At 39.8% G+C, this 122,906-nt stretch overlaps 9 protein-coding genes across 10 annotated transcripts; 4 read left to right on the top strand and 5 right to left on the bottom strand.

Moving 5' to 3' along the window:
• Positions 1-1,623: 1,623 nt before the first annotated feature.
• ogdhl (oxoglutarate dehydrogenase L) lies at positions 1,624-17,081 on the top strand. Of its 2 annotated transcripts, none has more exons than XM_069144625.1 (23): positions 1,624-1,717; positions 2,385-2,611; positions 2,943-3,113; positions 3,911-4,013; positions 5,962-6,077; positions 6,182-6,336; positions 6,814-6,960; positions 7,064-7,154; positions 7,245-7,424; positions 7,505-7,633; positions 7,873-8,052; positions 8,138-8,290; positions 8,954-9,056; positions 9,219-9,347; positions 9,753-9,903; positions 12,974-13,101; positions 13,190-13,368; positions 13,490-13,561; positions 14,072-14,197; positions 15,072-15,144; positions 15,242-15,405; positions 15,500-15,654; positions 15,750-17,081. In XM_069144625.1, the coding sequence occupies exons 2-23, from the start codon at positions 2,387-2,389 to the stop codon at positions 15,871-15,873; spliced, it is 3,054 nt and encodes a 1,017-aa protein (XP_069000726.1). In that variant the 5' UTR covers positions 1,624-1,717; positions 2,385-2,386; the 3' UTR covers positions 15,874-17,081. The 2 variants fall into 2 exon arrangements, with proteins under 2 accessions (XP_069000726.1, XP_069000727.1); XM_069144626.1 differs by lacking the exon at positions 1,624-1,717 and adding an exon at positions 1,740-1,955.
• Positions 17,082-17,612: 531 nt separating this feature from the next.
• cunh10orf53 (chromosome unknown C10orf53 homolog) lies at positions 17,613-18,116 on the bottom strand. The gene is made up of 3 exons (XM_069144047.1): positions 18,023-18,116; positions 17,796-17,915; positions 17,613-17,684 (listed from the first exon to the last, which is right to left on the bottom strand). Exons 1-3 carry the CDS (start codon positions 18,114-18,116, stop codon positions 17,620-17,622), a joined length of 279 nt encoding a protein of 92 aa, XP_069000148.1. The 3' UTR covers positions 17,613-17,619.
• A 1,243-nt stretch (positions 18,117-19,359) lies between these two features.
• On the bottom strand, positions 19,360-27,707 carry chata (choline O-acetyltransferase a). Its single transcript, XM_069144044.1, has 15 exons — positions 27,556-27,707; positions 27,224-27,320; positions 26,724-26,915; positions 26,229-26,347; positions 25,638-25,691; positions 25,348-25,528; positions 24,096-24,273; positions 23,815-23,984; positions 22,449-22,549; positions 22,210-22,338; positions 22,003-22,125; positions 21,774-21,915; positions 21,467-21,529; positions 21,249-21,386; positions 19,360-20,752 (listed from the first exon to the last, which is right to left on the bottom strand). The coding sequence occupies exons 2-15, from the start codon at positions 27,269-27,271 to the stop codon at positions 20,327-20,329; spliced, it is 2,064 nt and encodes a 687-aa protein (XP_069000145.1). The 5' UTR covers positions 27,272-27,320; positions 27,556-27,707; the 3' UTR covers positions 19,360-20,326.
• A 798-nt stretch (positions 27,708-28,505) lies between these two features.
• On the bottom strand, positions 28,506-31,107 carry slc18a3a (solute carrier family 18 member 3a). The gene has a single exon (XM_069144043.1). The coding sequence runs from the start codon at positions 30,638-30,640 to the stop codon at positions 29,081-29,083; it is 1,560 nt and encodes a 519-aa protein (XP_069000144.1). The 5' UTR covers positions 30,641-31,107; the 3' UTR covers positions 28,506-29,080.
• Positions 31,108-39,771: 8,664 nt separating this feature from the next.
• rgra (retinal G protein coupled receptor a) lies at positions 39,772-47,921 on the bottom strand. Its single transcript, XM_069144624.1, has 7 exons — positions 47,516-47,921; positions 47,016-47,172; positions 46,433-46,554; positions 45,753-45,906; positions 45,504-45,621; positions 43,699-43,812; positions 39,772-42,610 (listed from the first exon to the last, which is right to left on the bottom strand). The coding sequence occupies exons 1-7, from the start codon at positions 47,592-47,594 to the stop codon at positions 42,467-42,469; spliced, it is 888 nt and encodes a 295-aa protein (XP_069000725.1). The 5' UTR covers positions 47,595-47,921; the 3' UTR covers positions 39,772-42,466.
• A 2,726-nt stretch (positions 47,922-50,647) lies between these two features.
• On the top strand, positions 50,648-55,809 carry lrit1a (leucine-rich repeat, immunoglobulin-like and transmembrane domains 1a). Its single transcript, XM_069144042.1, has 4 exons — positions 50,648-51,025; positions 51,515-51,975; positions 52,915-53,220; positions 53,565-55,809. The coding sequence occupies exons 1-4, from the start codon at positions 50,904-50,906 to the stop codon at positions 54,629-54,631; spliced, it is 1,956 nt and encodes a 651-aa protein (XP_069000143.1). The 5' UTR covers positions 50,648-50,903; the 3' UTR covers positions 54,632-55,809.
• Positions 55,810-56,490: 681 nt separating this feature from the next.
• On the top strand, positions 56,491-60,137 carry lrit2 (leucine-rich repeat, immunoglobulin-like and transmembrane domains 2). The gene is made up of 3 exons (XM_069144041.1): positions 56,491-56,600; positions 56,868-57,658; positions 59,320-60,137. The coding sequence occupies exons 1-3, from the start codon at positions 56,491-56,493 to the stop codon at positions 60,135-60,137; spliced, it is 1,719 nt and encodes a 572-aa protein (XP_069000142.1).
• Positions 60,138-64,515: 4,378 nt separating this feature from the next.
• cdhr1a (cadherin-related family member 1a) lies at positions 64,516-83,561 on the bottom strand. Its single transcript, XM_069144105.1, has 17 exons — positions 83,513-83,561; positions 76,360-76,455; positions 75,781-75,926; positions 75,622-75,672; positions 75,439-75,528; positions 75,219-75,305; positions 74,467-74,583; positions 73,864-74,007; positions 73,012-73,090; positions 72,821-72,921; positions 72,504-72,707; positions 71,633-71,785; positions 71,327-71,491; positions 70,324-70,391; positions 67,285-67,513; positions 66,950-67,207; positions 64,516-65,378 (listed from the first exon to the last, which is right to left on the bottom strand). Exons 1-17 carry the CDS (start codon positions 83,559-83,561, stop codon positions 64,818-64,820), a joined length of 2,598 nt encoding a protein of 865 aa, XP_069000206.1. The 3' UTR covers positions 64,516-64,817.
• Positions 82,658-89,996, top strand: chst3a (carbohydrate (chondroitin 6) sulfotransferase 3a). Its single transcript, XM_069144620.1, has 4 exons — positions 82,658-82,861; positions 84,952-85,118; positions 86,575-87,117; positions 87,410-89,996. Exons 2-4 carry the CDS (start codon positions 85,039-85,041, stop codon positions 88,104-88,106), a joined length of 1,320 nt encoding a protein of 439 aa, XP_069000721.1. The 5' UTR covers positions 82,658-82,861; positions 84,952-85,038; the 3' UTR covers positions 88,107-89,996.
• The last annotated feature ends 32,910 nt before the right edge of the window (positions 89,997-122,906 follow it).

Here is a 122,906-nt window from a genome sequence, read left to right as displayed (position 1 = left end):
ATGGTGTGTAGGCTTGGCTGCGGTAAGTGGATTACACATTATCTGCTCCTCCCGCTCTTTGTACTGAGCCCTGCATTGACCAAAGGAGCTGTGGGCTGGTGTGCAAAGTCAATTTGGTTTGGCAGACCTAACTGCTGATGTCTGCTGTGAGCCTGGGTTACCTGGACCTGAACTTTATTTAGGTTACTGGTGCCTGCTGCATTAAATCAAAGGTTTATTTAGATGCTGAACATTGACTGAATGTGCCAAGCAAATCCTACAAATGAATAACAATAGTCACCCAACACTGACTAACCTGTCTTGAGCTTTTTCATGACTATTTATAACAATTCATGTCGCCAGAAACAGGAGGTTAGAAAATATTCACTTCTATTATTTCCTGATGCACAAGAAATGTTTCAAATACTCGACAGCTGGTTCAGTTTTGTTCCCTTATAGTGATGTAATTATTCTAAACAGGATGTTATTTAACATCAAGCCTGTAATGTTACCCAGCGGCACAAGTCTTTTCACGATTATTAATAAAATGCCAGAAAGCAACTGGTCTTCACTCCATCTTTGTCAGGCGGCAAAGTCACTACAACAAAATGGCATTTCAGTTCATAATTGCCTGACCCTGCATTCTCCGGGTCAGCTGGAGAGCAGCAGCAAACACAAATGCTGTGCAAATGCAAATAATGAAAAAGGAAGCACTCTCTCAGGTAACAGAGCATTACAGAATAATGAATATATTATTAGTGTGGATGAAAACACTTGGTTATGTTAAGTATATATATATATAGACATTTAAATGTGTCGTCAAAAGGAGACACTTCTGTATAGTGCTTTGGTTAAAAAACAAACAACAAAAAAAAAACACATGATGCTGTGATTTGTAATCGTCTCATATTTAGACCCATGCTGCTCTGTCTTGTAGATCTTCTCATGACTTGTGCCCACTCCACCACCCCCACTCCCCACCCCACCCCCACCCTTCAGTGGTGTATTTGTCATGATTGATAATACGTTCCTTCTGTGCCAGCCAAGTATGAATGATGAAAATCTTGATGAGGAGGAGAGCGGGGCTGGAGAGGGGGAAGGAAAGAGCCTGGATACATAGAGAGGGGGTTGGGAGGGAGGGAAAGAGGGAGGGCCAATTATCTTATTGTTTAACCCACTCAAGGTAGAAACTCATCAATCTGAAAACCACTTGTACAAATGACTCATGTTCAGCCTTTATAAAAGTTTAATTGGCTTATATAATTAACGCTGAAAGCAATACTGTATGTGTGATGTATCTCGGAAGGAAAAATGACCTGTCTGGTTGAGGAGTGTGTGCCCGCGCTCACAGAATTGATCCGACGGGATTAAAGTTAGTGTTCTGATTATAAAACTAAGTGCTGGTATAAACAAAACACCACAAACACAATAACTAATCGATTCCTGAGAATGTTATTTGTATATTTTAGGAAGAAAAATGACCCTGAAATTATACTTAAGTGTGATTTTGATTTCTCTTTAGCCTTCTCTCCGTGTCTCGGGTGTGTTACCTTTAGGCACCACCGGCACCTTTGGGTGCAGCTGGCTGAACGCTGTGCAGGATACCGAAGCGCCACATGATACGCGGGGGGCGTGTCGAGCCGTGGCTCCACTCGGATCTGTGTCACCTTCACTGATACCTGTCCTACTTGCACTTCTCGGCGATGACAGTTAAAGCCTGAGAGCGGTGCGGTCTAAGGTAAATGTAGTTTGCGGAAATAAAGCGCAGGGGATATTTAAAACCGTTGCTCTCGTTACGTGATACCGCGTTTTTGCAGTGTCAGAGACGAGGGGAGATTATGAGGATTTGTGTTTGACGTTGAGGGATTAGAGGTTCCAGAGACAGGGAGCAGATGTAGAGGGGAAATAGGCAATGGTTTGGCATTGATGTCGGCGCTGTAGTCTGAAGGAGCCAGTGAAGCATCCTGCAGGAAAAGGTGAGGAAGTTGTAGCAGCTTCAGACACTGCAGTAGTACACCATCACAGTTGAGCCGTTCGCGGTTACACGCTGTTTGCAGCTGCATCGATTTTGCGCAGAAATAGACGCACCGGCCGTTGCGTGGCCGTGTTTGCTGCGGCAGAGCTAACGTTAGATATATGCCGCTGATCGGTGTAGTTCTCCTCGGAAATACACGATTGCAGAGGTCATCCTGAACGTGTGAGCATTTGCAGTCCCATAAAGTGCGCGACGCGCTCTTTCCAAACCCACAGTTAGTTTACGCAGCTGAAATGTGATCCTATTCGACATTCAGAAATGTCTATTCTATTTGTAATAAAAGTGCAACTCAGACCCAACAATGCACACCTTTCTGCATGATGTCTTCTTGGTAACTCCTAATGGCCTCTTTCACTTTGTCTCTCTCCAGCCATGAGTCAGTTTCGGGCGATAGCGGGTGTGCTGAAGGGTGGGTGTGTTGGAGGGAGCCAGTTGCTTCGCGGGTGTGGAGGCGGCCTGCCCCGGCGCTGGGTTGATCCCAAGAGAGGTTGCTCCTCCTCCAGGACTGAGCCCCTTCTCCCAGCTGTGGTCAGTAGCTCCAGTTATGTAGAGGAAATGTACTTCGCCTGGCTGGAGGACCACAAAAACGTCCACGAGGTAACAGCGTGTAATACATGCCATGTTTTCCCACATTAGAGAATAATTCATGTCATAAATTGAAAATGGTTATCGCCAGCATTGGTCTTGAAATTGAATTTAAAATATCTCGGACTAGAGGGAACTTAATACATCAAATATATTATGATTTTCTTTTTATTTGTTTGTTAATAGTATAGTTGTATGGAATATGCTGTAGCTGCAATCTCCTGGATTCCTGTCCAGCCTTTCACTATCTTGTCATCCCCCAAACTGGCAATCAGTAAAAACAACATGTTTGTGATAGACTGCAGATGTGGCACAGCTGGATCTGTCTGTCTCTGTGTTCTAGTCTTGGGACGGATTCTTCCGGAACATCCACGCCTCCGGTCCATCTGGTGAGGCGGGTGCGAGCCGGCCCTCCACTCTGCTCCAGGGCCGGGTACTGTCCCATTCGCAGGACATGGCACAGAAAGTGGTGGAGGACCACCTGGCTGTGCACACTCTCATTAGAGCCTACCAGGTACGCCGGGCTCACCCAGCCCAAGCTGTGAGGAACACACGTACACATACATACAGCTTTTGGTGTAATGTGGATTTATATTTACTAATTAGGATATCTCTCCTGGTCATCTTTTTGAAGCTTAAAGCAGACTCTGTGATCAGCATTAAGATGTCATCTTCCTCGAGCCACAGCTGACTGACTATTTGTATCTTTAAAGCTTGCGGGAAAAATGCATCAAACAAAATCCACTTGGACTTACCAAACCAGATGCAACTGGCAAAGAAAGCTGTTTATCCTGCGTGTCCTTGCATCGAAAGGAATATCAAATTTGTTTGTCACTGCACGAGGTTATGCAAATTGCAAGATGAACTCTAACCTACTTACTCTGGCTGCTTTTTGAAAATAGAAATATCAAAGAGACTACTTAAACAAAACAGGTGGTAACATTTCTCCTCGCCCTCAAATGACGACGAGGAGCTATCCGAGGGATTTATTAAATTCTGTCTTTTGGCATAGGTTTCATTTTTATTCCTAGCTTGTTGCAATCCTGGTGGAAATCTGTGTGTGTGTGTGTGTGTGTGTGTGTTTGTGCATCGACTTGAAAGCACTCCCAAGGGCCTCTTTTATTTCAGAAGGATTGACCTACACCTGAGTGTTAGCTTATTCTCCAGCTGTTCATACTCAGCATCATAATGGAAACACAATTGCTTTTTAATTTCTTCTCCTTGTCACATTTTCTTTTTTTTTCTTACTTGAGTCTCTTTATCTCATCTTTTCTCGCTCTCCTCCACCTTGCTGTCTGTCTCTTTGTGTAGATTCGTGGTCACCATGTTGCCCAGTTAGACCCTCTGGGGATCCTCGAGGCTGACCTGGACTCCTTTGTTCCGTCTGATCTGATCACCACCATTGATAAATTAGGTGAGACTCTTCCTTTCTGTCATCTCAGGTGCACCATACATCATCAACAGATACCAAAAATGTATAATGTGAAAAGAGGACAATTTTTGTCTTATTTTTGAGTCCTGTTTAAGAAAAAAGAAGTATGCACTATTATGTCCTCATTTACACTTTGTACAGAAGAGGTATGAATCTCCTTATTTATACCCATTTTCTACCGAACAGCATATGGAGTTAACCCACAGGCAGGACACTGTACAGTAAATGCTGATGAGAGGAAGTCCTTCCTTCTAATTAAATCTCACTGGCAGGCCGACTTCAAAAGCTTTATCTTACTTATAATGAAAATATCAAATTTATATTTTTCTTGCACGTTATTTCAATAATATTTTTGTACTCCCTTGAGGGTTTTTTTTGTTGTTGTTGCGTGGTCCATGTGCAGCTATGCACGCATTATACACACATCTCAGATCCAGGATTCTATAACCCATCAGACCCAAGAGTGAAAGTGATATTTCAGTATAAAGGGCCCCATCACGTTCTCCACCGAGTGCATATATGGGTTGGTCAGCCTAATGCTGTCATTAATCTCAGGCCAAGCTCTTGTCATTCTCCATTTCATTTAGCGGACTGAGGGTTGGGGGATGCGGGATGGCCACAGAAAGCGGTCGAAGTCTACAGTAATAGCCAGTAAAGAAGAGAGAGAGAGGGAGAGAGACATTGTTTCTGTAGGCTGCTGTTATCGGTGATCAGTGTGTGTCAGGACATAGCATCGCATTATGAATTGTCACCAGGGCTATAGCTCCCTAATGAAAGCTAATGACAGCCTCCGCTGCCTCTTATTTGGTCAGCTGATAGTACACAAGTCTATTCTTGGCCCCCTTTGTCTTTGCTGTGTTCCTAATATGATTTGCACCTGTCTCCTCTTATGTTGCCTGCTATCTTGAGCTTGACCAGTTCTCTCAGGTGGGCTTTCTCAGCACAGAAACCTACCTGTATGTGCTGTTACTTACTCTGTATCTTCACAGGTCCCGCTGCCAAACTGTCTATATATTTACTCTGGATTATAGTTTTTAATTTCTACCCAAGTTTTATTTTCCCAGTCTTTGCCGTCAGACAAATGAATTCAGATGTAACTTTTGTCAGTTAATTCATTGCAGCCAATGCTCGGAGCACTACAGCCTAATTTAGAGCAACTAATGATTATTTTCACTATCATTTAATCTTTTTGTGATTATATTTTGATAGATCAATTAATCATTTCGTCTATAGACTGTGAAAAATGGCCATTGCAATTCCCCAGCGTCCAACGGGATATCAAATTGCTTGTTTTGCCGGCTCAACAGTCCAAAACCCAAATATATTGTGTGCGCATAAAATGACATAAAAAGATAAGATTTGTAAATATACACTTTTGAAATGCTGTTCACAAACAAATGTATGACATTTATGCTTGATAAATGGCATAAACAATTAATAAATTCTCCAATATTGGAATACTTGACTGGTAAACTAATCAGCACTGCTCTAATTACAGTAACATATTTTGAAATGTATATGATCAAAGAATTTAACATTTTATTAGTCACTCCAAACTATGATTTTTTTTTTCTGCATTTACATGATATCAGAAGTAGGAGAACCTAAAATATTCCAACTGTTAACCTGAAAATGTATTTGTTTTCAGTTTTAAGTTAAATAACTTGGCTGACCTACAGATGTTATTGTGCTGAAAATGATTTTTGTTCTTGGTGTTCTTTGGTTTGAATCTCTTGATTTGCTGAAGCCCTGATGTGCATTAAAACACTGCTTCTTGTAAGGTAATGGATGGACTCTTTCCTCTACAGTCAAGTGCTCCACCAAAAATGGGACTGCAATGGATAAATCTAGATAAATTAAAAATTGATATTATATAATTTTGTTGAGAAATGGAATATTTCTTGTCTTGTTTTTCATGGTGTTTTTGTAGGTTTCTATGGTCTTGATGAGTCAGACTTGGATAGAAGCTTCCAGCTGCCCCCCACCACCTTCATCGGTGGACAAGAGACCACTCTTCCACTCAGAGAAATCATACGCAGACTCGAGGTATTTTCTTTGTATGATTGTCTCCATATATAATAATGGGGGGCATAAATTACGCTGTACCATGTTATTTCTAAAATATTTTTTTAATCTCTTTTGTTTTTCAGACGTCCTACTGTGGTCACATTGGGGTTGAATTCATGTTTATTAACAATGTGGATCAGTGTCAGTGGATTCGTCAGAAGTTTGAGACTCCAGGAATCATGCAGTTCACTAATGCTGAGAAGAGGACTTCGCTTGCCCGCCTGATCAGATCCACACGGTCAGCAATGAATAAACATCCACTCACTTAGAGTTTGGTGACTGCGCAATACCTCACTATTAGTTATAGCTCACGTCAGGGCCTCACATAAGATAAACAAAAGTCTTACTCACATGTATTTGGAAATTAACACACCCTATTCTTCATGCGAGCTTATTTTCATGAATGATCTCAGAAATTACTTGTTGTTAGCGTGCTTATCCTTCTTACTGTATTCTTGCTAGTTCCATGCTCTTATTTCTTTCCTATTAACACACAAATATCTGTAATGACATCAGTTTGCTAGATTCTCAATTACAAGTTCTTTAAAGTATCACAGTTTTGTTCCAAAAATAATCAATTCTCTGTAATGGAGCATTTGTTATCATGGTTAATAGTCAGTAGCACTATATTGTGTATCATCAGCTCTGTAAAGCTACGTGTTGGTGCTAAAAACACTCGTTAATCCTGTATGAATGTATCTGTTATTATGGCTAGGTTTGAGGACTTCCTGGCCAGGAAGTGGTCATCGGAGAAACGTTTTGGTCTGGAAGGCTGTGAAGTTCTCATCCCTGCTCTTAAAACCATCATTGACAAGTCGAGCTCTGCAGGCATCGACAATGTGATCATGGGGATGCCTCATCGGTAATGGGCTTTAACCCTTCTCTCACCTCTCACTTCAGTCTTTTCATACAGCTAATTCCTTCCCTTCCCCATTTGATATAGACGTTGTAAACTCTACTTGCAGGGGCCGACTTAATGTCTTGGCCAACGTGATCCGTAAAGACCTGGACCAGATCTTCTGTCAGTTTGACCCCAAATTAGAGGCTGCTGATGAGGTGAGGGAACTGTTGCTATATCATCATACGGAGTACTAAGAGAAAAGATACACCTGATGCTTAATTTAATCTCATCTTTCATACATGTAGGGTTCAGGTGATGTCAAATACCACCTTGGGATGTACCACGAGAGGATTAACCGTGAGACAGACAAGAACATCACGCTGTCACTCATGGCAAACCCCTCCCACCTGGAGGCGGTGGACCCAGTGGTTCAGGGGAAGGCCAAAGCTGAGCAGTTCTACAGAGGAGACTCTCAGGGAAAGAAGGTAACCCTCAGTGTACCACGTATACGTTTGAAAACAAGATAGCAAGATGTCCTGTTGAGTCTATAAATGTGATTTTCAAGGTGATGTCCATCTTGATACACGGCGATGCTGCTTTTGCTGGACAAGGAGTTGTGTATGAGACCTTCCACCTGAGTGAACTCCCCTCCTATACCACACATGGTACCATCCACGTGGTGGTCAACAACCAGGTATCAGAGAGCTGAGTGAATACTGTCGCCTGTCAGTGGAGTTGTATTAAAGATATGATCCGTTTTACAGAGATTTTCAGGTCTGTTGTTTATACTGCAAAAATAAAGATGGAACATATTTTGTTTTACACATGCCAAAATATTTTCAGATTTTATTCACAACAGTAGAGCACATTTTGTTGTACTGAAAATCATGTCAATAACTTTGCGTCTAATTTGATGCGATTATTGCTCCTCAGATTGGCTTTACCACAGACCCTCGAGTGGCCCGCTCCTCTCCTTACCCCACCGATGTAGCCCGGGTTGTCAACGCACCCATCTTCCATGTGAACGCCGATGATCCCGAGGCCGTTAAGTACGTGTGCCGCGTGGCTGCAGAGTGGAGGAACACTTTCAACAAGGATGTCGTCATTGACCTGGTCAGTCAGGGGCCAAGTCTTAATTGATTAATGAGTGCGTGCTTAAACGTAGTATCTTCTGTTTTTAAGGTGTGTGTTTTTACAGGTTTGTTACAGACGTTTCGGCCACAATGAAATGGATGAGCCCATGTTCACTCAGCCGCTGATGTACAAACAGATCCGTCGGCAGGAGCATGTCCTGAAAAAGTACTCCGACAAGCTCATTGCTGAGGGAGTGGTGACACTGCAGGAATTTGAGGTCTGTGATCTAATACTGTTTTCTTTTGTTGAATGTACTGTAAATTGCTTGCTGTTACTGTATGCTGTTTTGTTTGGTATATCACCATCTGCTGGGCTTTGCGCAATAAATCACATTTAGATATTACCCTAGCCTTCAAGTAAATGTTGCGCCAGCACTGCTGTGTTTGAGTTTCAATTTACTGCCTCACTTCAATCACCTTGCCGCAACAATCTCTCACGTAGAGTATATATTGCTCAATGAAGGTGAAGTATACTCCAGATTCTGGTGCTATTCAGTGGAATTGCTGAGGTCCTTCATCCAAAACAGAAACTTTGACCGTAACATCCATTCTGAACATTTTTTTCATCCCACATGCCAGAGAAATACTGCATTGCCTCTCTGAGTGTACTACTCTCCGGCTTTTGATGGACATTGTTTTCTGTTGTGTGGCCTGCTATTTGGACTCTTGCAAAAGCCTCATTTGTACAGCAAAGGCAGAACCATTAGTGCGAGTGGAAGCGTTCTCCTCCTTTAATGTCTCTCTCTCTCGGTCTGTTTCTCTCTGTCTCACCTACACACAGTTTGGGTTGGTCAGCTGATGTCATTTTAATTAAAGTAAACAAACTACATTTGTTAAAGTGTGACATTTTTCACTGTCTCTATTACAAAATGTGTTTGCAGGAAGAAGTTGCCAAATACGACAAGATATGTGAAGAGGCGTACACCAGGTCCAAGGATGAAAAGATCGTACATATTCGAAACTGGCTCGACTCCCCTTGGCCAGGTAAAATGTCCAGTTCCTTTTAAAAGGTACTTCATTACACCGCGGGTAAATACAGTGACATGATGTAATGGAGTCCAGGCATTTCCGTTCTGTTTTTTTCTCTTCATTGTCTGTTTTATCTGAGTGATTTCTGTTCTCGCTGCAGTGATGCTGTCTCTGTAGATTTCTTCACAGCAGAGGGAGAACCCAGGAGCATGAGCTGCCTCCCTACGGGGCTGGACGAGGAGGTTCTGCAGCACATCGGCCAGACCGCCAGCTCAGTGCCTCTGGAAGATTTTAAGATCCACCCTGGTGAGTCGAGTTGCTCTGTGCCAGAGAACAGAGCAGTGACACAGGCTAACAGTCATCAGTCATGATGATAGTGATGGCAGCAGTAATATTGATATAATGTACTTGGAAATCTACACAGTGACAGAAGAGCACACATTAGTGCATTATGTGATACATGTCCATGAGTTTTATGCTAATGGTTGTAAACGACACAAACCTCGTTTTTTTTTCTACTGGGATGATATAGAGTCAATAAAAATAGTTCACCTGTAAACACATCTTTCCTAAAGCAGATGTTTGGCACGGCTGATTAGGCTCAAAATACAGCAACTAAGACTGCCACAAAGGTTTTTAATGTTATTACGTTTTCTCTTTAAGACTTCACCTGGTTTCATTTTTGTTCCTCTACCCGTGTGTGCTCTCCAGGTGTGTCCCGTATCCTGCGTGGTCGAGCTGACCTGGTAAAGAATCGTCAGATGGACTGGGCTCTGGGAGAGTACATGGCCTTCGGCTCCCTCCTCAAAGACGGCATACATGTGCGACTCAGCGGACAAGACGTTGAGCGCGGAACCTTTAGGTGAGTCTGTGAGAACTCAACGTCGCCTGTTTGTACAAATGCATTAGGAGGGAGGAGCTCACACTGCTACCACTACAGTCTCCTACACAGCTCTGCTTTGCTAAAGAATGATCTATTAAGTGGTTTAAGTTTATTGACTTTTACGAGCGAGACTTTTATAGCTTGGGAGTCCTCAAGAGGGGATCTCTCCTCTCACTGAATTAGCTCACACACTTTATTAAATTATTTTTTATCTTTCTGTACAATGATGCAGTAGGACTTGGCAATTTATCATAGTTTATCAACTTTCAGCTGACTCATAGTGTGATGAAATGACATTCAGATCTATTGCTCAAGTTAATGATGAAAATACGTCAATTAAAATGAACAAAACATTTTCTTTATGCATGTATGCATTTATTTTCTGTGAATGAAAAACACTGTGGAGGACAGTTAATTGTTTAAAAAAAAAAAAATTCCATTCATGTTTAATTTGAGATATATTGATAATGAGAAATAACTTTGCAACTACTACGAAACGATTTCCACCACCCCTAAAATATCCTTAAATTCATATTGGCCCGAATATATATTTTTGAAAACAAATTGTTGACTGTTTCAGTGTCAGCAACTTCGACCAGAGTTAAGAGGTAAAAGGCACCGTCTTAAAGATAGTAAATGAAGTAACCGGGGGTGTGGGAAGAGCAACACATGGAGTCTGACAAACAGAAGACGTCACCACAGTCTCCTGGGATCTGTGAAGCCCACATGGTGTTGTCGTAGTATGGAGGGAACGAGTGACACATGAACAAAACCAGTCCCCATCTCACTGTGCCTGTCTTATCTGTCCCCTATCATTTCTCCACCAGCCCATCTTCTCTGACAACACAGCTTCCCCCTCCAGCTCGCAGCGACATACATCACGCTAACTAACCAGAGGCTACGGGCCTTTTTCTTTTGTCTCGCGTTTACCAATGACATCTACTTTTCCCCTTCCGCTGTCCCCTTCAGCACGGTAATTTGCCTTGCTGACAAAATGACAGCAGTCATACACTGCACCCGCTCTTCGTCTCTGTATCACCTGTTGTATATTTAAATCCCCTTTGGTATCAGTTGAGAGTCCTCAATTCATTCTCTGTGTTTACTTTTTTTTCCACCTTATAGTTCAGCTACAGTGTAGTTTACTCCCCCATTGCTTTTTTTTCTTCCTCCCACCTACACTTTTTTTTTCATCCCCCCACTACTCTGGTTCCCTTCATAGTTCTTAGGAGCTGAGCATATTGGCATGTTACAGTTGAGTGGGTCTGCTTGCGTTTCTGTGATGTACGTAACAGCGTGGAGTAATGCATTCAGTCGTTGTGTTTGGATGGGTTGCATACGCTGCGCCATGCACCCCCTTTCCCTGACTAATGGGGCCCCCGGGCAGGAGAAGTGTGTGTGTGTGTGTGTGTGTGTGTGTGTGTGTGTGTGTGTGTGTGTGCGCGTGCGTGCGCGTGTGTGCGTGCGTGTGTGCGTGCGTGCGTGCGTGTGTGTGTGTGTGTGTATTTTGTATGTGTTTGTGAAAAAAGGTGGGCCTGCAGTTTATGAGGCAACCTGAGAGAAAGACCTCATTGTAGTATTTGGTCATTTTTGGATTGTGTGCACGTAAACTGTGAAAATGATACATGGAATTATGTGTGTTACCTCATTTAATGTTGGATGCTCTCGATTTTGTTTTTTCATGAAAGGATTTTTTTTTGAAGTGTGTATCCTGAAAATGCAGATCAAGGATCCAACAAAACAATTATGCACTACATTGTGTGCCCTCATTAGTCCATAATTATAGATAATACTATTCAAAGAACTTGTATCACAATAATCTAGTCTTTTTGGAGGTATTATGTCACATTCAAGATTATCATTTGGATTATTTTCTGCAGTTCTTTTGCCTTACCGTTACATAACCTCAAGCACTGTGTGTGTGTGTGCGTGTGCGTGTATGTATGTGTTTGAATATATGCATGTGTGTAGATGTCATTGAAGTGATGTTAAAGGGGTTTAAGTGATTGTCTGATCGTCCTGGTTTTGAAGTCTGATGCCTTCCTGGGAGCGAGCGGACTGGCAGAGCTTGTTAACACTTGGCTCTTTGCTCCCATCAACTCTTGTTGAACGTCCCACGAACTGAAGATCACGAGAGAGGAGAGCTCTCCTCATGGGCTGCCTATATGGGGCGGGTACATTGGCTACAGTGTGTGTGTGTGTGTGTGTGTGTGTGTGTGTGTGTGTGTGTGTGTGTGTGTGTGTGTGTGTGTGTGCGCGTGTGCGTGTGCGTGTGTTTGTTTTGACACTGCATCTTTACTTGGTTGACAATCCTTAAAGGCAAGGCAAGTTTATTTGTATATCACATTTCAGCAACAAGGCTACTGAATGTGCTTCACTTAAAACATAAAAGGTGTCAAGACAAATTGTACTTATGTCACTTTGGAGGTACTATTAGCATGCTAAACTAATATAGTGAACATGTTAAACAATATAACTTCTGAGAGCTTGTTAGCAGGCTGATTTTAGCATTTAGCTCAAAGCACAGCTGCATGTATGTACAGCCTCACAGAGCTGGTTGCATGGCTGTAATCGCGTTTCTGTATGCCTGTTTCAGTGAGCGAAAGAACGAGATTGCAGCTACAAGCGGCCTGAACTGAGTTTCCTCCGTAGGGGGGGGGGAAGCTCAGCCTTAGAGATAGGGTAAGGAGCTCGGACATCAGGAGGGACCTCGGAGTAGAGCCGGTACTCCTTTGCGCCAAAAGGAGTAAGCTGAGGTGGTTCGGGCACCTGATCAGGACGCCTCCTGGGCGCCTCCCACTGCAGGTTTTCCGGGCACGCCCAACTGGCAGGAGACCCCGGGGAAGGCCCAGAACACGCTGGAGGGATTATATCTCCCAGCTGGCCTGGGAACGCCTTGGGATACCCCAGGATGAGCTGGAAAATGTTGCAGGGGGAGAGGGGAAGTCTGGGCCAACATGCTTAGCCTGCTGCCACTGCGACCCGATCCCGAATAAGGGGAAAAAAATGGATGGATGGATGTTTCAGTGTCTGTCTCTCTCATGTTTTGCAGTCACCGCCATCATGTTCTGCATGACCAAGAGGTGGACAAACGTATCTGCGTTCCCATGAACTACCTGTGGGTCAACCAGGCTCCTTACACCGTCTGCAACAGCTCATTATCCGAGTACGGAGTTCTCGGTAAGACTGAAGCTTCTCTGGCTGCACCCTGGCTGCGTGTCATAGTAAGTTATTTTGTTCCTCGTTATAATGATGACTGTGACTTCAGGTTTTGAGCTTGGCTTTGCCATGGCCAGTCCAAACGCTCTGATCCTCTGGGAGGCCCAGTTCGGAGACTTTAACAACACAGCCCAGTGTATCATTGACCAGTTCATCAGCCCAGGCCAGGCCAAGTGGGTCCGCAACAACGGCATCGTCCTACTGCTGCCACATGGAATGGAGGGAATGGTGAGAAGTTTAAAACCCACAAGGCCAAGCTACTTCAGAAAATTGGAGTTATTTCCAGATACGTATGTGTTATTGGGCTGCTTCTTCCATTTTGTCATTACGTGTCTTCCTCTGTCCTCAGGGTCCAGAACACTCGTCAGCTCGACCTGAGCGCTTCCTACAAATGAGCAACGATGATCCAGATCAAATCCCTGTATGTACCCATGTACAATTTTAATTACTGCTCAAATGGTTACCAACACTTTCATCTGATGATTTATGTCAAAGAAATCCTGTGCCACACAGCACTCCATAGTGTTCTGCAATTAACATCCAGTAGCTTTCTGTTTTATTGGCCCTGCTGACGTCCTATTTGAGTAGAGCTGAAAAGTTACTTCATTATGACCCTGAAGTGTTGGTATTCAGCAGTAACTCATGTCCCCGACAGTCAGCTGGTATGAGGGAACCAGAGTGGGCTGTATTAGCAGAAGCTTACCAGATTCATCTTCAAATGGGGTATTAATCAAACTATTAGTGGGAGCATACTAAGGGATTAACATTCTCTGTCATGTGTGCGTGCAAGATAAAGATACAGTGCACTGATGCTTTTCTGCTCAATAATGAGAAAAAAAATATTGCTGAGACCAACACAAGGATAACTTAGATTTCTGTTTTCAGAATCATTAACATCTACGTAATTTATATAACTGTGCTTTTTGTGAAGGAGTTCAGTGGAGATTTTGAAGTCCAGCAGCTGTATGACTGTAACTGGATTGTGGTCAACTGCTCCACGCCCGCTAACTACTGTCATGTGATCAGACGACAGATTCTGCTGCCATTCAGAAAGCCGGTAAAGTGTAACATCATCATCATCACTGTGTTTTATCCCTGTCTTGCTCAGCTGGAGTTTGTTCTTGTCATGTAATGGTTGTTTCAAATTTAGAAAAGATTGCCTTTAAATCGTAAATACATCATTAGGCGCTGCTAATACTTACTCATGTTTAGAAGAGACGGTCATTTCTGTTATTTGATTGAAATCAAAGTCCCAAATGTGAAAATGCAAGACGAAAATAAACTGGGGTTATGACTTTATTCGTCATTGCTTCATCCTGTAAATATACTGTTGTAATTATGATACAATACTATGTCATAACCATGATAATCCCAGTTTGCAGACATATGGATAACCTGTCACTGCATTAACTCATTTATGGTACAAATGTGGTCTGTGTTATTAACTTTAACCTTAAACCTCTAAAGTTGAACTTGTTTGGGTATAAAGTTTTGGAGTGTGAAGCATGTTGTTGTTGGTTTTTTTTTGTATATACACAGCTCTTTTTTTTCAGTCGCTCACAGTTTTCAGCCACAGTGAATGTCTTAACTGATCCCCTGTCGCATATAAATGCAATGCTTTGCGAAGCATGAGAAAATAGCTTCCTGAGCAAATTAGTGAGGGGGCCAACTGGGGATATTATTGTTGTTTTTTGTATGAAAAACCCTGAAATCCTGGACTTGGTTGACTGAACGCTAACAGTTTTATTTATTTGATTGTTAAAGAAATGTTTTGTTTTCCCAATGCTGATGTTGCGTGCTATATGTTGGCAACAAATTAGCGTGAAAGGAGATAAAAAAAGTTTTATCTCTGGTGTTTTTTTCAGAGTGCAAGATACGGATGACAGGATCAATCTGTTGTTTGTCACTGAGAGAAACTTTTTCCTTTCCAGCTGATCGTTTTTACTCCGAAGTCTCTGCTGAGGCACCCGGATGCAAGGTCAAGTTTTGACGACCTCGCCAAAGGTGGAGTGTTACTTTATCTCTGAGAAATGTGACATAGTAATGTGTCGTCACTGTTGGTGTTCAGCTATTGCAATCATACCATACTCATTGTCTGAAGGCACTCAATTCAAAAGACTGATTTCTGATGAGGGCCCTGCGAGTTCAAGCCCAGGCCAAGTGAAGAGGGTCATCTTCTGCACTGGCAAAGTCTACTATGAACTGGCTAGAGGGAGGAAACAGCAGAACTTGGAGAGAGATCTAGCCATCATCAGACTTGAGCAGGTTTTTAATCCTTCTGTCCTGTCTGAACACATCTAGCACTTTGGATTTTGAAATGAGAGTGATGTTAACACTCATTCTGTGCCTTTCCCCTCAGATCTCTCCTTTCCCGTTTGACCTGGTCAGAGAAGAGGCAGAGAAATATGCCAATGCTGAGCTGGTGTGGTGTCAGGAGGAGCACAAGAACATGGGTTACTACGATTACGTCCGGCCGCGTTTCCTCACAGTGGTTGCCAACAAGAGAACCATTTGGTAAGGATTTCTGTTAACTTGTCACCTCCATGTAGAGAACAAGATGAAGGAGGATTTGAACTCCTCTCACTGTTGATGGACCTTGTTTGTTTTAGGTATGTTGGGCGGGACCCTGCAGCCGCACCTGCAACAGGGAACAAGTCCACCCACCTCAATGAGCTGAAGAGGTTCATGGACACTGCTTTGAACCTGAGCGCCTTCCAGGGAAGGGTCTTTTAGTGGATATGAGAGACAAGGATCAGGCTGCAGGTGCAGCTTCATCTCCAACCTCCATGGTTTTTATACTCTCTTAGATTTGTGAAATCTGGAGCCTAACGTAGTGTTTTTAGTGAACTGCATTTTAACACCTGATAAGTAAATAACTGCAACGTAGATTTTCCAGGCTCTCAGGGGTGCTACACTTCTCACACCTTCCTTTCAAAATATTATACAAACATAAAACTAAATCATTGAGCCACAGAATACAGAATGGGCACTGAAGCACCCACAGTTGAGTGGTAGAGTTGAATACACTGATAACATTCACACTGCTAAATTCAGATTTTTGACAATCATTATTATTGGAGTATAGCTTTAGTACTTTAGATACCTCCATTGCTCTTATGCTGAAAACTAGTAGTATTGACTTGTATTTGTATTGATTTTTGTAGAAGAATAGTAGAAGCTACGAGACGCACACAAAACACCCCACTGGTGTACTTAAACACTGAACGTGAATCACGTATCACAGGTATGAAAACTGTGCTGAAGTTTACACATCAGTCGGTTTAGTGCCTGTATTTGCTTTGGCTACTTTGGCTGTTACTGAAGGAGTGTGTATTTATTGTCACACCTCACTTCACCAGGAGACATGAGCCAGCTGGCACAGAGACTTACAGCCATGTTTTCTGCTTAGGACATAAGGCTCAGCTTCCTTTTTTGAAGCTGAGGGATGCGCGCACACACACACACACACACACACACACACACACACACACACACACACACACACACACACACACACACACACACACACACACACACACAAACAAACAAACAAACAAACATAGCACAGCCTTGGAGGCTTTGAGAGCAATATTGACGCTTGGTTGTCACATTTAAATCCCCGGGTATTTAACAGAATTGATATTACTTACCACTGTGTTTAAAAAAAAAAAAAACAAAGAAAAGCTCCAAGAAAAATTATGCTTCCTGTGTAGTTATACTGTAGCTTGTATTTTCCTCTTACAGCTGGGAGATTTAACCACAAGTGCACAAACATAATTTTACATATTTAGTGACTTCAAAAATGTTTTGTGTAGTAGTTTGTTAATGGAATAAATATAGCCACATATCCATATGAATACTGAAACATGTACACAAACTGATAGATTTGCACTTACACATGAAATGGTTAAAATATGCAATAAAACTTGTTTAATAATGTTCTTTGTTTGTGATGTTTAACTGCAAAAGTTTATGGTTTAACAAAACAAATACGTAGGTCTGTTACTCATGGATGGACCTGTCTATTATTGGGCACCTACTGATTCCCTACCCTGCATTGTGCATTGTGCTTATATACCTGCTGCGTCCAATTTTCCAGTTTGTGCGGATTACATAAACGTAATTCAAAAACACGTACCATGTGAGCTGATATAGACTAAGATCATAAAAGTGTTAAAGCCTAATTTTGATACAGGTCCCCTCGGAAACACTTGCCAACGAGTTCCCTCAAATTTGCAACACCGACTGACATACAATAGACTAAATGTGCGGGAGATCCTGTGGGGGTTATCCAGTTGGTAATTGGCAATCTTTCCATAGTTAAACACATGAAAAGAAGAATACCTATGAATTCATGCAACAGTACAAATTAAAAGCAGTAAAGTAACTGCAGTAAATAGAGGAGAAAAAAAACATGTTTTATGATTTTTATTATTATTGAGATTATTTGTCTTATTTCAAAGTCAGGTGCTATTATCTTCAGTAAGCGTTCTCCACAGCAGTAACAGCTTCTTTGCAAACAGGATCCAGTTTTCCATCTCCACCTTCGAGGGGGGAAAAAAAAAAAAAAAAAAACATAACTGGTTGTCGGCCTGAAGACGTCATCGTGACGTACACGTCGTCTCCGCTTTCCGCCAAAGTTAACCAAAACTCACCGAACTCCAGCTCCTTTATGTTACAAATGAAGATAATCTCCTCGCTGACCACGAGCTCCACCATGTTCCACTCGCGCGTTTCTTCCAAGACGCACTGGTGTCCGCTCGCTCTCAGTGCGGCTGCAGACATATTGGATGGACAATGTTTGATCTCACCTAAGGCAGACGACATACTGATATCCTAACAGCACTCTGATGGGGGGGGGGGGGACAGGGGGACAGCCTACCTTGGAGACCCTGCAGGCGGATGGTTCTGTGTTTCACTACTCCACTGGATTCATAAGGTCCGTAGCAAAGTGTCACCCGCGCGTTTGCCGGCATCGTTTGTTGTGGTTACCTTGGCGACTCACGCACGACTGATCCGTTGCTGACAGTTATCAGAGGCGTAGCTGAGTCACGTTCAAAACAGATCACGTGTTCACCGACACAAGAAAGATCAACAGTGTAAATAGCAAGTTGAAAATGAACCTTTGGGATATTTGAAGGTTAAGAATTTGGGCCGTGTCTGGGCCACAAAAACTCATTACAAACCAAAACCAATTATTTTTTTGAAAACTTGAAAAAAAAAAAAAAAATCCCAGAACAAGAAAATACACATCACCGATAAACACAAACAAATTGTCCAGCAAAAATTGCTTTTTTATTAAAGAAATGAAAAAGCAGCAGGTTATCTGCAAAAAAGGTTATTAACTCCTAATGCTCATACAATCAAAAAAAACTCAACTCCCCACGGGACACCCAGGAGTTCCTGCAACGCCACGGTTCCCACAGCAACCCCGAAACACTTTTAAAGGCAACGATGGAAAAACTCAGAAAATCTGTGTTGAAATAGATTCAAAACACCAAACACCTCTCAGCCTGCAGTTTGAACTCTCTTCAAGTTGGCTCGGCCTGTTCAAGGTTTGAGGCTAAATAAGCAGAACTGTGCCTGGAGTTGTTAGCTGGCTTGTTTTCAGACAAAAAAAAAAAAATTAAGATACTTCACATCTGCTAAGAAAGACAAATAACCATCTTAAGTCAGCCTGGCAGCACCAGCACCTCCACAACACCTGAACTGAATACCTAATCATAAATAAATACACTTGTAGGGGTTAACCACATGCCAGTCAATGGGTGGTGACTGATAGCCTGTGTGTGTGTGGGGGGGGGGGCTCCTGAAGCCATAGTTTACCTGACACATGTAATATAGGTAATACTGCATTACATAATACGATGTTAACGTCACTTTATGAAATAGTTACCTCTTTCTCAGAAATAAACACTATAATTAGAATTATTTGAATTAGTACCTTTATAAAACAAAAATGAATTTACTTTCTCATAACTCCAAGGGAGGAAATGGTCCTTTTGACGAACAATTGATCATTGTGTCTAATAAATAAACAGTTATTGATAATCATAATGCAGGTGTTAAACTGATTCAGTATCTGTAATGTTCACTAAATGGATGTCTTTGTAACATTTTTCATAAAACACAAAGTAGATTTTTTTTTTAAAACCCAACGTGCAATATGCATATAAACATCGACAGGAACTTAAGCCTCGGTTTGATTTTTGTTCAGTATCTTTTAATCATCAACAAAATCTTGTAAATACAATACTTTGACCGCCATAAACACAGTGATCACCTCTAGTCAGTAAGTTTCATCGACTTACTTTTCAACCTTACAATCACACATTGTAACATCAGGTTATATCATACAAAAATAAATAACTTAATTGATATATTCTGCTCATTAATATACAAATACACATATTAAAGTATCCCTTTAAAATCTTGTTACATTTAATTTATTCTGTACATAAGCACAGTGTGAGTCCCAGTATGTGGAATATAGCCTGAACAGAGTGGATTTTATAAAAGGATACTTTTAGTTTCAGTAATACCACATGTATTGTTGGTACAACAGTTAATGAAGACAACAGAAACAGAAATTGCACAGAAGATTGCTGTTTTTCAATCTTTAGAAAATCATTATAGCAGCATGCGATTTGCAGGGTGACACATCAGCCATTCGTCATAACTCACAGGCCGCGTTGGCTCTGACAGACTGACTGACAGGCTTCATGAACAACATGATGCAGACGTGTAGAAGTGAGACTCAATCAGGAGAGTTTGCATCTCTTTTCTTTCAGTTTAATGTTTTCCACTAATCTTAACTTTACCGCTGGTTGCCCAGCAATAAATGTGCTCTTTTCTTTGGCTGATTCATCTCAGTTTTGTGCAAAACAATAATTTTGCCATTTTGCCCGACATTTAGAGTCCTTCTGTATGTTGGATATTTCTTGTGAGACCAGCTTTTAAAATAACAAAACAACATTAATAATCTCTAAGAATGACTTGATTAGATCATCATTAGCACTTGATACGTTTTACAGTACGGTACACAACAATACACCTTTACATAACGTTTTGTATCACAGTTACAGTGTATATTTTGTGAATGACTCGAAAGGAATACATTATTGCAGCACAAAACCACACATTTAATATCACACCACCACTATTATGACAGGGCACTGACAGTTTCCTATGATTTGCTCCCATTCTTTAAAGCATCTTCCTGTGATGACGTCTGTGTTTGGGCCTCCACGTTAGTCTGGTCTGGTGTCTTCACCAGAACCTGCGGGACTGTTTGCTCATTCTTGGTCGGGTCAGACGGTCTCTGCTGCGTTTTGTTCTGCCAGTTTGCCTCCGTTTGCGTGTGCGTCTCCAGTGTCTGGCCCTTTCTTTGCTCGGTCGGGCCGGAGCCCGAGTTGCATTTATTGCACAGATCCCTCATGTCCAGGAGTCCCTGCACCAAGCATTTTACAAAGTGTGCTGAGCACGTCTGGGAGCTCTCGCGGAAACTGGACACAGAGAAGATGATGTGGTCTGACTGAGGGTTGTAGCACGCACCGTATCCGTTAGGAACCACGGGGCCGTAGCAGCAGAACATCTCAACAGTAGTTGGGACCTGAGGGAAGAGTAATGACTTCAGGATTGAACTACTGACAATTTTACCAGCGTGGTGAAATACTGCTGTAGGTGAGAAAGGTTTAGATAAGACTATAGAGCTAGTTGAGCACAGTAAATTCAGTTCTCTGTCACTTAAGATCCCAAATTGCAGCTTTAAATAAAAAACGCGATACAGAAATGACAAAACTTGTACTGAACGTTAAGATGTACTAATGCAGTCAAACTGCATTTCAAGGAGCTGATTCCAATATTCCATAGTTTTAAAACAATCAAATTATAATACACCTGAAAAAAATAATAATAATACATTTTGGAAAAATTATTATGAATTGTTGCCAAGATATCACAATTTCAAAACATATTGAAATTTCGATTGACAATTTCTTCTTACTTACTAACCAACATATCTACAGTTTATATTTCTACAATTTTCTCACATTTAGAATCTTGATAGCTTCAGTTTCTAAACATATTTTATAATCACGTGTGCATACCTGACTTGTAGAGAGGATGAACTGGTTACTGATGAGATAGGCTTCGTCTTTAAATATTTCTGGCTTCTCTGTCTTCATCTCCTGTGCAATTTCCCGCAGTCCCAGTAGGTGATTATCTATTGCCATCCCTGTAATAGTCTGAAAAACACAAAGTATGTTATTGTATTTATTTGGTAAGAAAACACTGCAACATATATCTGCAAGTAGAGAAGAGTTACCTGGATAGTATACTTTGTCTGCACAGTTATAGCACCTCGTAACATCTCCATCTTTTCCGTGTCCTGCAGAAGGTAACGACTGTTAGTCAATACTAAGTCGATTAAATCCCCTTTATTTATGGTTATCATAGTTTTTCATAGTTGTTTACATCAAAAAGGACTGCAGTAAAAGATTGAATAGCTACTAAAAACAAAGGAAAGTAACTGTCTCATTACATGATTTAAATACAAAAAAATGTTTAACTCTGCAGCAGCATTCATTTAACAATGACAGTTTGACTGCAGCATCTAAATTAAAACATCTTACGCGTGTGCTGAGTTTCCTATCAGTCATTGCTTTGACAAAGGCCAGGGCTTCGGGTGTGGCTGAGCGAATGTTATCTACTCTGCCTTCCTTGAAACGACGTATAGAAGCACTCTCGTAGGTCGACACTGGTCTGTCGTGACACCTACAGTAAAGCACAGAGAGAAAGTCTAGTAACTCGGGTGAATTTGATTTATGAGAATCAGTCCTGTAATATTAATCTTTTTCTTACCGGTAGTAGGCTAACTGAAGAGCCACCTGGATGTAGGCATCTGGGCTCATTTTCTGCTTCTTGATAAACTCTTTCCCGTACTCATAGAACTTGTGGACATTCATGTCCAGATTTCTCACCAGTCTGAGTAAACAAGAAGAGATTTTTACCGTGAGCTGACAGCATTTATTCATTTCTTTAATTAGAGAAATCAGAGTAAACCCAAACCTCTGGAGTTTGTCAGCAGAAGAAGACAGGAGTTTGTGAATCTCTGGAGTACATTTCCAGCGGAGTCTGCGGGGTGCAGGCAGCTCACTCACGCTCGCAGCCCTGACCAGCTTTGATGGGCTGCCAATCCTGATGTCACATGGGAACATAATACAAATTTGAATTCATCGTGTTAGCCGTATTTAGATTCTTAAATATATCTATACGTATGCGTTTCCAAAATGTGATTCAATTCTCACATGTATTTGAGGAGATACTCTGTGCACTGCACAAGGACAATTCCTTCGAATGGCGAGTGTTCACACACAACTCCACAGCAGCCGTCAGCTCCTACGACAAACTGACAGAGATGCGATTCTCGGTGGGATTTTCTGGAGTTCAATTGCAATGTTGCACAATTTAAGATTCAAGTCATTTTCACTTACAGTTTCATCCCTGCACTTGTTCAGTCCATATGTACTGCAACTACATGTTCCTTCATACACATTTCATTCACGTTTTGCACCCTGCAGTGAGAATGTTATTGAGGGAAGTAGCCCCCAACTCTCTGGGTAGTGAATATGAATCATGTAACCTGAATTCTTTATCAAAACATTTGTATCAAAGTACATGCTTATGACTTTTTGCAAACTAAGTCCATTGGGAATGTACGCTTTCCATATGAATGTCTTTAAATATAAATTCTTAATTTGACATGGAATTGGCTAATTACCTTCTCTAGTGCTCTGAGAAAACACAAGTTTGTTCAGTCAAGTCATTTTCCTTGTTAAATTGATCTTGTAAATAATCAATCATTCATCTGCATTCTTTTCATCCATATGTAATTCTTCCTTCTCTTCATCAGCAATGAATACAAAACATAAATCAGTGCAAAAATTTAAGAAGACGAACATTAAAGCAGCCCTATTAGCTATCAATGTAAAAAAAAAAAAACAACAAAAAAAAAACAAGAGCCTTGTTTTGGTAACTCAACAAACATGTTATATCAACTTGGGTTATAAAGTTTAAATAAAGTGAAAGAAAAACCATCAACAGTATTATATATTTTTTATATATTTATTTATATATATTTTTTTGAGAGAGAACTTTACTTTTATCTGTTTGGTAAATGTTTGGTTACTTTAACTTCTCTGGCCAGTAGTTTACTCAAAAAGATCTTTTACGATGTTAACTTCATCAATTACAAGTTTACACACACTTAGGATTTAGGTATAAAAACCCTAAATAAAATCTATATTCCAGGGTAATTTCACTACCTTCACTTTTAGGCTCATATCTTGGTCATTATAGTCCCCAACCATATATGCTGTATCTTGTTTGTTTTTGTTTTTTCAAAACACTAGGCTATCCAAATCTTTCCTCATTTGATTTTAATAAAACACTTTTTAATAAAAACTTTATGTTGGCCTTTATATCAAAGAAAAGAAAATTGCCTTATAAAATGTTTATGTTTTTACAACATTGTAACCATTTTATTCAGTTAGAGATAAAAAAAAAATAAAAAAAATTCCCCAATACAATTTTTTTTTTTATAAGAACAATTAAGAGACATTTGTTGAAAACCAACATTCCTTCCTCTTGTCTTTTTAAACTGTGTCCACTAACCTGCATGGGCTTGTCGTACCAGCGGTTGCCCCCGTTCTTGGCCACTCCACCTCCGTGCAGCATCAACATGGCACGTGTGGTGTCACTCAGCTCAGGGCTGCTCGCGCCATCCAAACAGACCAGACACAGACAACGCTCAATCATGTCCAGGGAGTCCCTGTTAGTAGACTCTACAGGAAAAGAAGAAAAGTCAGTCCGGTGGGACACACAGAATTAGAAACACCACCTGACTTAAAGGAAAGTTTGTATAGGAAGTCCCAGCCTCTTCATTCGCAATGTACCTCTCATTAGTACACGACGAGACTCGGCCCACTCTGTCCGTCCATCTGAAGTGAGAAGACCTATTGGTGGGAGTCGCTCTTCTTCGCTGTCAGCCATCTTGACAATCTTCTCCAGCTGAGTCAGCAGGTCTCTTTCATTCAGTCGGCGGAAGTTGATCACCACGTCCAGCACAAAGAACTGGACAGAGGTTAAGATCAGACACAAGCTGTTTTTAGTGCACTCGGTTCTGTGGTTTCCCTTTAATATTAACTTTGAATCTATGGTGTTGACTAACTCTCCTTTATGGACACATACAGTGCAGTGTAAAAGTTACAGACACACATTATCCATCGTGCACTACCATCATTGAGGGGACTGATTCATTCGTCCCAGATTCATTCAGCAGCATGACAACCAGCCCAAACATACAGCCAGAGTCATAATGAACTATCTAAAGTGACATGAAGACCAGGGAGTCTTGTTGCAGATGGTTTGGCTCCCAAAGAGTCCTGATCTCAACGTCATGTCCGTTCTAGGTTGAAATGAAGAGACGGAATCAGCTGAGACATCTTAGATCCACAGAAGAACTGCGACAAACTCTCCAAAATGTTTGGACCAACCAGCCTGCCATGTACCGTGAAAAACTGTGTCTCGGTTAAATGAGGAGAAGTCGTGTAGTTTCAAAGTGTGGTGACGACAAATATTGATTTGATTTAGATTTTTTGTTCACCACACTTTATGTGAAGTTCTTGCTAAATACATCCACACTTTACCAGTGCCTAGCCTAGTACCAGTACTGTATATCTGGTTAGATGTGCATGGTCACTGAAAATGGACACTTAAAAGATCATTCTGGGTAATAACAACTGAGTTCTTTATTTTCAAAGTACTGGTAAACATTTCTCTGGGTTTTAATAACACTCTACTAGCTCTCACTCTAATTGCAACATTGCTGCATCAGGAAAGTCTGATTTCACGAGAAACATGGGTGATCAAATGAAAGACTGACAGAGAGGCTATTAACAAGCAGACAGTTTAACTAGATGATCTAAACCCCTTTATTTGGGGGTAGATAAAGTTGACTGCACCTGAAATGTCAGTAATAATCCCTCATTGCACAGGGAGACTGTGAGTGGGGCTCAGTTTGGGATTGTCATGACAACATAGTCTATTCGCTATGTAAACGAGTTGAAAGCCCCAGAAAATGCTTTGATGTTGGGCTTGATTTGTTTTGTCAGACAAGTTTTGGATTTATTTTTCCATCAGTCCGACCTGGTTTTTACAAGCCACGATGATGTGTTCGGGTTCTGGCATCACACTGCTCTCATGGGCCACCAGTGTGTCCCTCTCGGGCCCTGGTAGGCGATACGAAGTGAAGAGGCGGTAGTACTGCTCCATACACAAAGGGGTTCCAGCCAGCTGGCCCCGGGCATAGTCCACAGGCAGGGCACGGCTACACACAGACACACAAAACTTTGTCAGGCCTGTTATTTACACACGAATCATAAAACTAAAGATAGTTCTGTTGTTACTATTTTTGCTCCCACTGTATGTTAACTTACGAATCAAGAAGAGTCTTGTACTCCAATACTCCAGAAATTAAGTGTGCAGCAAACCTAGGAGAGAAACCCTTACTCAGTTTAATACTTCACCAAACACACAGTGTACTTGGTCACTCTTTCATTTGCATACGCTTTCCCCTTGTTCTGGATTTACTGTGCAGCTGCGGCACACTTAACAACATAAATGCTTTATGTAAATATTGTGGTTAAGGAGTCAGCGCCCGATCAATACCATGTTAACCAAACCACAGCTTTCATTGTCTATTAACCTCGCCACCAGTCGCCTGGCCTGGACCCCAAGCCCTGGAGGTGTTCTAGGTAATGACCCTATCTGTCAGTGTGTAGCAAGGAAGTGTTCAATTTCCTATGATCAATGAAAGCTGGTCTCTAACTAATTTGTACAGTTCACTACCATTTCTCAAATCTTCATGCTGTAATGATCAAAAATTGCCTGCCGAATAGAAACATTTTGATGCAGAAAAGCGATCCCTTCTGCTACCGAGTGACAGTATATTTATCTGTCTGTCTGTCTGTCTCATTGTGTCACACTGAGGTTTCTTTCATGACCAATCTGTCTTGGTTATCTCATACCTTAAAGAGTCAATGGGAGCCCTGAAGTGCTGCTGTGGGAAGACCATCGCAGGACTGGAGTTGACGGGCAGAGCCAGTCTGTTGTTCAGGTACATGTCATTCAGCCAATACTCGTACACCTACAGCAGGAAACAGAGGGATTTACTTAAAAAGCACAATCTACCAGCACAACTAGTCTACAAGTGAATAAAGATAGAGCACCATTACAAGCTGGAGAAACAAAAAGTTTGATGTGACTATCTGTTTGAAACCGATGTTAAAGGTTTGTTTAAACCAGTAATGTTTCCAAAATTTGCTTTAAAATATACACACATGCAGCCGATTTTTCATTCATGATTCAAACTTTACAGATGAATATACATCTAATTCTTGCTTTCAAACTACCATGTTCAATGCTTACCACAGTGTCATCTATCTAGGACTTTGTCCGAACTTTAAAATAAAATTATCATTGATTATTTTTGCATATTTTTCCTCATAATTCTTTTAATTTACCCAGTTTGCTTTGTTCTCTCTCCTCTCCATTAGTTTGCTGTGTAGTAGCTCCCCCACTCCTCCAGGGGCTCTAAACTGTTTCACTATGTTTTGGGTCTTGTTGAATTGATCTTCTGTGAGCAGGTGCTTCATGCACCTCAGGTACATGTCCAGTGTGTCCTTCAGGGTGGGCAGTGGCAGCTTTGGCAGTTCCTGGATGATATAAGGGATAAAAAAAAATAATAAAAAAAAAACGTTCAACTCTCAACACCAGTTTTGTCTACATTTGTGACTCAACATGTAAAACTTCCAAGTCTCCTTATTACATAGTTTTATCAAGAAAATAAAAATCTCACACTACTTAATTCTTAAAAATTCTTACGTCTTAATCTTGTTAATATTCTTTGGTTCTATTTGATTTGGCGATTGTAATCCCAAATTGTAAAACCTTATTTCTCTCATGCAGAGCAATTTAATATATTCTACATCCTTATAAATCAGATATACAGTAAGATATTTACATCTCCGCCCCCTAAATCTTTGGAGGGCTCTCGGTCCAAAACTGGCATGTCGGCGGCGCAGAGGGGCAGTCAAGCAGGTTGGTTCATGAAACAGACTCTGTGTTCACAAATAAAATTAGGAAATTAGTGCAGTGAAAGCACATTTAAATTAATGTAAATCATAGTTATAGTCTAACTAAGAGCACACTCTAAAGAAACTTTAAGGCAAATGTGAAAAGAAAATTTCAAGAGTGCGCACCTTGCCTATCAAACCTGCGCATTTGTCCAATTTATTCTAATAAATGTACCAAACAAAAGCAATCCATCACATCAAAATGAAATATTTTACTCACCAGCTAGAAATAAAAAAAAGAAAAAGCAACCCCTCTCGTCCTGAGGTTCAAGCAAGAAGGTTAAGTTGGTCCATCTTTACATGAATCCATTTCTGGCAGAATTTCGTAAAAATCTCACCACTTCGATCCTTTATCATTTCAAGCATTTTTCAATCCCCTGCATGGCACGAGCACAACTCCCTCGCTGGCTCAAGAGAGATGTTGAGAGGCTACCTCAGCCTCCCGGCAGCCTGGCTCCTCCCAGAAGTCCTGCTATTCGTCGAGAAGTTTATTTGGCACTTCACATCTTCAGCGCACCTTATTTAGACGCCAGCTGAACGCCTCGGATGCTCACACACTGGGCAGCAGAACAATTAAGATGCATTTTACGTGGATTCCTTCATGTGGCTTTCTGAATTTTCATAACTTTACCATAGAAATAAAGGCGCATATCTATTGCGTCCACGCCACCGCACCTGACTGATTTAATTGGGGTTGTGTATTCAATATTATTATTTGCAAATGTTTACATTTTGAGCACGTGGAGATGCTTTGACAGACTCTTTATTTTACATAAAATATCCACCTGAACATATGAACCGATATCAAATTATCACTGTATTTTTCTGCAAATCTATTTTTTTAATATGGAGATCTCCCTTTCATTATCAGGACAATCACCTTATTTGACTGTTACGAATACGGATCACAAAACTACACACATGTATACCTTTATAAGTATAATATTATATTGTTGAATTAATGTCTGTCCAGGCGCAAACTATGTTGGTATCTTATAAACCTTTGCATTATAAATAGGCCTATAACCCTCATTTCACGTGCCATTTGGAAATCCTGATCATTTTGTAAGCATAGTTTTTTTTTTCACCTGTAGGAAAATAAAATGGTCATAAACCACAGTAAGTAATTTGATTTATTTCCTAAATAAATGATCTCAATGAACAGTGTCATTCACATAATATTGATTTAATTATGTACATGAATATACATGTATGTACAGTCGCAGATCATACAATGAGGCTATGCATTCCAGAAGTACATCGTTCAAAATAGACTAAATAAACAACAACACGCAGGTTTCAGTTAATTTCCACCTCTCTAAAACTGTCTGTAATGACATACAATATTGCATATTGAGTTTAGCAGCAAAATAAATTCAGATCACATTGAAAGACGCATACATCACATTTGTTCTTTTGTTAAAATACATTTACACACAATCCCTGAATACGATATGAGTCCGTTTCTGATACGGTGAGAAATACTATTAATGAATAGACATTTATCTCTGCAAGTCTGTCACAATACTCTCACTTTTTAAAATGATAAACGCCAGCGAGCGCCTTTCTACTGCAAAAGCTTGAAGCTACTTGATTTGACAAAACCGAGAAGATTTGTCCCCAGAAGCAGTAAATAATGTATGTTGTTACACGATCCTAATCGTGGTATGTAATTGATTGATTCGCACAGGACACACACAACTCTACTGGGCACTCAGATAGTTTTACACTCAGTTAAAGGTCTTTTACGCATACTCTCCTCCTGAGGACTCCTCCTCTGAATACGACCGGTGAGCAAAGGTCTCAATGCCATTCTCGTCGATTGTCGTACACAAACCCTTTCTCTTTTTCTCTCTCTGCTCCATCTTGATTGTATCATACAGCCCCGTTGGGCCATCTTCCAGGAGCATATTTCGCTCGGAGAAAGAAGGCTTCATTTTTGTGACGTTCTTCAGCAGGAGGAGCGCCGGTGCGTAAAGTACATTGACGAGCCCCATGCCTAAATTGAGCTGAACGAAGCCCAGGTCGTGCACTATCTGTCCAGCCACCACGGGCCCCAGGGCATAGGCCACGCAATAGGAGATGTCTGCGATGGCGTACACACTGCCATATACTGACACATGTCGGACGTCCACTAGGAAGGCCAGAGTTGGCAGGAGCGCTGTGTCCACGAAGGCGATGCCAAAACAAATGCCACACAGCGGCATCATGAGCTGTCCAAAGGTTTTACAGGCTGGCACAGTGCAGGAGCTCGCCCCTATAAACACCATACCTATAGCCCCGTAAAACCACTGGAGATGAGGGTACTTGTCTGCTAATTTGACAGTGAGATATACACCTAGGACATGAGGGAAGAATGCAGGGAACCACGTCATCCCGATCTGCCACTGGCTGGAATGCATGTTTTCCTCCATCCAATTGGCGATAGTGGGTTCAAGGAAAGCAAGAGGGATGTTACAGACGGTCAGAGCACCGGCCACTACAGCTATATATGGATCAATCATAAGTTTATACATGGGAGTGCCCACTGGCATGTTTTCTCTCTCTCGGTTGGAGAAGGGCTTCAGCACAATCAGACATAATACACCATCAGTAAGACAGATGCAGGCCAGAATCAGGAAGGGTACCCGCTTCCCTGCGAACTCATAGAGGACCCCTCCAAAGGGGGGCGCCACAAGACTTCCAAAAGAAATGAAAGCCAAGGCAATACCCAGCGCTTTGGTTCTCTCTGACTCCTCTGTGTACCTGTCAGCAATCAGGGCGATCCCTGAAGTGTCCGCGAAAGCAGAGCCGAGGCCCTGCATGCTGCGCGCCAGGAACAGAGTGGCGTAGTTTTCAGCGAAGGCAAAAATGAGAGTGGAGAGAAACATGACATTGAGTCCGATGAAGAGTGGGATATCATAGCCGACCCTGTCTATAAACGTGCCACTCAGCGGGTTCACCAGGAGCTGCAGGATGGCCTTAGAGGCAAAAAGAACGCCTATCTGTAGGTCGAAGTTCCCCTTGGTTACTTTGTGGATGGTGCTGTTAGTGAAGTTGGTGTGCGGTTCAGCAGGTTGGGCATTATCCGCTTCTCTCTGTAGCTCTTCGAGGTAATCGGGTATAATTGGCACAATTACCATGTACAGCATGTTGTCTAACAAAAGTGCTATGCAGACTATTACTAGAATAATCCGTTTCTGCCGTTCTGGGTCTTGGATTACGTTGCCCAGTTGTTTAGTTCTTTCGCTCATCTGGGACAATTTGGAGGCGGCAGATTGAGCCATATTAGTGGCTTGTCCCTCTGTGGTCCCCTCTGGCTCCATGATTTTCTCCTGTTCTGGCACAAGTCTTGTCTTTTGAAAAAGAAAATCAGTTTCCACAGTTTGTTTATAGAATTACGTACACTTGGCACATCTGCTCTGTCTTTTCCTTCGTTTTCTTTTCCAGCACCGGGAGCCCTAATTAACTAGATAACTGTCCTCTGCTTTACCTCTTCTCCGTCCATTGCGCTGTCCGTCATAGCACGCGCTTCCCCACTCTCGTGACTCGTTTTATCCCCGTCGTCCCTTGTTGCTTCATTGTCTTATATCCCGTCATTCAGGTGACGTGCTGGACCCGGACAGCACTTACAGGTTGGGGATTCACCTACAGCTCACAGTGCCGGCTCCATCAGCGCGCCCGCTGTTTTAGGTCTGTCTGCTGCGCCTCTCCGGCTCCCAGACGCTCCCAGCTGTCTCCAGTCACCTGTAACGCTGTGAACTAAGTCATCATTTCACATCAACCGGGCTGGTTTTTGTCGGCCGTGCAAGGAATACACACTGCAGTTTGTTGACTCCCATAGGTATCCCCCTTCCCCCTCCCATCTTCGCCAATGGTTGTGACGCACAGTCCTGCTGCTCTCCAGCAGATCTTTTATGCTAATTAAACACGAAATCCCGAGTGCACACTGCTGTCCAGTCAGTTGCTTCAAAGCAAAGCCAAAGATGCTTGGTTCCGTTGTTTTAATTAACCTTCACAATTGTAAATGATAATTCGGCTTTTAGCAGTTTATTTATGTCTAAAAGTAGGAATTTCTACCTTTACAACTGTTGCAAAACACATTTAGCCTTTTTGGCAGAACGTGGACTGAATAACACCAGGAAACATAAAGATGTTATACTTGAGACCAGCAGCAACAAAGAACTAGATGCAGATTTCTACGTTATTTTTGTCTGTTTAGTATCAGCACCACACGTCAGTGGACAGTTCCATAGAATATGTCACTAAAGAGACTGAGATTTAATATTTTACCTCCTGTTTTCCTCCTTCAACAGATCCGGTCTTTGGACTCACAGTTTCCAAAAGAAACGTGTGTTTTTCAGACAGCAGGGAACCGAGGTGTGAAGTGTAACTAAGCAAAGATCCAGCAGGGCTGAGGCTGCGCATTTACCTCGGTGTGTGTTTTCAGTGCCACATATACAGCGCAAGATCTGAGAAAAACCTTCACTCACATAGGATTTAATTCTTATCATCTATTTCATTGACCTGTAGCACCAACTTCCTGTTTTCTGTGGAATTTTTTTTACTTTTGAACAAAAGTCATTCTTCTATTGGACTTTTTTTTAAAATCTCGCGTTTAGACCTTCATATTTTAGACTTTCACTCTGAAATCATATCGTTTTGCTATCGAGAATCACATCGACTATTAGACTTGAGGAGATCACGATCATTCTTTTAAACCTGAATGAGACGAGAGCCCGGGGTTTAAATATAGCTGGACACCGCCATCTACCGGCGTAGACAAGCTTCAGCAGCTGTCACTAACATTTACTGTAGACCTACTCATTTAAATTACTGATGGTGAGAGATTGATAAATTAATTTCACATGCACATTAACAACTTTACGTAATTTGCTTGACTAAATGATTGTATTAGAGTGTTTTATGGGTTTTTGAAATGAAATTTTTAAAACAGGGGAGTTGGATTAGAAAGTGTTTCAGTTATCTCCCTCCGGAGAAAACGTTTTCTATCTTTGTCTCTCTTATTTTGTCTTAGCTTCTCCTGTTTTTTTTTTTCAGCATATATACAACTTGGATTATTACACTAAAGTGCTTCTCCTCTTTTGCATATGATTACATCTGAAACAAGAGACGGAGCAGTATTGACATCTAGTGGAGGAACAATGAATCAGCGAAGGAACCACTCAAACCTGAGTTGGGAACTCTACCCATTTGTAAATATTTTATTCTATGTCTGAATATAGAATAAAATCTGCTGATCCATTACCGACTAACATGATCTAATGGTGATTGATATCTATGAATGCAATCAGAATTGACAGAGTTGGTCTACTAGCGAATTAAATTATGTTTTCTCTTATTTATTAAGTTCTCCAGTTTTGTTGACATTTCAGTTTTCAGTCAGACAGTCATCCAAAAGATTTCCAGGTTGGTGCCATAAGTCCTTGTTCAGCCAGTAGATGTCCTCATAGCCCTTTACATTTTCACCTAATAACCCTACTTCTATGATTTTCAATTTATTTTCTACTTTTTCTACTTGTTACAGTAAATCAATGTCCTTATTTCACTGTCAGTATTCTGTATCTTCTAGAAATGCTTCATTTATCAGCCCAAGTTGTTTACCTGATGATCCGGTTACAGGCAGAGTAGAGAGGTATAAAAAAATATATTTTTTTCCTGCAACACATGTTGTTTAAGCCTGGCAAAAAAAATTAAATCAGTTGTAGATGGTGGTGAAATAGCTCCATAAGGTGTTGTGGAAAGAAAAAGTTTAAAATACTAGGACAACTGTTCTGGTGTCTCTGCAAGTGTAACTTGTAGAAGCTTTTCAAAGCTGCAGTTGGATGTGGAGATGATGGCACACATATGGTATGATTTCCTGTCTGCATAAAATAGCACAAGTCTGTTTTGGGATATCATCTCATTTGAATAAACTTCATGGCCAATAAAATGTAAGGAGGGAGATGTCACATGTTTTGCATTCAATACCTGCCATTGCATGCAGATTTCATGGCTGTTTTGTGCTCACATGCTGACAGCTTTTTTCATTTTGTCCTATAGAGCTAGTTTAACATGGCAAAGTCAAAGTGTGGACAGTTAGTTGTTTTTCAAACCAGCAAGACACAAGTGCAGTAATGTGTATTATAAATGTGAGACAGTCAGACGTACATTAAGTGGTTCAGCAGTCCTGTTTTGAATGCAATGAATTTAGCGTGTAAACACCAAACACGTTTCTCATTTACAGAGTCTTTGAAACAAATCATAGAAATGCAGTCTGTTGTTTTTCCCCCCAGAGCTTTATTTGACGTAGACGGGTTAAACCCAGCTAATAAATGTTAGGAATCTAACCAAAAAGGGGGATAAAAAAAAAAATTCAGTTTTATTTTTAGACAAAATGTTACGTCACATTAGTGAGAGAACAGCTTTGATAATCACATTTATTTCCCTCTGTGAACATACTGTATGTGGAAAGCTTAAGCAGAGTCATGCAGGCCGGAACTCTGTGTTGGCTTGTGGTTTACCCAAGAGAGGGCTGTGCTTGATCTCTCTCCATTAACACTCACACACACACACGTGCACACATATGAACGCAACACGCGCGCGCACACACACACACACACACACACACACACACACACACACACACACACACACACACACACACACACACACACACACACACACACACACACACACATATATATAATGTGACACAGGAGAAGAAAGACACATTTCAAACTCAGTTAAATTTGTTGTTTTTCCACTCACCGCCTTTTGCGGAGAAATAAATCTGTTTTTATTTCAGTGTCCTTTTGACTTGTCGAGGGTGGAACAAACACTGTCCTCATAACTGGATTGGCTCTGTCAGGGGATCAACTTTTTTTTTTTTTTTTGCTGTTTACCCAGTGATTCCGCTCTGATCTGATTTGAAACTCGCTCAGGAGATTCAAGATCACCATGTAATCTTGAGTGGTTGCCAAAGTATTAATTTCTAGCAGCCATGCAAAATCCCAAGCCGCTACAGCCAAATGCACACAGCATGAACATCAGAAGGAACCCTTGAGGACCTGAATAAATTCAATATTAGATAGAAATCTGTAAGTGTAGAGTTGGAAAGAATAGATGGACCAAATATTGACAAAATAGCAACTTTAGAGACTGACACAATACCAAATTCACTCAATTATCAGACTATCAACCCTTACAGAAAAACTACATGAATTTCACTGGTACAAAAACTCATGTGATCACATGTTACCACATGACACATGTGATTGTGCACAGGTGAAACACATTTTGCGTATAGGAAATATGCGGTTTTGGAACATTTTCATGGTGTAATGTTTGAAGCATATGTTGATTCCCATGTGAAAACCTTTCCTCACCTTTTCACCTATGCTTTCATCATGTTGCAACATGTGGTAAACATGTGTTACACATTTAATCATGTGAAAAACATGGTGAATTCATGCATTTTTTTCTGTCAGAAAAGGTTTTCGTGGTTGGCATTCGAGCTGTAGTCTGCAGTGGTGATAGGCAAACTAAAATCCCTCTCTTTATAAAAATGCAGCAATACCATCGTGGAAAAGCACTTAACTATAGACAAGAGACATGCACCCAAATTTCACACCCGTAAAAATAAACAAATTATACAGTGCGAAGTAGTTACTATGAACCTTTGAGAAAAACCTTCTATCTCCAGCTTTAGAACTTTTATACTTTCAGCTGAAGAGAGAAATAAAGAAAAGGAAATACACGAGGAAGGAATGAAGAAAGATGGAAAGTAAAGGTTTGAAGAAGAGGAGATTTTAGGTTGCCAGTAGCCTGAAATAGGTTGAAGAGATACAGGAACAAAAGAGACATAACAGAAAGGAAGAAGGGAAAGAAAGACAGAAAGAGAAAAAGGGAAGAAAGGACTAAATACTAACAAAACTAACATCCTTTCCATTAACCTGAGTTGTACTTCACTTAATGCAAATGTGCAAACTAAAATGGTGAACGTTGTAAACAATGTACCTGCTAAACATGTTAGCTCTTAGTTCGAAGCACTGCTGTGCCACTTGCATGGATGTAGACTCTTCTGTCTTGTACATGCATAATCAAACATTGCAAAGAAACCAGTGCAGCCATCAGATAGATTTAGTGGATTAAAGTACAGGGTTGTTTTAAAATAGCAGCCTGCTGTATCAGAGAGACAGACATCAAATAAAGCCAAGTTCATTGACGGTCAGACGGTCAAAGTTCACATGGTCTACAGTAGAGGGAGGCGTGTATTGAGGTTGGAAAATAGTTGTTTTCTATCTCTGGTGATCTATGTGTGTGGAGGGACCATTGACTCTAACATGTGACATGTGTTTACATAACTGTGAGTGTGGAAACTTAACAACTCAAGGCAGACGGAAATGAAAAGAAAATACGTAGTTTTGTTGGTGCTGTCTGAAAAATAAGAAAAGTTGTTTGATAGCATACTCTAAGCCGCTTAGTGGATTAAAAGTAACATCATCCACCGGTAGAGAAATCCTTTCATTTAATCAAAGCATATCTGCCGCTAATGCTGACTGGGGCACTTCATAATTGACAAAAGAAGAGAATTGTGCACATACCATCTCTGCATAAACACAGCTATATCACATTTAGTTTCAGTCAATCAGCAAATATGTAAAAAAAAAAAGATGCATCTCCTCATTCATGTCTTCAAATTCTTGTGTATTTTAGGGTAAAAAATTTGTAAAATGTGAAAAATGTATTCAACAAAATGTAGTGACTATTAGTGACTCCAAAGCACCACCATCAGGGCATTTTTGATGTCATGAAATGACCTTAACATCATGATTGTAAAGGTGAAAACAGTTTGTTTTTGTGTGTAGTATTGTCAGCCACGGTATGAATAGTGTCAAGTGGTCAGAGTATTGCCCACCCTGTACTGATCAAAATGTGCGGTTTAATGATTTAAAACAGCGATTTCTAAAGAGCATTGACGCACAGCTCTGCTTTAATCCAGATTACACTGAGACACTTATCCTGTAAAAATACTGTTTCTTCAAAACAAAATATGTGTTTTATAATATTCAATGTGTTAAGTGTGCGCTGTTGCTGTCTTATGGTTGAATTTTGAATAGATGTCCATTTATTTTATGTAAATCACTGTGTACGAAACGGTGAGATTTCTCAAATTCAATTAATTGATTGGAAGAGCAGCTGTGGTCAGAATTACCATTGATTGTCATGTGGCTGCTCAACAAGAGTGTGTGTGTTGCTGTGTGTGTGTGTGTGTGTGTGTGTGTGTGTGTGTGTGTGCAGTCTTATGGTGTCAGGGTTATATAATCGGCCTGACAGTCAAGATCATTAAAGGAGAGTGTGATGGACCTGAGGCAGAAGACTGACATTTTACCTCCTTTATGCGCCTGACTGGAGCAACGCGAGGTGTTGGCATCATTTGATTTGAGCAAAGAGGAGGATTTGGCACCGACCTAACAAAATTATGCCTCCCAGTTTGGCCAGACTGGTCTCATTCCCCGCTCACTGACAAGCAAGGTGATTCTGTCCAGAAAAGGACTTGAAATAAGAACAGTTGGGAAAACTGGGATGGCTGCAACATTTTTCTTTTCATATTTCTTTGTAGTTATTCAACATCTCTTTGTAACAGAAAGTTAAAGTTTAACAATAGAGAGTTTTATTAGTTATTTGAGAGTCATTTTTAGCCAAGACCAAAAAGTTGAAATATTACATCAGCCTCTGCTGTACTTAGTGTGTTGGTGCTCATTTGCAAATGCATGTTTACATGCTAAACTAAGATAATAAACATTTCAATTGCTAAACATCATGCTACTCATATGTTAGTAGCATTTTGTTGTGAGCATATTTGCATGCTGATGTTACTATAGCTGCATGGCTTTGGACTACATTTTTTAGTTTATTTCAATGAATCTTTTGGGTTTGTCTCACATGCAGAATTCAAACAAAAACAAATACAATTTAGTTATGAGCAGGACCGTGTGCATGATAAACTATGTAGAAAACACCATTTGTCAACTCTTTCACATTTTAAATCTCAACCCATGCTTCTAATCTGTCATAAATGGTATCATCACAAGCACATATTTACTGGGTTTATTTTGTTACAATATTAGTAGATTATTAGTTATTTCTTAAAAAAAACAAAGTAAAACAAAACAGAAAAAAACATCAATTATTGCAAATCAGTTATTATTTTATGACAGGTTGTCTTTAAATTTTTAATAATGTTCTTGTGGATCAAATATGTGCATCCATTATTATTTTATCACATTATATTTTTTCACTTAGATCTGTTCCATCCTCTGGTCATGACAAGTATCCTAATCTGTAATTATACAGCTACTCCTAACTCTAGCAGCTCATCATGTTATGCTGTATGTTGTAGGTCATACAGCATGACATCACGTTAATACAAGTGAACTGCGCGTTAAATACTTACTACAAGGTTGATGCTCCACGGAACATCCATACAATGCAATTTATACAATCTATATAATTCACATGAGGTGTGTCTTTTTGTTGATTAGCTGAGGGACGTGGGATTGTAGGGGGCTGTCACAGTTACTCATCACTCACCATATTGTTTTTACTTTTCCTCTTCCTCGTTGCTCAGGGAGATACCGCTTCATATATCTTTTCTCACTTAACAGTCTTCACACTCTTTGATTCTCCCTTTCTCCTGAACTTGTGGCCGTACTGCTGCAGTAAGCCTCTCAAAAATCTCATATGAAAACTTCATTGGTTGACCAGACACAATCCGGGGTGAACTCTAAGTACCTGAATATGTTTGATTGTAAGAGAGGGAAAGTCGATGAAAAAAGATTAAATGAAAAAAAACGCTAACCGTGCTCCACTGCCAGACATTTGGATTCAAAGTATAATCCAGCAGTTATTTGATTTAAAGGTCTGTCCAGTGTATTTTAAATAATTAATCTGAGGACATCATCTGTGGCGACACATTAATATTAGCTACTAATAAACTCTTTAAAAAGAGAATTCTTTGAAATTTCAAACATATCTAGAGTATGTGGATTTTGAAGTCTTCATATATCTTATATACTTCCACATAAGTGATCAATTCATTTGTAATAAAACAGTATTCTCAGTGCAGAATCGTCTTCTTTTTATTGTTTATTGTTTTATATTTTATTGCTTAAGAAAACTAACTTTCTTACTACAAATCTTATTTCATCTCAAACTGCTATGCACTCATACTCTGATTTTCTGGAGAAATTGTAGTGAAAAAGTCTAAATGAATTGAGCTGAATAGACACACTCCTATTCTACTTTTATGCTGAATTTATTTTTCTAATTATTTCTTGCATAATGTTCTTTGAAAAGTCTAAAAATCCCGCTCGTGTTGCCAGTTGATGATGACCTGCAGCGGTTTAGGAAGTGGGGTCAAAGTAACTCTTCCCACCAGATGACAGTGCCATATGTCCATCACGGTCTGGGGACTTTGATATACATGTCATCAAGGTTCTGGTTTGAACTTCTATATTGATTATAAGTAAAATAATCTGCCCAGGACAAAATTAATCCTTACTTCAAATACTTTTCGTCGTTTGAAGAGTCTAATCCGCAGTGTTTTCCTGCGGAGGACTGAATTAGCTGAAATAAATAAGATAGCTGCTGATGACACAAGAGCTGGGTTTGCCCACAGCACGTGTTACCAGTACATAATTATGCAACAACCCGCTCCACTGACAGGCTGTCGTCAATTAATCTGCTTAGAAACACCAACTGGGAGCTTCCACTGTATGTTGCAACCTCTGGGTGTTATCTTCATCGTGCTGGACAAACACATACTTCACTGTAATTGCACTGACACACATGCAGTGATGAATGATCTTTAATAACGCCACAATGTAGAAACAAGTAAGTGTCATGTATTTGAATTATTAGCATCAACATATACTCATAAAGTACCCAAAGTACTTATTGTGACAACAGCACATTTTAGATACAGTGTATTGTCATAGTTCATATATTAATGTACACATTGTTATCATTACCTGTGGTAAAGGTGGTGGTAAGATCATTTTAGCTTCTTACTTACACACTCTGGGCATCTTAATCTAAAATAATACGGTTTAATATAATTGTTGATTACATTTTCAATTAATGATCTGAATCCTCAAAGTAGTAAAACTTTCATTGAATTTATTAAAGTAAATAATACAGAATTTCCCCTTGAAATGTAAGTGAATAAAAAGTATGAAGTTGGATAAAAATGAAAATAATCCGTAAATTACCTCAAAATTGTAGTAATGCAGAGCAGTCAAGTAAATTTAATAAGTCATTTTCCACCTCTGTAAACATAGCTGTCATTTCAGTATATTCTGAAGCATTAGTCAGAAAAGATTGACATGTATTAGATAAACATTATGTTGCTTTTAGAATATATTTGAAACAACAAAAAGACAAAGCGTTTAAATAGTTGTAATCCTTTATTAAGCATTGTTGGATCAAGTTTTTATTATTTTAGTTTGAACTTGAATTGCATTCTGTAAATTATAAACATCAAATAAACTGACACAAAATCTAATTCTTACCAGAGTTTACAGGATTTACAGGTGACAAATAATTATACAAACTCTAGTGCGTATCTCTATTGTATATATACTTCAGCCCAGTATCACACCAAAGCATGTAATATACTCAAATTTATTTGAAGTAACATAAGTAAGTTAAACACACAACGCAACGCATTTTACGGAAGTAACTTAAGAGTGCCATCACTTATTTAAACACAAAACACAAAACTTTCCAGAACCTAAACAACCGAGCCGAAACCCCGTGTACTTTTCACACTAGCCAAATCCAAACCCAAGAATTGTCTAGTGGACAAACAAGTGCATTACATGCTTTAGCGTGATAGCGAGTTGTTGCATCATAAAGAATGGGATCGATGGTCATCCAGGCTCCTAACATCCAAAGTCCAGATGTTTACCACTATTTAAGGATATTAAAGGACTTAAACACACTTAAACTATTTATCCATTTACATGGGAGAGTCAGGGTGTGTATGGGCCTCTGTGCTGTTGAAGATTTACATTATGTCATGAATCACATGTATGCAACATAAAATAGAAACGGGATCGGTTACAATATCTCCTGTGTTTAAAAAGTCACCACCTTTCTTTGTAGATCAACAGCTCTTGTAATGAATTGATTAATTAACAAACTCACTGCGCTCTAATTAAAACAACGCTAAAAGAGTGCACTTCTTGGTTTTTGAAACCTACTGTAAGAATAGTGATTATATAATAACCAACATATTATTGTGTATTGTTTAACATTTTGGTTAGACAATACATTTTAATGAAATGTCAAAGTAATCCCCTGCTTCTAAGATAAGGTTTGTCAGGCAAGAAACTCACATGTGGAGAAACATAATATTTGTTAAATACGCAGTAGTTAAAGAAGTATTGAGATGCTTTATTTAAGTAAAAGTATTAATAAGCCACTACAAGTAAAAGTCCTGCATTCATAACTTCACTTAAGCAAATGTATGTATCATAATTATTGTTGGCAAAACTTACTTACAGCATTAAAGTAACAGTACTCATGTTGATGTTTTCGGATTAATATTACTGCTGCATATGCATTTTACTGCTGTAGTTGTTTTAAGTTGTCCTAATTTCAACTACCTCATATCTTGTTGGTTAGTTTAATCGACAGTAATGCATTATATTCATAAAGATCATCATATGTTTGCAGCGTTGCTATCCTGTGAGAACCACATATCTCTGAAAAGTCAACAAGGTCAGAAAAAGGTCTGGACAGAAATGCTCGAATTGTAATTTTAAAGGTAACTAAAGCTGTCAGACAAAATGTGGAGTACATGTAGTGGAGTAAAAGTATGAAGTTGCATTAAATGGAAATACTCAAGTAAAGTACCAAATACATGAATTTGTACTTAATTAAGTACAGTACTCGAGTAAATGCGATTACTTACATTCCACCACTGCAAATAGGTAAATGAAATGGTGTCAACACATTCTGAGTTGTCTTATTTTGGTAGTATTTAATTGTCACACAGACTCTTGTCTTTATTTCAAATGTGAATCTGGAGGCGAGAAGCACATCCAGTTAATCTACAGCTGCAGACTAATCTCCAATTTATTGTGGGGGCTGTGTATTGAAGAATGGTCCTCTTGTTTAGAGGATTAATGCAGTTCTACCCTGGATACAGAGCTTACGCATGACCTTGCATAGCATGATGAGATATCAGTGGCTTGCATGCAATACCACATTTTATTGACGGAGGCAATAAATCAATGAAGAACGCTTCCTTGTTGTCCCTCGGGTACAAAGAGGTCACAGAATGTAACTGGTTTTAGCTGAGTTAATTAGATATGTTTTAGGGCCATTCCTCTTCAACCAGAGAGTAAAGACAGGACACTTTTGAGGAAGCATAAATGTTCAAATTAGTGTTTGCTAAGGAAATTGACGTACTGATAAATGACTGACTGAGCCCAGATTACTGCCTCTTTGTCTGAAGGACTACTTATTTATATCGTGTTTCAACTGACAGAAAAGTTGTGCTACTGTACATGTTTGCGATAAACTGCTAATGGTCTTATGTAGCTAATGATTAATGCCAATATTTACAAGCATCATAATTTGGCTTGAATTATTGCTTTGCAGGACTGTTTGTATTTTAAGTGGACCCTTAAACTAATACAATACTTGGATGACTTCGGTTTACAGTAAACAATTCTTAAGATGAGCTCAAAATATAAGTCATCCCAATACTTAATTAAAGAAATTACATTAAAATTTTAAATCAGACAAATCACATTACAGAAGTAGCCACGTCCAATATTTTGCAGTATTTACTGTACGGTGCAGTGGATTAGTGCAGCTGCTTTGTTTAATTAAGATCACTTTTCTGCAGCGTTAAAGTTATATGTTAATTCACCATACTGTTACTGCAAATTGCCAATCTTTTTTGAAATACAACTTCAGGAACAGTGGGAATGAAATCCAGGACAGATGCATACAAGGGACAATGGGTGCTACTGCTCAAGACACAACACAAGCACAGACACTCACAGACAGAAACAGCTAGGTACCTGTGAGAAACCACCAGGGCAGAAAGTCTGTGTGATTTTTGCATGGTTAGTTTATTTGGACTTGTTCTCAATTTGAGGCACATCAAGCTTTTCCCCGGTGAGGAACTGCCAAATGCCTCCCCTGTAGTTCTCATTTCCCAAAGCGTACAGGAAGACATTGAAGGTAGGAGAAGTCTTAGCCAGGATCGGAGCAATCTGCAGAGACAGGCACAGCAAGGAAGGCAGTATTTAAAACACAATGTTTTTATATATAGATTCAAGTTATTCTGATGGCATGAGATGTAGAAAATGTACACATTCCTGGAGAAAAATGGTGCAGTCGGTGTGTTGTTTTAGCCAATTCATTTTAGGTTTGACTCCACATGAAGCTCTGCGTTTCCTTTTTGATACTGCCAGAGGGGGCGCCAACGTTATGATTCTTCAAATTCCACACATAGGGACTTTAATATTCAAGGTTAAATATTTAACTGTATATGTATACATATCCAAAATGCAACAGAGAACAGCTTAAATGACCTGTATTTTAGAGTACATACACTAATATGACTCCAACTCGTCCAGAATGCAGCAGCCAGGCTTTTTTACTGGTTTTAACAGTCGACATCACATTACTCCAGTTCCAGCCTCTCTCCACTGGCTCCCGGTTGGTTTTAGAGTTGATTTTAAGATTTTGTTGATCACTTTTAAGGCCCGCCTGGGTCTGGCCCCGAGCTACATTCTTGAAATATTAGCCCCTTATGAGCCAACTCGCAGCCTTAGATCCTCCGGTGGGGCCCTTCTGGCCGTTCCAAAGTCGAGACTTAAATCAAAGGGTGACCGTGCTTTTGCCATCAGGGGCCCCTCGACTTTGGAACGACCTACCTGAGGAGATAAGGCTTGCAGAATCATTAACTTCTTTTAAATCACTTCTTAAAACACTTTTTTTTATTTATAGAATTGGCTTTATGTGATGTCGTCCTTTTATGCAGTTCTTTTGTTCCCCTGTTTTTGTTTGTTTATTTTATTCATTTATTTATTTGTTTGTTTCCTATTCCATTTGTTTGGTTTTGTTGTATTCATTACTTTTATGGTATGGTCTTTTTTGCCTCCTGTTTTCTTAAATGTTTACCGGTATTGATGTTATGTTTGACTATGCTTTGCTTCTCCGAAGAGCACTTTGTAAAGTCTGTTTTTAAAGGTGCTATATAAATAAAATTATCATTATTATTATTATAATATAGTGGAGTTATAGAGGAATTATACTGGAGAGTATTCATGTGAGAGTGTGCACTGCTTCGCCTTACCATCCTAAGTTTTGGTGAGACCAGGTTGGCATTCTCCACAGCAGCGTAGAAAGCCAGGACGCCATAGGGGCCCCAGCAGAACAGCATGGTCTTAAGAGGAGTGCTGGCATTGAACTGCAGACGGGGAAAGGGTAGATAAAAGGTAGAAAAGGAAAGGAATAGAAAGTGGGGGAAAAAAAGAGGATCAAAACAAGAATGATTTGTTAGCCATGAACCATAAAGAGTGAGGAAGACAAAACAGCCTTGTGTCATGAGGTTTTCTACTTGGAGGCAAGTCACATGCTTGGAATAATGTCTGGGAGAAACAGAGTATCTGTGTTAAGATCCTTAATGCTAAGCTAGAAAAGAGAAACAGTGGGTGAGGCAAAGGGCAAATTGTTGTAATCCAAAGTTCAGAGTTAATTCTGAATCAGAGTTTACACATTCGGAGCGGCCTTTTAACCCTCTAACATGTAGCTTCAAGTTTTTTTTACAATGGTTTTAATTTACATGGTGTAAAACTTTTCCACAAGAACTTTCTATAAAGTTGTGTCGGATTGAAGAACATTTGGCTGCACTGTAATGCCTGCCCCACCGATGGGAGGCAGATCATCTCTCCACTTTTAGGCCTTGAGACACATTTTTATTCCTCCAAGTTTTATGGAATTAATACACTTTTCTCTTGTATATATAAACTGTGACAGTGTGTGCCTGAGAGCAATTTGATTGTTACACAATTACACTGTTCTGGTGGAGTGCTTCTGACGACTTCATGTTTGTAATGAAAGTGTCTCCGGCCAGCTCAGATGACTGTAAGTAATGGGTTTATGCAACATAAAGTGGGGCCAGCTGATTCGGCCCATGCAGAACTGCATGAACTGTCTATTCACAGATACATAATTCTTGTGACTGCACACCAGCTACCGCCCGCATTCCCAACAGAAGCACCAGATCTTCCGCCTGTGGCAGTGACCTTTATATGACACAGCGTGCGTGCTCCTCATTCACACTGTTTTGTTGCTCTGAATAGAGGCCAATGTGAGGAAGTCATGTTTATGCTACGGTGAGGAGAATCCCTTTGATTCCTTCCATTGAGTTACTTCCGTTCAAGGCGAGCTTTTATGCGAGTATTTATGCATTTAGTACATTGTGCTCTCTTATTTATATAATGTCTTGGATTTCAGAATCATTTCTAGATTTCGATGCATCATGCAAAGAACCAAATTTGGATTTCGAGCTACGGAGAATCAAAACTGCCAAATGACTCAACAAATGAACATTCCATTAAAATTTGCAAAAAAGAATGTTAAAAACTTGAATACGCCAACCTAACAACACAGCTGCCCCTAATTGTTTTTTTCTTTAGACTTATGTTATAATTTTGTATTTATGTATTTTTCTCTCTGTATCCCCCATTTTTTTTTATTTTTTTATTTTTTTTATTTCTTTAGTTTATTTCCTCATGTATTTCTGCTTTACTATGCAAATGGGGGGTTGTCATTCAAAGTCTGTCATGGGGTCAACTTTTTTCCTACTTTATTCCTACCAACATCAACATGCACAGATTGACTACACATGCCTTTCTCCCCGTACTGGTGGGTCATTTACTTATTTCTTTATGGCTTATTTATTTTTGGCAGTTTGGGAGCTCCATATCGACCAAGTGCAGTAAAACTGAGCCAATCTGTCTGTATTTTGATATGAAAACAATGTAACTATGCCAAGTTGAATCTGAAATCTGCGTTACTTTACATGCAGAGTATACGGAATTCCTGCTGAAGGCTCCACTTCTAACACTTTGTCTTTTTTTTTTTCATAGTACTTACCCTGGGGTTTCCAGTCTTCTTGAATTTCTGTGCAATGGACTGGTAAGAGGACATGACAACAAACACCTGGATGGCCATGTTAAAGATGCTCATTGGGATTAAGTAGGACACGTAGTTTCTGTGGAGAGAGAGACACACAGATGGCTATAACATGAGCGTGAAGCTTCTAGAAAGGGACAAAATTCACAAAGTAATCTATTTTTATCTTGGCATCATGTAGTGAAGAGCATATGTGTGTGCCTGCAGCACCTGTCTCCCTTGCTGATGTCCAGAGTGCAGCAGGTCCTGAGCGGCTCATAGTCGTACTCTCCCCAGCCAATGAGGGGCATGGCTGACCAGAAGGCACTGAAGAGCCAAACAAATACAGCCAGGGTGATGGCGCTGCTCCACTGCAACTTTGTCCCTGACAGAAACAAGATGCAACATGACTATTTTAAAACACCTACAATGGGATGAAGGTATGCTGGATGACGTGTTTTTCTTATTTTTTTAAAAAAAAAATGTCTCACTGCTGCTGAGACACCACTCTTCAGTCATAGCTGTAAGAGCAGTGTGTTGTTTATATCAGAGCTGTCTAATAACACTGTAAATTATGTGCAAACTGCAGGTGAAGTGTTGAGTCACTTCCTCCCCACATGTCTATCCTGCTGTGAAAAAAAACAACATTTGATTTGATTCTTCAGTGTTGAAATAACAAAAATGGGTTTTTATTACCATTCAAACATCCCAGGTGGCAGTTTTAACATTTATCTGCTTATAACAAATGTTATAAGTATATTCTGCCATTATTTTGTCATAATAATCAGAGCTGTCTGTGGCAAATGAAAAAGACTGCAGACCACTTGTTGACCAAGGCAACATGAAACACATTTGTTTTTGTCACTGTGTGTTAACCTACAGGGCAGGTACTCAAGCAGGTGTCAACTTACTGGTGCAGTACTGGTGATATCTGTCCCAGGCGATGGCGGCTATGAAGTGGATGCTGGCGAGAGCTGTCATGAAGCCCTGGAAGCCGTGAGTCTGGCATCCATCAGAGCCATAAGGCCAGTACCTTGAGGCAGAGGGTGTGTTTGGCAGGGATGAACTTGTTTAGTCAAGAGCAAAGAATGTGTGAAACATGTCCCTTCAGGATGAGCTCTTTATAGCAGGATGTGACCAAGCAGCTTATTTACTTCAAGCTTGTCTCAGACCTGGATGTATGCTGAAAAAAAAATATATAAATAATAACTATAATGGTATCTGTAATCCCTGAACTGGTGAACAGAGAGCAGCATCTCTCATCTCCTGATTGCAGTTAGAAAATCCTCTGCTTCTGCACATGACCGCTTTCCCTCCTCTGTAGAGCCTTAATTGTTTCTCCCTGTATCGATTACAGCTACTCGGTGTAGATTGTTCATCTCAAGTGGAGGTGCGCAGTGCTGTCAGCAGCATTATTTTCATCATCTTCATTATTTGGCCACACGTGGTTCGCCCTTGATATTCAGTACGAAAAGGGCTGGTTACATCACTCACCTCAGAAAGCTGGAGAAAGCGGCGATCGTGGCGTTCATGGAGATGCCCATATCAGCCATCGCTAAACTGAACACTAGGAAATTGCTGGGAGTTCTGAGCTCTCTCACTTTGAGGAAAGCAACGACGGTCACCGCATTTAGAAAGAAGCCCAGCAGACCTTTAGCGGAACATAAATAAACAATTACAATCTTGAGAGCAAACAGTTTGATGGCGATGAATGGAAATCAGTGCGCACATCGGTGTTTATTACAACACATGCCAAAGAAGACCAAAGAAAACACACTTGTCTTCAAACGGCGCGTTCATTACGTTGTTTATAGGCTGTAGGTGAAGGTTAATGTGCGAGTTTAAAGCCACAGATCCAATATTCCTCCCACATCATTACAGGCGGCTATCAGTGACCGGGTGGCGGCGGGTCCTGTCATAGGTTAGAGCTACACACAGCAAGCACAGCCCTCGTAGTATTTGGCTGAATTCCAACACGAAACGAGAACACTCACCCTCCACCAGCAGACACGAACCCAGGGAAAACACATCAAACTCGGAGAAGCCATCCGGTAAAGGGTACGACGACACCATTCTGAAGCCGATTTGACACAACAAAGGGCAGCTGTCACAGACTTCTAACTCCTCTCGGTCCGTTCGTTTACGATGTGCCTCAATGTGACTGAGGAGAGCCCGCTTTTAAAGGGGCATTTCACGTGAAAAGCATGCAGTTTATTATGCAAAGCCCCTCTCTGGCCGCAGCCCCAATCCGCGCAGGAATGTCTTAATGAACATAACCACACAAACCGTAACCCTTAATGCGCATTTGCCCGCCGCAACGACAAAGCCCTCAATTAGTTACACAACAAGCCATTGTGTTTTGGTGTCTCGGCGAGGATGCAGGCGCAGCTGATGGTAAACGATGAGACGACACATTTGAGGCAACTCGCAGCCCTGCGTCGGTTTAAGGAAACACAACAGGTGTCTGTAGATACACCACCCGCAGGTCAGAACAGCAGACACGTTTAATAAGAAAACCACAAACATTGATTGATTTCTCCTATTCACCTTTGCTAACAATGTTATTAGTCATAGATCTCCACCTTTTTGCCCCAGCTGTTTGATTTGGTTGACATCCAGAGGATACAGTGTTAAAACCACAGACATTAATAGGTGTAAAGACATATGCTTTTATCTGCAGACAAAAGATAAGGAAACATATTTCCAGATTTTAGCCTCCTACATGTACACTGATGCTTTGCAGCTCATGCACACTTTATTAGAAATATAGGCTAATGTATGTAATGTACCTCAATTCATTACTGTAACTCTGCCTTTTTACTGATTAATGACACAAAGTGATTATTGTGAAATCACTGCAGAGGATTCACGTATGTATTGTTGATTTGTATCTTTATTAATCCTTTGTCCCATATGGCAGGACTCTGTGAAAGCGTACATGACAGCAGTGATTCAGTGCACATCTTTTTCTTGTGTGCAGAGAATCAAACTTTTGACAGACACACTGACTTCATGAGATTAAACTAGCTGTCCTCTGAAAGGATGGAGGACAACATAACATTTTTGGACCCGCAGACACAACAGGTGCCATCAATTTGGTATGGGGTTTACTTTGTGACAGCGGCAGAATCTGGTGTACAATAAAAGGCTGTGTTGGAGGTCAATTTTAGTCAACCAACAAGTGTGTAAATTACATGAAATCCAGCCACCATCTCCAGCCTTTAATGGATCTGTCATGTCTCAGCTGGAACAGCATTTATAGCTTTTCATGCCATAAGGCTGGAAGGGAAACCAGCCTGATATTGTGCAGCTGAGGTCTCTCTCACTCAGGATTAAAATATCAGAAAACTTGCGAAATATAGGTGAAAATGTGTCGGGTGCTCAATCATATGGAAATGCCAATCCATTTTTAATTTATGGACACTTTAAATCTATCTAAAAACGTGTATATCATTTAAGCAGCTGTGTATCAGATAATGGGACCACAGCAAGAAAAATAACCATCAAACTAATGTTTCAATGCACATATTTACAATACCAATGATATTTTAATTCTTCTGCACTGAAGCAAAGTCTCAAATTCCCTTTCAAATGCTTTGTTATATGTGCACAGTGATAATGATATAGCAAACACCCTTATTTATTCAAACTAACTTTGTCATATTTATTTTTATGTGACATTCTGCACATGAACAATGACATTGCACCTTAAAGAAAATCCATTCTTCTGGTTCATACAAAGTGAAAGAACTGGCTTTACTGTCTTCAGTAAATGAGATTAACTACTTGCATGAAATATATAATGTTTTTAAACATGAGGGACTACGATGGCGCAACACATTCAGAGCCTCAGTACACATGCTTCTTAAACCATATGTGAAACCTATTAGTCAAAAGAATTTTAATTGTAATGTTTAAGGAGAACAATAAAACAAACAAATTCGTTAATAGGGAAAACTGAAATAAATCAGTATGTGGCACACAACACACACACATGTCCACATAGAGGACAGAGGGGGAGATTGACTATGTCATAATCAAGATTTCTAAATGAAGTAGGTCACCTATTTTTGTTTCTGATCTATTATTAACCTATCGGGTCTATTAATCTTTGTCAGACTTTTTGTTGTACACTAAAACCCATGACCTGGCTCTTTAGTTAAATTTGGATCAGATGTATAGTGGGTTTTTGGTGCCAAATTGCTCAAACATATTTAAAACATGCATTTCGTCATCTCTTCAGTCCAGAGTCGGCACACTCAGAAGTGCCAGCCAATTGTACGCCTGAACTTCTAGTGAACTCAATGGACAGGTGCCAAATAATACATTACCTACATTACAAAACAAAAGCTTTACAACTGTTTCCCCCCCCCCCCTCGTAGTGTGGGATTATGTTCAAAAGGGTTACTGAGGTAAATTCTAAAGGCCAAGAGTCCCTTTCATTCAAAGTGATTTGACATTATTCCCTTAGTCTGGTGTTGTTTTGATCTAATACTGACAATTTATGTTGGCTCTACTTACTGTAGTTCCCCTTGATAAATAGTTTACATGTGTTATTTTTGTGCAGGAAATGAATGAAATGTGATGGAAGTGATATTGTATGAAGTGTGATGGCCATTGAGCACAGATAAAGAGAGATACATTTTATTTTCTGTAAAGAAAATCATTGTGACATTATGTTATTTAACTAACTGCTGCTAATGCTTTACTTTCACCTGGATCTGGCCTCATCAGCAGGACCCTTTTTTTTTTTGAGAACATTTACAAAATGTGTATTTCAGTATTGCTCGTTTTTTTTTTTTTTTTAATCAAAATATCCGTCTCTGGGGGTATTTGTTATTTTGTGATAATAATATCCATTCCTATTAGTTCTCAAAATAAAAAATGGGATGGCAGATTAAAAAAAATGTTAATTGAACATCTACTGTATGCAGAGGCCCCAATAAGGTAAGAGCCACAGGCTGTAGGGGCCACCTTGTGGTAAAACATAGTGCTGCCCACTTTCAGATTATCAGTCACGACAGGGCTCAAATGAACATTTGAGGGAAAGAAAAAAAAGAATCAAACATCACAGTGGATTATGACCATTTCGGAAGTGTTTTTCTGTGATAATAAATAGGGACGTCTCTGCGCAGCCTATCGGATTCCGGGATGCAATACGCATCCAAATGAAACGAACGCCAGTCCTTTCGCTAATCCTTGTCTATCCTTTTTATCTCGGGGCTCATAGCAGACTGATCACTATGGGGCAGCGAAGCGGTGGGACAAAGCCATGCGGATGATATTCCTGTAAATGAGAGGAAAAAGCAAGTCTGTTTGACTTCAGTGGGGCGCAAACTAGGCGCATGTAGGCAAACTGCGTATGCATAAAAGTGGGCCAAAATGTTCCTCGTCCTGCTCCTGGGGCTCTGCGTGGCCACAGGTGAACTTTTCTCCCCAGTGAGCTCCTGCCCTTCACAGTGCAGCTGTTTTTACCACAACCTGAGTGATGGATCAAAGGCCAGGTAAGGTGGATGTGCAGATGGAAATTATTTTATTTATATAAAAAAAAAAAAAACACACCACAATTTGATGTGGTTTGTGCGCAAATACGCATCTTCTTTGATGGACAGGTCTTGTCCTTATCAGGACAGATGTTTGCATAGAGGTTACCATGTGTACAAAAGTTAATTCAATGAATGCATGTCAGTCCAATTTTATTTAATGCAGGATTATCTCTGAAAGGCACTTTCAACGTTCCCATCTATGCGTTTTATGTGTTTGGCTGGGATAGGGAATGAGAATTTATTCAGAATTGTTATCCTCAGGGTTTTTGCTGCCTGTCAACTCACTACATATTTATGTGTCCAGAACATGAATTAATCTAAGACTAGATAGATAAGATTTGTCAAGTTATTTTCATTCATTTTACTTTGTAAACTGTGCTTCCATGTAATTCGTGGAGGATGATTTGGAGGTGGACACAAATGTTCTTATGTATATCCCCCTTTCAGGAGCGTGATTTGCAATGATCCCGAGATATCTCTCGTGCCTGTCGGGTTCCCTGTTGACACGTCCAAGCTGCGGATTGAGAAGACGTCCATCCAGCTGATACCAAGCGAAGCCTTCAACTACCTCTCCAGTCTGGAATTCCTTTGGATGTCTTTCAACACGCTGTCCGCCTTGAGCCCGGACAGTTTCCGGGGACTGTTCAACTTGGAAGAGCTTCGTCTGGACGGGAATGCCCTCACCGCCTTTCCCTGGGAATCTCTCATGGATATGCTCAGCCTCAGACTTCTCGATTTGCACAACAACCAGCTCACCTCGCTGCCCGCGGAAGCCACCACTTACATAAAAAATCTGACCTACCTGGATCTGTCCAGCAACAGCCTGCTGACCCTGCCGGCAGAGGTGCTGTCCACCTGGTTGGCTGCTAAACCTACCCAAGGGCCGGAGAGCTCCAAGATGATACTTGGTAAGAGACAGCGTGCATAGTGACATCCAACTCCCCATTAAAACATCTAAAGAGCGCTTTAGACGCTCTCAAAGGAAATAAATAATTTAGTGCAAAGCAACATTCCTCAGTAGCAAATAAACAAAACATTTGGTAAACGACAAAACTTTGGATGCAGGTAGCTGTGATTAGTGGTAGATTTGAAAAAAAACAAAACTGTCCCATTAAAATTCAAGATGTTATGTGCTATGGAAAACAAAGTAACACTAAACTTTCAAAGATAAAGGTAAAACCCATTTAGCATTAATAGACAGCATATTGACTTTTAAAAAATGTTTTATCAAAGACTATGTTGCTGTAACCAAGATTAAGATTTTGAATGTGTTTGTCAAAAGCTTAAACTCTTATTGTGGGCAACCTTAAGTGATGGTTTATGTACAGATAATGAATGTTAACGAGTAAAAAAAAAAAATAGTTTACATAATGGCCCTACATATACTATAAGTTTGTCTTCATAGAAGAAGTTATCATTTTGACAAACACTAATACTTTAAAATCAATGGGTATTTTGTTTGTTTGTTTTGCTTTTGAATATAGAACAACAGTATGCATTGTGTTGCTGCACTTCCTATCTTATGTGAAAAGTACGAGCAGTAATACAGATGTTCCAGGTTCAGTAAGTGTTTTGGTCAAGAGAAAGAGGGTGAAAGGACAGCAAAGCCTGACCTTGATCACTAGACCCGCCCCCTCACCATCATCATCATCATCATCATCATCATCATCATCATCATCATTGCCGTAGTCATAGCCATGATGTAGTTTATGAATTAAATGTTAATCCTCTTACAGGATTAACATCCTAACATCCACACCAGCCATCTGCAGGCTGCTCTATCACTTTGCACACAGCTGGATGCTTGTCTTCTTCCTGTAGCCTCACTCTTCTGCCCTCACCCTCAGGTCTGCATGACAACCCCTGGATGTGTGACTGCCGGCTGTACGACCTGGTCCAGTTTCAGAAATCTCCCACTCTCTCAGTGGCATTTATCGACACAAGACTACGATGTTCAGCTCCGGAGAGTGTGTCGGGGGTCTTGTTCAGTGATGCAGAGCTGCGGCGCTGTCAGCTCCCACGTATCCACACAGCTGTGGCACGGGTCCGCAGCGCTGTTGGAAACAATGTGCTGCTCCGCTGTGGGACCATTGGAGTCCCTATCCCAGACTTGACATGGCGCAGGGCAGATGGGCGAGCCCTTAATGGAACAGGTGAGTCAGCAGCTCTGTGGGTGTCAGAGTCTGTCACTGTGTTGTGCCTGAGATAAGATGATTTGGTCTGCTCTGTAGTGCTGCTGTTAATTAAACAGAGAGCTACCAATAGCGTTAGTAAGATTTTAAGTCTGACTGACAGCTGTGGCCTCCACAGTGAGTTGTGCAACACTCATGGTGATCAATGCAACAATGTGTAATCAACTGCTTGGCATCTCTTTGCAATTTTATCAAAGGGAATATTTCTCAGATGCCAAATCATCTTTTGGTTTTTAATCTTTTCCATATTTGTCGTTTTGTAATTATTGCGTAATGACCATATTCTTCTCTCTCTGCCATCACAGTCCAGCAGGAAACCTCAAAAGAGGGAATTACGTGGTCCATCCTCAGTGTTCCAGCTGTGTCCTATCAGGATTCAGGGAAATTCATCTGCAAGGCCACTAACTACGTAGGGAACGCAGAGGCTGTCATTTCTCTCATTGTCTCTGACTCACCGAAATCAGAGGGGAACCAAACCAACAATGACAAGAAGCCCAAAGTCAAGAAACCAAACCAAATGGGAAAAGCTGCCTACCAGGAGAAACTGGTGGCCAGATATGTGGTTCCAACCTCTGCCCCTTCATCCTTGCCTGCCTTGGACCCTGGCCTTCTCCCTGGTGCAGGTGCTGATCCTGGACTAGCCAGTTTAAGCCTGGCTGACAGAGCCACCCCAGGTCCTGCCACCTCATCCAGCCCAGACGCACTGCTGGATCTGGAGAAGACGAATCTAAGCAACCTGGCGGCCAACACCTCGTCGCTGCAGCAGGACCCGGATAGGGTGGTCCGCTCAGTGAAGGTGGTGGGGGATACAGACAATACGATTTCTCTGAACTGGAGAGCCCCTAAAGCCAAGAACACTACAGCATTTAGTGTCCTGTATGCAGTGTTTGGAGAGAGGGACATGAGAAAGATCAATGTTGGAGCGGGGCAGAACCGTGTCACCATCAATGGGTTGGTGCCCAGGACCAAGTACATTGCGTGTGTGTGTGTGAGGGGGCTGATTCCCAAGAAGGAGCAGTGTGTCATATTTTCCACTGATGAGGCAGCGAGTGCGACTGGCACCCAGAGGCTCATTAATGTGATTGTGATCACTGTAGCCTGCATCATTGCGGTCCCGCTCACTGTCATTGTTTGCTGTGGGGCGCTGAAGAGACGCATTCAGAAGTACTGGGGAAAGAAATCAAAGGACATCCAAGATTCTTATGTGACCTTTGAGACACTGTCGCCCGCCACGAAGGCCAAAGGGCTCGAGGGCGAATATTTGAACAGAGTCAACCCAGAGGAGTCCAACAGACTACTGTCAGCCCGCTCCAGCCTGGACTCCGAGGCCACAGCTAAGATAGAGGGACAGCCAAATGAGTACTTCTGCTGACGTCATGCTCCAGCTCCAGCTCCAGCTCCAGCACCTGCTCCGCGTCATCTTCCTCGCTCTCACCCACATCCGCGTCATAACCCCAATGCCCATTCGCACGCCCATCACCACCCTCATCCCCATCATCACCCACATCCATATCCCCATCACTGCCGGTACTCTCACCCACAGCAACATCCTGACGTCAGTCCCCCTCCCACACGCTCCCACACGCCCACGCCATGGGATTCCCCCCCACCTGTCCCTCCTCGCTGGATAATGCCACCAACTCCACCACCACAGAGAGCCAACTTCTATCAGAGGACTTTTGCACGCTGCACTATAATGGAAATATCAGTTTAAAGAATTCGGGTAGTTCTAGACAATGTAATGCTTTTTGGAGATAGTGTGAAACTCACTGGACTTACACACATCCATCCATTAATAGTACAACTCAAACACTCACATGCTTTTAAAATAATGTTTTTTTTAATTTTTTTTTTATCACAAAGCCTGTAAGAAAAAACAAAGTCCAAAAACTGAAAGAGCATAACAAATATTGCAATTTATATTTCATCTCACTTGCATGGCCCAGCGAAGAAACCTTTTCAACCCAATCTGATTTAAAGGGAACTCAATGGTAGATCCTCCATTGTTTATATCATATATGTATGTGTATGATTTGTAAATACTTTACTGGACGATGTACACTACATATACAGTTAATTCTGTGCCTCTGTATATATCTGTCATATGTTCTCAGAGAAGATATACACATAGGCATGGTTGAACACTGGTGAATGGAGAGAAGCTGGAGCTGGAGAGAAGTACAGAGAGGACTGAACTATGACACAATGTAAATAGGGTGGAAAATGATGCAAAATCAAATGTTAAATGATTTATATTCCCAGCATCGAGACATACGGAAATCTCTCTATGTACCTATTTTGTGCCACCTAGAGGCATCATTACCCCATTAAATGTAGATCTATTCATTCCAATGATACTATGTATTTGAATTAAATACATTTTTATATATACTTATCCGGTAAGTGATACTGTGTGTTCTTATCACTTTTCATCACCTCCCCACACAGATACATTTTTAACCTCTGTTTCCATTCAGACCATATTTATGTTCTATTTTTAAGCTGGTGTTTGCTTTAACACATTTTCTTTTTTTATATTATTTATTCTTTTTGAACACACAATTACACAATTCAAAGTTGATATATCACTCTTTGTATGCATGAATAAAAGAATATAAATATAAAAGAATGAGAATGACTCATTCGTCTCAGGTGGTCTGAGATCTGAGTTTTTAAGTTAATAGCTTTGGTTTTGTTGATAAATTGTTTACTAATTCTTTATATATCAATTACAAGCCATTAAGAGCAATTTTTGTGTTTCCAGATTGTGAAAAATTATTCTAGCAGGTTTTTATCCTTCAGCAGGACATTTTGTCTTTTCAGGGATCCGCTAATGGGCAGCTTGTTTTCTGGAAAAACGTGCATAAGCTTTACTAAAATTATAGTAACCATCTAAAACTGCAGACCTAATGACTTATCAAAGCATTTAAAACTTTCACATCTTAATTAAATGGAATCAAAAGTATTTTCACAACCTTGTAACTTGTTCTTACATGTAAAGCATTAGCAAATTATTAATTACATTAGATAAAACTGCATGGTCGACCTATTAGCAAGTGGCACCGACTTTAGTGGGTTTGACCCAGTGACACCGTCTTCCCCAAGAACTAGATAGCACTTGTTCCTGCAACACATGTCAGGGATTAAGGTTTAATAAGCTTCTCTCGTCTGCCGCACTCGACATGTCTTGAGCACGAATGTAGTCCTCAAATTTAGGACTTTACGCGGACTATGGACATAATTTGTTACCTGCTGCTTATAATTGTGTTGAACACTCAAGCTTATGAAAGTTATTCTCAATGTTTACGTGGGTGCAGCTGTGTGGAGGAACGTCATGGGAGGTAAGACCTGGTTTCAAGCTGTCCAGTCTTCCGTAGGGTATTTGTAACCTGTTTAAGTATGTCGGTGGGTGACGGTGGATTCGGCAGTGGTGCAGAATAGCCTATGTGAAGTTTGCAGCGCATAAATGTTCTTAAAGTCGAGGAGTAATATTTGGTGTTCATTTGAGGTTTGACGCTCTTGATTCATGGACCTAATATAGACGTTAGAAATATGTTCATGCTACACAGTAACCTAGTGACCATATAAACTCTTCTGTTTAATCATAGGTCGCTCATATGTATGGAGGAGAGCGCGTTTGGGGCCATACCAGAGAACCTTCCAGATGATATGATAAAAATCCGAATAGAAAAATCTCACTTCACTGAAATACCCAGAGGGGCTTTCTCAAAAACACTCGCCTTGGAGAACTTGTGGTTGAACTTCAATGATATCACAGTGATAAACTCAAAGGGTCTGGAGGGTTTGGGCAACTTAACCCAGCTCCGTTTGCAAGGCAACAAGCTGCGATCTGTACCATGGACAGCGTTCGAGGACACGCCGGCCCTCAAAATCCTGGACCTGAAGCACAACCAGTTGGACGTCCTGCCGGAGCATGCGTTAAGATTTTTGCCAGGTCTGACTTACTTAGACTTATCTTTCAATCAGCTTACGGTCATATCGAAGGAGGTCTTCCAAAACTGGCCCCTCTACCAAAAACTACAGAGCATGGAGGAGCGGGAGGCGACCGCGTTCGTGCCGAACGTCGTCCTGGCGCTCCACGACAACGCCTGGCTCTGCGACTGCCGCCTGAAAGGCTTCGTGGAGTTCATCAGGTCTTTGAGCCCTCCAATTATTCTGATGAACTCCTACTTGATCTGCTCCGGGCCGGACTTTAGGGCGGGCAAGTTCTTCCATGAGATAGATCTCCAGGCGTGCGTGAAGCCCGTGGTGAGCACCCAGTCCGCCAACGTCAGCCTGCCACAGGGCGCGAACCTCACCCTGCACTGCGTCGCCAAGGCCAGGCCAGACCCTAGTGTTTGGTGGACATATGGTCTGAAGATAATCAGAGGATTTCATGGTAAGAGTTTGATACCCATAGCGTGTCATCCATACACCAGCTCAAGCGATAAATTGTAGTAAATTAGATACTTAAATACACATTTTAATCGCAAACCCCTGGAACCTTTCTTAAAGATGAGGAGGGCTAAATCTGGATATTGGCCCACCGCGATGGAATTACCACCCCTCTCTCAATCTGCTCAACACCGTCAATGTTGATTAAGAGAGTTGGGGATTATAGTGCAATGCTGCCTACCTAATGTTGGCCCACTGCGTAAAAGAGTAAACGCATGATCATGACTTCAAGCAACTCCTCCATCATAACAGCCGGGCTGTTACTCCCCTAGTGTCCTAACTGTCACTATTTCTAATGGCTACAGTCATCTGTCTCATAATTCTGGGTAGAAATCAGAGGGGCTAAAGTAACTGTAATTTAAAAAATTACAAATGACATGTATTCTTTATAATGACAAGTACTCAAGTAGAAGTAAAAGTAGGTATCAGTAGCCTAGGTATCAAAATGTACACTACACTACAGCTTGTAAGGCACCAATTGTGAAGCTGTTTTCCACAAGGTCAAAGGTCAAATGTAGTCAACCTGATGAATTGAAAAGCTACATAAAATCTGTCAATCCACAATTCCTATGGCTTATAACTCATCTATAAAACATTTAAACTAATTGATCTCAATTTTGGTCTATATTTTACAACAACAAAAAAATTCTTCTGTTTTGATCACCTCGAATTAGCCAAAAACAAGTCGTGACAACATCTGTAGTTTTTATATCTTAAGTGTGATAACAAATCTTTTATGTAAACATTGAATCAAGATTAAATAAACACACCTTTTATGCCGTATTTTACACATGGACCATGCAGGTATAATGCGAAAGAGAAATAGTTTACTGTGAGAGATCTCAAACATATTTAGTAGAGCTTAAACATTTGTTTGATTAATTCAACTGATAGAAAAATAACTGGCCACTATTTTTTACTAAATTAACCACCTGAGTAACAATATCAAATATGTTCTACTTCTCAACTATGAAAATTGGCTGTTTATCTTTGTATTATCTTATTGTAAATTGATTATTTCTATCTTTTAGACTCCAAAATAACAAACACTTGGATCACATCAACTTTGATTTACACAATTTGTGAATGGCATTATTTACTATTTTGTGATGGATCTAATGATGAATGTAGAGCTATGAAAATAGACAAAAGATCAATTGATAATGAAGAGAATTGTTGCAGCCCTACAACATACTGATGTCAGATATATGGGACTGTATTTCTACCGTATATTGTGAGGGATCAGTTGCATTATTATTGTTTAGCCTTTTCTTTTAATAGGGACAAGTGAAAAAAAAAAAACTTTTTCTCCAAGTCTAAAAACATTTTATTGCGAGAAAAGTTCCACACAGAAATACAGATGTCACCTGTCAAAAATCTGTTAAAAATAAAAAGATGTTAAAAATAAATACAACATTTTTACTGGGAGTTATGCAGATTTTTTTTGTTTGATTTCTGCCTTCAGGTTGTTTTATTTAAGCATGTGTCATAACTTTTGTTCAACTTTGTGTTGAGGGGAAAAAATGATTAACCAAAACACATTTTTCATACTGAGTTTTGCATTGTACTGTAAAGTAACATTAGATTTTCTCATTATCCATCCAGAATCTCAAGAAAGAGTGGACGAGGATACCATCAGATCCCTCCTGGTGATCCCCTCCCTCCATGCAGCTGACCGTGGTGTCTACACCTGCACTGCTGTCAACTTCATTGGAAACTCCTCCACCAGCGTCTTCCTGGACGTCCGCTCTGCTGACAGCTCCCAGTCTCCACTCCACCCGGGCATCCCAGCAAGACCAGGGGCCGGTGATGAAAATGTCTATATTGACATCCGCATTGCCAAACAGACAGTGCGTGGTATCTCCATCGAGTGGTACGCTGCCCTCGACCGACCTGCTGAGACCTGGTTCACCATCCACTTTGGTGCTGCAGATGCAGATAAGAATGAAATGATCTACATCGGCCCCGGGATCAACTCGTACTCCATCACTGATCTGATGCCTGCAACCAAATATGAGATCTGTGTAACCCTCAAGAACCAGGCACCACGTTCAGGCCAGTGCATTGTGTTTGTAACAGGAAGTGACATTACTATGATGGAGCAGAGGGAGAAGCTGATTCATATCGTGGTGATAGTTTTAGCCATGGTGCTGGCGGTGCCGATCGGTATGTACGCCTGCACCACGGACACTCGAGTTTCCTGTCTGGAGGGTATCATGGAGTCCTGGAAGAACCGGCGGAGAGACAACAGCTCGTCGGAGCTGGAGCAGGAGAGGCAGGGTACCTTCGACAGTCTGCAGGCGGCCAGCGATGAGGGCCTGGTTAATAAAGCTTCTGAAGACAGGAAGGTGAGGAGGAGGTCAGAGGACAGACTGCATAGAGGCAAAGCTGACCACAGCAGACTCACAGCTGAACTATATTAATTTTTTCAAGGAAAACATCACCTTATAGAACAATGTCTCACTGTAAAATATATTTTTGAAAAATAGAATAGAAAAAAAAATAGACCTGCTTTTTGATGCCTACTTTGATACTGATACAACTAAAGTATTCAGTGGAATGATAATATATCTGCCTTGGTTTTAATTTGATCTCTTCCTCTGTTCTAGGCCGGGGAGGTTGTTGCAAAGATGTGAATGATGCCCACTATGTCATTTCAAGGATTAGCACCACTGTACAGAATGTGCTGAAGTTTGTTTCTGTCCGAAGTATGACGTGTGTCTTGTCATCATGTTTAAATATTGATTATCAATCATTTTGATTTTTTTGTTTTATATGGCGCCTTTGTCATTGATTTAAATGGAATAGAAACAACTTTCTGATCAGGACTTTTTGTTTTTTAAATAGGTCTTTCAGTGGTGGAGTTTTACTTTATTATCTACTGTAATTATGTGTCTTTAGTGATTAAATATATATTGATTTGACTTCACTTTAGCTCCTCATGTTAACATTGTCAGGTAGCCTGATATGTTTTCAGACATACTGGATCCGGGATAAGAAAATCCAGATAGTGTTTATGAAAAATAATTGTGCACTTTGTTATTAGAAAATGTCTTTGTTAAATCTTCTTGTAGTAGTTTTTACATACTTCAATATGTAATGAAGTGCATTGGCTAAAGAGATTGTTTCATTAAAATTGTGATATCGATTTTAATATTTTCTACTAATTGAAATAAGTCTCCTTATAACAGTTTTTTAGATGAATATGCTGAATGAGTGTGAGTTACTAGATAGACTTTTGGTAAATGCACCACAGGAAATCTTTTCATTTTAAATGAAATTGGGCTTTCATGTGCGTATGTGTGCGTGCGTTTTGAGTTTTGTAACATTTGCCCTTGGCATAGAAGTTCTTAAAGCAGCATTTAGAGTGACAAAATGTCAAACAGGTTCCATTAATGGATCCCTTTCTGATATGATTGGGGACAAAACACACAGTCCTCATTTCTCAGAAGATTGTACTTCAAAGCTAATTGTATATGAAGCTTTATTTAAGACTTATGAGCATATGAAGCTTTAACTGTCTGAGCTGAAGGAATTTCAACTACAGAAGATAGCCACTTGAATAGACCAACAGATTTTTTTAAAGCTCCATATTGACTTTATATATACTTTTTAAGATGTTTTTGCACTGAATAAGAACTGTAGATTTTGTCTTCAGATGATGTTGGCACCAAGACAGACTTAAAAATGTATGAAGCTTTGACAAAAACCTTAATCTGTTTGATCAGCACAAGGTTACATTTCAACCATTATTCATGTTGTATTCAAATTATAACCTATTTATCTATTATGAAGTTTATAACAGAAACTTGAGATCACTGAAAATTGTAAACACTGTCTCCCTTTGACAGCCATGGGACTGAATTGTGATTATCACAGTTAGATTCCACTGAAGTTCTGTCGGTGAACTGTGACGTTTTCCTGACATTTCTTTAATCCTCTACACTGTACATGTACGTCATAGTTCCCTATCTCCCGGTTCTGCGAACAAAACACACAGCGGCCACGCGTCACACATGACCTGCGCTGACCAGCCCAGACAGATGGCACATCGGATATGCCTCGGCCAATGGCATTGTTCATTTCACATAATACCCAAACACTGGCATCCTCTCCAATATGACCTCCTGCCGTTACTTTATGACCAGATCATTCAAGCCCCCTCCTCCACATACGTGCTGTCTCCTGTGATGCAGGGAGATCCGTTCAGGGGTTTAAATGCCTGGCTGTGAATGGCAGCTCTCATTTTCTAGAGCACAGATACATCTGCTTTCTTGCTTGTTCAGATGTGTTTTATATGATTTGAGGGTGAGGGATTGATGCTGCTTTTTGTTGTAATCCTTATCTACTGTGTAGGACACATGAAAATGTGAATTCTGTAAACACTCAATTTAATCTTTTTTCAACACAGAACACATATGAATTGCATGTTTATTTAGCCTTATCTTAATTTTCTCCTTACATACCCTGATGCAGCATAAAGCAGAGTATTATTTAAACACTACACAACAGCTGCTGATCTCATGGGTAGGATTGCTCAAAGATCAGGAGGTAAGCCTATTCACATAGTGTGTTATTTCTTATTTTTCTTACCCAGAAATTATACATTGTATTTACCTTTTAGAGCTTCCACAGCATCAAACATAAAACAGGGTTTTTGAACCCTGCATGCTTTCTTTCATTCTAAAGCATCAATGCTCTTTGCAACTTTCCACTCTGTAATCCTCTATCAAATAGCCCGGTAATCCTGGCTGCCTCTTACATGGCATAATGCATGATCATTTGGGCTGCTCCTCATATTCCCTCATTCCACTTCAGAGCATTAACAGCTTGCAACAGTGAAACAATGTTGACCTAAAATTTGGGTTTGGTTCCTCAAGAATCTTTGGGAGTGCAAAGGCCTGAAAAAATGGCACATGACCAATTTACAGAGAAAACTATTTGTATGTATTATTATATATATATATATATATATATTTTTAAATAGTTTTTACCTTGAAAAAAAAAAAGATCATACACACATGAAAATGGGTCATCTGAGGCTACAGAAAGTTGAATGCCAGTCACACACATCTTGTCAATCCAAACTAGATCAGCGCAGATGGACTTTTGGTTTGTAGCCAACAATGCAATATTGTACAAAGATGAACAAGTTGTTTTTTGGATTAGAGAGGGTAATCTGCAAATTTCATGTTTTATGTAACTTTGAGATAGTGTGCATGTTTGGCTGATGTCTACACAAATACCCACAGAGTGGTTTAGTGTAACTTCATAATTAGTGGTGCTGACATTTACATTGGAGCTAAGGAGAGCAAAAGGGCTTGTATCTGGATAATATATTACATATTTTCGGAACATCTGGTGAGGTTTTACCAAAAACAACATCATATGTGATGTTGTTGTGTAAGGACTTCCTCAAACATCTCATTCTAACTCCCATGTTCTGAATATTCCCGTGGTTATAAGACTATTATTCTGTGTATGGATGCACAACATTTTTAAAATTGCTCTAATTATTAAGACATGCTGAACATGCTTTGAGTTTCAGCTGAGGGCTTTTGGTCCAAGCAGCTTCTTGTCGTTCTCCAGAGAGGGGCAGTAGAATACATTTGCAGGCTCATTAAGGAGGTGCTGCTTTTAAAAGGATCAGCCACCTTTCTGTGTGTTTCAGTGACTTCAAGGCTATACGATCTAACGATCTAGACTCAGTATGTTCTAATTATGGTGGGTCGCAGCGGGTTATGATGATATGTAATACTACACTGTCCCAAAGGCTGCCTGCGTATCTTAACAGATACCTGAGTGAGTTAAACGCTAAAATAATTGTAGATGAGAAGAAATTAAATCGATATAATCAATAGTACAACTGCATGTTGATCTCAAACTTAATTTAGTGGTGGAAGAGGTGGAAGTGCTGTATTCAAATACAATTTGCAGGTAGTTATGTTTTACTGTTTTCATTTTATGCGAATAGTTCTACGCCTCTAAGCTGTATTTTTTTCCTGTGCTACATTACTTTAACAGCTGTTACTATTTTACTATTAATGCCTCCGTATAATTTACAATTTGATAATGACACCACATATAGCAATGAGTAGGTTTACTGCTGATATTTTAGGTAAACTTTAGTGTCAAAACTTCTGGTAAAATTCTGTAAAAATCTAAGTAAAATCTAATTAAAATTAAAATTAAAACTTTTTTTAATCCAAAAAATAAAAAGTTCTTCCACAGCTGTTGAAATTACAAATGGTGTTCTTTTATTGGTAGTAAAATCCATACGGGTGTTTTAAAAGCACATCCACTGACAGATTTACCGCCACAAAGTTATCAAATCAAATGCAGTTCTTTACATCAAAAAGATGAATATATCGTGACTGATGCAAAACAAGGCCCGAGCAGTGCCTTACACCTGCACAGTAGGATTAAAGGTCTTCCTGACGTGATCGCTGTATTTCCCATCACCCGGCCTGATCTCTTTAGTCAGTTCAAGTGTCATGAAATCTCTTGTAAGGAGCTTGGTTCGATCCCAAATAAACAGTCTCGCTTGTTAAACTCCGAATGACTTCATTCCCGGACAAGGGATCTGGGTTGAAGAAGTTTAAGCCACATGTGTCAACATATGATTTAAAAGGAAAGATTTAGCTACTACAGAATGACACAGAAAATTTCCCTGCAAATGAACAATGAATGTTTGTGAATTAAAAACACGATTTGATTAATGAAAAACATGACAGGATTTTTTTTCTGTGTGAAAACTTTATTATTGTTACACAAGGAATCAAGTTGTTTCAGTGTATTTCAGGTTTCACACACACGCCCACACACATGCACACACGCATACACTTGCACACACAAAGCACTATTAATGACAGAGTTCATTTTGACCTTGGAAACATCATTCGACAATTCTGAAGGTCTATTCAGCAGCTGCTCTTGAGCTTTTTATATTCTTGATAATATAGATGATATGAAGTTTATCCAGTTGTTGAATAAAAAAAGGGGGGAAAAAAAGGAAACGTGAACCTACGTTTCAATGACAACTGGGCCGACAGCAGTTAAATGGACCTTGTGTTTAAATTTGTTTCGTCAGCTGTCGAACCATTTTAATGCTCCATCCTCCTCATTTGCTCCAATCTCATCTTGAGCTCTGAAACCAGCGCTCTGTTCACCGTGTCCTGTTTCGTTATCTCTGGCTTCTTTTTGGGTCGGGGTGCCACTACTGTTGCTGAGACTGTGGGTATGACCCACTTCCTCTCCCCTGGGTTGAAAGGAGGTGGTGGAGGGGGCAGAGAAGGCGCACTGGGTGGTGGAGGTGGGGACCAATGTCTCACAATGTTGCTGATATTGTTGTTATAGTTGACATTCTCCACGATGACCTCTGGCTCCTGCACATCCTCCTCAACTATGAATTTGTCCCCGGGAGGTTCCTCTTTCTTGAAGGGGTTTTTGAATTTCCAGGTGTGCTGTGTCTGTGGCCTTCTCCTCACACGGCGGTTGGGAAGGATGCGGTTGGACTTTTTGTGGCGCAAGAATGTTGCAGTGGAGATGATGACCGTGACTAAGACCATGAGACTAATGACACCAGCAAGCATGCCTAGGATTTGCAAAGGCCTGTTTCTATTCTGCATTAAAAATGATTCCAAAGGCCCCCCTTTCAGTTGGGTCTGTAAAAGAGCACACAAAATTCACATCCATGGGACAATAGTCAAAGTCTGTCACACAGGAATGAGCTTTTAATCAGATATTGTCCTGTGTATGTTCTGTCGTAATGCATGTATTCACCATTTGGTGCCACTTAACGGAAAATGCAAAACACAAAACTCTGTGCTGCCATTATACTGCATGAAAACAAAATATTTCGACTTCAAAAGGTAATAATTATACTATTTTTTTAAAACCCTTTAATATTTGTCAAGACAAGATCAGAGAGGTTGACTGAGAAACCCATAACTGAGACCATTAAAGCATGTAAAAATGAAAATGTCCATGTATAAATGAAAATCAAATGTTTGATTTGGATGTGGTTGTGGTGTCACAATGTGAATACTAAATCAAAACACTGGAAAAAAAAAAAAAAGCATGAGAAAACAGTATAGGTTATATTGTGCTCCCGTACTCCTTTACAGACACAGGTTTGTTCGACTACAAAATCCTCCGAAAATGAACTGCTACAAGTTCTCGGTAACACAGTGTAAAAACAACAGTACTGCTGTGCTGATAATCTCAAGGCAAGCTTTGTTTATGGTTCGGGCCTCTTTATAATCTTTCTGATCTTGCCCTGAGGTTGTGCACGGGACTTTTTAACAGAGTTCCAGTATACAAGAGTTGAAATGAAGATTGTCAGTGATATGGCGAAGATGACAACGGTCAAAAAAATCCCAAACACGGCCCCCGGACGTTTCTTGAGGTCCAAGAAGTATGAGAAAAATCTGGATTTGATCTGAAAACATGACAATTGCATTTGTATGAGTTTCTGATTTTGTTTAAGGATCATAAATTCTCAAATGCTATTTAAAGTCAAGAAATGAGTGAAGCTCATTTTCTGAGCCATGATGATAGATGACAGAAGACTGCACCTTCATATAGAAACTGATTAACACTCAATATACTGTATAGCACAGTATAATATTTGGTATTTTGATTTCAATATAAAATATGGACTCTGTGTTTCAAATTATTATCTAAACATGCTTACATTAGGATTACGGTTGGGACAGAAAAGCATCAGTGTGCACAGGTAAGGGAAGTCAACCTTCATACTCTGCAGAACAAATTAATTTATCTATGTAGTACGCCCGTGCTGTAAGAATATTGAAGTCCGAGTTTGTGTTTGTGTCCGAGGCCCATTCTTAATATTTCTTTTACAAGCAATAACAAATTGTTGAATGATCCTATTGTGTACAAATACATGATAATATGCTGCGAGAACATGAAGCTTTTTCATATATAAAGGCAGAATTCCTGAAATAATAAAATAATAATAGAAAATAATACAGGCCACCATCAGATTAAAATCTGTGGAGGATCAGATTTTAAATGTGGATAATTAATTCCAGATGAAACACTGGATGCAATCACTTTAAAAGATCTTATTTTTTTGTATTTTAAACATAAAAACCCACGAAGAAATTAACAGAATATATATATCACACTCATATTTTAACATATTGTGTTTATCAAGGAGCCCTTATATAGATTTGACTGATTTCTACTGGTCTACTTTGTTTCAACTTACAGCTTCGGTGATGTCAATCTTGACGACTGCAGTGGTGCTGAACGACGGCTGGCCTCTGTCCCGGGCCTGCACCACCAGCGACCAGGTGCAGTCACTCTGCTTGGTGATGTTCTGAATGATGGCCATGGACTTGATGTAGGACTTGAGCATGATTTCCCCCGTATCAGAGTTAATGTCAAAGATGTTGTTGTCTGGCTCAGCTTTCATGATGGCGTACTCAATGACGTTGTTTGGTACCTCCGCATCATCGTCTACAGCCTGTGGAGAAACATTTCATTACAATACATCATGGTGTTCATGGTATTCATGGTATAAAATCAGGGGAGAGAGTATACCTCTATTTTTACTGGTGCTCCAATCACCATGGTCTTCTCAAGGAAGTTGTCATTGAAAGCAGGTGGATGGTCGTTCAGGTCCAGCACAGTCACAAAGACTTCAGCCAGGCTGTACTTCCCCTCGGTGTCCTCCGCCTTCACGTAGAAGTTATACTTGGACCTCACCTCTGCATCCAGGCTCGCCCACGGCTGGGTGTAGATGATCCCAGTTGTTGGCTGGATCAGGAACCTGCGGACGGTGAGATGCCTTCTTAAAACTAACTAATGCAGAACTCGTCTTGAACCTTTTACACTGATTATGATCATTTTTCTTCTCAGGGTTATTGAGCGTGTATACTCTCTATTTTCTGCTCAAGACCTCGTTTGAGGAAGCATGCATAGCACTGTACACCTAGTTCCAAAGTTTTTCACTCATTGTCGGGGTTTGCTTTCGCTTAAGCATTAGATTTACTATTATGCCGGCTGATGCTATCCCTAATCCAAAGTGTACAGGTCCAAACTTTGACAGAGATGATAAGTAAAGGTAGCCAAGCTTATTTTTTTTTTTATTATTATTGGGTTTTGATTGTTTCAAAAGAGTTCTTTCTTTCTTTTCTTCTTTCTTTTGTCCCTGAAGCATGGGATCACAGTCTAGCTCAGCGTAGCATAAACACTGGAAGAAACTCACCTCAGGCTAACGACCTACCTTTATACTTTATACCTAATGCAGAGACATAAAAGTGTCAATCTTCTCATCTAATTTTCAACAAGACAGTAAATATGTGTCTTTCTCAAAATGTATAACGGTTCTGTTCTTTTAAAGAAGTTCTTCACTGTATTATTACAATTAACTGGGAGTTGGCGACAGAGAGCATATTTCCTGCCATTTTAGCTTTCATTCATTGGCTTCCAATATAACCAAGAGTTAAAATTTTAAATTCTGCTCCTGACGTACAAAGTCCGAAAAAAAAAAAAATCAAGCTCTGGTCTACCATTAAAGATTTCTTAGTAGTCTCTCATCCGGACATAATGCTTTGCTCTCAGAATGCAGGTTTGCATACAGATTCAAGAGTTTCCAGGAATAAAATGTGAGCCTTTGGCTGTCTGGCTCCTGTCCTGTGGAACCAGGTCCCAGTTTGGGTTCGGGAGGCAGACAAGATTAAGCATTGTACATTTAGCTCAAAGCATTCCTTGTTGATAAAGCTTATAACTAAGGCAAGCTAAAATGACCCTGAAACATCCCTTTTCTCTCCTTTACACTCCATGCGTTCACCACTACTGCATGTTAGTTTAATATTTCCTTTAGCATTGTTTTGATTTTGATATTTCAACATTAATAATTTAATTTGGTTGTCTATTGTTCAGTGTAATTGTAAAGTGCATGATGCTCTCTCTTTGCTCTCCATGCATTTGTATACAACTACTGCATGTTGTTTCAATATTTCCTTGAAATGTATATTTCTATGAGTTTTTTTGTTCTACTTGCTCATTGGGACTACAATAGTAATTGGGATTGCACTGTGAAATAAAATTGAATTGAAGTGCATTAAATTAATTTGAACTAAATTGAGTTGAATTGAATTGAATTGAATTGAATTGAAGTGAATAAAACTGAATTGAACTGAAATGAAGAGAATACATTTGAAGAGCTCACAGACAGGGCCAGACTGGAATCAGATTGCTTCACTCGCCGACTTGTTTCGTTACCCTGCAGTGATTTTGTCCCGGTGCAAAGTAGTCAGCAGCAAAGAACAGTCTATTTTCTCCTCCAATCCCATTAGAGGATTAATACAGAGAAGGCACGCAAGGTAAAGATCACAACCGCCTGTAGACTTAAGTAGTCTGCAGCATATTGTAGCAAAATGTAAAGGCCATGTATTGCTTCATAACAATTTCAGTTCAAAGCAGCCTGAATAATATGAGGTGACACAGTTGCAAAATGGTTTTGACTAAAAAAGTATGCACTAAGCTAAAGTGTTCCAAATCTCTCTCCTCTGCTTATTTTGGAAATCCTTCTCCTCAATGCCATGTGACATCACATATCTGCTCTAATTCATCGCTACAGAGCTACAGTTTTTTGCTGAAAGGTCCAAAAATACTTCCCACCTACATTTGATCGAATAAAGCAAGTGGTTACTCCTTACTAACAAACACCTGTCTCTTTACATTGGCACTGAACATAAATATTTTCCACTAAATTTCAAGATGTATTTGTGTAGGAGATCTTTAGGACTGTACCTGTTTGAAAGCAAGCAGTGGGTGTACTGTGCGTGAGCAATAAGAGAGAAAAGTGGCCCCTGAGACTTGTTATTGGAGGTTGGGGTTCTGCTGCGAAACTAATAAAAATCTAGTTGAGAAAAAATACCAGCAAATCCTCCAGCCTAAAGTGCTTAGGGTCAATAAAGGGAGCTAAGTTCTGATATGAAAAACAAGTCTGCTGTTATCTTTCAGTGCAGCTTTCAGGCAGGTAGGTTTAACTGTAGGTGGTCACATACAGTGGTCTGCAAATTAAAATGACACATTCAGGCTCAGATTCAACTTCTTTGACATTCAGTTTTCACATGATAAGTGTGACTAATATGTTTTTTATTTTTATTTTAAGAAGAATGTGATCTGTTTTTCCACTGCTGAAAACACCCAGCATATCAACAGTTAATATTGTTGTATAAGTATTTGTGAATGTTTTTTTTTTCATTCTTGTTCACTGGAATGTCACAGGATGCCTCGTTCTACAAACACGAGTATATGCTTACATAATCACAACACAAGGACCAATGAATAGACATGGTGGAGGCCACAAAAAGATAATATGGATTGGTTGGAGTCTGTAATAGTGCGAACACATTTTCTTTTTCTTATTGATGCACAAAGTAAAAAAAAAAAAATCTCCTCCTGGACTGGACATATTTAGATGTCTTATTCTGACAGAAAGATAATGCTGATTGAGCATTGACACATAAATGTCAGTGAGGGAATGTGTGGAGCTGCATTGGCCTTGTGGACATCGACAGTGGTTCTTTGTGTCACCCTGGAAAACGTCAGTTTCACTATTGTACTCACAAGTCAGCCCCTGATCCATAGATAGAGTACTTCACTTCTCCCCAGGGCCCAGAGTCTGGGTCTGTCGCCTGCAGACAAAGACAAAAAACCTGATTATTTAGAAAATAGATGCTACGTTTTATTGCATCACTTGCGTGAATATGTTTAGTAGTTTTAGTACAGTACATATTGTATATTACAGTATTATTTTGTGTTCGTATTAGGTTAGCAGCCAGTATTGTGGTGCTTTCTTATTCTTTTCCTTTTTGAACTGCGACATATTGAAGTTGTTCGTGTCTCTTTGCTAAGATGAACGAGCAGAAAAGTGAACTGTCTGCCACAACGGACTCGCTACCCTGAATGAACCTGTGCCGGAACTGGGACATGATGTTACAGAGGTCAGCTATAAAAACACAGACTTTTGATGTCATAGCAACATCATCATGGACATGAGCTAATCTTTCTGTCTGTAGCGGCTGGGATGCCTGTTCGCCGTTTTCATGTGTCCAAGGTCACTTGTTGGCTGTTCTTTTATTTGATTGAAATTGCCTGGGATCAAGGCAACGAGCCTCCGCGGTGTTCACGCAAGGGCAGGATTTATTAGTGAGCCCCCGTGCTGCTTTTTAGCCTCTGCACGTTTGATGTGAATTCACAAGGCAGAGGAAAAGATAGTCCAGAAATCCGTCAATTCATCATGTCCTTAAGAGTGTTCATTTTACTTTATTTCAGCACATATTTTGGTGCTGTGGCTGCATGTGCTTCTCAGCATTAGGGGGAAAAAAAAGGTCTGGAAATTTGGTGTTACGCAACAAAATGAAAGTGATAGCCATCTGGCAGCTTACCTCGCCTGGCTTTTATCTACATGTTTTCACATATTATCCCAACCCCCACTGTCCAAAAAGTCTACATTTAGGGAATTAATGGCCCTCTTGAGCATTTCGTTAAAATCAGCATTCATCTTTAGCTCTGGGTGACGTACATTGGTGATGGCATGTATTTTTAGACAGGATGAGGACCCGCTCACCGTGACTGACACCACATTGGAGCCGCCGGGTGAGTTTTCTGGTATTCTGGCGATGTAGTAATCTGAGGAGAATTTGGGAGCGTTGTCGTTGGTGTCCAGGAGATGAATGATTATGTCAGCTGTGGCGCTGAATCTCTCCGCAGTATCAATCTCAACCGCAAGAAGCTAAAGAGGAGAAATATCAGAAATAAATAAATGAAAACCGATGCACGTGATATACTGCTGCTATTTTTTGAGAAATGGGTGCATTTCTGATTTTTTTTTTTTATCTTTGGTGCATGTGTATACTTAATGTAAAGGGTTAACCTTGTATGTTAGAAATTGATGTTTCTCATAGTCCATGGCAGCAGAGTCTTCCACTAAGATTGTAACTTGGGCTTCATTGAGAACCGTCTGCGGGACGACTCGCAGCATTCTTCCTGGTCCAATCAGTTTCAGATTGAATTTAGCATTAGCACCCTGCAAGAGCAGATATACACACCAACATATTATTCAAAACTCAAGTGAGTTTTGTCCTACATGCTCAAACCCATTTATAGTCAAAGGAGCAGACACACAGTGCAATCCATGTGATGTATAGTCTGTTCAATCAATATAAAAGCTTTGTGTCCTCTCATTATGACAGTAATGTAAGAGAAATCAATATATCAACAGCAGCAGTAATGCTGTGGCTGAAACAAAATATTAGTGGACAGAAGGAGTTCGCCTGATGTTGTAACAGTATTATCAGAGAATACATTTAGCAAACATTTGGCTCATACAGTACAAGGAGCTGGAGAGACACTTGCATAAGCTGACAAATGTCATAGTTTGGGAGCACCTTTTAATTTGGTTTGTGTTCAAATAAATGCAATTTCAGAAGGATTTTCTGTGATAATGGGAGGCTTAAAGTGTTTTTTTGTAGCCAGAACAGGACTAAATACATTGTTGTGGTAGCATGAATGGTGATTACATCAGTTTCCTATTAGATAACTATGTAATTTGGTCAGAAAATGAGTGTTATTACATAATAATAATCACTGTTACTCCTGGCCAGATAATGCACTGATGTTCTATTATTGCTAAAGGATGATACCTACTCAGTAAAACATCACAAGTAACAATTTCCTGTACTTCTATTGGAGTCATTTTTGTCATGGTCAGCGTAGAGGCACTAAGGAAGACAACTTGTCCCCACCTGATCAGAGTCATTGACAGTGATTTTCAGCCCCCGCAGGATCTCTCCCTCCGGTGGATGCTCGTACATGGTCAACTCAAACATGTTCTGTGTGCCGTTCTCTCCATAGAAAGTTGGTGGATTGTTGTTTAGGTCAACCACACGGATCACCACCATGGCTAACTCATGGTCCAAGAGTCTGCCTTCAAGGCTGACCTCTGAAGCCTGGACACAGGAAGTACAAGTTATGTAAATCAGGCTACAAATTATCACTCATAAAGCTGAAGAGAAAGTACGTGTGTGAGTTAATCAGAATGGGTAAATGAGTTGCAACCTACCCTGACTTTGATGTTAAAGATTTCTCTCTTCAGATAAATGGGGAGAGTCAGCAGAGTAATAACACCGCTCGTTTTATTGATGCTAAAAACACCATCGTTGCCTGGTAAAGCAAACAACAGACAAATGAATAATCCTCATTAATTTCCTTTATTTGAAAATCTTTGAAGTTTTCTTTGAGCAAAGTGCTTACCGTCATCAAATGAGTAGCAGATTGGATGTGGGTTCCCTATGTCACCATCTTTGGCAACAACCGTGAATATTTCCGATCCCTGAGTACACGAACAAAAGGATTTTTAAGTTATTGTAAATCAGCAGTGACACCAGATTAAGAGTTGTAGTTAGAAATGTCAAAAGATACAGAAATGATGTGTCTTATATCATAAAGCAGAAGTTATTATATTTAATATCAAAAAGAAATATATGACCAACATTTGTGTCACCCTGCACCTTCATCTAACTTAGTCGTCGTTTTCATCACATCGTCAAAATAACCTTGACGATATGAGTTAAGATCTTCCGAAACACTTTCAACAAAAACAAGCTGTGGGGCCGAGTATTGAATCACCCTGTGGCTGCACGGCTTGCCACAACAAACCACCAACATCTACCCTGCGCGTGGTTTTCAAAGGTTCATTAAAATGTCATGCTCCTAATTATTCCCATTTGGATGAAAGTCAGAGTGTGTAATCGCCCTGCGATGAGCGACTGCTGTGACATTTTGTAATAATGATAAAGGCAGGATGGGAATTACATTAAAATGCCAGCAATTAAAGCCATGAGATGGGCGATAATGGTACTTTGGGTTTTGGGCAGCTTTGTTGGGTCTTATTTACACAGAAAATATAAACATTCAAAAATTAAATCTGATGCTCATTTTAGATAGCTGTGCGAATACAGTAAAATGTAATAATAATAATATTGATTTATTTCATGACTAACGGAAATCATAAGGATAATGTTTTTAAAGATCTGTTTGATAAACAGTTGTCATTTGTGTAAATTAAATAGTCACAGAGTCACTTGGAGAGGTTTTCATACTCACAGGCACTGAGACTTCATAAACGTAGCCGAAGTAGGGCATCCCAGTGAAAGATGGAGGAGTGTCTTGTGCATCGATCACGTTAATTGTCAAGGTAGCAGAAGATGACAGAAACTGCTCCTTCCCATTAAAGTTACCACCACCATCCTGGAACAAAAGTACATTTAAAAATCTAAATCAAGACAGAATTATTTGAACAGGACTTTTCTAATCAGGTTTGATATTTTTCCATTTTGTTATAATCTATTATGTTTATAACATTTTATTTTGAGTATAATTAAAGTTTTCAGGGAGAATTTTATCTTCTCTCTTGTTTTTCAGGCCTGTTTGAGGGTTTTCTAATGAGGACACTGTATATAAATCCTATAACTTCCTAATTTTTCTTATTTTCTGCTTCTGTTTTATATTGGTTTCTTTAGTTTTTCTGGTGTGATACCACCCTCAACTAAGCCTGAAACATGCATCAAGACTATGTGATCACACAAACTGAAGATCCATATGCAGAAACATTGGTCCGTAAGTCAACAAGCAGGGAAAACCCCTGCGGTGCATGTTACCTTGAATATGACAGTACTCTTATGCACGACAGAAACATCTAATGAGTACCTTTACAACAACAGTGACAAAGTGTGTCTTTGTTTTTTCATAGTCCAACATTTCTCCAGATTTGATACGCAGTACACCACTATGTCTGTCAATGGCAAACAAAGTGGGCCGAGGATTCTGTAACAGAGAACAGAACAAAAGCACGATTTTAAAAGCACACAGAGTCACAAATCAGCTCTGTAAAAGCCTGTCGCTGAAACCTCTAAACCCCTTTAACAAACGCTCACGTGAGATATCATGAAAAGTGGTCAGATGGCTCCATAAAAACACTCAGCAGCCACTTGAATTAGGCCGCATCCTGCACACAGTCAATCTCTCTGCCCATCTGTATGTAAAGAACCCATATGCTGAAGGACAGAGCAGTAAGGTGAAAGCTACTGTGTCCAGATGTGAACGGCCTCACTGCCACTTCCAGGCCAGCTGTTCTTTCGTCCTAATAGTCCAAAGTGCAAACTAACATTCTCTGCCAAAGCAGCCCTCTAAGCCTCCAATACCTGACACAAATGTAATTGTGATTTAATCCTCCACCCTCATAGCTACACCAGCATATTCAAGCACAAATACACAATCACACTAGTAAATATAAATGATGTTAACCTCTGTGCATTTATGCATTATTTGCGTCACGTTGAGATTAACATCACAACTGGCTAGCATTTGATATTTAAAAATGTTTTGTCTGTACTCATTTGTACACCATGTTCATTTATTGAAGAAGTCAGAGAGGGTAGGATGTGAGTGATAAGTATTACCTGGAGGTAGTATGTGACTGAGCCTCCTGAGCCCGTGTCTCTGTCCACTGCTTCGACTTTGTAGATGCTGCTTCCAGAATCAGTTGTCTAAAATGTGTAACACAGAAAATAATTCAGGTAACAACATGTAGGGCTTAAAAAGACATAACACAACATATATTTTTACATTAAAATACTGTCTTTTCCTTTTTTTGTTTGGAGACTGACAATTTTGACTTACCTCCACTACATTGATGATTGCAGGCATGTTTTGGAATTCAGGCTTTTCATCATTTGTATCCATAACAAATATTGTGACCCTTTCCACAACCTAAAAATAAGAAGAAACCCGTTAAAGTTTATATTTAATTTAATTTAAATCATTATGATGGGTATGATTACACAGTGAACTAAAAGTTGATACCTTGCTTTGCCCATCTGTGATGCTCACATGAACATCGATAGAATCTTGTTTCTGATCAGAAATTTGAAAAAAATTAATATGAAGACATGGAAATCTAAGTTTTTAAAAGTCGTCACAATCAATTGAGTAAATAACCTCTGATGACTTTGTGAACTTTACCTCTCTGTCCAGCTTTTCCACTAATGTGATGTTCCCAGATTTGGGGTCGACCCTGAAGTACTCTTTGGACCCAGGATCAAAAGAGAGGCCATACATCACCTCCTGGCCCTCAGGGTCTGTGCCATTGAGACTATAGATCTGTGTACCTAAAGGAAGGCATCAGAATTTAGTTAAATTAGACTCTGCTGTTGACTAAATAAATATGTTGTTTTTAGAAGCATTGTTTGTATAAATGTCACCAAGTCCTAACTATCCAGTATGAAGTAATTCTTTGGAAACTGCTGTGGAACAAACCAGGAGTAAGCATCCAATTAATGAGTTTTCTGACTGGGGCAAGGTGTAGAGGGACATCTGCACCACATTAACAGCCAGAAAACTGTCCCGGCACATCAACAGGTGGCACCAACAGATGAGCATGTTAGTGTGAGTGCGCACATGCCACGCAACATCTGCTCATCTATCAAAGACTATTTACCGTCCCGGGGCTCTCTGATATTGATGGCCAAATCACACCATTTTGTTGATTGGTTGTTCCACAGGCCTACACGAAACGGCCAGTGTGTCAGAGGTCAATCTCACCGACAGCCGTGTCCTCTGAGAGGCTGAATAGCGCCAGGTTTCCGTTGTGGATGTAGGGTCCATTGTCATAGAAATACGGGGCAAAGTCTGCTTGTGCTACAGACAGAGACATAAAGACAAGAGGAAGTGTTTGTTTTAATATCACAGTTCTATGTAATTCATCTTAAAACAAGACTGCTTAAGCACACGTTTAATTAATGACTGAATCAGTTTAAAGATTCTTCTTTATATGATACAATAACATTATGTTTTATTACCATTTACCATTATTTGATCATCTTTACTGGTGGCCACAGAGGGCTCATTGCAGTGTTACTTTAAATACCAGAGCGCAATAAATCCACACAATGTACAATCTGTCACCTGGGATTACAGGTGAGTTACGTCAACCTGCAAAGATACCTCTTCTATACATAGACCTGAGATCTCTGCTGTTATTCTTTGTAACATCCAGTCACATAAATGGTGTTTAACTACACTAATGCTTTAAAACCAAATTCAAAAACCAAATAAATTAATCAGTGAGCCATATAATGTAAAAAAAAAAACTTAAATATGTCGACTTGCAACTTGAATGTATTGAAAACAGAATTAAATCCATTTCTAAACAGAAAACGATTTTAAATCATCAACAATCTTGTCTCAAGACAAAACAACAGTGTCTCTGAACAGCATTCAAAATCTGACCACATCAAACATGAGCCACCTAACTGTAAGCACACAATTAATGAGGAAAACTTACCAAAGCAGGCACGAACAAACACGAAAAGAAGTGGCAAATGTAAAATCTTTACATTCTTCATCCTTAAAGAATGAATTCATGAAACAGCACCATGAAGACGGCTCTGTCGACAGTCCTGCACATTGGATACGGCTCTCAAGGTGTTTGCTGGCGACTGGCGGAGGCTAAAGGCAGATGCTTACATGCTAATCCAATGACACTTCTTAAGAGTTACTACAGGGCCCTTCAGTCCAGTTTGGCTTTATCAACCACAAATCCACAGGAGCTGGCTCTGTCTGCAAAAACAAGGATATATGCAGCTTTGCAGATATTGGACAGGTATACCTTCTTTTTAATTCTGACACTGTCTAAAGTTATTCTTGTCAGTTAGTGTTTCAATACTATTGTGAAGTGAAATATAAATAAGGCATTTACATCATTAGCTGCACTGAAAGCTTTTACTCTGAAAACCTTGTTATCAAAATGTTAACTTTGATAACTGTCTTAAACTTTATGACTGTTTTGAATAATTACAATCTCCACTGTTGTAATATTTGCTTGTGTTAACGTTTAACAATTTTTTTGTAAAAACAGCTAAGCAGTACTTAAATGTAACTAAGTGTGTTCCTCCTTTATCAAAGACAAATCTGTATTAAATGCACCTTCTGCCTTTGTAATTATTACTATTTTAAATAAAGTGCTCTGATCAACTCAAAGTGGATGAAATGATGCGGAATCTACCGTGTAATACTGGTCAGTGGTTCACCCAGACTCGTACAATACCATCTGCTATGCTCTCCATAACCATCTGTTGCATTAAGAAAAAGAAAAAAAAAACCTCTACTATAATCTCAATTAGTTGAATAATCACAAAACAGAGGATGACGTAGATGAGAGCAGAAAATGATCTGATGAGATTATATAACTGTATGGATGTTATGATAGATTTTAAAAGATGAATGCATGGACTGTGAACTGATTTAATTGATTTAGATTCAGTGATGTAAATCTAAATAAATGACATTGACAAATAAGAAAGTATTTAAAATATATATATATATATATATAGAAGTTATGTTTATTTCATATTTATTTTGCGAGTATTGTTTTTGTTGGGTTGCATCAGTTTTTATTTGTTAATTTCATGTTGTTTGTAGAGTGATTTAAGTAAATACCCTACTGATTACCTTAATGTCTTTTGGGGACTTTTTTTTAACAGTATTTTAGGCATTGAAGCTGGCTAATCGTCTTTTTCTTGAACTCCATTTGAGAAGAATCATCTTTACACAAAGACCAACCAAAGGAATAGTTACTATATGTCTTCAAGTTTATGAGTTAGTGTCTTAATTTTTAAAATTATTTCAATTAATCCAGACATTGGGCCAGTAAAACTTAAAGTACTTCAAATGACCCAGTAATCCCTCTTCTTTTCCCTTCTCTTTTCTCTTATCGTACACAAACTTTTACTATATGAATATATACTACATTGTCCAAACACAAAAGAAAAAAACATGGCTTTCTCATGCTGATATTAAATCTACTCTTTAAGCTGTGTGGCACTTATAGAATGGACAGCAGATTCAGTTGCATGTTGTCAGTGTGGGCGCACAAATTAAAAATTTTCATAAAAGAGTGGCACAGATACAGACTGAGGGCCAACAACATTTATTTTTAGAACAGAAATAAGATCAGTGACCTCTGAGAGCAGTCAAATTCCCTGCATATACAGTGAAACCCTTCAGATTGGAAACCTGAGGGTCCAGTATTCAAATGAACATTATAATTCTTAAGTCATCTAAAGCAGGATATAATGTTTAGCCAACTGTTGCACAATATTTTGACTGGAAAAGATCACCTGGCAGGTTACTGGTGTACGTCGGGTGATTGATGCTGTGCCTTCAGCTTTAATTCTCGTGGTACTGGCAGATGGCAGGCCCAAAGATTAACCCACTGTGCTCTAATCTCCCCTCATCTTGTAATGCACAAGGCCTGTCTGCTGTGACACAGACTCCATCCAAGATAAATGTAAAGCACAATTAGCACACACACAATGTTGCCACAGACAGGCACACGTGGACATGCTGCATATAGCGTGCAACACGATGTGGGTTTACAAACAGATGACTGTCATATTATTTTTTTCCTCTGTGGTACTGAACGTGACCTTTCTCTAAAATGTTTAGATCTTCAGATGTACGTCAGTGCATGTATTCCACAATAAAAATCTGTACCTGAAGCTTATAAGTCTTTCCAATGATCATTGTAGAAATTCATATGGATAAAAGCTCACTGCTCATCTGTAGTCATCTCCTTAGTTTCTAATCCCGTGCCTTCAATCACTACGGCACATGCTGACCTCTTTGTTACTGTTGGTGACAGAGCCATTAGGCTGCCCATAGGGAAATTTTTAGGGTGATGCTTATCCTTTAAGTGTATAGCTGCACGTGCATCACTTGATTTGGATTATTGTCATTGATGAACAAGGCTAGAACTGCATCTGGAAAGGCACAGTGTTTCCTGCACTGACACATATTGGGCCTTGACCAGATGGCCCACTTAATCCAATCAATGGTCATCTTTGAAGGGGATACATCAACCTTAGAGGGTTTAGCATAAAATCGAAACAAAAATGTGCATAAAAATGCAAAATTATTGGCATGATTGAATTAAGTAAAAACTAAAAAATATTTGTCGATGAGGTCAGCTGTTCTATAGTAATAAAATGATAGCTTAAGCATTTAAATATACAATTTTTAATCCTAAATTATAGGGAATAATTATATGCGAAAATGTTTTACCAGCTACATTTGTTTTTCCGGTGTATTATTACATTAGGTGGCTGAAGTTTTGAGCACTTTTTTGGCCTCTTATCAAGAAGCGATGTTGACAGAGAGAGCTGCAAGTAGAATTAGTTTGGCTGTGGTCCTGTACATGTCTTTGAAACGTGAGTGTCCATAAAAAAATCAGTTGAACATGTAGACGAAGAACATTTTGGATTACAAGAATCCCCAGTATAGCAAAAAAATACACAAATCTTACATATGCAATCATATATTCCCATTCCAAAAATAGAAAGAGAAACTTTGACTGATTTGAATGGTACTTGTGTCACTACAGGATCACCCAGTCTGTTAGAGCACCTGTTGTCAAGATACCCAATTCAGCTTTACCATTTTGGATTATTAATGATAATCTCTAGTGTAGTTTGCCAAGGGCAGAGGTTTGCTTTTAGTCCTGGTCCACTCTAAAACTAGGTCACGCCTTTAATCTCTCCACGTAGAGTATGCTGTAGGTTAACAGCCTTTCATTTTAGTAACACTCACAGAGTGAAAGCAGAGTGAGCACACAGTCGTGCAAAATCCTAAAAGATATAACGCACTACATCTGCAGGAATCATCGAGGCATAAAATGATCATTAGCAGATGTCCACTGAGTTCAGATAAGCTACGAGCCTGTTATTTCTGCCCTTTTTATGATTTAAATAAAATAAATAAATTAATAAAACCTTGGGGCCTCAGGAGTGTTGACACTGGAACCTCAGCAGCTCACAAGATATAATGACCTTAAAGAATGAAAAACCTCATGTCTGCAAGAGTCATATCTGCAATATAATAAATATTCATTACAGTAAAGTTAAAATTGGGTCATGAAAACAAATCTAGTGATTTTGCAGTTCATACAAATTTAAAAACCGAGACCCCTCCAACAATACACTACTCTGATTTATTAAACTACTGTAGTTTAAAAAAACAAACTAAATTCCAATATTGCAGAATTGAATTCTTATTGTATACAATTTATTTTACATTAAAATGTTTATAAAAAAAACATGGAATATTTCTTGTAGGCAAGTTTGACATGATGCCGATGTGCGTCATGGTGCTCAAAGCCTGTGCCCCTCAGCAGACAGTCGCTCTCTGATACACGGCTCAAAAACTCTACATTCTTTTAGTCTGCTGCCCCCAAGTGGTAAAGAGTTGTTGGTGGACAGCAAATGTTAAAAATCCCTTAATACTAAGCAGCTTAATGCAATTCCCCCATAGTTCACTGTATATATACACCTGTGCTTTTGTGAAATGTCAAACTGTCTTGGACCAAGTTGGAGATTTCCGGTTTTTTTAAGACTCAACACAAGAGTGGCGCAAAAACATTTTTGGAATAGTTTCTGTTTTATTCAGTGTGACGCAGCCCATTACTGCCATTCAAATTCTAATCAAGTGGGAGGTAATAACAAAATGCTGATAGAAAAGGGCTGCTGCTTGAACTACAGTAGATGTTGGTCATCTCTCCCTGACCTGCAGGAATCTTACCACATAGCAAGATTTAAACTTTACATTGCTCATTTAGAGATGGCTGATTAACTGTGGGAAGCTGACCACAACCCCGTCTGCAACGTCTCTTCTTCATAGAATGACAATGTGTTAGCTCATCTTACATGACAATACCCAAAGCTTCCTGTGATTTATTTTTCTCTCTTGACAATGACGAGTTCCTGTGGTTTATGACAAATTTCACAACGCGGATAGTAAGGACCAGTCTTGACAATGTTTAAGCAAATTCAAGACATTCATCAATACAGTGAACTTATTTCTAAGTTTAATTTTTTTTTTTTTTTTTTACCTTGTCAGGGTAAAGGGTCAGGGTAGCTGCTGCCACCACGACCCGACCCCGGATAAGCGGAAGATGATGGATGGATGGATGGATGGATGGATGGATGGATGGACCTTGTCAGGGTTCTTTATAATGTCTCAGTTATAGTTTGAATTGGAGTTAGTGGAGTCCCATAAGAGAAAAGGAACCATTAGTGAAAAAAAGTGTAATGTACATGTTGTGTGTTTCTAGCGTATACACAGTGTATAGTATATGTGTCATGTGCATGCAGTGTTTGGTAGTGTACATGTAGTCTACGTGTTGTGTATGTATAGTGAAGAGGTAGTGCACACTTACACTTGATGAATATTGTGTTCTGTCTATCTAAGCAGTTAAAAACAATGTTAGTATATGAGAGTTTTATAAAGATGATCAAAAATTTGCAAATCAAATCTGTGCCCTTCAACATGATCAGTTCCTGACAGTTCATGTTAAATGATGTTGCTCTAAAGAGGTGTTGCCATTCAAGATCTTCTTTTCATCTTCAATACAACAACCCAATGAGTCTTAAATTTGCTGGGCAGCCTCTAAAGTTGGCAGAAATTGCTCCACATGCAAATTAAAAAGATGTGATTCACAAAGGGGCACGGAGGAGGCATTTTCTCTAACAGGGGGCTTCTGTATACAAAAATCGCATGGTGATCACGTGACCTCGCCAACACAGGATGTCCCACGGAGGGAGAGCCTGGCTGCAGCCTGCTCGCTGGTGCAGTGAGACCCAGCACATGAGAGAAGTTGGAGAAAAAGTTTTGGAGCAATAATGTTTTAAGAAAAAAAAATATTTCCAGGCAAAATTAGCAATAGTTCTAGTTGTGTTTAGGTCAATTCTACAATTATATCTGTGGCAAAAAAACGTTTATTTTTTTTTTAAACTCAAAATTCAATCAAAATTAAACAAAAATCAAACACATACTCTCGCTCGTCGTGCGTCTTTTTAATGCCAATGTTTCTGCCACACGTCCGTGGCTCTGCGCTGCATCTGGCAGAGGAGAGGAGCCCACGTCCGTGGTTACAATGAAGCAGTGTGTCCTCGTCGGAAACAATGCAGCAAGATGCTATGAGGAGACGAAATTTCTCACAAGATCGCGGGGACGTTTTTTGCTCGATTTTGCACAAAGAGACCAGCTAAAGGTTTGTAATATCTCCCTACCTGAACATCTCACACATCTTAGTTTTCTGGCAGGAAATGACTCGCAGCGTAGAAAACACAACATGCAGATCCACCGGCACTCGTGGAGCCTCTAACCATCCTACTGCCATGCGCATAAAACGCTATAAATTTTGAACAATGATCAAGTCTACTTCGATTTCCACCACGTTCGTATGGGAAGCGTGTGCTTCTCCGCATATGATGCAGGTATAAATGACCATCGTGAAAATATGGATGCTGTGAAGCTTTATGCCATGTAATCAATATTTTTTTTCTTTTTCAAATGTGAGTTTCTTATAGAACACATTTTACATATTTTATTTTATATATATGTAAAAGCATAATGCTTTCATTTCTGTTCACCAAAGATTAATAGTATGCAGAAGTATTCATTAGTCTGTATTTGTTCTGGTTCAGTGAATGCTGGAAATGATACTGAATTGAATGCCCCCTCCCCCTAAATGACTGCCATAGTATTTAATGGACACCACGCACACAGAGAGAGAGGAGGGGGTTGGTAGTAAAGAGTATGACATCCAAACTAAAATTAATCAATCACATGGAAATGATAAACAGCACCGACACAAATTGTAATGTTTGTTGATATTTGCCTCTAACAGTTAATTGTTTACCCTCCTGCAGGAAGAGCAAAGCTTTCAGTGAGCATTTAGCTCTCAACATCTACTCTATGAGATGATGCTGCTTCCAGGCTTTGAAGGCAGCCATTAATGTAATTTGTAGTGAGATGATAAACAGAGTGATGTGTGTTTCTGCTTGAGCAGACAGTCAGATTTGCCAAACGCTCCAGTGACTCTTGAATATGTAAAAGTGCTCAGCTCAAGTGCCTCAGCCTGACAGTTTGACGGTTATGGCGTATTAAGCTCAGATAATTGGGTGATATTTACTCACAGAGCGCACAATCACTCCACAACTACTTGAAAACGGTGTCTTTTCCTTTAATGATTTGCTGTGTAGAAATTATTCACTCTCCTGACAGGACCAAATGGCATGCGTGTGCGTGAGTGTGTGTGTCTACATTTCCTTTTTGGTAACATGAAAATAGAGTATACAGACAATTTATTCAGAATTACGATGTGTTGTACTGAATGTTTTCAAATGAAATCATCTTCAAAGGATTTAACTTGTTCACATGTTTTTCTGAAGAGTATTGTGAAACCATGGGTTGCCTCATTCCTGAGTTTTAGGCTGCCTGAATAGCCTTTATTCATGGCAGTGTCACGCAATACTTTCAAAGCATTGTAAGGTTAAACTTCCCCAGAAAAGGATGTAAGATTCGATTTTCGTAAACACTATCAGGCTCTGACTTGCCCTGTTATCTACGCTGATCAACAACAAACTGTTTCTTGAAAATTACAATCAAAGATTTCTCAACTGCCAACCTGTTGAGGCTTGTGCCTTTAAGGTGACCTCATGGTGTGGGAAAACTTTTGATTCCCAGATTTGATTCACTGATAAAAAAGCGATGATACGATGTCCGTTCAGCAATAAGGGCTTTTCCAATTTGTGTGCAGCCCAACTCACAGTTTCACAATTTCCCTGAAGGTTTGACGTCGGCTTCATGTTAAAGAGGTGTGAGTGTTGAAATCTCAGAGCTTTAGAATCAAAGTTTGCTGTGCCCCCTGACGCAGTGATTGGCCAGTGACAAAAAAAAAAATCACTCCAGCTCAGGTTAACTCCCTCTTTCTCATACATAATTTTCCTTATTCCCACACCCAGCCCGAATGAATGCTGTCTTCTTCTTCGTCAAAGAAATGAGACAAAATCTGCTGTTGAACATTCCTGAGGTTTAAGATGAGTGCAATAGAAACCGTATGTTGTTTTGAAATAAAAAAAATAAAATAAAAAAAAAAAAGACTCCCTGAAGTAGTCTCCAAGGACTAAGAGTAAGAACTAAGATATATATTCTTATATGTTTTATGTGTGCCATGAATATGACATTAGGTCCAAAGGATGGTGTTCAGTGACAGTTCAGTCTCTAAAAACTCAGGGTATCACCTGTTTTACATAGTCTGTATTTTACTGTCTTTACTACTAAATACTTTTATTGCAGAATGAAGCCTCAGTCTCTGCATTACAAGCTATGACCACCATGCAGACTAGACTGTAGACGTCCAATTACAAAACCAGGATTTCAAGGATGAAGACCAAGTATGCAATCGTCTTCATTTGCATTGTGGCTCTGGTCATCATTGAAAAGGAAAGCAACATCCTTTCGAGGTAAGAGACTGGACAACAGTCAGTGACCTGATTTTAAAGAGGAAAGTTGAGCAGTTTTGAATTTTGTAACATCCAGCCACTCTGTTCATCTGAAATTGTATCTTTGTATTTGAGTAGCTGACTGTGCAACTTCCTTTCAAAATTGACAAGGCAGAAACAACTTGTGTTTTCTGTCTCTATCTTGAAATTGCACATGCAAATGTTCAGAAAGCTTCAGAACTTGAAACTTCAAAGCCATATAGTCCAGCATTTATGGACATAAGATTATTCCCTTTCCTCCTTCTTGGAGGAGGAGGAGATAGATAACAGCCAGCAGTCAGTTACCATTAGCTTAGCATAAAGCATTGCTCGTCTTGTCCTGTCCAAAGGTAACAAATCTGTCTGCCAGCACCTTTGCATCTCTCCATTCAAGCTTATGTACCCCACTGGATGAACACATTTTCAGAACAATTATGTCACTCTAACAGTGGCATGATCTTTTTTCAGTGCGAATCTTCTAAAGCCACGCATCTGCATATCCTTTCTAAGATACTGACTCCTCAAAGAAGATCCGTAGTTTCAGGTGTGAGTTTCACAGCGTGAGTTTCAAGCTCTGTTTATCTTCAGGTCGTCCCTTGAATAAAAGACGGTACTCAGTGTCTGGTATTTATCCAGAATATTTATCTTTTAACAGGAGACACTGATGTGCACCGAGGACATAGACGCTCTGCATACCAGCATACTTTACCAAAAAGGTCCAGAGACTCTTAAAAATGATTTAAATGCCAGAGAAAATTCGCACATATTTTAACAATCAGTTTGGCATAATTTGTTCTGTACAATAATTAGTCAACTTAATTATTAATAAGAAAGACTATCTACATAAGAAAGGGACAGGGAACTATTTTTGTTATTGTGTGTAACAATTGTGAGATTTATGTTGTTGTCCACTTTTATTTTGAAAATAAATGTTGGCTTGGATGGGCAGCATTTGTTGGAAACTGGCCATTCACATGTCTGACTGTCAGTGATAAGTGATAAGGATCCAGCCTGGCTGTGGACTATAATGTGAATACAAGCTGTGCTTTCTTCCTCTTCTGTAAATTTACCCGATGCAGACCTTCTGCCAAAACACATTGACTTGCTGTGACATGGACTTAATTTTCCAATTGGTCTACTAGTGCAATACCACCGAGTGCTGCTTGAGGTTGGCTCCAAAAAGCCTCTGGCTCCATAGACTGCCTTTCAATAAGTCCCGTAAAAGGTCAATGCATTTTTTTCCACAAATTGTTTTGGTTTTGTTGGCTAAAGTCACTCCTTATTAGTTTTCTGGCGGTCCATCTGAAAAAAATCCTGTCATTAATTAAAAAATGAGCTTCAAAAAGCCGTGGGTAACGTCACTGTTGGTCGCTGCTTGGTCTCTTGGTTGTATCTGTTTCTAATTCATATTTTTAATGAAGTCTCTGTATCTCCTCAGGGTCTCTGATAAGCTGATCCAGAGGCAGAGTCCAAAGCACACCCCACAAACTCCACTGGATTACAGCAACACAACACAAAAAGGCTCCCTGATGGTCTTTAAAATGCTGCTCTCTAAACTCTCTGGCACAAAAGGGAATTACTCTGAAGAGCAAGAGGAAGAGGAACTGGGCGATTTAGGCGCGTACAACTACAGCGCTGGGCGTAAGCACATACTACTCATGGCCACCACACGAACTGGTTCCTCATTTGTGGGAGAATTTTTCAACCAGCACGGGGAGAATATGTTCTACCTGTTTGAGCCCTTGTGGCACGTCGAGCGCATGCTGACCACGAGCCCAGAGGCAAACAATGGGACAGTGTTGGCAGGGATCTACCGGGACGTGCTCCAGGGACTCTTCCTTTGTGATTTCTCTCGTCTCGAGAAGTTCATCTCTCCCCCGCCTCAGGATCACGTCACCCCAGCTCTCTTCCGGAGAGAGTCTAGTTTATCGCTCTGCGATGAGCCTGTCTGTACTCCTGTGATCAAAGATGTTTTTGAGAGGTATTGTATATCTTCTAGATGCTCGCTACTATTAATCAAGATTACAATGTTTTTGGATCTGAAAATGGAGTTAGTTAATAAGTAGTTAGTTGAGGCCCAATATGCAACAACATTTTTAGCTTGGTGTTTGGACGTTTCTTGCTAATATGACCTTTGGGAATTGTTGACTTCATCCCTTAAGAGTGTTTCATGGCCATACAGCATTATAGATTCGCCCTACATGGACAATAAACATATATTTACTTCTAGAAACCTGCATATCTGAAATAACCCCTCTGAAATTTTGTCTTAGGTATCACTGTAAGACTCGTCGCTGTGGGCCGCTGAACTTGACCCTTGCATCTCAATCCTGCCTGTCCAAACAACACCATGCCATTAAGACGGTCCGTGTGCGTCAGCTGGACACTTTGCAGCCTTTGGTGGAGGACCCTCGCCTGGACATCAGAGTTATCCAGCTAGTTCGAGATCCACGAGCTATCTTAGCATCGCGCATGGTGGCTTTTTCTTCAAAATATCAGACGTGGAAGGCCTGGGCGCAGGACGGCCAGGTACCTGAAGACGATGAGGAGGTGAGGAGGCTCAAGGGAAACTGCGACCACATCAGGATGTCTGCAGAGGTGGGACTGAGCCAACCTCGCTGGCTCAGGAGCCGCTACATGTTGGTGCGCTATGAAGATATTGCCCGCTACCCAATGCAGAAGGCAGAGGAGATGTACAGGTTCACAGGGATACCGTTTAGCTCCCAAGCAAGAGAGTGGATTCTGAGGAACACCCAGACCACGCAAGAGGCCAGCGGAATCTACTCCACCCAGAAGAACTCATCAGAGCAAGCGGAGAAGTGGCGATTCAGCATTCCCTTTACACTGGCTCAGGTAGTACAGAGAGTGTGCGGACCCACCATGAAGCTCTTCGGATACAGATTTGTGGACGATGAAAAGACACTGATCAATAAGTCCATCAGTTTGCTCGAGGATAAACTATTTCATTAATGAAGAGATCAACATTTAGCTGTGAATCTGCAAAATACTGCATGCAATGGATCAGAACTAGGAGAAGCCATGATTGCACAGACCAAAACGATTCAACATAAAAGACACAAAATGTTTTACTGGTGACAGTAACATTTGGGCGATGCAGTTATATTCATACTCACCAATGATGTGCCTCATTGTAACAATGAAGAGCCACTTGATAAAGACAAGTATTTATTGTATACTGTGTTGACTGAGAAGCCCTGTACTTAAGCTTTATTTCATGCTCTGTATTTTATTTAAAATGAAACGAGCACAGTTACATAAAGCCTGACTGTAAGAGATTATTATGTAAGATATTATTGGTAGGTGGCCATGTTTGGATTTTCAGGGATAAAAGTACAGTAAAAGTGATGTGTGTATGTTATGTTTGTGAGTATATGTTTAAAGGAAAGGATATTTCTGTTCATAGGGTTCCTGACACTCGTCCAACCTGTTTCATAGTTTGATAGATCACCAGACTTACACCTGATGTGCTTCGATAGGGTTTTAGAAAATCTGAGTCAGGCAAAGTGAATGTTGAATTGTATTTTGTGGTGTATTTGTGAGGAGCCTTCATGTAACAGTATGCTGTGTGAAAATACAGTTTTATTTTAGATGTTTCCAACCAAATGCCATTTACAGCAAAGCTCTTGTGACAAAATATATAACTGAAAAAGGTCAACTAAGATGGATATATAAAACTCAGAGTTTATATGAAACGCAGTTTTACTATAGCAGAAATACACCCTACCTCAGATGTGTCTTGGACATTCAAATGTTTCACCAATAGCTAACCAGCAGCCACAGCAGTAGTAATGTAATTTTTGCTGCTTCCCCACCTTTAAGTAAACAGGCAATTTTAGTGTCATGTTACAAAAGCGTCTTCTTTTAATGACCACCTGTCGGCAGAAGGCTTAACTCGAAGCTGATATACTGGTCACAGACAGTGAGGACACATGTATAATTTCTTAATTTTTTTTTATTACTGCTAAACAGTGCTTATCGCTAATCAAAATCCCCAGAAATATTAAGATCCACGCTTTAAAGCTATAAAGTCAGCATTGCGTTTTGGTGATAACTAATACATGGTATATAATGTATGTATGTATATGGCCTGTGACTTTAAGAGAAACCCAGGTGGTGCTGCGTTAACTGTCACTCTTGATGGTATATAAAGGTAACCACTGTGACTCTAGTTCAATAGCCTCACTGTGTTCAGCTTTGCTGAGGCCCCACTGAAACGTCTGCGCTGCTCATGGAAAGGGATATGCATTAGAAATCCATATAGTAATGGGCCTATACTACCATCACTTTAAACACATAGACATGAAGACATATATAAGGCAGTGAGTGGTCCAGACTCACCGCTGTAGTATTCACGCCAAGCGGAATACTGTGAAATACCAACTTTGCAACTCAAAAATTGTGTCACAGTTTGCATTTAACCAATACCATTAATTGTTTTGGAGCCATACAAGTTAGCAGTTATTTGTCTGTACATGTTACAGATGTTTGACTATAAAAAGGTTGTCGTTTCAAAGAAAACTGATGGTATTGTCAACTGGAATCCAAAGTTTTAATGTTGGAAGAAAACATTGAAAGATCAGTTTTGAAGTTCAAGTCAAGTCTCAAGTTCTGCCAAAGCAAGTTTCAATTCAAGTCTCTGTTCTCAAAGTCCAAACTTAGTCATAACTCTTCATCAGCTAATTGCAACTCTCAGATCTCTGAGTGCTGACTATTATGTTTTTTGGACATTAAAGTATTTGGACATTTTCCTTCAGAGCTCTGTTAATGGTGTTTTTCCCACAGCTGAGACCGAATTCTTTTAATAAATTATCTGAATAGATAAATTTTCAACCTGTGAGATGATTCAAGGGATTTTCATATCTGGATTTTAAGGCATGATTCAAGTCAGGTCTTCAGAGAATCAGGTATCCAGTCTTCATGGTGCCTGTGTTAAACAGATACTGTATTTGCATAAGAATACAAAATCGGGAGGCAACAGAACAATATTATGGTACTGGAAGACTTCTGGTTTCTATTTGAGTACATTTGTAGTCCGAGTGCCATTGACCAGTCATGTTTGAGTGGGCTTTGGTTGCATGGAGGTAAACAGTCTGTGTTGAAAGTAAAATAGGTGTTAGCCATTGCCTCTCAACTTCAAATCCATTCTCATGTCTCAAGCTGCTAATCGGACAGTAAACAACGACCAGCGCACAAAAGAGACGTCTTGGCCTTGTTATCTACTAACCACGCCAGAAGCTATGAAGCAGTCAGTTTTTTCTTAAATGTGTAAAGGTTTCTGTTAAACATAAAATGACTGCTCAAAGATCCAAAATAAAACCATCTAAGATTTTAATTTTATTAAAGGTTTAGCTTTTTATAAGTTAAAACTTCAGGCAACTTGATGTAACTGAGTTTATAGATCACTACCAAGAGAAAAGAAGAGTTGGAATTTATTTGTCCTGCTTGATCTATGCACTTCTTTCTACACACTTTTAAAGACAAAGGAAAAGAAAAAAATTGCTCCAGATAAATCAACACACTCAATCATTATTAATAATTCGTTGACAAATATTTCTGCATTTTGACCAGTGTATATTCTAAGCGTGGAAATGAATAAAGGTTGAGAGTGACAGGGATAAAAACAGGATTAATGTGGAATTGTTTACTTAGTTGCATTCACTGAGTCTAACTCCTCCTCCAAATGCATACTGTTGCCAAGGATCCCCAAAAGCCTGAGTGTGAAAAAGTGGAGAAAAAAAGGCAGAAACAGGGAGCCCATTCAGGTCTGCATTCTTTCTGTCTGTTTCACATCCCAGCTTAGAGAAAGCACTTTTGAGTTCACAGCTGTTGGTCAAGCTGATTTTCTCCCAGATCATTCCAACGATGTTAGTACCACTGCAGCACAGCAGATGTTTCTTTCCTGCCAAAGACAAACGGTCTTGATGATAAGCCACTGAAGAGCCACAGCTGGCTCTGTCTCAACTTCAGCGAAGTATCCTGTGTTGGTTTTGATCACTAGTGGTGCTGTGGAGTAATGAGACTCAAATGTGGGTCCAGCACTGGACCATATATATACATATATGTTTATATATCTGTGCAAAGAAGTCCCTGAGACAGTCCACTACATAGAAGAAGGGTGATGCAAGCTGGCACTACACTGAGAGGCATAGCCAAGGGGCTGGGATAGTACACAGGAACATCTGTGCTGAGTCTGGGTTAGAAGTCCCCAAACTCCCAACGGGACACACCACAGAAAGTCGTTAAAAACAACGGAGCTAAGGTCCTGTGGGACTTCAAGTTCCAGACTGACAAGCAGCTGCTGGTTAACCAACCAGACATAGTGGTGGTTGACAAGGAGCAGAAAAGAGCAGTTGTGATTGATGTGGCAATCGCAGCTGACAGTAACATCAGGAAGAAGGAGCAGGAGGAGATTGAGGAGTAACAGGAGCTGAAGGAGCAACTGGAACAGATGTGGAAGGTGAAGTCCAAAGTGGTCCCACTGGTAAAAACAGCATTAGGGGCTGTGACCCTCAAATTGGGAGAGTGGCTCCAGTAGATTCCAGGAGCAACGTCTGAGGTCTCTGTACAGAAGAGTGCAGGTCGAAGAACAGCTCAGATACTGTGCAGAGCCCTCAAATTTCCAGACCTCCGGTAGAGGACCTGAGCTTGAGGAAGACGTATAGAGAGGGAGATTTTTCATACAGTATATATATAGTAGATGTCTGTATATATACATACATACACTGAGATATACTGTATGCATCAGTGATTTTACAATGTGGAGATATTAACAGAGGAGCGCTTCCTCTCTATAGGCTCATAGGCTTTATGGGCAATTTTAATCACCTGTCTTACTATGCAAACAGTATATAATTAAGATGCTTTGTATTTTCTTTCTTGAGGAGGACAGTAATGTCATTTCAAAAAGTTACAATTATGTTTTACATTGTTGGACAACCTGAATATATTCTTTTCCACCAATGGTTTTAGTTACAACTACATAAGGAATTGTGGCAGTCTTTTTTAATTTATTAACTCTAGTGTAGTCCATGCTAATGACACATTCCTGCTAACATACAGCTGGGACAATGAAAAACAGCTGGAGTGTAGCTGTATTCATCATGATGGATCCATTACTGGGGTTTTGGCCGTTTGTGGCTCGTGACTTCAGTTTTTTTTTTATCTTCAATTTCTCATGACGCCTATAAGTTCTTATTTTTTGTTACTCATACTCATATTTTGTGGTGATAGAAACATGAAAACAGATTTATAATGTATGATGTACTGTGGTCATAGATAAATCTGTGCATATGTAGCCTGACGTACATGAGTAGCTCACTTTAGCCTAAACATGGAGTATTGCTTAACCCAAAGGTGACACTGCCTTAGATTGTCATGCCATTAAACTACTGTACTAACAGATGCACAGTGTGTGCTTTTATGTGCACACAGATTCAAAGACTCTACTTGTGCTGTATAAGGGAAGGGAAGGGAAGGGAGCGAGCCAAGGAAACAGGAAACCCACTCCCTCCCCTTATCAACCTTCTCTGGCTCTCATCCACGTTCCTCCTTTCTTAAACATCTCTTTTCAACACGGCAGCTTTCTCTTAGCCGGTAATTTGGACAGTTAATCACAAAACTGCTTTTAGGAGGATAAATAAATGCAGTATTATTGAATCTTTCCATTGCTTTGTGACTCTTTTTGGGGATCATGACATCCACTTTCTAGCTTAAGTTATCCGGTGTCACACAATCACTATGCTACTCCAGTCCTCTCCGCCCTTCATGCAAACACACGCACATGCATGCAAACACACACTCTCTGCACCCCTACCTTCCTTTAAGCACACTCAATCTCCTCTTCCTGGCTGCCCGTCGCTGGAAGGTAAATAAATCCTGTGGTTTGGGTTGGAACACTGAGTGCCCTCATATGGTTCTGGACTTACTCTGCCTGAAAGAGGCCTTGTGTTTGCTTCTGTAAGGTGACTTCAGTCAGAACAACGTGGCCATGCACAGACAGACTGCGCTGTGGAACACCCAAAAGAGGAATCACCTTTATAGACACGGGACTTAAACCTTAAAACAAAATTTTTGTATGATGTAAAACATATACTGCTGTTGTAGCTGTTTTCAGTAAAAATGTCAGGATAAGTAATGTTCATTAAAAACTAAGATCCGAATACCATACTGCAAAATCCTGCTTTTATTTCACATGAGTCCTGCAGAGGGCAGTAGACCCCAAAGGATCATCAAGAAAGTGTCACATGTTTCTTGTGTCTTTGTGTTTGTGTGTGTCTGCAGAAACCATACGACTGTGTACAGTATGTTTGTGCACGCAGCAGTGTGGAAATGCATAAATGTATGCGCTAAATGCATGTGGACATATGTGCATTTGCAATATTTTTGTGGGGCCTCTCTCAGGTGATTGCTCATACGTGCAGCGGTAATTATTGTGACGTATTATCTTCCTCATTACAGGAAGTTTTCCTGTAGCTCAAAACAAAGCAGAAAATGACTCCTGCTTATGCCTGCTTCTCTTCAATCCATTGCTGGTTTCTCTGCTCCCTTCACCGTGTCCCTGGAGCTCAATGGGACGGAAGTGTGAAACATGTCCACATCAAAGAGGGTGCAGGCCAGCACTAATCCGCAAATAATGACAGGCAGGCAGGGCTGAATTTAACACACATGTCCCCTTGCTCACTAATCTGGGGAGGTATAGAGCAGTCCCTCCTGAGTATCATCGTACAACACTTGCACTACTGATAAAGACGAGTTAGCACTGTCACGGGACTCTCAGAAAAGGGAATGAAATGGATTTAAGGACATCTTAAAATGTAGCATGTTATATGGAGGAGGATGAAGGCCCACACACAAAAACACAAACACACATGAGCACACACAAGCACACACAAGCACACACAAGCACACACAAGCACACACAAGCACACACAGACATCTTTTAACAGTCAGGTGGACAGCCCTTGAGGGTAAATTCTTGCAGACTCACCTGTACCATTGTTTCATCTGCTCTTCCTGTGTGAGGAGCCTGTGTTGTTTGAATACAATGGGTTCAGGGAAATCACAGCACCTGTCAGACAGACACTCCATCATTTTGACAGAAGTGACTGGCAACAAATGGAACAAATCCCTCAGTACTAAATAACCCCATTTTGTGATGATGCCATTATAGAGCAAAACGTCTAAGGTCATTGATGAACAGATCCTGGATATATTATATTTGTTATTTTATCCTTTATGCCCTTTCAGATGTACTTTCTTTTTCTGTGGCATTTTGCATGACATTGTGGTATTGTTTCTGTACCACGGTGTTTCAGATGAACAAAACATCCTCTCTTGACGTTTCTTTGTATTTTATGTTCTTAAACAAAAGTCATAATTATCCACAACAACTGGATTTTAAATCGTCATTAAAATATTAATGATCAAAATTTCCAGTTCAAGATTTAGCACACAAAACTTTTTGAATATGGTGCCTGCAGTCATTTACTTTCCGGCCACTTGGGGGCAGCGGGAAAAAAAAGTTGTGAACCCAACACTGACAGTTTTATGTGGTGAGCTTGTCAGCAAAAATGTACTATTTTAAAGATGAGCAGTGACTGAGCGGTTTAGCTCAGTCATCTCATTCATCCGAAATCACCTCCTGAATGCAAGTCCATCATGGACTCTTTTAGCTCTGCTTTTGGTCTCTCTACCAGCTCCTGGGGTGAAACTGTGGCTCTTTAGCTGCTAAATGCTCCATTATGTTCACTGGCTAGATGCTAAATGTGCCTGTCTGCCATGAGGTGCTGAGCAGGTGGTGTACATTGAATCCATAGCTGTCTGTTGTGGCTGGAAATGACACAACGATAGTTAAACAAAACAGTAAAGTTGTGACCAGGACAGCTCATTAATAATCTGTTATAAAAGCACAGCAAAGCTCAAAGGAGCTGCCCATTTAGGTAAAAATCCAGGTGATGAGTTTGTCTTTCCAGTTCTAAAAAATAAACAGGAATTTTGCTGATTTACAGGAAAATAAAACACAAGACCAAATTATCATCGGAGACAACAGGACAATATGTCTGCCAACACCTATAGATTGATCAATCAATCAATCAATCAATCAATCAATCAATCAATCAATCAATCAATCAATCGCTATGACAGACTCTTGGGTGCAGGTAAAAGACAAAACGATGCATTTGAACAAAAAACAAGAACAATAACTCAACAACCTTTAACTACAGGTTCAAATAACTTGGACAGTGGAGTGGAACGATAAATAAAAATAATCAATCAAGGCATAAAATGTAAACACTGTGTACTTAAGGCAATAAAAATATGATTACCAAAAGTACATTAAAAAGATCATAATGTTATACACACACAAGTAAAACACATCCTGAATTGATTTAATTAAGGAGTCCAGCCCGGTTCACATTTGTTTTTAATGTTGATGTTGAATACATTTTTGCCAAGCAGGAGTTGCTGTATATGTTGTTGTTGTTTTTTATTTATAGAACTATCAACCAGTATTTGAATGCTGACGACTTTTGTTAAATAGAGTTTGCATCGTTATAGTTACAATCTCCAAGATCTCTATTCTCATTGGTGGCACCTGTAGTGACAAGCGATAATTGTAGCTGTGTTTTTGGACTTTACTTCCTAGAGATCTGAACGATGTCGCCTGTGGGATGTCAGCCAGTTGGCAGTTCAAAACCTATTACATTACCTTTGCCAACCATTTCTGGCGGAACAACCACTGCTGGGTGATGGAAAACACATCACTAACTGTGTGCCACTTGTGATTTTTGACTACAAAGGCATCAGTGGGTCACAGGCTCAACCACCATTGCAGTGGGGAGTGACTTAACAGGCGTTTATTTCAATGAAAATCTTTGAAATTGTTACTTTAAAGGTGGCAAAAAACACATAATGTGATATTGCAAAACTGATAGCGGCACCATCCTCAACAGAAATTAATATCGTATGATATTGTGACATCCACTAAGTAATACTATGCCCTCCTATTCACTCCTAAATCTGCTGGTGAACTTCACTGAGGCAGCCAAGTTATGTTGGCTGACATGAAACAAAAGGCAACAGTGTGTGCAGCTGAATGTCTTCTAGACGCAGAGCCCCACAGGAGCGGCTGGTCTGAAGTGCCAAAGGTGGGGATTAAAACTCACTCTGGGAATGTCAGCTTTGTCAGATAATACAATCCCATCACAGCTGCTACCACCGTCTTTATTAAACTTTTACATGCTACCTTGAAACCTGATGGCTTTTATCCACCTTTTGCAGCCATTTATTTTGCACATTTTCGGAAAAGATGATTATCTTTTATGACTAACTAATCATACAGTTGCCCACAGTACTGATGCCACTTATGATTGTCCATTTGCCCAAATCTTAATTGGCACAGTAGCTGAATACAAGGAACTGACTTTAGTGTGACATCACTCTTTCCTCTTATAATACCAATGCTATTGAGCACACCTCTGTCCTGTGTGATGGGTGTACCCCAACAAGGTCAGCCCACATAGAATCCCCACAGAAGATGCTCAACGTTACCTTATCCTCTGTCGTCTCCTCTGCACCTCTCTTTCAATCAGTCTGCTGGTTCAACCTTCTCAAGTTGCATGAGCTATGATTAGCAATTTCTACCATTATGTATCCTGCCTGCATAATTCATGCTCTTTGTTTCTTTTGACTGTCCACTGGAGAGAACACGAGAGGGGAATCCCACCCTACTTCAACAAAACCCAGAGGGCTTGTCTTGTGCTGGGGGAGTGAAAAAAATAATGTTGCATTTTTAATTATCCAACCATTGGATAATTTATAATTAATGAGGGGATGATTGTTGGTGCAGGTTTGCCCCTACACCATCAAGAAAATGAAATGGTGTGGAAAGTGTTGGGGTCATTAGGCTATTAGGGATTGGGTCCTCACCTGATCCAGAGAGCAAGTATGACAAAGCAGCCAAGAGGACATCCCATACACTGGGTAAAGTGGAGCAAGCATTTACCCGTCCCTCAGTTGAGTCTGCTATTGTCCATTTGTGTTACTCTACAGCGAGACGGTGAGGTTTGTCACTGGAGAAGGCTGCTATGGTTCACAGTGGAATGAGATAATGACCATTTTGTTTTGGTAAAATAAGAAAACAAGATTGGTTCAGGGCTGGGTAACGAACTTCAATACTTTTATGGCACCAACCGAATTGCTCAAGTACTGTCTAATATCTAAAAATACCTCATCATTTCAGTACCAAATTATGATGCACAGGCTATAGCAACACTAACACATTTTTGTTTTAAAAGTAGAACTTTTGCTACATTTGTGGAAATCACATACATAGTCTCTAGTTCAAATCACTTGGTTTTAACTTAGGTAAATCTTGGAACGCCTTGTTTCACATTTTTTCAAACAATTCTTTGGCCCCCGATCTGTCTGAATTTCATGTGCTGCAGTAACTGGAGACTTCTCTGTGCACAGCCAGCAAGCAATCTAGTATCTACCGATAGCACGTAAGGGAATATTAGCAATTGTAGTGTCTAGTGATAACTTGCATGGACGGTGCTTTGGGGACATCTGTTAATTGCAGGAACAAAAAACAACCTGGGTTACGCTCTCCCCCTCTAAACTGCATGCAAACTAAATATTTGTAGCATACTGTCATTTTCAGACCTAGCCCTATTGGATTGAGGGAAATGCCCCACCTAGAAAACCTTACTTAATGCATTGCATGAGTTATTATCTTTGGGTGATCAGAATATTTCTTCTCAAACATCACTCCCCTCAGCAGCATACAGATCCAATTTTAATGAATACTATTTGAGTGACAAACTGCAGATACGGGCACAGTTGACGGCACAGTTTAGAAATGGTCATGTTTTCCTCCAAGTAATTCTTAATCGCTGTGTTTTCATCTCCAGGCTGGACAGTAATGACCAATTCTGAGTGACTGACCATGGGAATGGGCACAGCTTAAATCCCCTTCATCCTGGTCCCTGTGTGTGCTTGAGTCTGATTCCCTAAGTCCACGCGGACACACACATGGACACACACACACATACACATACACACACACAGACACACACACAAACACTAAGGGTTACAGAGTTGAGTGTGCTTTCTGGTGTAGCCACCCTTTGATTCACCGCTCAATGAAACTTGTGACTGTTTTAATTAAGGGGAAAGTACACTGACAGTGAAGCACACGGAAATCCGCCGCCATGCACATAAAGGGCGCTAATGCTTTTCTTCCTGTCGACGCAAGGCTGGCCCCCTTTTGTCAGAATGACCATTCACTTTTCATTCATTTTCTTTTCCTCTTTCTTCTGTTCTTAAGTACGGCATCGCATGAGGTCTGTTGCTAATGACAGGAAAAACATATTCAGGGCCCAGCCAGGTGAGAGACCTTCATGTGACCAGTCAGGGTTGACATTTTGTGAAAGCACACATTTCTTACTTTGTTTTGTGTTCTGTTTGGGACAGTACTGCCACAGGGGTTTCTTTACGGCAGCTAAAATGAACAACAGGGAATGCTTCAACTTCTTCTGTTGTTTGGCATGCCTCAGGGCAAGAAGAGATCATCCCCGCTATCCTGCAGGATATAAATTAAAACTTGTTCTCTGCTTGTCAAACTCTGTACATCCTAAGAAGAATTTTAAACCTTCATGCCCTCTGATCAGGATTAATGTTATGAGCCTCTCCGGACAGCATTTTTAGTTGGGTAATGGAAAAGCATTTTACTATTTGGTCATCAACCAGCATCCAAAACAGCTGACAGCTGTCTGTGGGCTCCCATGTTAGTCACACAGATACAGTTCTCTGTCGTTGTGGTATTTTGACAGATGTTTCACAGAGGTTTGTGTATGCTGGCGTGTGACAAGTCCTCTCTTCCTCTGGGGATCAATGTCTGTCCTGTTCTCTCGCCGATCTGATGTTTATCTGCTGGTGATCAATCACACTGCTGACAGCATGAGGGCTAGTGTTACCATCCCTACTGCCTCTGAGTGGGCGTCTGTAGATCGAATACAAAGGACAGGTAACAACTAATAAGAGCTGAAGTACAGATGTTAATTAAATATATGCCAATATGTGATATATTTACAAATGTTGTACTCTATGTGTATGAATATGGCATACACTTGGATAGAAACCTGAGGACACCTTTCATCTGTAAAAAAAAAAAAATCTGCTTTATTACATTCGATGGAATATTTGAGTGTAAATCTTTTAATGTATTATAAGGGACACTTATAAATGAATCTACTTTAAATAAGGGGACATAAACAAGTTTAAAATTTGAGCTATTTGCAGTAATTTGTTTAATATATGTATGAAAAATGAGGGAGAATTAAAGCTTATATATCCATAAAGAGCTCAATGTTTTGATCAAATTCTACCACAACTGCTCACTTAAAAAAGAAAAGGAACATCCCAAGTTTCTAGGATCCCAGCCCAAAATAAAGCCCCACGGTGTAAAAGGCCTCTCCCCTCTTAAAATAAATGATTGATGATGACTCCCCACTTGCCGCAAATGGGCCCAAGTCAGGATTTTTGCTCTTAATGCAGGTGTCACTAATCCTCCTCTGCCTCTTCAAATGCCATTTTTAGCCCGAGGAAATGCTTGACCAGATTCCTCCCGTACTGCGTGGAAACGGTGTAATCTCTCAATTCTTGACACAGCAAATAAACACTGCACAGAAAGAGAGCCCCGCAACTTTATCTCTTACTTCCTTCTACATTGTCTTGTTGACAAGTTTGAGGGGGAACCTCAGCGAGGAGAGAAAAGAGGAGACATATTTCTTAGGTAACAAGCCTAAAGGGGCTGTGGAAAGGGATTGAAGGTTAAGTGCATGTACTAATACTCACAAAAAGGAACTTAAAACCAGAATATAATGCCACCGCATACACTTCCTCTTCACCTTCCATTTGGTCACCATCTCTGCCTTAAAAGAGCAAAACTGCCATGTTGTCGTGTTACACAATATGGGGAGACTAATGGGAAGATCCATTGATCCATTGTATCCATGATGTCACTCACATTACTGTAGCCACAGCACCTAATTGGAGGTTAATGTCTTTTAACCTCTCTCATAAATTATTCCTTTAGATATCTGAATCCCACTACAGTCGCCCACCCCCTCATATTAATTGGACAGGACACCTTTTTCTCAGGAAATAATCATGCGTCAAACTTTGAGCGTTAAGCCTTTTCATTTGGGGTTGTCTCATCTGGCTGCACACTGAGCATCAATACACGTGAGAACAGACAGCACAGATATTGTCGTTACTGCAGCAAATTGGACCCTTGTAAGACCTGTGCAGCCTCCAGACATCCAGCTTTAAGTATCAAGAACAGGACAAAAACAACATGACAACTTTGTGATAATTGTGTGCCAGCCTTAAGTACGATTTATGTATTCCTGACATCCAAGCAAAGATCTCAAAGCATGTGCAAGATTTTCCTGCGGCACCTGAAGATACTGTATCTCATGCAACATTGTATCAGCTCTTTCCCAGACCCACAAAACACACCTAGCAGAAACCATTAAATTTTGGTCAACCGAGATGGTAAAAACGAAGGCTATAAGCTCTTCCGTGATCATCAGGGAATCTTCATTGTTTCTTCTGTTCTTCTTTGTAAAGCCTCTAAGCCTTCAAGGACGCTGATCTTTTTAATCTATTCATACTCAAAAACTAGAGCTAATTCAACTCCATGAAGTGATTTGGTTTTCATTTTAAATCCAACCACAATAAGTCCAGTTCCCTTATCAATCTAGCGCCAGTGTGATCATTCGACAACTCCTTTTTTATGTGTTGCGGTTTTATATGCACAAATTGTGGCCATTCTAAAATAAAAACGATGACCTCCAGGTCTCCCAGTTGTTACCAAACTGAGTGTGTGCATGAACAGTATTTATTTTGTTGTTCTTGTACTCAGAGGACGATTCTGTCCAACAATGCAAATTGTCACAGTACTTTTGACCAGCACCTTTCACATCAAACAAATCAAGTAAGAGAGGATAACCTCTATCAAAAAGTTTGTCCATTGTTCATGGAGATTAAATTCACCATGTTATTAATGGTGCCACTCAATCACCAACTCAGCTTCTTAAACACCTCAAAACAGCCTGATTCGGTGTGCCTGCTGTGGCCCTGGCTTCTGCCTGACAGGTTTTGCAATCAACCCCAACGTCCTGTGCAACTTCGAAGCACCTCGTCTCCACTGAAACATGTCACGCTTTACGTTCTAAGAGATACTAAATAAAATGTTCCTGCCTTTATAAATAGTCATCTCACTTTAAGTGTGTCACCAAACTATAACTCCTTTTGTGGCGGTATGTTTATCCTGCAGTAACACATTCGGGGTAATTTATGAAGTTTAAAAATGTTTTTTTTAAAATTTGTAATAAAACTTACAAAATGACTAGATGTACAATATGTTTCATGTTCATTTTATTTTCATTATATTGAAAATAGATTATTTTACAATTAGCTCAAACTGTATTATTCTGCTCATTATATTCCTCATTTATTTTAATAATGAGTGCAACTGCAATGCTATTGACATTTCAAGGTAGGCATGAAAATTCTAATTACTGTAATTATTTAGTGACAAATGGGGAAAAATTAAACCCATTTTGGATGTCCAGGGGGCAGTATTGACTGTACATAGCGCAACTAAAACTGCAACAATGGATATTAACCTTTGTAGTAGTTTATTCCCTCAAGAAGCTCAAAAGTTGTTCAACTTGATGTTGACTTAAAACTGAATTGAACAATAAGAAGAGGAGTGTAACAAGTCTGCGGGGATTTTGATCTTTTTATGTACAACCTGTAAACAAGATTGTTTTATTGCTGCTGCCAAACAAACAGATTGGAAGTCAACAGTCAGAGCATAAAGCAGGTTTGATAGAGACAACAGATCCCGAGGCCCAGGATCAGCCGCACTAATGGGATTAGGACTGCCGTGCACACGCCAAACACCTGATTGTGAGCTGAGAGAAAAGCTCTAAATTTCACTCAAAGTGAGAAGAATTCATCAAAATGAAAAAAACTAATGAATATTTCAGTTCTGGTCTTCCTCTCTTTTGCTGGAGGGATTTCTCCAATTCTCCTTTTCCTCTTACCACCCCTAAGGGGCAGCAGAGACCTGCATTAACCCGAGGCAGCTCATCGTTGAGCAGTGACAAAGAAAGAAAGAACCAAAGTTCAAAAGACACACCGACTAAAAATCGAAGTATGTATGTGTTACTTGTCTCAGTAGGAAATGTTTTTTGTCTTCAGCTGATTAGCTTTTGCCACACTAAGCTGAGGTTTTACAGGAAGGACAAGAGAGGTAAGTTTTGAAGGAAAACAAATCCTCTTTCTCTACCATACGTACTGATACACACACACACACACACACACACACACACACACACACACACACACACACAGGCTTCCTTCGGAGAGATTGTTTTTCCTTTTTTCAGCAAACAGGTTGATACGGTGAGACAGAGCTGCCGGGTGGGCTCCCTCCTCCGCAGGGGTGGAGGGCCCTCGGTTCAAGGCTATCAAGGGATGTGTCTTTCACAGAAGAAGAAAAAAAAAATGATAATAATAAAAAATGAAATGAGACAAAAGTTTGGTGATAAGTGAACAACATGGCTGGGGCACTTCTTCGGGTCAGGCTGTGGGATGCGACAAAGATTAATAAAGAGAGCAGGTCTGCGAAGGGAGAGAGGGTGACGGTGAGGTTAGCTGGAGGGCCAGACAGCGCGAGATGAAAGTGGGAACTCTCTCCCACAGCTGTCAGCAGTTTTTAATGTGAACTTTGCTATTGATTGGCAGAGTTAGCCAGGTTCTGCCACCAAACTTTTCTAGTTTAGCGGCTTCTAGTTTCTCAAGTTTCGGATGGATGGTGTGGTATGAAGAGTTCAGTGTCAGGTTTATCATCTTGAGAATGTACTTTTACTAAAAGTAAAGTCTACTAACCAAAACTCATGCTTTGATTTTGTTGATTGAACCACGTGTTGGATTTATTTATGAATGAAAGAATTGTGTTGTTTCCTGTTTGTGGCCCTAAAATGGGAGTTTACTGTAATATAAGACTTCGAGCCTCCAAATAATGAGCATCAGAGTTTTCACTTAGCCTGTTTTACTTCATTGAAAGTGTGAGGTCAGCAACTATATTTATCTCAGATACAAGTGAGGTTTCATGTAGAATACAGTAATCTTTAGCCTTTACACAGCACTGTAATTGAATCAAACCATGATCTTTCATCCCTGTAGTTATTTTAAGACATGAATGACACAACAAAAATTGAAATGCACCCACCCCCCATTTTCCATTTCAACAAAAGGTCAGAAATTCAATCACCACCGCTGCTATTGCTATAATAATATATGTATGGGAAACAGCCACAGTTACTGACCGCCAAATTCTTTGGCTGCCTGTGGTCATTTTCTCTTGCCTAAGAACAGAGGCGTTTCTCACTGGAGTTATTCATTAATCCCAGTAGGCTGAGAGGACGAGCGTAAAACACCAACAGACTCTTTCATTCTTAACTCGGTTTGTAATGGGGTTTTGTTGATTTAAACGTCTGGGTTAGCGGTGGATGTGCGGGTTCTGAGGCATTGCCCCCACTCAAACATCTATTTTTAATATATCCTTACTCATTATTTCTTTTATTTATTTCCCAATTGTTATGAAACTGATAGAAATATTACCGCTGAATGGTATTAAGCATTTTAAAGCACATGGTTTTATGAATTTTTTTAGTGTATTTCTAGAGTAAAAGGGATCAAACACAGCTTTAATTTAATTGTTTTCTCCAGTATTTTTACAAAAAAGACACATTCTAAATATATTGTAGATATAAAAATGATGGGGGACTTTGTTTCTTGACTACTTTAGATATCTACATAGATGCACCAATTACAGTTCCCCTTTTGTCTTAAGCTTTAACACATTATTGCAGCATCTATACTGTGCACAAAGGTGATCAAAAGTCTCATCGTGTGCTTCTCAAACACTGACACAGTTTTACTTCATTACAGCTCAGCGTCATGTTTTGACTTTGCTAACCTTATCAGCGACATTGTTTCATGTTTAGGAATGTAACATGAGTAAGAAACCGTAAATGTGGATGTAATTCAGAAGAAATGTGAGATAAGAAAGCAAAGGAGTGATAAAATGTTCACAGCATGACACAGAGTACAGAAGAGTTACAGTGGAAATGTGGACTGGGGAGAATGAGGTGAAGGAGGTAAATGGAGGAAGTGGCGTTCCGTTGAAATAAACAGCCTCATTAATGCACCGTCACAGCTTTCATTAGCCCCCGAGCACAAAGTGCACGGATATAAACCAGAAAGAAAGAGATGTAAAAAATTACAACAAACCAACCAAAAGACAATCAACATATTTGACAAACTGAACCGGTGTTTTTCACTGTTCGAGTGGCAGTGAGTTAGTCTGAATCTGAAACACAATTAAAGTGAATATATGAAGAACTCAAGAGCAGCAAGTGACAGAAAAGAGTGAAGCTACACAATCTCAGTTGCCTCCTCACAGACTGTCCATGTGCAGTACTTTTTACTTACTGGACACATAGTATATATAACAAAAACGTCCTCAAAAATGATAAAAAATAATTGTACGTAGTCAGAGATACAAAAAATAAAAATGCCTTGTTCATGTGTCTTGTAAAATGTCCCTCTTTGTTTAAGTAAAATAAAACTAAAAAATGTCATTGCTTTGTATAGAAAATGGCCACTGCAAACAGACTGTTTTCCTGTTGCGAAGAAGAGACAAATGTTACCCATTGTGATATTGTTTTTTGCCAGTGTGCTTTCTGTTTCTTGCATCAGGCATTTTTAAACCCTTGCATCTATTACCTTTCACCGGGTAAATACCTAATGCTGGAAACATTTGTCAATGTATGCAGCTGGCTGAACAGAATAGATTATTAGGAAGTGAGGGGAAAAACACACTGCTTCTCCAAACAGCACCAGGCTCGCCATACAAAGTGTGTTTCTTTACCTCAGACATAACGAAGAAGTGGAGATAGCAGCACTGTCCATTTGCAGGCGCACACTAAATTGTAATTCATATTCACTAACAAGAATATTAAACATTCAATTATCTAAATAAATTTAGACCTGCAGTGCATTACTCAAGACAAATTAATTGTTTAAAGGTTTTAGAGAGCAGGTAGAAAACACACAGTAATTACAGAAGATAGACAATAAACAACAAAGAGTAAACACATCATGAGTTGTAGCTATCGGATCACAGTATGCTGTGTTGTGTCTGTTTTTGTGTGTGCATGGATGTGTGCGTGCGCCAAAGGTGCAAATGTGTGTGTTGTTGTGTAGGGAATTTATGTGTTTTGTATTGGTGGTGTTTACATGAAGCCTCATTAGAGATTTATAGCTGACGCAGTGCAGTTCATTCATTCTGAATGCTGGGGGTCAACACAGTAGAGAAGCAAAAGCTTATTGTGAATTATTGAAGGAGAACACAAAAATACAAGTTACTTAACAGCAAATCGGCTCAAAGGGAATATGGGAGGAATGTTTCAGTTTTCGGGGGCTAACTGAGATACAAAATTTAGAAGAATACTATTTATGTTCAGCACAATAGCAGTTCAATTTTAAGTAGATTCTGCCTAAATTCAAAATAACTGAGGCTTGCAGCTGTAGAAAATAAGGAGAAAACAGAATAAAACATGTTTTCTGTTTCATGCTGCTTCAAGAAGACAACGGCAGGCGCACACGGGGCAGTGATGTTCTTTGTTCGGTGAAATATTTTAAAGTGTCTAAAATATTCACAATGGCTCAACCACTGGCGAAAGTCCTCTGCAGTAGCACAACTAAAATAAGCTTGGCAGTCGTAAAGAAAAACTAAAAACATCAATAGTATGCTGGCCTCCTGTTGGGTCCTGTGGCCAGTGTTGTGCAAACAGCAGAAAGTTGCAGCGTGTGAAGGGTAATGGGACATCCAACGCCAGGGGACAGCAGGCGGCAGAGTCACACACCGCTGCCGAAAGAAAGATGAAGTAATCTCAGGAAACAAGTAGACACACTCCACTTCGAATTTCGCCCCAAACAAGATTAAAGTGACATTATTCTATGAGAGTGTGGCAAGAGTATTAATCTTACACATAGAGGCAGAGGCTAGACAAACACAAGCTGGCTGCAACAGTATGGGAGCACATTCTTTATTTTGTCAGTATATGTGGTGAGGTTCAGAAGTAGCCGTGAGAGCAACATCATCTCATTTTATAATGCACTGATGGGGCCATTATCCTTTTTTGAGTATTTTGATTGCACACCTTGTGTGTAACTGTTATGTAATAAAACTGTTTTATGTTGATGAGGATTTTACTAATAATATGTGTTTAACTTAGTATTTCAGTTGACAAAGGACAGTTTTCAGACAGAGTTGTCGACAAAAAGTGGGTAAATTCTCTGGCGTATAAATAATAGCGATTGGAAATGAGTTTAACAAAATTTGTTTTTGACATTAAATTAAAAAAAAAAAATGGAATAGTTTATGTGACCATCGTCTTGTGTTAAAAAAATATATTTTCTCTTGTTTCTACTGGTGCCTGGTAGTAATTCATTACTACCACCAGAGGGTGGCAGTGATGGACCTAAAAGCTGTTTGCTAACCAGCAATAAGAACATGTCACTACCAGCTGTCAGTAAAACGTTTGTGGTGCTGTGACATTAGATGCCACAGTACAAACTGCTGAAATATACAAAAATGACTATCGCCATCAAAAAGGAACTCCTTAAAAATGGAATGAAAATGAGGCGCAGTGCAAACTCTGCCAGGTATAGCTAGCATATCACGAGTCTACCACAACTATGCACAGCAATTCAAGAGTGAAGCACAGTGTGGACGGTGCATCCACAGATCAACGATCAATGGTTATATTTGTCACCAGATGAAGTAAGCTTTATGGAGGGTGTGCAAAACAAACAACAGCTCTCATCTTTAAGAAATGTTTCCCATTAGCTTTGTCAAAGGCGAGCATTTTGGACGTTCAATGTAATTTGTTAGCCTAAGTTTTTTCATGGGGAGAATAGTGTTTCTGCTTAAAATGCCCATCACTAAGAAATATTGACTAGCTTCAGGCCACAGTGAAACGAAAACTGCAATTGAACTGAAGGTGGTTTGCCTGTTGCTGATGCTGTGCCTACGTTATCTATATATATATATATAATATGTAATATATAATATTTAGGTTACATATCACAAAACAAATAAATGTACCACATAAGACAGATTTAGAAAAAAACAGGTAACAATGAATGTGTACATATATATATACATATATATATACAGTATGCATATGTCTATATATTGTACAAGACTGTGTACACAATGAAATGCAGGTGCTTGAGTATCTGTATAAGTATATGTATCTGTAGGATCAAGTGGATCCATTTAAAAGTCATGTAGTGTTTGCATTTTTTGGTTGTTGTTTAAGCCACTGTTTCATTTCTGCACTCGAAACTTTAAAGGTTTTCCACCCATATAAATGTATGTCGTATGAGTCTAGCAGCTATGTGTACAAGTACCTTTGGCCAAGCACCAAAGAATCCCCACCCAGGCCATTTAGGAATTCATCATCTTCAAATCTTCTAAATGAGCGTTGCATTGAGGTTTTGTTTAGAACCTGTTGCATAAATAAGTCAGTCCCTAAAACCCCACTGAGAAAGACAGAGCTTTAATGAGTGGGGTTTAAGCCCCTCCACCACTCCACTCCTCCGCCCTCAGCTTGGTCTCCTAATGAGCCATCATCATGCAAAACTGCCAGCTTGATACACATTAATTGGATTTTCACTTTTTCACCAATTAATTGACCAGCATTGTCATGTTGGCCAGCCTCCGAGGGCTTCTAAGAAAACAGGGAAGCTTTCCCTTTTTTGCTCTCACTGACTCTAATAGCCACTGACTGGAGAGGGGAAACATTTTTCTTTTCTTTTCTTCTTTACTACCGAGATCAGCTATCTCATTATAGGCTTATGACATTTGTTGGAGCCAATCCCTTTGTGGAGAGAAAACAGTTCGTGTGCTGCTCAGTTGAAGCCTTTACAGTTTGTTAACCTGCCTCTGCCAGTGCCAGGGCCCCTGGGGGAAAAGCCTGATGTGCAGTGAGTGACTTAGATTCCTTGCACCCTAGAGGACAGACCACAGGGTGAGGGAGAGCAATCCCACGCCACCTTGTTCAACAAGCACCAAAACAAGGAATGAATGCAGCCATGGCATTTCACAATGGTTATTTGATATGTTGACACATCAGTGGTGTTTCGAGTTCTGCCAGGGGGATTTTTGTTCTCATGAATCCTTGCAGTTCACTTCCACTTGGGAATGGGGCAGTCAAACTAATATTTTAGTCACCCTGTGTGATTTAATCTGAAAAGAAAAACAACAGCAAAGACAAACGTGACCTTTAGTTAATCATCTACACAAAAATGATATTTGAAGGGCCAATTCTAGTTAAGTTTCAGAGCTTGTGTCATGACTTTGGTCGTTTAAATATTAACAACATCTAAATGGCGTTTACAGTTGGGCCCCATGGTGATGACGAAGATTATGGAAAGAAAAAGAGTCATGCTGGCATTTACTGTTTATCTTAATAATTTGAAATATTCAAGAAATATATTCTGCATGGAAACATGCGTATGAATCAGGAAAATTTAACTTCATCGCGTATATTTGTATTTAAAATTTTACATTTTGATCCATTTCCTCTGAATACCAGTGAATGGCCAGCAGAAATAGCAGATTTGTGAACAAACCCAGACCCATTTATTGATTGGATCAAGCCATGAAGTAGACATCCCGAGGCTGACCACAGTTGGACCGTACTGTATAAAGCTCATTATGCCTGCATCGTTTTGCTCCACTGAATGGTGAGCGGCTTCAGGTCAGGATGATGTGAAGCATTGATTGTTGCATTTTGTTGATGCATCACTTATACAAACATCAGTTATGCTGTAATTGCAGTTGCAAACATTACATGCATAATTTGCCACAAAAGAAGAAAGATCCTCCATCATGAGAGAAAAAAAAGTTAAACACAATTGAAACAGTATGCGTTCACCATAAAACAAAGCTAACAAATCAAATGCACCCACAGAGAAATAGTAACAGTGGAAATAATTTATTTGTTATATTGGAAGTAATAAATGGAGATTTACTGTGTCTAAAACACAGGATGGTAACTTTTTGCATCGGTGGCTTTTAGAGAACGGTGAGTGTTATTGATCCTTTTCTTCATTTTGACAATTATTTAATGTAATAGTCGTCTAAATGGGTGCAGTTTGATGTTTGAGCCATTCATTCAACCTGTGTACAGAAACAATAGCTACAACAGCTCTCTGGGGTCAATGAAAAGACACTCTGTCAGCTACTCTTTTTCAAGGCAATGCTTTTCCAGTGGCTGAAAATAGACCATTCCCCTCAATCAATATCCTTCCAGTCAGGGAAGGTTGAAGGTTAGAGGTCAAACCTTCATGAAACCCGTGATTGGATAATCAAGGGCAATAGCCTTAATTAATCGATTGAGTGTTCAGGAGGAGGAGTGGTTTATAACATATAATGTGTTGGTTTCCATAACCATGAAGGATTCCATTATTTATGTAAGGGTGTCCATTAAGCCACATTGGGAAGAAAAAATAGGCGTTTTTTTTGTTTTTTTTTATGCCATCAACATTTAATCAAGCAGAACTTCATTAATCCCCATAATTAATTGAGCAGGCTTTGCTATGTTCCTTTTGCTACAGTACCTTTACTTTCTGGTCGGATGGACATGTTTCACCATTATTGTTGTCCCATCCCTCCAAGGGTTGTGAGTTAATCTGCATGACCCAGCACCTGTCACATACTAATAAACACAGAACTAATTGACTTTGTTGCCCCACTTATCAGCTGCCTCACCAGTCAAAGCAACCTCAGAGATTTTTGTTTGTTTACAGCAGGACTACCAGGTGTGTCTCATCAACCAAGAAAGGTATACTTTATTATATTAGCGTTATAGGGTCATTATAAAGAATAATGTGGAAATTAGTTTAAGCAGTACTGGCCCTTTTTTATGAAGACGGGATAAAAACACTGAAAATGATGGCAAGGTTTAGATTTTGGTTTGTGTAATCCAGATATGTAAATTGATTAATAGATGCTGCTTTTTAAGTCTTGCATTTTATGGCCAGTTAGTTATGTTGTTTATTGTGTCATGCACAGTCAAGTGCCCAGCCCACAGGGGCTCATGATACACCAAATATACTGCTGCAGCGGTGAAACATTTGTCAGACATAAACATACATTTTTATATATGAATGACCTACCAGCCTTTTTTATATATATATATATATATATATATATATATATATATATATATATATATATATATATATATATACTTTTGGCTTTGTCATGTTTCTTATGTTCAACCAGCAATTAATGTTACCATTTTGTATTTTTTTATTTTAACTAATTTAAAAGCCCAAAGAGGTAAAAAACAACAAAAGAAATATCACAATAGATTAGCAAGGATTAGAAAAAAATTCACATGTCAGAAATCTCCTTCATTTTCTGTTTGTCTTGTAACCCCTCAGATTAATCACGTGACCCTTTCAGCAATCCCGACCGACAGGTTGAGCGCCACCGCTTATTTTTAGCATGCAAGTTTCTGTTTTACCAAGTGGCCTTCACATTAACAGTATTTTCAAAGTATGTTGTATCAGGTACATTTTAGCCTAATATTTAGAAGATAAGAAAAATTGGTGTGTGGTTATAGAAACAAAATGTTATTGAACACTACACTACAATGAAAAACAAAACTGTGCAAAGTATATGACCATTGAATAGGGAGTTATAATCACACATCTATCCCAAATATTTAGGCTAGAAGGGGCCTACTAAACCTCCTGGTAGGTTCAGGAGACCGTTAGCAACTCCATATCACTGTTGTGCAGTACCAACAACAGGTGTAACAGCTCTTCATCGTCATGGTAAAGATAATAAACATGTGGTTAATGTTGTGAAATGGTCATAGTTTGGTTAAGTTAAGGCACCAACAATACTTGGTTATTTTTTTTTAAAAAAGATCATGGTTTGGGTTTCAATAAGACAGTTAAGTTACTTAGGTTGTGTTTCATAAATAATATTACGTGAGTTAACGTATGCACGTTACTTTAAAAAAAAAAAAAAAAGCCGTTGACTTTTTAAATCAGGGACATGAACAGCAGGCCCCGCCCACCTCCAACCTCCTCTGTATAGGGACTTTGTCTCTCTTATTACTGTGTCGCCTGACTTCCTCCTATGCGTCTGTGGTGCAAGTTGCATTTACTGTAACCTTCTAGCCTTATAAAGGTGCAGTTTGCCCAGTGTTGGTGTAGCTACCTCCAACTGGCTCATTTTGAACAGATGTGTGATGATACCCGCTTATGGGGTGACTAGTCAAGTCTGATCCATCAGATCGGTTGAAGCATATTATGAAAAAACACGAAACAAAAGCACATTCTGTGACTGCCCTGTCCTCACTGCTTGAGATCTATACAGTCAAAAGTAGTAAGTGTCATCGAGCTGTAGAGATGGTGGCCTCCTCTGTCCGAGGCCTGAATACTCTGGCAACAAAGATAGACTACGGCTGAAGTGTCCTACTTATCCAACAACACTGTAGCGAGGGAGTGAGCTATATACAGAGTTACTACATGCCGCACTGTGTTCCTCCTATACACTGCTCTCCCTTTCTCTCTCTGTGTTATTGTCCCTTCCTTTTACATACTTACATACTCACACGCACACGCACACGCACGCACGCACGCACACACACACACACACACACACACACACACACACACACAATAGCTGTTCAAAGTTTTTCCAGGGTATTTCTCGGTTAATTAACAGATTAGTGGTGTGGGGCAGCTCTGAAGTTCAGGGGTCAAGACTAAACCCTCTAACTCGGAGGATAATCAGTGGCAGGTGGGTCCACACTTCTCCTGTTGCCCCTCACAAACCCCTCCCCTTTTGACTTGACTTGTGGCAAAATAAGCCTCCCTCCCCCCTGCATAGGCGAGCACTGCTCTTGACTCTAACCACTGTTAATGTTAATGCACCTGAAAGGGAGAGAGATGGGGAGAGCAGTGTGTGTGTGTGTGTGTGTGTGTGTGTGTGTGTGTGTGTGTGTGAGTGTGTGTGTGTGTGTGTGTGTGTGTGTGTGTGTGTGTGTGATGGAACAATATCTGAAAGAGCAGGAGGAGAGGCCTGCAGTGGATAAGTTCTGGAAATGTGCCATCCTTTCATACACACTGCCAGCACCCATATTTACAAAACTGACCAGTGGGAATCTCTCAACACAGTTTGACTGAATGGATCGTGGACTATAGGACCACAGGCCTGGGGCTAATGCTATAAAATAGAAATACAATAAGAGAGACAAGTGCAAAGAGAATGAGGGCGCGAGTCTTTTTCTCTTTTTTTTTTACCCAGTCTCCATTCACTCCTCCCATATTCCATTCCAGGTTCTGCTTGGTGGAGAACTCCATTGTGAGGCTGTGAATGGGAGACTTTGGGAGTGTCTCTCCTTCTGTTAATTAGGACTGGCCAGCGTTTCCGCTCCCCTGTGAGCCCCTCCATTATTATTTCTTCACATTCTTTTGCAAAAGTTAACCCCATTCCTTTCGTTCTCACTTCAAAGACCTCTGACAAAGATGGAGTCCAGGGGGGGAAAAAAAAAATGGCGAAATATTTTGGCTTTAATTAAAGGCCATTTGGAAGCTAATTTATGTAAAACAGATATTTTAAACACAAACAAAAGAAACCACCTAATATAGAAATGATTTTTAAACAAAACTACACATCAGGATAATGCTGCAAACCCTCAAATATGTTATTATGTGTTAGACATTTATTTAAATTGGTTTATTATCGGATAACATATATGATGATGGCCACAGAGTTCCGAGGGCTTTACCAATATGCATCATTGAAGTACATCAATCCACACGCACTTATTGAAATACCAACCTAAAATATACCTCCCCTACGTCTATGGTGAACATCAGCCAGCAAAGAAGTTGCCCAGCAGGCATCCATTTGCTGGTAAAAAAAAAAAATCACTTTGCCTCATTAGCTACACACACTCTTAGTTTGTCACAATGCCTTTGCTTGAGTCCTGCTAACAGAGCCCCCCCCTCTCTCTTTCTCTAGGTGGAGACTTCAGGGGCCAGAGGCACAGTTTCAGTGAGTGAGGCCTTTTCTTCTACCCCTCTCCTAGCTGGTTTAAGGGTTGTAATTATCTTTTGCTGGGGGAGGCTGTAAATTGGATTAAAGTGGAGGGTCTCGGCTGAGTGGATCACCCCCCCACACACACACACCTCAGCCCTCCACTTCCCCCGCCATCTCACCCCTTGGTGGGCCACACGCTGATAAAGTGCGGAAAACCGGATTTGGATTCAGCCGCAGCATTCATGGCTTCCTGCCGGAAAAAAATGAAATTTTCCAACAGAAGGGGCCAGTATGCCCGTGGTATCTGTCCGTGTGGTGTGTTTCATCTGGCCTCACTCTTCCAGAAACGCCATTACCTACCTTATCAGTGTGAACCGGCTCAGCCTGACTGGACTGGAAAGCTTGGCCAACTGCTATCCATACAGACTCTGACCATCACTGTATTGTAGCTCTCTCCTGTGCTGCTGGGCACCTAAATTATAGTGTCTTTAATTTAACTCATAGTTAGTGTATTTATACAGGATTAGCTCTAAGATATGTGGCATTTTTATTTATACTGTAGGACGGATCGTATCCCTCAAGACACTGAAAAACTGTGAATTTCATGCTCATTTTTATGTTTATTGTGTACTCTGTTAAAACATTATATATTAGAGAGAAAGTGTAGGAAGTTAAAATCAGAAATTGGGGGACAAAGTAAAAAAAAAAAAAAAAAAAAAAAAAAAAAAGCAGATAGGGAAAGGGTGACTTTTTGGCTCTGAAGTCGTTTTCCTGGTGATCGTAAAATTTTAATCCTGTCGAGGAATGTCTCCAGGTCTTTACGGATTGCTGGGATACTGGTGCGTGAAATGGCAAGTCTACCTTTCCAAATGATGTGAACCCTGTTTTCACTGAAATCGCAAAAGCTTTTACAACTCATGGCAGGTGCAGCATTTGCATTGAATGGACTTGTCTATTCAGATTGGTGCCCATAACTATATCTGAAACCTGCTTGATTAGAGAAACTTTGCCCTCACTTCTTTTTTTTTAACTTCTACTAAATCCACAAGTTGGACACAACAACACCTGTAAAATCGAATACATTAACTTCACTGTAAAAATGTTGAGCTTTTGTTGTAGCCTAATTAATGCATTTTCACACATTGATTAAACACAACATTCAAAAAGGTATCTTTAATTGTGTGTTATGTATTTTCTATATGCTGAAAGTAATTAAGTACATTTAGCTAAAATTTTGAAGTTCTTAAGTATTTTTATTTTATTTGACCTTTCAATAGAGATATTGCCGTTTCTTTCACTACATTTATCTAGTAGTTACTGTAGTTTCTTTATAGATTAAGACTTCACATACCAAACATATGATGGGCTCATATAAAATAAAACGATGTCATGTATCATATTGTTTGGAAAGATGAATTATTTATTGTTCTATGTTGTATATTATTGTAGTTAAAATAAACTTCATGTCAACCAGCTGTAACATCAAAATGCTGCTTACCAGTTGATGAATCAATATTAATAATGCAGTAATAAATGTTGCAGTATAGCACAGCGAAAGTGGCCAATCACTGTGCTATACTGCACAGTGAATGGCACAGTGTGCTATACGGTGATACTTTGTTTACACTTTTTTGTACTTCTGTACTTCAGATTGAAATACAGGAAATATAATTGTAATGGAATATTTTGACCTTTACTTACGATTACTTTCATTAATCACTGCTGCTTTGTCCACTCCATTTATTTCTCTGTATTTGTATATGCAGGTGTCATCGTCAAGCTGCCTTCTGTGTTTGTTGTGAAGTGGCAGCATCTGACCTGTAACACTTTAGGCCTTTGGAAATAATAAAAAATGATCATACTTAATATGAATGTTTGGGAAACTACCACAATGCTATTACTTAAGTTAAACTGTAGCTGTAACTGTACCGACTAAACAATGGAAAGTGTCTTCTACTGTAATTATTGGATTTTCTTTCAGGGTTAAGAGTTAGAGTCGCGGATGGTCATCTTTCATAGACTCAAGCTCAGGAAGTATTCACCGATGTTTACACCAGACAAACACCTTTACGCGTCTGAAATCTCTCTACAGGTCAGAGGTTTATATCTCTCACTTCCAAACCAAATTTGTGAATAGAGTAAGTGAAGGGTTTTCTCAGGGGTAATACCAAACTAGGTTGAGTGGTCCCCTATTGCGGGTATAATGACCTGAAACCTTAAGAGCAATGAAAGAGAGTCTATTGAAGAGGGTTTTTCCATTCACGTAAAATGTCAATGCATTTTCCAACAGACACTTACAAGGGATCAGTGGACCCTCAAGTGTTCATGAAGAAAATAACCTTTCACTACTACACAGGGATGCTACTCGACTGAGCCATTCTACGTCCATAACACCTCTAATGATTTAACCAAATAGCTTTGGCATTTTAAGAAGATAGAAAAAAAAATGAACAGTGATTCAGGAAAAAATAAAAACACAAGAAAACATCAGCGGCTGTTCAGGGTTTACGTCTGCCTTCGAGCAATCTGCATGAAATCATCGAGCAAAAAGGCCACACAGAGTGCAATTGAGTAAGCTATGTTGCTTCTTGGGTTTTAGTTACCAGCATGGAAGTGTTTTTCATTAGGCGCTAGAAAAACAGAGCTACAGTTATCTGGGATGCTCTTCTTTTGATGTTTCCTCAGCCTCCCAGCCAGTGTTCTTTTTTTCTTCCTGCTTTCAGCCGCTGAGATAAATGGGAGGGAGTGCTGTTAGTAGGAGATTCCTCAACACAGTGGGAGCTCAGGGGCCGTCACTATGAGTGTTTGTCTAAGATATGGTCTGTTTGTAGTACTCCCCACAACTAATTCATATATTATTACACACAAGAAATATGGCCCGGGAAAAAAATGTGTGTTGCTGTTTTTTTTCTATTATTATTATTACACATCAGGATACCACCTCCCTTTTCGGTAAAGTACTGGAATCAGAATATGACTATTTTCTTTAATACAAATCTTTTTATCTCTTAAGTATGCTCATAAAATATATCGTTAGTTATGACTTAAACACTGTAACTGTATCTAATGACTGTGAAAAAGACCATTTACAGTGCATTAGTATGCGAAGACATCGGCAAAAACTTCTTAATAGATACGAACACTAATAAAGTGGTATTGATAAGATAATATTCTTAAAAAAGTTGATATTGTGCAGTGAGCCTGCTCTTTGGAGGTCACTTTATACAAAAGGGTCTTGGCTAATCCAGGTCTACGCGTGAAGACCGGATATGTGGCAGCAAATGAGTGCATTTTGTCTGTGTGTTTATTAGACAGTAGTCAGATCCTCCTTTCTTCTTTAATTTCCTGCTGTGCCATCTGAAGACAAAGATCAAACGGGACAAAGTGACACTCCACCCTCCAGACTCCTCTGAGCAGAGTGAAGAGCCCCCACTGTTCGCTCAGCCTGACCCTATCTCTCTCTCCACTTCCTCTCCACATAACCCTACTCCACAGGCCGGCCCTTAAAAGGTAAAACTTATCAAAGCTATTTGTCCGCAATGAGCCTGCTCATCCAGCGTTACTGATTAGTGATTGACTCGGGAACCATTTGTATGTATTTGATTGTGTAACTGATGAATACCATGTCACTCCTAATGTTTTCTACAAGCAACTGTAAATCTCTTACGGTGACTTCCTCCGCTTTTAATTTGTATTTTGACTTCTTTTGTGTCTCCTTGGTGAAACGGCCATTCAGTGAGCCTCTCCTTTCTCATCAGAAAACTTTGATTGCCAATCTGTGTGATTCTTGTCAATCAAACATCTGTTCGGTGTTTTGTCCACTGCCGCACCTGCTGACCTCCAAGTGACCTGCAAAATAAGCAGTGAGGCGGGAAACTACAGGAAGCAATTTACTCTCCCAAAGCTACCTTGGAGAGGGAGAGAGCCAATCAGGGCCCTGCCTGGGTGTCCATTTTTTGATTAAACGTACTCTAGACCTGGCTTCTTATGTTTGATTTTCTTGCTTTTTAACTGCAACCACAGTGTTACATAGGCAAAGGGGAGGTGAAATTTCTCCCTTCCAAATGGATTGCAATTTCCCCCCATTTAGCACCTGAAGGTAATTAGCTTGAAGAGATTGCAGAGTGAGAAACACGTTCATGGAACATTAACTCTCGCACATTCTCCAGTTGCAGGGAATTAATAGGAAAGATTAAAGTTTAAAGAGAGCAAATGCCATTAGCTCACAAGCCTCTTCTCAGAGGCTGCAACCAAACCATGCTAAACCAATGCTCTTTTTTTTTTAAGAAAAGAAAGTATTCATCATGTTACATGCAAAGTTCCATAGGTGTATTAGCGTGTACACTTTGAAGCATGTGTGCACTGCGTGTTGCAGAGGCACAGTCGCCTGCAGCTTTATATTGTTCTCTTTAATGAGTTTTTGTGTGTCCTAGAAACTGTCCCTGCATTATGCTAATGACCAGCTTGGCATGTACTAAATTTAGCGGCAAGCTAGAGAAAATGTAAACACATGAAATGATCAGCATCAATGCAGATTTTGATTCTCTTTTTACCTATCACATCTTCTTTGCTGCGCCTTCTGAGATTTTTTTTTTTTTTTTAAAGTATCTATATGTGTATCTAATCATTTATTTCCATCATACATTGAGTTTTCGTTCGGTTATACTTTTCTCCACTTATTTGCCCATTTAGCCATTCATCCATCAATCTATCTACCTTAAGGGGATAGAGGAGGAGACGGCAATTGGCAATGAATTTTTAGAGGCCATCCCACTCACAGATTCCATCATAGCCTGAAAAATTCTGAGGTAAAAAAAAAAATGAAATTGAGACATGGTAGAATTTATTGCCCAGAAAATTCCATTCTACTATCTGATTTGAAAAGTCCAGTCCTCCTAGCTTCAGAAAATCTATTTCCCCACATTTTAATACCCCGCGTAGCAGTCCTCATAATTCATTCGAGTGTGTTAAGCTCGGTTTTATTAGATCTGAAACAAATTTTGGTGGGGATCCTATAGGTCATTAACCATGGAGTAATTTTATCCTTGTTTCCCTAATGATGCCATAATGGTGAGTGAATTTCTTAACTAAAGACCAAAGAACATTGTGAAGGTCAGCTTCATCTGCAGGCTCCTTCAAGCGCTTCTCAGAGAGATTGGAAAAGTCGCACATTTTTGAGGAGTCATTAATAACCTTAAAGCTGAGAGCCTATTTGCGATCTCACTCTCTACCTTTTAATTTCCTTGCTTTTTCACACACACACTCACTCTTTCTCCAGCTCTCTGTCTTTTCTTCTGTTCTTTGATGGCCCTCATGCAGAAAGCAAGGAATGCTGTATACGAGTGTGTGTGTGTGTGTGTGTGTGTGTATGTGTGTGTGTGTGTGTGTGTGTGTGTGTGTGTGTGTGTGTGTGAACGGGTTCGAGAAAGTCAGAGAAAACGAGGGAGAGAGCAGAAATGGTAGTGCAGTGACATACAGATCCCAGATGTGATGCTGCTATAATTTGAATTTTATGCCTTTGTTATCGCTTTAATCATTTTCTTTATTCGTTTTGTTTCAGTGGTCTGGGAGAGACACCTGATTGGGTAAACCACCTAGGGACCCATTTTTATTTGGAATGTGGTGCAAGGTCTAATTAGAATTTGAATTTTGCTGAGCCTTGAAATCGCTGGTACTTTATCCTGATCGCCTTAGATATTGTTCCAAGTCAATCATTTGTCATCGCAAAGCATGCTGGGAAGGTTCCGCTAATGAAGCCCCACGTTTGTTCGCCATTTTTTTTGCTGCCCTGGCATTTTTGTCCATTTAGCTGGCCTGATGTAAGGACGCCGGTGGTTATATATCCATGTTACGACACCAGCAGGAGCACACTGTGGCTGGACTGCTGGTGTCACATCCATCTGAGGTCTGTCACCATCCAACACGGACACACTGGAGGGTGCAGAGGATCTGTCTTCCACACTATGCATGTTCTCTTATCAAAGAGGAATCAGCTCTTTATTCATATTCTACTTGTACATACTGTGCTGGAAAGTAACTCAAGTATTAAAGAACTTGTATTTTACTTGAGTGTCCATCTCATCTGCTCTACTCAGTGTTTTCTTTCACTCCTCTACATTGCTGCATCTGAAACACTGTACTCTTAACAACATTTGTTTAACAGCTATAGTAACTTTTTATGAAAATTAAACATGAAAAGTTAGGCATAATGCAATGTTATAAGTTAAACCCTAGTTGAAAATGTGTCAATTATTGTACTTATGTACAATTTGTAAGTACTTTGTTTTTCTTGATTGTTTCCATTTGATCTATTTTATACTTAAACTCTAAATATTTTAATACACTCATTTTATTTGACAGCTACAGGTACTCTTTCATACTACATATTAAAGCCACAATCAATCTATAAATACAAATGATACACTATTAGAAATGAACCTATACAGAAATGTATGAAGCAATTCAAATTAGCTTCCTCTTGACCAGAATAATAATTTGTTATTTAATACAAAACAGTGACAGAGGGCATTCTGCAGAAGTAAAAGTACTTTTACCTTTTTTTGGTTTGGGTACATTTGAGTTCTTATACATCTGTACTTTTACTTCTGCAAACTTTGAAATGCAGACTTTTGTCTGTAATAGCTTCGTGTTATGGTATAGTAAACCTACTTCACTTAAGTCAATTATCTAAAACACTGGTTTGCCCACTTATTAAACTTCCTCATACTAAAGTAGTTCGAATTATCTCTGCTTTGACCGGCTATGACATAAAAATGATGCATTGAAAATAATGTATGTATAATGATATAAAACACAGCGACAGTTTTCTCCATAACAAGTACTTTTATCTTTAGAACTTGTTTAATGGTACTTTTGCATTGCAGTATTGGTATCTAATTGTAATACTAGTCTGGAACATGTATGAGACAAAACTTTTCAATTAAAAAGGACAACTTAATAGCAGCTAAAATATCAGGACAGTGCACTGTTGTTATGAATACCGATGTAATCATATTTTTGCAGAACATTTAAACATATATATATATATACAGTGTTTGTTCAGAGGCTTTCCCACAGTATGGGAACATATATATATACACGTGTGTGAGTGTGTGTGTGTGTGTGTGTGTGTTGTCTCTCATTTAGATGGATTCCTCCCGGGGACAGGGCGACTACTAGCTGTCCTGTATGTCGCTGTGTGAACAGGAGAAGGTAATGGTGTTTTGTCACAGCTTATCTGGGTTAACGTGTGTCCTACTCTCAGGTCCCCTCCGATGCATTTTATTTCCCGAGCGCCTCCTTTGGAGAAATTGGAGTTGACAGGCGTTAACATTTAGAAATGTACCAATAAATGGCATTCATGGGTGCTTATATGCAGTTGGCTGGTGGTACATGGAGAGCAGTACAACAGCTATGTGCCCAACACAGGGATATTTAACTGGAAGGCAGTAATAATCTATTCATTATGATATCCTGGGGTTTCATTTTGCTGGTAACATGCAGAACTTTTTTTTTTCTTTCTCGTTTATGCAGAATGTTTGGTATTCAGTTGTATTATGAATTGTTTTCCCTCAGATCTGCTTGGGCGGGCAGGTATCTCTCGGCCGTGCACGTGGAACTACACTTTTTTGTTAATTGTGTTTAAATCTAATTGAAGCTGAAGTAAAAAGTCTGGAGAGCCAGCTTTGAACTGCTTTGAAATAAAACAAAATTCTTCTGACAAGATGATGGATCACCTGTAAGTCTACCTGACACTGAAATTAGGGTTTTTAATGACATGCTGCCTCCTCCTAGATGTGAAATTCAAATTCCCTCCCTGGTCTCCCTCCTTGTCGTCACCTGTCCCTTTGACTCGCGTACGCCAAACACAGGCACTTTGTCTTTGTCACTGGGAGCAGGACAATGTTTTTCACCACCAAGCTTTTGTATTAACCAATCTCATATGGAACTGAGGACATAGCTCATTGAGCACCGTGTTGTTGTTACGTGAGCGTATTTTTCCTTTCATAGGGACCAGCCACACACATTTTGCACCACTCATTTTATCCCTGCAGTAGCAGCCTCCTTATTGTTCTATTAATCATTTGACTGGATTTAAACTTCTGCCAGTTCATAGATTAGATGAGGAAATTGATTTATATGAAGATATATATTATTTTATGTTTAAAAATAAATAAAAAAAAATGCACATAAAAAAACAGTTGACAGAAGTAATACTTTGGAATGCTTAAAAATCACAGTGTTTACTGTCTTATTCAGACTCATATTGAACTGATCTTGACATCTGAGCTCTCCTGGCATGGCAGATGACAGCAGTATGGTGTCACCTGTAATCAGATGTGGCACCTTTCATGAACACCCACATTGGCTCCCCTTGTCACCCCACGATGCTCTATTTCAATGGGGGCCACAGTAATCCATCCTGAAGCTTGGAGGAAAGGCCCCTGCCGGCTCTGGGACTGGGGGCAGCGAGAAGCAAATGAAAAATCAATGCTACTGTGACACATTAACTTATCCCCCAATTTCATAACTGGCATTAGGTGTCAGGAGAAATCTGTGGTGTGAAGGTGGCTGGTTGGGCCTTATTGGCTTTCATGGCCAACAATGCGTGTTGTCAGCTGGTGGAGGAAGTGGGCGAAAGTGGGAGAGTTACAGAAAAATATTAAGACAATGAAATCACAAGGACTTCATCATGCTGCTGCTGCTGCTGAGTTGTGCAGCATTGTAAAGTGCAGGCAGTCCTCTGGGCTTAGCTCAGCAAATTGAGCCATGTGTCAGTTTACTTGTCTTTCAGTGTACATATTTGCATTTAATAAGTGTGACATATGTTATGTCATGATAGCCTTATGATGATTCTGACTTTGATTAAAATATATATAAAATACATAGTTATACTTCTACAAATGAATCCCTTAAATTATAACATATTAGGAATGAATCTCAACACTTTTTTATATTTATTTACTACCAACTTGTGTTTTTAATTTTGTTTTCAGGGTAACACAATCAATATGAGGATTATGTTCTATAGCAGCATCCCTTTGAGTGTTACCTTTTTGTACCATAGGAGATAGTGCAGGACAGTTACAACAGAGATAGTGGTTTGAATCCAGCATGGAGAGCTTAAAGCTTAAGCAATAAAAATACTTTGGTTAAGGTTTGGAATTTTTTTTTTTTATCTTTGTCAAATGTAAGAGTAGTCAATTTTGACTTTTTCAATACTCAGAGCTACAATCTTTCTCTTAAATTAATTAATCAACTGCTGTGAGGGCCTAAACATAACAAATGTTCATCAACGTTTTGTTTCTAAGGGAAGATTTTTCTCTGTAAAAATGCATCGTAATTAATGTTTTGCAGATATGTTCTACATGAATATTTTATGACTTACTATATATATACATTAAAGGATTCCTCCTTCCTTACACGGCTGTAAATTCATTTTCTTACGAAGTGCATTTTCTGTGGCAAATTAGTAAGGTATGAAGTTTTTTTTCTAGTAGACAGAGGGTGTTTATTAGTTGCTGTAAAGC

This window comes from Embiotoca jacksoni, unplaced genomic scaffold, assembly GCF_022577435.1.
Source record: "Embiotoca jacksoni isolate LCO1_2020_lvr unplaced genomic scaffold, fEmbJac1.0.p SCAF_12, whole genome shotgun sequence".
Classification (NCBI taxonomy): domain Eukaryota; kingdom Metazoa; phylum Chordata; class Actinopteri; family Embiotocidae; genus Embiotoca; species Embiotoca jacksoni.
The sequence above is the reverse complement of the archived record's forward strand: the minus strand, read 5'-3'. Positions and strand labels throughout refer to the sequence as shown.

Coding starts and splice junctions, on each gene's coding strand:
- ogdhl (XM_069144625.1), top strand. CDS start 2,387: ATGAGTCAGTTTCGGGCGATAGCGGGTGTGCTGAAGGGTGGGTGTGTT. Junction 4,014..5,961: donor CACCACCATTGATAAATTAG/GTGAGACTCTTC, acceptor GTGTTTTTGTAG/GTTTCTATGGTCTTGATGAG. Junction 7,634..7,872: donor ACGTGGTGGTCAACAACCAG/GTATCAGAGAGC, acceptor ATTGCTCCTCAG/ATTGGCTTTACCACAGACCC.
- cunh10orf53 (XM_069144047.1), bottom strand. CDS start 18,116: ATGCCGGCAAACGCGCGGGTGACACTTTGCTACGGACCTTATGAATCC. Junction 17,916..18,022: donor CCGCCTGCAGGGTCTCCAAG/GTAGGCTGTCCC, acceptor ATATGTCTGCAG/CCGCACTGAGAGCGAGCGGA. Junction 17,685..17,795: donor CATAAAGGAGCTGGAGTTCG/GTGAGTTTTGGT, acceptor CCCCCCTCGAAG/GTGGAGATGGAAAACTGGAT.
- chata (XM_069144044.1), bottom strand. CDS start 27,271: ATGCCAGTTTTGGACCGAGAGCCCTCCAAAGATTTAGGGGGCGGAGAT. Junction 23,985..24,095: donor TCGTCGTGTACTAATGAGAG/GTACATTGCGAA, acceptor CTTTTCCTGTAG/AGTCTACTAACAGGGACTCC. Junction 20,753..21,248: donor TCATCCTCTCTACAAGTCAG/GTATGCACACGT, acceptor CTCTTCCCTCAG/GTCCCAACTACTGTTGAGAT.
- slc18a3a (XM_069144043.1), bottom strand. CDS start 30,640: ATGGAGCCAGAGGGGACCACAGAGGGACAAGCCACTAATATGGCTCAA.
- rgra (XM_069144624.1), bottom strand. CDS start 47,594: ATGGTGTCGTCGTACCCTTTACCGGATGGCTTCTCCGAGTTTGATGTG. Junction 46,555..47,015: donor GCTTTCTCCAGCTTTCTGAG/GTGAGTGATGTA, acceptor CTCTGCCTCAAG/GTACTGGCCTTATGGCTCTG. Junction 42,611..43,698: donor TCTCACCAAAACTTAGGATG/GTAAGGCGAAGC, acceptor CTGTCTCTGCAG/ATTGCTCCGATCCTGGCTAA.
- lrit1a (XM_069144042.1), top strand. CDS start 50,904: ATGTTCCTCGTCCTGCTCCTGGGGCTCTGCGTGGCCACAGGTGAACTT. Junction 51,026..51,514: donor AGTGATGGATCAAAGGCCAG/GTAAGGTGGATG, acceptor TCCCCCTTTCAG/GAGCGTGATTTGCAATGATC. Junction 51,976..52,914: donor GAGCTCCAAGATGATACTTG/GTAAGAGACAGC, acceptor CCTCACCCTCAG/GTCTGCATGACAACCCCTGG.
- lrit2 (XM_069144041.1), top strand. CDS start 56,491: ATGGACATAATTTGTTACCTGCTGCTTATAATTGTGTTGAACACTCAA. Junction 56,601..56,867: donor GTGGAGGAACGTCATGGGAG/GTAAGACCTGGT, acceptor GTTTAATCATAG/GTCGCTCATATGTATGGAGG. Junction 57,659..59,319: donor GATAATCAGAGGATTTCATG/GTAAGAGTTTGA, acceptor TTATCCATCCAG/AATCTCAAGAAAGAGTGGAC.
- cdhr1a (XM_069144105.1), bottom strand. CDS start 83,561: ATGTTGAGAGCTAAATGCTCACTGAAAGCTTTGCTCTTCCTGCAGGAG. Junction 75,529..75,621: donor TCACAGATGGGCAAAGCAAG/GTATCAACTTTT, acceptor TCTTATTTTTAG/GTTGTGGAAAGGGTCACAAT. Junction 73,091..73,863: donor TTTATGAAGTCTCAGTGCCT/GTGAGTATGAAA, acceptor TCGTGTACTCAG/GGATCGGAAATATTCACGGT.
- chst3a (XM_069144620.1), top strand. CDS start 85,039: ATGAAGACCAAGTATGCAATCGTCTTCATTTGCATTGTGGCTCTGGTC. Junction 85,119..86,574: donor GAAAGCAACATCCTTTCGAG/GTAAGAGACTGG, acceptor GTATCTCCTCAG/GGTCTCTGATAAGCTGATCC. Junction 87,118..87,409: donor ATCAAAGATGTTTTTGAGAG/GTATTGTATATC, acceptor ATTTTGTCTTAG/GTATCACTGTAAGACTCGTC.